General features: G+C 43.8%; 1 protein-coding gene and 1 long non-coding RNA gene across 3 annotated transcripts; one reads left to right on the forward strand and one right to left on the reverse strand.

The window, feature by feature from the left end:
- Positions 1–14,262: 14,262 nt before the first annotated feature.
- On the reverse strand, positions 14,263–80,215 carry LOC309538523. Of its 2 annotated transcripts, none has more exons than XR_014222270.1 (3): positions 79,972–80,215; positions 71,351–71,568; positions 14,263–14,321 (listed from the first exon to the last, which is right to left on the reverse strand). It is a non-coding gene; the product is annotated as an uncharacterized lncRNA (long non-coding RNA). The 2 variants fall into 2 exon arrangements; XR_014222271.1 differs by lacking the exon at positions 14,263–14,321 and adding an exon at positions 52,061–52,992.
- On the forward strand, positions 79,692–119,447 carry PKIA (cAMP-dependent protein kinase inhibitor alpha). The gene is made up of 4 exons (XM_082234088.1): positions 79,692–79,940; positions 80,496–80,645; positions 113,934–114,111; positions 117,402–119,447. The coding sequence occupies exons 3-4, from the start codon at positions 113,961–113,963 to the stop codon at positions 117,479–117,481; spliced, it is 231 nt and encodes a 76-aa protein (XP_082090214.1). The 5' UTR covers positions 79,692–79,940; positions 80,496–80,645; positions 113,934–113,960; the 3' UTR covers positions 117,482–119,447.
- The last annotated feature ends 8,582 nt before the right edge of the window (positions 119,448–128,029 follow it).

The following is a 128,029-nucleotide window of genomic DNA, read 5'->3' on the forward strand; positions in this document are numbered from 1 at the left end:
ATGGTGAGGCGGGAGGTAGAGCCAGAGTCAATGACTGGCAGAGACAATTTGTTGCGTGTCGAGGTCCCCAAGCCACCCCCAAATAAATCACAATTCACACAGAAATTTTGTTTAAGGTTTCTGGCATAATTTTGGCCACAACTTCATTAAAATACATAAATGTGAGTGGTTGCTTAGGCATTGGTTACGACTACCTGTCCCTGTCCAGGGACAGAACTGACTTCCGGATTCCAGTAAGGGAAAACAATATTGGCGAGAAAATGGAGCTGGGCACCAGACCCTTGCCTCTTCCCACATGCTCCCAGGGGTTTGCTCAGCCCAAGCCCCACACTAGGGATTCACACGAAAGCATGGCAAGCCCCTGGATTCGTTTAACAGATTTCCCTTGCAGCAGCAGCAGCATTGGAGGGGCAGGCCCAGCCAATCCTTACCCCCCCCCCACCAACCAATTTTTAACCAATCCCTAACCGCAACTTACAAGTTGTGATGATTTGCTACGCAGTAGGCAAAAAGCAAATGGCACCAGCCAATCAGCCAAGTGGACAAAATTCCTACCAGGCCCCTGCCCCAAAAGCAGATGACCCCATGACAGGCATAGCAAGGTCAAATGCAAGAGCCCTAAATTAGGGAGGGTGGGCGGGGGATCCGGTGCACGCAGCAAAAGAGCTATCATTTTTAGGGTTCTTGCATTAATTTACAAGGGCCTTTACAACTTGGGTTCAATTTAGTAGCATGATGGAACTCCCTTCCATTGGAGACCAGATAGGTCCCTTCCTTATAAAATTACTTTTATTAAATATTTTCTTGGTTTACATGCCTTGTCTCTTTTTCAGGTTGTACAGTCTTTCTTACAAATCAGTTACATTTGTTGTGAGACATTAGTGTTGAGTGCCATATAAGATTGGGGAAGAAGGTGGTAGAGAGGGTGGTGAGGCTTATATTCTTTTGTATAGTGTATGTGTGGGGTTTTGTGTCAGCATCAATTGGATAGGTTCTCTTTCTATTTGTTTATTACATTTCCTTGGTGGTGAGAGGTATTGGGGGGCCAGGGTGTGGTTGGTTGTCTGTGGTTGGCTGCAGTGGGGTTTGTTTGCCAGATTGATTCGTCGGTAGATTCTTGTTGTAGTCTTGTTGAGCTGTGTATGTGATAAAGAGGAGCCATACTGTGCTCACTGGAAGGACAGGTCATGAAGCTGAGGCTCCAATACTTTGGCCACCTCATGAGAAGAGAAGACTCCCTGGAAAAGACCCTGATGTTGGGAAAGATTGAGGGCACAAGGAGAAGGGGACGACAGAGGACAAGATGGTTGGACAGTGTTCTCAAAGCTACTAGCATGAGTTTGACCAAACTGTGGGAGGCAGTGGAAGACAGGAGTGCCTGGCGTGCTCTGGTCCATGGGGTCACGAAGAGTCAGACATGACTAAACGACTAAACAACAACAACACTGGGGTGAAGGAGACCTCTTCTATTTGTTCCCCTGTCAGTTTCAGTTTATTGGTTAGATTTTCTAGTAAGGCTGTTTCCCATACAATTAGATACCATTGGTCCATGTTTACTCCTGACGGCTCTCTCCAGTGTCTGGCCACGAGGCTTCTGGCTGCTGAGAATAAGTGGGTTATAAACTCTGTATAATGTGAGTGGTCAGGTCCCTTCCTTGTTGAACATCTGGCACCCAGATGAAGGCTTTTTTATTTCATCACGCACTTTATCTCTGTTGTTTTCGTTGAGCTCATTGTGCACAGCTTATAAAGGTAAAGGTACCCCTGCCCGAACGGGCCAGTCTTGACAGACTGTGGGGTTTGTGCGCCCATCTCACATTTATTGGCCGGGGGCCAGCGCTGTCCGGGGACACTTCCGGGTCACGTGGCCAGCGTGACATCGCTGCTCTGGTGAGCCAGAGCCGCACACGGAACGCCGTTTACCTTCCCGCTGGTAAGCGGTCCCTATTTATCTACTTGCACCCGGAGGTGCTTTCGAACTGCTAGGTGGGCAGGCGCTGGGACCGAACAGCGGGAGCGCACCCCGCCGCGGGGATTCGAACCGCCGACCTTTCGATCGGCAAGCCCTAGGCGTTGAGGCTTTAGCCCACAGCGCCACCCGCGCTTATAGACAAATGTAATTTGTCTATAAGCGCGCTTATAAAGGTAAAGGTAAAGGTACCCCTGCCCGTACGGGCCAGTCTTGCCAGACTCTAGGGTTGTGCGCCCATCTCACTCAAGAGGCCGTGGGCCAGCGCTGTCCGAAGACACTTCCGGGTCACGTGGCCAGCGTGACATCGCTGCTCTGGCGAGCCAGAGCCGCACACGGAAACGCCGTTTACCTTCCCGCTGGTAAGCGGTCCCTATTTATCTACTTGCACCCGGAGGTGCTTTCGAACTGCTAGGTTGGCAGGCGCTGGGACCGAACGACGGGAGCGCACCCCGCCGCAGGGATTCGAACCGCCGACCTTTCGATCGGCAAGCCCTAGGCGCTGAGGCTTTTACCCACAGCGCCACCTGCGTCCCAAGCGCGCTTATAGACAAATGTAATTCAGTGGTATAAATGTTGTTGGAATAACATAAAGAATAAAGAATAAAACATAACATAAAGAATAAAACCAGGGATTTGTTTTAGCCAGAACTCACAGGAACCAAGTTCCAGCACCTCTTTGGTGCCTTCCGGCACCTCATTGTTTTTCCCCTAAAAGAAGCTCAACAACTTTGGCTCCCACTTTGAAAAGCTCATCAACTTAGGGTTGTCCATCCCCCAAAAGTGGTAGTTCCTGCACCTCTTTTGGTTCCTGATTGGAACCGCCAGATTTGCAGAAGTACAAAAACATTTAGAGGATAACCCTATGAGGAGGTGGAGAACCAATGAAATCCAGTGAGCATTCTCAGTGGGCACAGAATGCTGAGTGTGTGCTTGGGGGGAAATACAGAAATTGGGAGGGGGCATAGGGGAGTGAATGAAATGGTGCATCATGGAAAAGGACGTGGCTGGCTTGATCCCTGTACAGGAGCACCCTACACTGCAACACTTGGTTGCAGGCCCCCCTTGTTCCACAAAGTAATCATCCTTCCTATGTGGAGCAATGTACTCCAAGGACTGACTAAGACTCAGCCATCCAGGAGTCAGTGTTACTGGCACAATATGCCAGTACTTATTGTTGCAGGCACGTGGTTGCAGTTCAGAAATGTCCTGACAACAGCTATGAGAAGCTTGGCCTAAGCTTTTTAATAAATCATCTTCCAGTTTTATGAGCAACACAACGAACTAATTATACTTTTTCACATTATTGTCCTGGACGTAGCTTGAGCCAGCAACTCGGGGGAGGGAGAGAATGGGAATGGAAGAAAGCCCCTGTATCATTTTTCCAACCCCTTAATCCTCCCAGTCCCCTGATGTATCATTTTAATTACAATTTTCTGTGAGGTTGTGAGGTGGGAGCAAGTAAATTGCTTGGAATGATCTTTTCACTTTTAATAATCTAGCAACGGATGAAACAAATGACTTTGGAATATTATCAACATAGTGCAGCCACATTTTATTTCCAAGCATGATAGGGTCATATAAAACACCTGCAAAACATTGCTGAGAGTGCAAATTAGGAGGCAAAGGAGTATCGAAATCACTCACATATCCCATTTAGAAATCTGCTCTCTGATTTTAATGTCCATTTCACGAATCAAGGGTCAAAATCAGTACAAATAGGGAGGATGCCCTTCAAGACAGGAATATGGAAACAAATGAAAGCTTTGAACTGCACAGAAGGGGTTAAAACTCTAAAAGAAAGAGGGCTTGGGCGGTGTAATAATCATGAGCTGCAAGAGTTTCAAGGGGGGGAGGGCCATACCTGTTGTCCTTCAGTAGCAGCCAGTGAGGTGGGGCAGAGCCATGGTGCCCTCCTGCCAACAAGAAGACCACGACAGCTTACCTGGCTGGCAGTGGGGTGGGACAAAACAGTGGTGGGCTCAGGGCTGTAGGGTCAGCTCCAACCTTACTGCTGCTCATGGCCTGGTGCTGTCCAGATATGCTGCAGTGACACCAGTGTTGGGAGGTCAGCTCTGCAACCCTGTCCCACCACAGCGGCTGCTACTGTCATTTATTTGTTCTATTGTACATAGAATTTCTGTCAAAGGTCTGCAAGGCACCGTTTGTTTTGTGTTGGGAAGGGAATGTCTGCAGTGGGGAGCCTCTTCTACCGGTCTTGTATTTTTATTGGTTTATTCATACATTTCCTTACTGAACTTACTAGTCACTCCCCCTCCCTTCCTCCTCCCCTTTTTTTCTTTCTTTACAAAAAGCAACTTATAAAAAAATAGCACATACATCAAAACCAATATAAAACAAAGAGTAAGAGCTGAAAACACATTCAAAATTATAAATAGGCAGGACTAATACATCTCCCCCACTGAAGAAGGCCACCTTCTATCGCCTTGGCACAGAAGACTTTTGAGCATGGAGCCAGAGTATCCAGCTTTGAGAAGATGGAGCTTAAAAGACCACAAAGATCAGGAACACTGGCATAACCACAGAGTGACATGTTTTGGGTTCCTTAAGCATTGAGGTGCTGATTTGTTTTCATTTTCTGCCTGTGCAAATGAAATGTAATCTCACATTGACTAGAATGTGTATTTTAATTTTTTATTTATAAAAAATCTTCATTTTCTATTTTGTAGTAGCAATATTCACAAGCAGGGAAATTTGGTTTTTTTCCAGTTTCTAATTTGTTTTAAGTTCGGTTTGCCATATTAGTATATCAGTTTGTGATTCTTTTTTGTCATAAAAGTTTGTTGGTATTTTCATGCACATTATTTTAAGAGACATGTTTTTGCAAGCAATTTTGCATTTTTATATGCTATTTTCACTCATATATGCACTTTTTCAGCTTTCCCCAGGTTGCATACATTTTATTTTATTTTTGACAGAGAACTGCATTGCAAAATTCAGAGAAATGTGAATTTTGAAGGTTCATGTGTGCCAATCTGAATTTCCTGGATTTCTTTCTGAATTTTACCAAGATCCTTCCTGCTCTCATTGCTGTTGTTTTCAAGTCTCCCTCAATAATAAGCTCTTAAATTACCTGAAAAGCATCTGATATATGTACTTCATTCATGTTCTTGTCCTTTCCCCAGGGGAACCATATGCTCAGAGCAGTGTTTTGTTCAGCAGGGATTTATAAATCTAGGGTTTAATCTAATTGTGATAACCCTTGAATGAATTAGAATGGTTAGATGTTCTCATTCTTAATTTCATTCTTCTGCTGTTTTTAATTTGAGATATTAAACACATCTATTCTTCTGCATACGTATCTATTATTTGTGCATGTAAATTCCATAAGAATTGATACCAATGCAGACTCTGTCCCTTGTATACTAGCTGCTACCTAGCCAACTAGGTAAGGAGAGAGAGATTTCTTTACTGGTTGTACATGAAAATTGGCATAATATTATTTCATTCTACAAAATTAGATCTATAAATCCATATTTATTCTCTAAATCTCAGGTGCAATTATTGCCTTCTAAGTACTATTTATATAATGTGCATAAGGATTTTTAAGGAGCTGGCAGTGGAATTTGATCTCCTGATCAGCGCTCTGTCTCTTCTTTAGAGACCACTGTCTGAAGAGCAGGCAGAGTTCTTTATCGCTCAGTCAGCTTGCTTTATTTGTTTGTTTGCTTGTTTGCTTAGTTATTCAATTATATTCCATGCTTCCTTCCAAAGAAGCAGATTGGGGGATGATACTACAGAGGCATCCTTCCCATGACAGCCTGCAGACCATGGTTTAGGTCCTTGAAGTCATGCTGCAGGGTTTTGATGGAACCATGAATGAGAGCTGGTCATCTGTTCAGAGTCATAGTCAGGTGTTCAGACTCACATACTCTGCTTAATGGCCCCGTCCACCTGCCTCCCTCAGGTTACCCATGAATGGAGGAAAGCTTTCAAGCCGGAAGTTAAAGCTGATTGCCCAGAGTTCAAAATCATGCAGGGAGCCTACACATTTGGAGGCGGCTGCCCACTTCAGACTTCATGGCCCATGAATACATGGATGAAATGGGGAGGTTCAGCAGGGGATAAAAGTAGGGCCAGTGATCATGTGAGTATGAATAGGGCTAAAGTCAGTGGGCAACATAGAGTTAGTCTAAAGTCAAAAGAGAAGTCTAGCCAGTGGGGGCTCTTATGGGGACAGGCTCCATTTTCTGTCAACAATTGTTTCTCAATGTGTGTTGTTGTTTAAAAAGTAAGCCACTTTAAATATTTTATAGCAAAACCAGGATATAACTAACCAAGTAATAAGAGACTCTATTTCCTCTTTTACATTCACATTCTAAATTACTGCACTAAAAAAAACAAAAAAATGATAGGAATTAGAGAGATACTCAGGAGTCAACTGGATTTCATTATATCCTTCTAGAGCCGTTTAGGTTCTTTTATTTTCCACAAGCTTTTGTAAAAGCCTTCATACACAAATCATGTCCTTCTATGAGGTCTACAGAATCATCCCATGACAAAATAGCTGGTGGGCTGAATTTGGCAATCTCTGAAACAAAAATGCATGGAGCAGCACTTAGGCATCCTCACCAACATATTCTTGTCACCTGTGTAACCTTCCATTTCCTTGGGTTTTCTTTCTTTCATACTTTTTTTTTCAGAATTATAGGCAAAAATGGAGCCCACTTCATCTATTCAGGAAAATGGGTTGTTCAAAAGCCATTACACACAAAAAAAACCCCAGCTATATCGTGAATGCTCCCAATGGTTTACTGTAGATTATATTATACAGAGCTGTGCATTCAATATGATGTGTTTGTGGACTAATAGTGGATTTTTAAAAAACAACCCTTCCCAGACGCTTGGGTTCTCTAAAATGGAAACAATAATTTAGATCAGATAATTGCTATCAAACTGCTGTTAGCTCAAGGTCAATACTAAAAATATATGTTCTCACATACAATGTATGTTCGCGTATATTAGGCTGTATTACATCAGCGTAAAACATGACCCCCATATAAATATGATGATAACACAGAATAATGGCTGCATTTCAAAGAGTAATACACATTATCGAAGATCAGATACCAGGCATCGGGTTGGACAGAAAGTATGTTTTGTGCGCCAGCTATTCATAAAAGAACTAAGAGGGGTTATCCAGTAAATTAATATTATGGAATTATCTTTGATCAGAGACTCTTTTTTTCCTGCCTTCAAGACTGGCATCATTTTTCTGCCTTCAAGACTGGCAACATTAGGAAGAACTTCCTGACAGTAAGAGCTGTTCGACAGTGGAATTTGCTGCCAAGGAGTGTGGTGGAGTCTCCTACTTTGGAGGTCTTTAAGCAGAGGCTTGACAACCATATGTCAGGAGTGCTCTGATGGTGTTTCCTGCTTGGCAGGGGGTTGGACTCGATGGCCCTTGTGGTCTCTTCCAACTCTATGATTCTATGATTCTATGATTCTATGATTCTCAGAACACATTTTAATTCTAAACATGATGCATTTTCACAGTAACAGAGCCTTGTTTTCTCAATCCATGGAACAGGGAAAAGAAAAAGGGTGTGTATGAAGGAGTTGCCAGCTGGGACAGAACAATTATCCACTTACAGAGTATTTGTTTCCAGATGTCCGACAAGCGTCTGTTCTAACTTCTGCCCACTTCTTCTCTGAGCAGTGGGACATTCAGGGCATCATCATTGGAGTGATGGAGGCTTTGTCTTGAGGGGCTGGGAGCTGGGGGCACTGTTATACAGTGGTTCCGCTCCTTCCTCCTGGGTCGTGTTCAGAAAGTGATGGTGGGGGATGAGTGTTCAGACCCCTGGGCTCTCACTTGTGGGGTGCCTCAGGGTTCTGTCCTCTCCCCCATGCTTTTCAACATCTACATGCGGCCGCTGGGAGAGATCATCAGGAGGTTTGGGCTGGGTGTTCATCAGTATGCGGATGATACCCAGCTCTACCTCTCTTTTAAATCAGAACCAGTGAAGGCGGTGAAGGTCCTGTGTGAGTGTCTGGAGGCGGTTGGAGGATGGATGGCGGCTGAATCCTGACAAGGCAGAAGTACTGTTTTTGGGGGACAGGAGGCGGGCAGGTGTGGAGGATTCCCTGGTCCTGAATGGGGTAACTGTGCCCCTGAAGGACCAGGTGCGCAGCCTGGGAGTCATTTTGGACTCACAGCTGTCCATGGAGGCACAGGTCAAATCTGTGTCCAGGGCAGCTGTTTACCAGCTCCATCTGGTACGTAGGCTGAGACCCTATCTGCCTGCGGACTGTCTCGCCAGAGTGGTGCATGCTCTGGTTATCTCCCGCTTGGACTACTGCAATGCGCTCTACGTGGGGCTACCTTTGAAGGTGACTCGGAAACTACAACTAATCCAGAATGCGGCAGCTAGACTGGTGACTGGGAGCGGCCGCCGAGACCATATAACACCGGTCTTGAAAGACCTGCATTGGCTCCCAGTACGTTTCCGAGCACAATTCAAAGTGTTGGTGCTGACCTTTAAAGCCCTAAACGGCCTCGGTCCAGTATACCTGAAGGAGCGTCTCCACCCCCATCAGTCTGCCCGGACGCTGAGGTCCAGCGCCGAGGGCCTTCTGGCGGTTCCCTCATGGCGAGAAGCAAAGCTACAGGGAACCAGGCAGAGGGCCTTCTCGGTAGTGGCGCCCGCCCTGTGGAACGCCCTTCCAGCAGATGTCAAAGTGATAAACAACTACCTGACATTCAGGAGACATCTTAAGGCAGCCCTGTTCAGGGAAGTTTTTAACGTGTGATATTTTATTGTATTTTTGGTTTTTATGGAAGCCGCCCAGAGTTGCTGGGGAGGCCCAGCCAGATGGGCGGGGTATAAATTATTATTATTATTATTATTATTATTATTTACAGATGAATAAAAGAAGGTCAAGAAACAATAGTTAGTAAGGGCTGTGATAATGTCACAGCAGCTGACAAGTGAATGTTCAGGGAATATGGCATCACTATTGGGAGAAAATAGGCAAAGATTTTGAGCCAACAGACCCTGCAGATCTTGTGGGAGAGAGTCTAGAAAACTGTTCTCTTTACCTGCAGGCTCGGAGCAGCCAAGGGGGATTGTCTCACTGTTCCCCAAGCTGAGTCTGACAGAGACACTGAGGTAAAAGGTAGACCATGATGCTCCTCTCAACAAATGAAGCCAAGGATGCACAACTCCCAGATAGCATGTGGCAGTGATGGGAGAGAGGGAAGTGGGTGAGCAACAAGAGATGGGACGTTAACCTTCTCAACATGTCCCTGCTAAAACAGTATGAGGCCACACAAATCAAGACTGAATCCAGTCAAATTCCAGAATTTAGCATGCTCAGCACACTAGCTGCTTTTGCTAACGCTCAGTGTTCGATACCAAACCCCCCTTTGACCAGAACCACCTGGTTTCTATCAAATCCCTCAACAATGCGTTTGACTGGGCTCTATCTGCCTCGCTGAGTTACTCCCCACTGTTCAGTGAACCCTGGCCTGGCAAAGTAGAACTATTCACACCGTTCACAAGGATAGTTAACATCATTTATTTGTTAAGCATATTTTTGTCAGTCGATCCGATGATGGCTTACCCCGCCAACTTACAAAACACCTTGAAACAATGTCCGAAACAACAATCCAAACAAACTAAAACCAGGCTGCTGCATTACGTGAATAAAGAATAAAATTTCCGCATGCCAATTGCATCAGCAAGCTTTAAGAACCCATAAATGCCCCTGCAAACAGTTTAAATATGGCAATGATAGTGTGTGGCCACTTAAAATCTTTGGTAAAATCTTGGGAGGGAGAAGCTCAATGCAAAATATCATCATTGGCTGCTTTGATCAACTGTGACCTTCCATATTTTTAAAAAAAAAAATAGTGGGAGAGGCCCTTGCTAAAGTTTCTCACCTTGCGCAAAGGAAGACCTGTAGCTTGATGCAGCAGGAACGTCTTGGTCAAGACCACAGGTGGTAGTTCCTAAAGCTTATCTCAAGTCTATCATCATTATTTTTTTAGTAGTAATGTGATAACTAACCTTGACTCTGTTTGAAATTCATTTAGTATCTATGAACTTGCTCAGCAACCATTCAGAAAAAGCTTAAATGTTTACTATGAGTTCTATCCCAGCTAATACCGGTAATGTTGGTGGCACTGCGTGCATGCACATATCATATTTCAGGGAGGCTATGACCATTCAGATGTTGTTGGACTAGCTTGGTCATGTTGGCTGAGACTGATGGGAGTTGTACTCCAACAACATGTTGGATACCCCTGGCCTACACTAACAAGATGGCTGAGACTCTTGTAAAAGAATCTTTGCTATGTTTACAGCCAGTGCTTTTTTTCTGGGGGGAAGCAGGGGTACGCATATCTCCAAACATTTTGTGAATTGAAGTTTGGCCTTATTGAGGGGCAATATTTTAATATGAGTAGGAAAATGAGAGTACCCCTAAACATATTTTTTTACAAAAGAAGCACTGTTTACAGCTATCCATGGGTGCAATTATTATCCCAGCTATAGGCTTGAGGTTACAAAAATAGTAGATTGGAGACTACATTTTACATGGTCTCTATGGTTTGACATCATCATTAGAGTTGTACCTTGGTTATTGAATACCTTGGTACTCAGACATTTAGGTTCTCAAGCGCTGCAAACCTGGATTTGAGTGTTCCAGTTTGCGAACGTTTTTTGGAAGCCAAACATCCGACTCAGCTTCCGCTGCTTCCGATTGAGTGCAGGAAGCTACTGCAGCCAATTGGAAGCCGCACCTTTGTTTTTGAATGTTTTCTGAAGTCAAACACATGGGACAGAATGGAACGGATTCCATTTGAGAACCAAGGTATGACTGTATTAGCCATACAAAGTGCACTGTGAAGGTTAAGGCTCATCATAAATACCATACCATTTTATGCTCTCAGGAAAACACTCAGTTTTGAGTATTTGTGTGTTATGTGTATGAAATGCATTAAAATGTAAAACCTGACACAGTATTATACCCACCAGAAGCAGACTCACTGTGGATGTTCAACTGTGCTGGAAGAAAATCTTCCATAGACCTAGTATGCCATTTCCTGAATTTAAAGAGAGATCATCAAGATGCACAGAGAGAGAGAGAGACTTATCATAGGATCCAACTCCTTGGGGCCGTGGGGGCTTCAACTCTCGCAATAAAATATCTGAGGGGGCCAGGCCCCCACAAAATTGATGAGCATTGACATTCAAATGGTGTACATTCACCGTGTCATGTGATCTATTATGCGGGGCGGGGCTTAACATCTGTTATACAACTTTATCAAGCTCAATAGAGTAACAGCAAAGGAAACATTCGAATGTAGGAAGGATTTGGCTTTCCTTCCCTAAATAAACTTTGAAACCCAACCATTAAGTTGCTTGTGAGACCCTTAAACCTACATATCACATTGCTAACATAGCAATGTGACAAAAACATAACACATGTTCACAAGCATGTGGTGACATCGTCTTTCTTGGAGGTCCTTCCATCAGTTCATAGGTGAGGGAGCTTTTTCAGCCCAAGGGCCACGTTCCCTCATGGACAACCATCTGAGGGCAATATGTTTTGCAGTTGGAGTTTGACTTCTTAAAAACCACTTAAGCCTTTTGAGAGAGACTTCTCCTCAGAAAAGAAGCCTGGAAATATTTCAAATAAATAGCATACTGTAGGAAGCTGGGCCACCCTCCATTGCCTCACTGAATGTCATTCCCTCTGCCGAGGGTGGTGAAAATAGAATATATTTACCTTCTTTAAAAAGATGAAAAATCCACACTTCTGAGTAGCTCTTTAGTGCCTTACTATTTGCTTATGCCCATGTCAACACAGCTTCAAAGAATAATGGGGATAGGAAATCGGTTTTGTAACACTATATCCTCAGATACTTCTGTTTCTGGTAAATTCTATATCCTTCCTAGATAAATCTCATAGGAAGTAACCACAATATCCAGGACCAGCACTCATCCTGAAATGGGGGTGGTGGATATGATCAACTGCCTGGCTCAGCTGCTTAGCCTCATTATAATTGCTGTATAGATATATCCTGCCTTACATTATCTGTTGGGTTAGATTGATCATAAGTAGCTGCAAAACCACAGAAATTAGACATGGTAATGACATTCTGTCAGCTGTTATCTGTGTCATAGTGTTTTCTTAAAGAATAACAACCAGAATCTAGAAACATCCATTCTATATTGAATGAACTGAGAGGCATATTGTTAGCAAATTACAGGATTGTGGTTAATCACATTGTTGTAAGTTTAGCCATCTTGATCACAGTGAAATAGTTTTGGATAGCAACTTGGATTTTAAAAAACAAAACTGTTCATGGATTTTGATGAGCGGAAAATGATTTCCCCTTCTGATGGCCTATATAGACTCCATCTCCCTTTCTTCCAGCTCATAAAGTAGCTGATCAAAGCTTTCATGGATAGAAAGATGGGATCCTGGAGGTGGGAGCTAAAATTGCCAGTGGATCATTTCCAACAGGCTGAGTAGACAACAATCTCTTTGAAAATTTAAGTCCTAAGAAAATAGCTACCATGGCAGACATTTCTCATTTGCCTTCTCTTCCTAGGTTGGATCCATCCACATTTTCTCACCCTACTCCATCCCAAGAAATTGGGTGAGTGGTTGAAAGCTAGATACCCTTTGCTACAGTACAGTCATTAACTCTTCTTACCTCCAACCCATCTTTTCCTGTCTTTGGTCATCAAAAGCCATTCAAATAAAAACACCTTACCCTGCTTCCAGGAGACACTCAGAAGTCACACAGATGACCAATGGCCCAGCATGAACTCTCTCAGTTAAAGATAGCTTGGTCACCAGCCAAATTTAAAGGAGATTTTAGCACACATCTGGTGCATTTGTATTTTACAAACACCGGTGTGTACCCTCAGACACAGACTTGGGAAAATGTGTGTTTGCCACTCTGGGGCAGCCACTGACAATGCCAAAGGCTACAATCATAATTCTATCCATGAAATCAAATGTACTTACTCCTGAGTAAATACAGTTAGTATAAGAGCAATACATTATAGAAAAACAGCCACAAGTAGGGTTTTAGAGGTTTATTTCTGCTTGCCGCCTGTTTGGAACAACTTGGTTTTCCCTCTCATTTATTAATCTCATTTATTGGGGTGCTGTTTCCCTGCCCCCACTTCCTTCCTTTTGTAATGAGGAATCAGAGCTAAGCACTTTTCAGTAATTCTAGCAGCAGCAGCAGCTTTTCTTCATCTTGGCTAGCTTACAACACCTTTTATAATAAGGATCTTGTGGGCAGCAAAACACCGGATATTCAAACTCTCCCAAAGGATCTATTCTGCTATTGCTGTGCGTGCATAATGGAGGATGAAGGATATGTTCCCTTGATCTTTAGCACAGTAAAAAGAAGAAATCAATTATTATGTCTGACTTTCTACCAATGTGCTGCTATTAATTACACTTAACAGTTACAGGACTCACACGCACACGTCCCATGGAAGATATTTCCCCCCACACACACCTCTTTTCTTCGTATTATTTTTTAAAAAAGCAGAGACTCTGGGAGCCAACATAAGCCTAAATGTTACAGCTGAACGGCAACAAGAAATCCTTTCCTAAAATAGACGTTTGCGCTAATGAGGGTATGAAAAATATGCTTAATTGACAACAAAGCTTTATTACAGCCCAGCCCTCCCTCTTGAGACTCGGAAAGGAAGTGGGTTTCTTCTGTTAGGATTTTACAGTTTGTTTTCTCATTTCGCTAAGTAGTCGTAGACTAATATTAGACAGGGTCTTCTAAATAGCTTACAATGATGAAGTGTTCACTTCCCCCATTGTTTGCTGGGAAGTCATTACGGTATCATATTGTAAGCCATTGGCATTGGCATTAGTACCTAATAATTAAGCACATTTCCAGAATTATTTTAAGAAACATCTCATCTTAAATTGTTATAAATGTATATACCCAGTTCCTCAGTTGTATGAATGACTAATTATGCCTAAGTCGGGGAGTTCTTGAATCCTGTCAGAGTGAGCCTGTCCAAACAAATGGAGCCTTCCAGGTGTTACGGAGATGAAACGCCAGACAAGGCTCCTTCTTGTCCCAAGGTGGAAAGAAGGGAGGGGGGGCAAAACTGCATCATCGGACAAAAACAAGACACTAAGGTACAGAAAAGGGCAATCAAAGTGAGCAAGCGGTTGGAGCATTCTCCCTGCAAGGGAAAGCTAAAAACATTTGGGATTATTTATCTTACAGAGGGAGAGACAGCTAAGGGGAACCTGTAGGCGTTTGAAAAGTTTGCCCTCATTGTACTAGAAGCTGTGGTCAGCCACTGAAATGGAGTGGAAGTAGACTGGAAATCTGAAAGGGAATGGGAACATCTCAGCCATTTTTATCAGGGGGCAGAATAATTTTTCAAACATTTTTTGGGAAGGAGGGGAGGGCTTACCAGGAAAGCATCAGTGGCATTGTATGTTTTGCTACAAAAAAATCTCTCAGCCATGCCACCTTCACAGGCACGTTTGCTGAGGACATGAGAGAGGGCCTTCTCAGTGGCTACTCCCCCTCCACGGGAGGCTAGACTGCCCCCTTCTCAACTTTCCTTTTGCCAGCAGACAAAGACTTTTGTTTTGACTGGCATTTGGCCACTAACTGGGTGTTGTGACAGGGTCTTCTGACAGTGAATGTTATACTTCTATCTGTGTGTGTGTGCACGCGCGTGCACACACACACACACACTTTTATAGGGTTACTTATTTAATTGTTTTTTAAATATTTCTATTGATTGTGTGTTTTTATTTGTGACTCTTGCAATGTATGTCGGGAGGAAGGTGAAAAATAAACTAAAAAATAAAAATCTTCTTTAGCAACTGCCTCAGGCAGTGACGATACTACAACAGTTGTAGCCAGCTGGGTTGGTCAGTGGAAGCCACCCTTTTACACACACACACACACACACACACACACACACACACACACACCATGCCTTGAATGATGTGTCTTCAATTGAAGGTGTCTTCAATAAGGCAGGCTGCAGGCTTCTGATTGTTGTAGTTTTGTGGCACTGGCACAACTAAGTCTGAGGATGAAAACATTTTACCTCATAAGACGTTTCTCCCTGAGAATTTTGAGAATTTCTTCCCACCTGCCTTCCCAGGCCCCTGCTTCTTCTCAGACATAGATAGATAGCATGTCCAGACAACCTGTTTATTGAGCTTTCTCTTGCAGGGAGATTATACGCTGCAGGGAGATTATACGATGTTGGCTATTGAATGACCATTAAATCCTGATTTGTTTGTGGGTGGGTTAGATGACGTTGAGTCAAACCAGTGTTATCCCACACTTTCCACTGCATTTTCCCATCACTTTCCTTATCGTGAAAAGTCCAATTTTTTGGAGAAGCGAGTTTGTTGAACAAGAGTCTCCATCGACTATAAATGAGAAACCTGAATTTGCTGTTACGTGATTGAATCCCATCCGAAAATAGTGACTGTAAGTGCTCATATCGATCGATCAATAAGCATTCACTCTTGAGTCAACATTATAATGATCTGATTCAATTTCCCTAGTTTTTATTAATTTCTTTTTTAAATAAAACAAGGGCAACGTGAACACCAACATATATTGTTTTGCAATGCTCTTATTTTTACTTTGCTTTGCATTGCTGTTGCAAAACACAGCCTAAATTACCCCCTATAACAGTGCTCAGCTCACAGATGCAAGTTGGTATTTCACCATTCCACATCGCAAATGTCATTTTTTTATATTTTAAACAAAAGGATGTTCATTTAGATAACCCCATGGAAAAATCAAAACTCTGCATGTAAATTTTCTGTCCTTAACTAAATATCTGGGGATGTTCAGGGAAAAATTAATTGGTAGCAACCAAAAAGAAAAAAGAAGTACTTTCAGTGCCCCTGTGAATAATTTATAGCTGCTTCCTTTTCAACAAAAGAAAATGTTGAATGTTTTTGACAATAGCAGGTACATAATTGTTTTATGCTGGAGGCATTTACAGTAACTCATTCATTATGTCATCTTGCTAGTTTTCATGGCATTTATTCATTCTCTTAGTGGGTGTTTTTGAATGACAAGTAAGAGAAATAAGCTCTCGTAAATGGAAGCTGAGAGACAGCCTGCAAAAGTGGACACTCAAGGAATATATATATGTGTGGGAGTGTGGGAGTCGGGGTGTCTGTGCGACGTTTCGACGGGGTCTCGCTCGTCATCTTCAGGCTGGTGCTTTCGGCTTCTTGTTACTGGAACAGAGCCTGTTCCAGTAACAAGAAGCCGAGAGCACCAGCCTGAAGATGACGAGTGAGACCTCGTCGAAACGTCGCACAGACACCCCGACTCTTACACGGGAAGACACCCGAAGACACCAAAACCTGCATATATATATATGCAGGTTTTGGTGTCTTCGGGTGTCTTCCCGTGTAAGAGTCGGGGTGTCTGTGCGACGTTTCGACGAGGTCTCACTCGTCATCTTCAGGCTGGTGCTTTCGGCTTCTTGTTACTGGAACAGAAAATCTACGAAAGCATATATATATATATATATATATATATATGATTTCTCATAATCTTCTTTTTCTGAGTGTCCACACATATACTGTCTCTTGGTTTCCTTTTATAGGAGCTTTTTATTGCTTGTCATTTAAAGACACTCACGATGGACGTCTCTACACCTTGGTTATAATCCTCTGTGCAGAAACAATGCCATTTCACCGGGGGGGGGTGTTCATAGGGCTCCACAAAGCCCTTTTTCTCCTCTCAAGCACAGAGAAATGCATGCAAGCAACATGCCCAGGCAGCAATGAGTGGTCTGTACATGCCCTCCAGACCTCAACTCATGACACTTGGCTGACCAGAAGAAGCTTGGGATGGAAGAGTTGTGTCCGGCCCTCTCCCCACACATCTGATCTCTGTAATGGTCCACTGCAGCTCAGGTGTTGCATGAAAAGGTCCCATTTTCAACCCCAACTATCTCTAGGTAGGACTGGGAGAGATTCCTGCCTACCAATCACTGTAGGCAATACTGAGCGAGAAGGACCAATGGCATAACTCTGTGTAAGGCAGCTTCATAGGTTTCTGTATGCACACTCATGCACAGGCAGTAGAGGCAGAAGAAACTTTTTGGGATCCGTGAGGATCCTTTTGCACATGACCACTATACCCACATGGTACCAGATACTCTTTGAGGGTTGGGGTATATGCCTATGACGTGTATGTGTGTACCTAAAAATATACAGTAATGTGTGAATGTGAGAAACAAATATTTGAAAGTACATTTTTGGAACAGATGTACATTTGACAAAGAGCTGTAATAACCTGGTGCCCACTATAAATGGTAAACTTCCGTTTGTTGCTGTGCCATGTAAGGGAATTCTTCTTCCTAAAGAAATGTTACATAGAAATTGCTAAGGCATATATCTTTGTGAGGAAGTCAGACATGGGTTGAGGCTTCCAAAGTTACTGTGTATTTTTAATGTGTCTGCCTTGCAGGTAATACATCTTCATCAGTGAGATCTGGGGTAGCTCCATTTTCTATTAATATGCGCTCCCGGTGCTTTTAGAAAGCTCAGAGTGGCTTATATTGGGCTCCTGGTGGTCTCCCATTCAGGCACTACTATGGCATCAGGGGTTCCCCCTGTTCCTCATTAGAAAAGAAAATCATGCCCTATAACTTCATGTTAACTTGGGTTATTACAGGTCTCTTAGGGTTCTTGGGTAATGGCTTTTTGTTCCACATTTGCTTGACCAAAGACTTACACTTTGTAAAGAGTAGACAGCCAGTCTCCATAACACACTGCCTCAGCCTTCATCGTTTTATTTCACGGAGTTAGTAGTTTTATTTCTTGCCCTTTTATAAACGGAGAAACATCTTATCTTAACAGCTTAACTCATTAGTTTTGAAGAGTTTGCTGAATGCTGATATTTGACATTAAATTTCCTGTTTCGTTAATAGCTATCAGGCTTTCCACATTTGGACATACATCAGGACAGATTCCAATTATCTCCTATTTCTTTGAATCATAATGTCCTTGTGCCTTGGCCCTTATGCAGGTTGTATTAATCTGATGCTTCTTCAAAGGTACAATCAGTCAAACAGAGTATCTGTTGTGTGCTGTTTTCTCTGATAATGAGTAATTCTGAATAGCATAGTATAAATAAAACAGAAGAATTATCCTAATGTCAACCCAGATATACAACATTCCATTTATCCCACATGCCACTTCCCTTTCTTCTCCCACTCCTAAATTGCATATTTAGGGTGCATCTGCCCTACATAGTTTTAGAATATTGATCGGCTCATTCCTCCCTGTGTACTTGGGATGAGACCACTCTTCAGACTGAGCAGGTAGACATACTAGGCACCACTTTGTACCTTTCTAGTTTCACTGTCTCAGTCTTGCGCTTCCTGATATATTTTCTAACAGTCCAAACTGGACTCAAGGCAAGTGTGTGTGTGTGTGTGTGTGTGTGTGTGTGTGTGTGTGTGTAGGGACTTCATAACTTTTGCATGCTATCTTCTTCTTTCTTCTTTGGCAATCACTCGTAGCTGAGTAAAGGTTGTCTTCCATGAACATGGTCTTAACAGTGAATCCATAAGTGCCTGTGGAGGCCAATTCTGGATCCACACGTCCTTCCACAGTGGGGACATAGGCTTCCAGGCAGGAGTTGATCATGGTGAGGGCTTGCCAAATGTGCCTTCCTTTTAGCACGTTTCTCCCTTTCGTCCTGAGTTCGAGCATCTTCAGAGTCCATGACACCTTTGGTAAAGGTGTCATTTGGTAACTTTTGCATGCTATACAGCACCTAACACATTATTGGTGCTTTGCAAATGCGTGCAAATTTCTGGGCTCAAGACCAAAAAATTACAAATAAAAACCTGCAATCAATACTAATACGAACAGGAGTAGCCAACCTGATCCCTACTGCCCACTAGTGGGCATTTCAGGATTCCAGGTGGGCGGTAGGGGGTTCTATGGCACATGTTACTGCAGCACTGGTGGGTGGTAAGGAAATTTTATCATCAAGAAAGATGCATTAGTGGGCAGTAGGTATAAAAAGGTTGACTACCCCCGAACACTAAGAAGTGGCTGGTGGGGTTGCATTGCTTTCCTGTCTTTTCCACATGTTGCTGCTGCTTACCTAGAGGGGAGGGGCAAGGCAGCGGAGCCAATCTGATGCTGCACCATGCATGGATCACATGGAGCTCCTGCTGCCTGTCCTTTCTCCCTATTGCTATATGGTAGTGTCATGTGACATTGGGAAGACAGGAGACCAATGCAGCCTCACCTGCACAGCCGTGCCAGCTGCTATTGCTAATATTGCTCCTACTCTTAATAATAATAATAATAAATAAGTCCTAGGTTCTCCTCCCTCCTCAGACATTCTTGTGTTACTAGAGCAGCACAGGGTGTGGCTGCAGATGAGACACAAGAATTCGGCTACAGGTGATGGTTTTTTGAGGGGTGGTAAAAGTGCCGTTTTACTTAATACAGTATTTATATATCACTTCCTAGCCCTGTGGCCTGCAACACCATGAACTTAAGGCTGCTATCTTTTGTTTCGACTTAGGACTCTGCTTAGGTGTTTTTGGTTTTCCATGCTGCTCATTATTTTCCTATTCTCATTCGCCATGTCATAATTATGAACATCCAGTCCTCTGAGCCAACAAAACAACAGACACTCGGGCACATATTAAATGTAATTCGGAAAACTAATGTAGTCTGCCCACCTCTGATTATGACAATGTTGTAAGTGCATTCTCTGAAATCCAGGTTTTAACCAGAAATGTTAGTCAGTGGTACACGGATTCAAAACTAAACATACAATGGGCTAGACAGGGATTGTCAGCCTGTCATTATACTGCTGGCTGTTAACATCCACAATTAAGGAAGAGTACATATCAATTATTATTTGTCTGGAACATGAACTTCCCGGAGCATGAAAGGAAAGGATACAGCCTGCATTTCTGTCTCCTATCTTCAGCTAATTAGTGCTGTTTTTAATGGCTTCATCTACCCAGGATCAATTGTCTAATGGGGAATGGTTCTCTGCCAGTTAATAAGGTGGGGAACTGTATAATGTGATTATGTCTGGCTCCAAAATAGTGCTTCAAATAACACTAAAACAATCATGTGATGAAATAAATAGACGGTTGCAGCAATGTTGGCTAATTCTGGATGGAAAGGGGGCAGAGAAATGCTAGCACTTCAGTTCTGCTTCTACAGAAGTTTTTTTTTTTAAAAAAAAACAACTTCTTTATCAGAATTGTGAAACAAGGGAGCAAATGGGGGTTTATATCAGGGATGAGGAACCCTTTTCGGAACCATGGGTTCATTCATTCTGGAGGGTAAATGCCAGTACTAGATGGGGCCAGAGGCCAAAATGAGTGAAACCATAGGTGTGTCTATTAGCTTTGTACAGTAGATTACATTCCAAGTACACATAAATCAGAGAGTTCTACAAATACGAATCTCCATCCAGTCAAAGGATAAGCAAGATCACAGTTCAAGGGCACATTTCAGCTAGGAAGAAACATTTGAGAAGGGCATGGAGTGGGACAACTAAGGGTACAACCCGGGAAGGGGGCATGGTCTAGGCATGGTCTCACAGTTCATTTTGAAAACCAACGGGCTGTTTCAGCTCCCATTTGCTCCCTAAGCAAAGGAACGGTATGTATCAGAATGTGCATCTTCTCTGCCAGCCACGCCTGAACTTCCTTCTTCCTGCTTCAGTTAGTTTTTCTTTAAAGTGCTTTCTTCCCTAGCTTTAAACAAAACTTCATTTCAAAAAGGAGGAATGGTGACCCACCCAGGCGCCAAATTTTGTGGGGAGTTGTACGCTGAAATGGTACTTAGAATAATGATTCATCCATATCCTCTAACATTTCTCCAATGAAAACAGGGATGTCCCACTCCATAATGATAATTTTACTATTTACACCCCACACATCTTACTGGGTTTCCCCAGCCACTCTGGGCAGCTTCCAACATATATAAAAACATTAATAAAACATTAAACATTTTTTTAAAAACCTTCCCAATACAGGATTGACTTCCAATAGCTCGGAGGTCAGATAACTCCATACCTTCCAGTATTTCTCCAATGTTCTCCATCCTACCATAACCTCCAAAATTTCTCCAATGAAAATAGGGACATCCTAAGGAAAAGTGGAACATTCCAGGATCAAATCAGAAACCGGGACAGCTTCTCTAAATCAGGGACGTCCCTGGAAAACAGGGACACTTGGAGAGTCTGTTAATCCAGCTATGGGTGTTTAACGAACCTTAGCAGGAGGAATGTGAATTCCACACCCTAAAAAATTCCTTCTGCAACAATAAACCAGTTTGTGGTTTCACTGCTCAAGAGACTGAACATTTTAATTTTCTATTACTAAATTGCTTTTGGTACCAATATAGAGCTGTGTCTGTGCAAAACAATGGCATGTATAGTGTGTTTATCTTTTTTATTGCAAACAGGTATTTTTGCCAATTGTATTCCAAAGGCAAAAAAAGAGATAAGCAACCTTTACTTTTTAGCGCGGGAAATAATGAGTGCAAATGGGATACAGAACTCTCGTGTGGGATTTATGGGATACAGAAATATCTATGGTTTTGTTATTGACATTATGAATGGTCCATCAGTTGGCCCACCTGAAGAGGTTGCTGGATAATATTCTGTTACAAGGGAATAATGTGGTAATTAAAACCAGGAAGCACAGTATGGGCAACTCCCTTTCAGTGTTTTCAGCCAATGGGTGAAGTAACAGCTATTATTGATCAGCATTGCAGAGAAAGATTAGAGCTACGCACACAGTAGGGAAGACCTAAGTAAACCAGGATGTCTAGACCATGGGATTGCTGATACCTATGTAGATACACAAATCCTGAGCAAGTGTGAGAACAGTGTAGTTAGACTGATGTGAAGTGGGAGATGACTCTATTGAGCTCAGGAGGATTCTTTGCATGTGGACACTGTGCTCATGCTTCACTGGATCAAACCTTATTGTGTATCTGCATTGCATCTTATCAGTTATATGCAAGAAGTATCAGACCCAGATATTGTTGGATTCCAACTCTTATCATCCTCAGCCCACATAGTCAATGGTGCAGAATGATGGAAACTGTAGTCAAACAACATCCAGAGAGCACCCTATTGATTACCCCTGCAATAAGTTTAAAAAACAACAGCACAGCTATTATATGTCACCTGACAGATATTATTCAATATCATGCCAACCATCAAATACTGTGGTATATGGTATACAACTTAATGTAAAGCTATCTTCTGAAAATCCATTTGAATGCTTATGAAGGGCTCCTGAATGGAAAGAAAATAACTGATAGGCATCTTGCCCACCACCTTTCTAGAAGTTCCCTCGTTTTCCTCTGCCTCAGAGGTGAACCGCTAAAAAAATACCAAATAAATATGAAAGATTGTGGTATATGCTAATTTCTAACATCATCTCATGGTTGATTTGGTTGCTTGTATTAGTCTGTCATCTTCTGTGCTTCCACCATTCTGGTTGATTAATTGCACTTGCTACTTAATCACAATATCTCTCTGTGGAACTTCAGCAAAGCAATGTGTAAACATATGTTAATCACAGCCTTGCATAAATCTCTCCTTCAGCTTAATGCCAGTCAGTGTTGCCCTTTCTAGCCCCAAACTACACTGGATTGTAACCTACAGGAGTCTCTGCTGACAAGAGGAGAAAGACTGCAAGCCACTTACTTTGGATCATTTATTTACAGCAGTTTCATATCCTAACTCAGTAAAATAATGTTTGATTTAGCTGGAAACCAATAGTAATGATGCTGAGATAGAGGTGGCTGCTGAAGCAAATCCCCCCAAATTCATCTGGCAGACAGGACTGTATGTACTTTGCCACTCCCAGTGATAACACTGGTTGTAGCCCTGGAAGGGCTGTAGCTCGGTGGTTGAGCATCATCTTTGCATACAGAGGATCCCAGGTTGAACAACCCAGCATCTCCAGGTGGGCCTGTGAGAGGCCCCTGCCTCAAAACCCTATAGTGCCACTGCCAGTCAGTGAGGGCCACTCTGTACTAGATAGACCAACAGTCTGACTTGGTGTTAGCTATCATTATTGCTTATTAAATTTGTATACTGTCCCTCATCCAAGATCACTGGGTGGTTCACAACATAAAAAGACAAGATAAGAACAAAAATAGTGTATAACACCGCTTGCTCATTTGTCTGAGAGGAGTAGGAGGACAAACAAGTCTATACTCTGCACACTATTCCTATTTCCACCCCACCCCCCCCAAAAAAAGAAACAGTCACTGGCATGATTACTCCTTGTTTGACAGGGTTGCACAATTCATATGGTTGGATTGGGTCCAATGCATTTTTCTAGCATGAACTATTTGCAGTTGTCAACTACTACAAGCAGCAATCAGAAAGATTTTTATTACAACCAAGGCCCACTAATTGTTCATATGGCATATCTGATATGTCTTGAAATGAAACTTTGAATTGAAGGGCAATTTGAGACTGGAGCTATCAAGAAAGTCTTTAAAAAAACAACAAGTATACCCTTTGTTCATTCTTCAGTATTCCCAGGGCTCCCGAGAAGATCCACTTATTTTATGTAATAATCTGTTGTCCCCAAATCAAGCTTATAATCAGGGTTGGTTTTTTCAGCCGGAACTCACTAGATCTCTGTTCTGGAACCTCTCAGGTGGGCGCCATTGCCATTACAAGAGAACAAGGGAGGCGTCAATGGCAAGTTCTGGCATCTCTTTTTCTAGAAAAATAGCACTGCTTATAATGGAAGATAATACTAGGCAAATTGACATACCAGCAATTTATGACTTCAATATGTTACTTTGGTATCCTTTCTTGAAGGCAGAATATCAACTTGAAACAATAACGTGCATTTCTAAATTGTGTCAGCTTGGGAAGATTTGACATGCTTCTATATTTCCAGACCTTTCAAGAAAGACAATATGAGGACTCTGAAAAGCCACTGCTACTGTGTCCCTACATATCTAGGTTATAATCTGCATTCTTGCATATATTCAGCATGTCACTGACCAGAAACTGGTCCAAAAGCCTCCATATGCATCAGTTTGAGTGCCATTCTGAGACTACTGTTTAGTGCTCACAAGCAGACCCGCCTGACTTTGTGAGCGAACTCTGCCTCTACCAGTCACCACCTATAGATATAGATATAGATCTTATAGTACTTTAGTATCTTGTCATCGACTCCCCACCCCCACCCCAGTTTACACCTATGTTTTTCTATTTGGAGCAAATAGAGGCTTGGCTTCTGAAGTTAATTTTCAATGGGAAAACAATAAGAGGAGAAAATAGTTAACCCCTCTCATCCGTACCATAGTCTTGCTGGTCTGCAACACACTGAGAGAGTAGTTTCTATCTACAAAAGTTTAATCATGACGGAGATGCATTCATTCATTTATGTTGCTGCATCTAGTTTAGTAATTGTGTTTTGTAATCCGAACAAATGAGGCAGCAATGCTATCATGACTATTGTTACAATATTTTAATTGAATTACATCCAAGGAGAGACCAGCTCTGTTATCATGCTCAGTTGCAGCACCCTTTTTTTTTTGGTGGGGGACTGTAGCTCAGTTCTAGAATATCAGCTTTGCATATCGAAGGCCCCAAATTTATTGTCTGACATCTCCAGTTGCATTCAAACCCTGGAGAGCTGTTGTCAGACAGTATAGATGACAGTGAGATAGATGGGCCAATGGTCTGATTTAGTATAAGGCAGCTCCCTATGTTCCTTCTATGTCTCTAAAAACACCTGCATGTTCAGGGCGGTGGCCAATCTGGAACATGAATGACTGTGGAGTAGGAAATTTAGTTCAAATGTTTCACTAAGCAATTGTTTCCTTCTTCAACACTTGTTTTTTTTCTCTGGGGGCAGGCTGGTAAAGTGAGACTAGCATGTTTTGAACAAAAACACTAAGGAGCTGAGCATGAAAAACAAGATTGTTTAGTTCAGGACAGCAGAGTCCATATTACATATTCGAGGACAGCAATGAAGGCAGCATCATAACTAGAAAAACATAACCAGGGATGACATTCTGATGTTTGAAAAGAGAGAGAGAGAGAGAAGTATTTTTCCCCCCTGACCTTTGCAGACTGGGAAATGAGTTGTTGTTCATTAATGAATCACCTTCTGCACACATCTGAAGGCGGTCTACAAAATTCAGAAAAAAAAACAATTTAAAAGAACGCAGAAAATAACAGCAGATAAATTTAACAATGGTGCAAAGCAGACACCTATGACAGAAACCTATCCACCACATGGAGTGATGATGCAAGGATGGTCCTGAAGGCAGCCAGATGTTCATGAGCTGTAGAAGGAGAGGTGTAGGAAGCAGAAAACAAGGCTCCACGGAGGTGTGTGGAAAAGGGAACCGTTCTGAGGGCAGACAAGAATCTTGAGGTGAGGAAGGAATGCTGGAGAATCCAGAGGAAAAGAAGTGTATTGTAATCCTGGCATATGGAAGCAATTAGAGACTGGGGTGTGTGCAGCTTCCCTTGTGTTGGGTGGTCCTCACAAAGGTGATTACCTGGTGAATATATAAGAACTGATCACTTAACAAAGAGGGACCCCCTGATTTACAGTGTGTGGCATCAGGTACTTCTGGGAATCCCAGGTTTCTCATGGCTGATTAACAGGCAGTACCATGAGGCATGAGGAGGAATGGGGTAGAAATGCTAGTTATTTCACATTTAAAGGTGAACCTACCTAATTCACACTTCCCAAAAGAATATGTGAACCGAAATCCAGCCACCCTTCGAAATTTGCTCTTCTTCGGATTTTGCAGCACAGTTTTCTAGCCAGTTAATGGATACAAATATACATATATCAGGGTAAAATGAAATCCAGGGCAGCTGCTAGCAGTCAGCGTAGCCAGTACTGTGCTAAATTGGCCCATGATCTAATTCAGTTTAAAGCAACTTCATACAACTGCAAGTTCTTCCTATGTTTGTCCACAGTTAAAGAGACAGTCAGCTTTGAACAATATTATATTTAATAAGAAATTGAATAGTCCTACCTTTATCAAGCACTGAACACACCCTGATCTAAATTTATATGTCGATAGCAAGGCCATATAAGCTCAGAGATATTTTGGAATAAGGAAAGATTTATTATCCATGTTCAGATATGTCAGAGCATTTTCTCCCTTGATAAAGCCTTGTACACTAAACTTTAAAACAAGAAGTCAACTCTTATTTTAAAAAGCCAACCTTATTAAAGAAAAAATGGTTTCACATGAAATTGCAGACAGCCCTTGCCTACCTTCACTTCAATGGCACAAACTGTTAACAAGCATTGTCATAAGATCTCATCATTTTTCTCTCTCTCCAGCTTTCTCCCTAAGTCTTGAAAAAGCTAAGCCTTTTCCTATGAATAACTGAAAAGTTTTTTCTGTGTTTTTGTTTTTTTAAAAAACAAAACCTTAAAAGTGCAACATAATTTTATTCTGGTTTCCTAATGTGTTTAACATCTCATAGGTTCTCTTTGGTAGATAAAAATATTTGAAGAAGTTTTGACTTTCCTGCTGATGATACAGATCATGTTTTCCCCTTCAAATAACATCAAAAGTCAGTATGGATGCTACCTGAGTATGCAGAATGTATTTAGTGTTGCCAGTATTGTTAAGTATTTTTAATCCATGGTCTTTAGCAAAGTTTATAACACTGCAGAAGGCCGGAGTAAAAAATCTGTTCTCAGCTTCAAGAAACTGAATAATGCTTTTCCCAGATATGGGATGAAATTCTAGAGCAGGGGTTGGAAACTTCAGGCCCATGAGCCAAATGCAGCCCCTTCCACATCTCTGCCTGGTCCTTAGGACTTTGCCCAGGCCACAACTTCTCTCTCTAAGTCATTCCCTTCACTTGCCCTGCTTGGCAGCCTCCTTGAGTGGTTTCTTTTGGCTGAAATGTGTCCTCGGACCTTGATCCCGCCTCTTACTTCCCTGGAAGGAGTCTACTGTACACAGGTCAACTTTACATTCATTGCTCTGCCCATAGCCAAAACTCAGATGAGAATGATGACCCATGTGAAGAATAACAGCGTTTGTTTGCTACAACGCCCCTCCTCCAAATCACTTGATTGGAGTGCACTGTGAAAACAATTCACTGTGATTGAAAGCTAGACCTGGCTGTCAAAAAATAAAATGTCTCGCTGCCCTCCCCTCCCCACTCACCATTTAACTCCTGCACAAGTATTCTGGGGGCCTGACATTGCATTGCACCAGAGTTGCTGGGGTCCCAGAGTCATTTTGTGGATATTAAAGAGTGCTTGTCACCTAGACCAGCTATTTTTGCTGCAGCTGCCTCACACCACCAAGGTAAGAGAAGGGAAGGATGCTGCAACCGATGACCCCCACCCAGGGGGCACAAAGGACCCTGCCAAATTTGGCACCAGCCCTGCCCTTGGCAGTGCCCTTTCCTTCTTCTGTTCTGAGTCATTCAGTGATGGGAAATGAAGTGATGTATGTGAATATACCAACCAGTCCCTTTTCTTCTAATGCAAATCTTGCCTCTCTGTCAGCTCTCATTTTGATCACGTCTTCTTTTTGTGAGAACTGTCATATTGACTCTTGTGTCTTTTGTGATATATCTCGTTGTGCTGTTTACTTTATGTAAACATGAGGCTGCATAGCAGAGCAACGGCGGATCAGTTTGGAAATGGTGCGCCCTGAACAGAAGACTCTGACATGCATGTAAATTCCGTGAAGGAGGCAATTTACATAGAAAAAATGTATAAAAGCCCTCAAGCATGATATTCAAATCAGAGCAAAATGAAACACTTAGCGAGGCTGGAATTCCGAACACAGAGATGAACTATAGCAAGCTAGTAAGACTCTAGAATTTATCTTTCCTAAAGAACTTGATCTTGATATGGCAGGTGATTCTCTCCTGAGGCAATAATTAATTCTGCTGCTGGGTTGGCTTGAATCTCTCCAGAGCAGAAACTTCAATTATGGCAACTATGTCCTAAATTTATGATACATCTATGACATAACAAAGCTTTATCCTGCCAAAATACCTTTACACCTCAGGCACTTACAGATAGGGAAACCAGAGAGATTGGGTAGTAAGTGCACCTCATATTGGTATGGCCAGTGGCGCTTGTGAAACATACCGGCCCATGTGAATCCTTCACATTGCAAATCTCTTGACAACGAAAAGATCTGTTCTGCCTTGAAATACTCAATGGGCCCCTGAAGTTGGAAGGAACATATGTACATAAGTAGATTCACTGTGAAGTCTTCTCAGGTGACGATCAGTACTTCTAAGCAGACACAAGAAATAGGCTAAGTCTCTGTATGCACAAGCTTCGTGGGGGCCGAATGAACTTTGCAAATAAGCAACCGTCCAATTGGTCAGTTCAAATGAGCAAGATTGAGGTACACTTGCAACAGATCTGGTGCTAAATGAACTTGAGAACCTTTTGGGGTACAATGGTTTGCTTTAGGATATTGTTTATCCTGCCTTTCCAAGTTGCTCAGGATGTATGACTGGTTTCTCCCTACCTATTTTATGCCCAAAACAGTCTTGTGAGCCTATGTGTATGACTATGAAGGTTTTACTCTTCCAGGACCATCTTGTGAGCTTCATGGCTGAATGGGGATTTCAACCTGAGTCTATCCAGCATATGTCAAATGCTCTAACCATTAAACTAAGACTGGTTATACTAAAAATTCGTTATACAATCACTGTGTACATCTTCATATTAGGGGGTTTGTGATGACCCTCCTGCAAATGTTGAAAAAACACATGGTAGGGTGGGGAGAGGGAAACAGGACCATATAGGCTAGAACTCCCTCAACACTGACACATCCACAGAATCACAGAATTGTAGAGTTGGAGAACCCCCATGCTATCTACACATTTGGACTACATAGGAAGAGCGTCTACACATTAAGAGGAGTTTTGGCCAAATCAGAGTTCCACCTTGGGTAGAAGAGAGCTATATGCATACACTGATAGACACATAGACGGTAGACCTCCTTCCAACCTGCTTTGGATGGGTCACTGCTGGTAGTTAAGAGGGGGAGGTTGGCGCAGTACAAGGGCAGCAGTGGAGCCAATCCTATGCTCCCATTGCTGTTCCTGGTTCTGCACAACCACCTCCCTGCTTCACCCTCCCTCTCTCATTCTTGGTCACTGGCTGTGAGCTCCGCATTGAAAAACCAGCTGTCCAGGTATTACTGCTCCTAGTTCCCATGCCCTACTACATTAAAACCTAAGTAACTGTAATGTGATAGTCACAAATGACTGCCCTGTTTAATGCCTCCACTCACTTCTACTTGCTTTGTTGCCATGCCATGCAAAAGCTTATACTGTAAGCCCTTTGGAGCAGTGACCTGTGCTTGGCACATGGATGCCGTTACACATGAGGTTTGTTTAAGAAAGGAAGGACTTCATTTCACTGGCTGGGGCCTCAGATTGCTGTCCCATAGCCTCACATTTAGAGAACAATAAAATCGCATGGGAAATTCTGTTTGTAAAGAATTCAGAAATAAAAGTGCTGCAGAGAGTCATATGCCTTGGCACATTATAGTCTAAGGAAGGTGCATTCCTTTCTAATTAGTCTTGGAATCAGAAAGTAGGCCATATTTGCTTTCTCCTTTGCAGCATGTGCGATGATGGTTTGTTGGCGTGAACAATTTGCTGCTATTGACAAAAAAAAGGTTTGTTTTCATTTCTAATGAGTAGGGCCTTCATTAATCATCATTTTGGGAGAAGGGCTCCACAGAAGGTAAGTCATGGAGACTGGCTGGAGCATGGATTAGCATAATAGAGAGAAATAAAAATATTTCATAAGCAAAGAAGACAGGAAGTACCAACAAATTCCTATGCTAAACCATCTCATATGAAAAACGCTACTCTTTTTTAAAAGAAAGTACAGCTTCAAAAAAAAAGAATAATGTTTTTCCCAGATGTGGGATGAAATTGTAGACTTGGGTGTGCCAGGCGGCTCATCAAATATATTCTTAACGTTTCAGTACATTATCCTTTAGGTCAGGCATAGGCAAACTCCGACCCTCCAGATGTTTTGAGACTACAGTTCCCATCATCCCTGACCACTGGTCCTGTTAGCTAGGAATGATGGGAATTGTAATTCCAAAACATCTGGAGGCTGGAGTTTGCCTATGCCTGCTTTAGGTCAGCCGTCCTCAATCTGGTGCCTTTCAGATGTTTTGGACTACAACTCCCATCATCTCTGACTGGGTAGACCTGAGGAAAATGGAAGTCCAACCACATCTGGAAGCCACCAATTTGATTAAGGCTCCTTTGGGGAATTTTGACATTCTCCAAGATTAAGCTGAGCAATCTAGGTAGGTCTTCAGCATTTATTTATTTACTTACTTACTTACTTACTTACTTACTAGTAGGATGTGCCAAGCATTCCCTGGGAGTTTACAGAAATAAAAAAATCATAATGTGATTTTTAAATGGATACTGCATTTGGACCTGTCACACCAAAAATAAAGCAAAGTCACTCCAAAGTAATATTTCAGTCTACTATCCTGATGCAAAATAGCAGCTGGCATCAGACATTGATAGATAACCACTGCTCCCACCTCAGGAACCCTTGTACTGATTTTGGCAACGATATCGTGAAAGGCCTCCAAACCCATGGAGAATGGGTGGAGAAAACATTTTCCAAAATATATAGTAGATTTGTTTATTTATGTATTGCATTTATAGCCCAACTTTCTTCCAAGGAGCTCAAGCTGGGATACATATTTCTCTTCCTTCCAATTTTATCATCCTAACAAACCCAATGAGGTCAGTTCAGTTGAGAGACTGTTACTGGCCCACGGTGACCAGGTGACTTGCCTGGCTGAGCAGTTATTTGAACCCTGGTCTGCCAGATCCTAGTCCAACATTCTACCCACTACACTGCAATGGCAGCTAACGTTAATGGCAGGTAATGCTGAGCAGTGGTGCCCCAACTGAGTCCCCAACACCTCATGCTCGCAGGAACTAAACCAAGTATACAGGTTTACACATTTCAGAGTCTTCCTTGCCTTCTTTTAAACAAATTTCCTGCTACAGAAAATACCTACTTGCATAATTTAAACACAAAAGAATTCGCTGCATGGCTCTGCATTACATCATGTTAGCGTCAAAAAATATGCCATTTTATCTTGAGAGGGGAACAAATTTTTTAAACTGCAAAATGTTATGAAAAAATGCACAGCTTTGTCATAGGGGTGGGAGGAGAGGTTGTTTGCAGCTCGTCTTATTTCTGCTGCAGTGGAGACACAATTTGGGTTTTCTTTGCAAAGGATCACAAGGCTCCCTTGCCCCGTTTTCCCTTTGTTCTTCAGCATTATGAGTTTTGCCCGGATGCAGATAGCCTTGCTTCGCTTTTCGTCTTTAAAATATATATTAAAAATATTATAAACGAATAAAACACCCCATTTAACCATTACTGGTGGAATTTCTTTATTCCCCTTTGTAAGTGGTTTTTCTGGCTCTGTAATACTGTTTTGGCTGCTTGTAATCTCATGAGTTATGAGTGTTATTTCCTTACAATTGCACATATTTTCCATATTTCACACAACCCAATTATTTATCACACACATATACATGTGTTTTGAATTATTTTTAAATTAGCTGCTTCTTACTCTATACATTTTTTAAAATTACACTCAGTGTTCTTCAGCCTCAAAATAAATGATACAGTCAGCACTTTATAATGGGTTTCCTATTTTCATAAGCTCACTGCCTCTTTGTTTTCAACAAATGCATGAGGTTTAGTTTGGTTGTTGCACTTTCTCTGTACTTCAGGGAGCACTCTTGAACCTTTGTCCCACGTCTAGTGAATCCCTGATCCCCTTTTCCTGTGGTGCCAACCTTCTCCACGCTAACTCTTTTCTCAATCCTATATATGTGCTTATAATTCAGTTCTGGAGATGTAAAATCTGGGGAGTCGCCCTCCAGATATTGTTGAACTATTGGGATTTAGCCATCAGGATCTGCATAGCTGTCAACGTTTTCCCTTTTTTAAGGGAAATTCCCTTATTCCAAATAGGTTTCCTCACAAGAAAAGGGAAAAGTTGACAGCTCTGGATCGGATGGAACCTGAAGCCTAGCAACAACTGGAGGACCCACAAGATCCCCAGCTCTGTTCTAAGGAATCCTGCAGTGCAGTTTCTTAATTTATAAGTAAAGGTCATCACACACACAAAGAAATACAGTGGAACCTTGGTTTTCAAACGTAATCCGTTCCAGAAGACCATTCGACTTCTGAAACGTTCAAAAACCAAAAGCTGAAAGCGGAAGCAGAAGCCTCAATTCAATAGGGAAGCTCAAAATGGAAGCCACGTCAGATGTTTGGGTTCCAAAAAACGTTCAAAAACTGGAGCATTTACTTCTGGGTTTTCGGTATTGAGGAGCCAAAATGTTCAAAAATTGAGCCATTCGAGAACCGATGTTTGACTGTACAGTGGTACCTCGGATTACATACGCTTCAGGTTACTTATGCTTCAGGTTTCAGACTCCAATAACCCAGAAATAGTGCTTCAGGTTAAGAACTTTGCTTCAGGATAAGAACAGAAATCATGCTCCAGCGGCGTGGCGGCAGCAGGAGGCCCCATTAGCTAAAGTGGTGCTTCAGGTTAAGAACAGTTTCAGGTTAAGAACGGACCTCCAGAACGAATTAAGTACTTAACCGGAGGTACCACTGTACTCCATAGATACAATATCGAAGTAAACACGCCCACATAGGGAAGCATGTGGCTTGTCTCTACTCTCTCCATCGTACTACATGGGGGTTTCACACAACACGTTCCAATTGTTTCCCATAGTTCCTTGGCAAACATCCATTCATTTTGATGGAACAAGACCTTTTCATCACAAAGCAACATTCACTACATATATTCCTTGTGAATTTTCTTACACGATCCTGTTCAGTTCTACCTATGAGCAGCCTATTGTGAATTTTCATGTGTGGTCTACTTTTTTAAATAAAGAATAAAAAAGCAAAACAACCAGCTATATTCAGTTGCCTGCTTATTCTGCTTACATTGTGCTGTGAGCTGAGTCTTAATTTAAGCTTTCTCTTGGGAATCACAACCCTTTTCCACAGTGTTGCACTTTTAATATTTCTTTTTATTACAGGGTTATAGAAGGTAAATCCTGATCGCCTTATGCAGCTCCTGCTGGCGGCACTCAAAGGGAGGACTTCAGCATCTGGCTCTGTGTATCTTGATTGCTAAATTCTAATGCTGCATTCCTGAAATTCAATACTTCTCTGATGCCATGCTTAGTAAAACCTCTTAAAACAAGACTGAGCTGGAATTCAAAAATCCCATTATCAAATAATGTCAGGTCTTCCTAGTATTTTTACATTCGCAACCATTTCCTGTATATTAGGAATGTAAATTCTCCGTGGCCTCTCTTTACCTTAATTTTGTGGATTTATAAATCTGCCTTCTGTGTAACTGGAGGACCTCGTGGAGGGGGAATGGCTGCTGGTTCAAGAACGCTATTCATTCTTTTAACCCTTCTTTCTTTCTGTCTTTTAAAATAATATAATCTACAATAAACTAATAGACACAGATTTTCTGAGGTGAAATGACATGGAGATTGTTTATTCTTTGATTTGTATCCCACCCTTTCCTCCAAAGCAGCCCAGGGCGGGAAATACATCGTGATAAAAACAACTCTTTAAAAAGCATACTAAAAACAATTTTTAAAATATTATGAAAACAGTCAAAACATTCAACCGGTGATCTAAGGGCTAATTTTGCATATGCATCATTGTACTACTATGTAGAAAAGATTTACTATTTAAAATTTGCTGTTTGCTTAAGCATACCTAGAGGGTACAAAAAGAAAAAACACTTCCAAACCTATTTAAAATAGCTGAACTTTTTTTTTTTTTTTACGGTAAAGACGCAAGCTGTAAGGTCTGTTAGGTAAGAAAAGATAGCCTGGCCCAAGGTCTGTGCTATTATGAATCTTAACAATGGGGACCTTACCTAGTCCTGCACTCAATCCATCAAGCCACCTTGTAGACTTAACTGTGAAAAAGAAAGAACATTTGTGAAAAGCGAGCTCTCCAATATACAATGGGCTCCCTCTCCAGGGTAAAGTATGAGTATGATGATCCAATCATGCTTTTTGGGAGGACATGAACTACTCTCTCTGAGATCAGCTCAGTTGAAGTTCTTTAATTGTCACTGAAAGGCAGCCTGACATTGAGAAGGTGTGAGGGTTATCAGTGTCACATTGCTAATACGAGGGTGGGGGCAGAAGAGTCTCAAGAACGGCCCTTGTTATGGCGGCATTCTGAGAGACTGTTCAAAGTGTAATAAGATGCCAGCAAAGCGAAACCTTGTCTATTTGGAAATATGCGGCGTATATGCAACGGGAGCTTGTAAAAATCTAACATCTAGCCTGTGGTAAGGAGTAGGTTTGGAACATGTTTAACGGAACACGTTTATTTTAGCAGTGTTGAATGGTTTACAATGCAGCAATAGGTGTGTTTTGGATTTAGGAAGACAGCCAAGTCCTAAATCTACAAGGCAGGCAACCAGCCACAAACTTCTGAGGTGAAGCTGGTATTACAATGACTAGCATTTAGTGCAATAAGATATATACAGAATGGGTGGGATTCAACCCATTATTGTTATTTATTTATTTATTTATTTATTTATTTATTTATACCCCACCTTTTCCCCTGATGGGATTCAAGGCGGCTTACAGATTAAAAACAAGAATCGCTAAAACCATAGGAAAAACAATCATTAGAAAACAATCAACCATTCATAGAATTAAAATCACCTACATATACAATATTGGATAAAAAACATACATTGTTGGCACCCATCTGCCTCAAAAGACAATGCAGTGCACCTGCACTGGGTTGAAGTTAAATTTCTGGAGAATCACAGCGCCTGCTGTGGCTGCAGAGACTGGTAACTCGTAACTGCTGCTTCCTGCATTGTTTTTGCTGTGTTAGTAGCACGTCTCTGCAAGCCTGGGCAGTGTGTAAGGATGTCCTGGGCTGCCAAGACAACAAGACTTCCCTCACAACCTCATTGATGTGGTCCAAAGGAAAGCAGAGCAATACATTTGGCACCAGCTGGGCTGCAGGAGTTGCTGGAAAGAAGCATATAAGACACCATCCAACCATCTTAGGGACTCCACTCTGGATTTGTGTAGGGTTTACTTCTGGGCATCTTCTTCTCCTGAAGAAGTGCCACAAGACAGCGGGTACAGATTTTCCATCAGGGTTTACGCCTGAATCCTTTCTCACGAATGAGAATAGCCGCAAGGCAGCAGAGGTTTAAGATCAGGTACTAAGATGGACTACGTTCCCAGGTGGACAGTCACCATCTGCTCTTCCTTTCCCTCAACATGTGCAGTAACCACCTTCTTGACCATTGGACCCACAATTGTTCAATCCACCAGAGATCATCTTCACATGCAGGGGAAATCCGTGAGTGACTGAGGGTTTGAGACCCATTTGCTATCTTAGCTGGCCATTCAAAGCCGTTTCCTGGGGTGTGGCCACTGTTGCATGCTGACAGCTTCCAGGAGCCACAGGCAAGAGCTGAATGCAGGACCACATATCAATATCATCATGGCCACAATGATAATGAATATGCAATACAGAGTGCACTCCCTGCACTCATTTAATAGAGAGGGGAGTGGGGATGGAAGGAGAGAAAGAAGAACAAAATCAAGCTTCTTCCTATAAAACAGATCAAATAGAAGGTGCAAGGAAACCTGGGCAGAAGAAAGAATATCTCTGGAAAATAATAATAATAATAATAATAATAATAATAATAATAATAATAATAATAATAATTTATTATTTATTATTTATACCCCTCCCATCTGGCTGAGTTTCCCCAGCCACTCTGGGCGGCTCCCAATCAGTGTTAAAAACAGTACAGCGTTACATATTAAAAACTTCCCTGAACAGGGCTGCCTTAAGATGTCTTCTGAATGTCAGGTAATTATTTATCTCTTTGACATCTGATGGGAGGGCGTTCCACAGGGCGGGCGCCACTACCGAGAAGGCCCTCTGTCTGGTTCCCTGTAGCCTCACTTCTCGCAATGAGGGAACCGCCAGAAGGCCCTCAGCGCTGGATCTCAGTGTCCGGGCTGAACGATGGGGGTGGAGACGCTCCTTCAGGTATACAGGACCGAGGCCTGTATCTTGCACCAAGCCAGATAAATGTCCATACTGGGCATCACTGGTCTTTGTACTTTCCAGACAAAATGGCATCACTGACCTTATTCAAATGTATAATTATATTGCAAACACAGCCATATACATTCGCAGTTAATAGGATGGGGACACATCTGGTAATTTTGTATACTTCACAGGTGGATCAATAGCATAGTAATGAATGGCAAATGATCAGAAAATCAGCAATCACTCCTGCCCTGGAAAATCTGAATTATCAATAGAAATCACTGCTATTATTACCTTTCATGAAGGAGTGTTATTACTGAGATAGTTGCAAAGGACGAGAGGCACGCAGTAGATAATGATAAGATGCCTTTTATTTGAAGTTGCATCTGTTGGGTAGGGTGTGCAAGCTTTCAAGCTTCACAGCACTTTAAAAGCTCCATCATATGCACAGCTTTGCTTGCTGGTGTGCAATAACTCGGCTGCTCCGGCAGCTCCTGCAGCTGAGCCAACACACTGCTTACCCTCAGAGCCTAGGATGATTTTAAAAACACACAATAACAGGAGTAGACTAACCAGTTTTATAAAGATATTATAACCGCGGAGCATAGGAGCCAAGTGGGCTGAGGCTTATGTGGGCTTAGACCAGAGCATCTCACAACATAGTTCAGGGTAAAATACACATTCACGAAAAAAAGGTGGAGTAGGGTGAGAGGGCAAGGTTGATTCAAAGAAAAAGAATAAAAAAGCAGATGTACAAAGAAAATAAACACGATAGCCAAACGGTAAATTGTTTAACGCCTCTCTGCTGCTCCTTTGACACTATTTGCACCGTTTTCTCCTTGCTTGAGATCAGAGGTCACAGAATTAATGTGATGTTGCCACAGCCCTATGTAACTGGTCAGTTTAACCCCAACAACTATTCCATTAAAAAAAAAGCCGAAGTGGATAACACTAGACTACACTGCGGGGTTATCACACACCACTTTTCTCAGCACATACACATGCACACCCCGCCGCAATGTTGATACAGAAACACTGGGCTATTATGTTCCCTCAGCCACAGTACTTTCCCCAACATGGATTTACATACTCATAAAAAAACCAAACATTTCCCCATGAAATTAAGCCTGAGTTAGAAATAGCATGGACTATTTGCTGCTCCCCTTTTGTCTTAAATTGCACTACTACAGATCCACAAACATTCCTCAGATGAAAATAGGAACATTTTTCACTCTCCACCAAAACTGACCCTCCTCAACCTCCCCAAATTTTGGGTGTCCCTTCTCCCACAGAGTATTCCTATCAGGAGAAGGGCGAGTGCCACTGCCATTAGACCAACGGGACACAGCACACATGCCCTTCACCGTCCTGAGAAAACCCCTTAATCCTTCTTTTATTTTATTGTATTCTTTGGTAGATTAAAAGAAAGAAAGCCACCAGACACAAATAAATAAATAAATAAATTTTAAGAAAGGGCAAAATTAAACACAGACACACAAAGCAACAAACAGATAATCAAGATCCCTTGCTCTCTGCTCCACCATTGTCCTCAGTAGCAACCACAGCCTAGCTTAGGGAGCACAGGGCTGTGTCACAGCTCAGTCTGCTCTGCACCCCTCAGCCTCTGCCACCTGAGCCAGCTACCACATTCTGCCTAATGTTAGGGCTGGCCCTGATTCTTATTCCTTGCTACTCATTCTCCAGCCATACAGAGAATCGTGGTCTCTGGCCGCACAGCTAAAACGGTAAAGGCAAAGGACCCCTGACAGTTAAATCCAGTTGCTGATGACTCTGGGGTCGTGGCGCTCATCTCGCTTTACAGGTGTTTGTCCACAAACACTTTTCCCTGGTCATGTGGCGCAATGGAACACCAAAACCAGAGCAGCGCACAGAAATGCCGTTTACCTTCCCACCGGAGCGGTACCTATTTATCTACTTGCACTTTTTGGTGTGCTTTCGAACTGGTAGGTTGGCAGGAGCTGGGACCGGGCAACGGGAGCTCACACCATTGTGGGGATTTGAGCCACCGACCTTCTGATCGGCAAGCCCAAGTGGCTCGTCGGTTTAGACCACAGCGCCACCCGCGTCACTTGGCTGCACAGCTACTTAAAAAAACAAACCTATACCATTCACATGACATGCAGAGGACAGCTTCGAGTCATTTTCAATGCTGACATGGTCCTGTGAGGCATAGCTCAGCTGTGGACGCCGCGCAATATTTCGCCTTGTTTATAAATGGATTGAGATCATTTCTTCTCCACATTATTCAACCACTTGCAGTTTCTGAAATGTTGTTCATAACATGCACCACTGGAGGGCAGTGAAGCTTAATTAAACTTTAATAACGGAGAATCTAAAAAGGGACCAGGGATAATAGCATGGCAATAAAAGAAGTTGGAATAATTTTAGTAATGATGTTTTTGACTAATTAGGTCGGAAGTTATGTGTACAAGCCCTGAGGTTTCACGATACGTTTGGCGTCCGGCTTCTACGCTCAGGACGAGAGAGTTAGTAGAGCTGTTGCAAGCCATGCCGTTGCTTACAAATTAGGTCCTGCAGAATCCAATCACTGGTAAAATAAAACGCAGTAATGGTAGTTTTTCATGATTCAGTGGACATGGAGCCCATTATCAGCCACAGAATTTATTCCTTCCTCCCCGCTCTATGCTAAGTTGTAAAAAGCAGTACAAGCAGGGAAATAAGGAAACATCATATGAAAAATATTTTCCTCAAACCAAAACCACAAGTCTTGATGCTATTGAACAGAGCTGTGGTTTCACTTTGTGCCCAAAAGAAAAAGAAAAAATGCAAAACAAACACATTTAATAAATATGTTTAATAAATACATGACCTGCTCTGCATAAAATAAAAGGAACTTCTTTTCTCTCTCTCCCTCTTCTGGATATAAATGATTCCCTTTGCTGTCTCTGTTTTATAGGCTGGGCTCTAACATCACCCGCATTATAATTGCGCACCCACAGTATTATTCTGGCAGGATGTACTATATAAATAAAAGATTACCAGTCAAGAGAGAACAAAAGGGCAGCTGGTTTTTATAATCCTGTTAAAATAATATTGTTTAAAATAATATTGCTATAATTCTCTGCAAAAATACCACTCAAGAAAGGAGATGCAGAAAATGGAGGAGGGTGTTTCTTGGAGGGGAATGATGAACTAGAGCGGAGGGAAAATTCCTCAGAAGACATTTTTTTCTGATAACATTTCTGAGATGTTTCTTTACATGCCATACATACAGGAAAAGAAGGAGACTTTGCAGAGTTTTCTCTTAATATTCTCCACCATTTTGGGGGGTGGCCGCCATTTACACACACACACACCGCAGGGCACAGCAAAAAGCTAAATTCAGAGAAATGTAAAATGGTTGCCGGACTGCCAAGACAGTTGCTGCTGTTGCATACTTCTCTCTCTCTCTCTCTGTGTGTGTGTGTGTGTGCGCATGCGTGTGTGTGTGTGTGTTGGGTGTGTTTGGAATGTGAATGGTTAAATGACCACCTGTGGTGCTCCTCTAAATCCACCTCTGTTCTGACAAAACACCAGGAAGAACCTTCTGACAGTAAGAGCTGCTCGACAGTACAACAGACTCCCACCAAAAGGTGGTGGACTCTCCTTCACTGGAGATTTTTAAGCAGAAGCTGGATGGGCATCTGTCATGTATGATCCAGTTGAGATTCATGCATTGCAGGGGGTTGGACTAGATGATCCTCAGGTCCCAAACTCTACAGTTTGACGATTCTTTGATCCATGTCATGAGCCTCATGGGGTCCTGTACTGGGGAGAAAGGGAGGATATAAATAAAATAAACAGTGCAAAAACATTTTTGTGAGGGTTGACATGCTGGTTTCCTGCTTGAATTAATGGTGGACATGACTGCTTGATATATCAGGGGGCAAAGAAGACCATAATATTTGTGGTGTCTGTTCAGACATTGGACCACTGTAAGGAAGTGAGTACCTTTTCAACCAAGCACTAATTTTTCCAAGACCAAATGCCTAAGTGAAGTCCTTACAATGGATTTTGCCTGTGATGAGGTGCAGCTTTTTTCTAATATGTGCTAGGACACAGATGGGAAAAAGCAGTATATACACTCCCCTAAGTGTTATTGCAAACCTGGGCATTTACTAATTTTATACCCCAGCAACAATCACAACCTACCTTGCTAAAGTAGCCTTCGAGATGAGAGTGAAAAAGGTTAAAAGAAAAACTCAGCAACAACATCTGGGAAACCATCATTATTATCTACAACACTGCAGGAAAAATTCATTCCACAGAATAATGTTTGGATTCTTCCTTGCAATGAAACAAGTGATTACACTAAATTGTTTCCTAATATCATAGTCTTTGTGTAAATGAAATTCAGTGTTAGAATGTCACCTATCTGGGGGGGGGGGGGGAATGACTGTATGTTAGAGAAGCACTAAGGCTGAATCATATTTCTTGTCAGACACTCAAAAGCATTTTTATGTTCTTATGGAATTATATTATATCCAAAAGAAAATAAATAGGCAATTGTGTGCTGGAGAAAGATCTTGAACAACAAAGGGCGGGAGGAGACTGATGAGCTGTGTTCTGCCTATGTGTTTCCTAGATCCATCCCGCTGTCATGGGCTCCATACTAATAGGGAGCTTTTGTTCTGGGGAGAAAGAGAGGAGATAAGCGCAGTGGGCAAGTAGCAAGTGTGAGAGATGCAGTGGGGCACAGTGGTCATAATGTCAAACAGGAGTGATGAAACCAGGTTGTAAACCCCCCTGAAGCTCCAGTCAACACCCCCTACCAACCACTCATAGGGGTGGTTATCTAGGTTGTTGTCACTCAAAGTCCCTTCCAACTCTGTGATTTTAAATGGTGAGAAACCTAGAGAAGAGTGACAGAAATTTCTCCCCTCACCAAAAACTTAGAAGGGGAGTAACAGGAGGAGAGAAACAAGAATGTTGGGGATCACTGCATTGTTCCCCCATAAGTACCTCTCAAAAAAGTTGGGGTACCGGGTCTGCTTTTGAGGTGAGGAGCAAACCTACAGGGTTCCCTAATCTGAGGTGACACACACAAACACACTGATAGTAGCTTGAGAAGAATTACCTCAGGTGACTAGAGAGGTATGAGTTGTTATTTCTGTCGTCTGAGATATTTAAGGGCAAGCTGACCAAAGATTATGGTTGGCCAAGCCTAAAACAAAGTTCAATAAGGTTGGCCTTTATTCTTATTAAGATTTCTTTTGGTCCTAGACAGAGCTGCTTGTAATGGCCTCAGAAGGGGTGTATTTGTTTTGTATGCTTGCTACGTTTAAGCCACATATCGCTATAAGCCCAGTCATATGAGGTAACAGTGAAAATATCATCCTAGACTGGTGCACCTAGATTTCCTGAGGCATAGCTAAGCACTGTAAGCTCAAGAAAAAAACTTTCCGCAAGAGAATCAGAGCAGAAGCATCTCATGCAGAAACTTCCCCTTTCCAAGATGGGATTTAAAATGCAATTTCTGTTTTGCTTCAATCAGCAAGCAATAAAATAGAATTACTGAACCCGCCAAAACAGATCAATGGCCTAACCTTATTTAATAAACTATGTGAGCCTTTAAAGTCCCAAACATCTACTGCTGTATACATGCACAACTTGCATTCCTAAATGTTAACAGTCCAGCAGACCAATTGTACAGATGATTTAGTCATTATGAATAAACATGGCTTTCTGATCCATTTTGAGTCAGTGAGATTAGGGTATGTTCAGACTCCTGCAGATCACTAAGAACCCCAGGGAAATAGCATTCATATTTTTAAGCCTTGTATGTTCGACAACGACAACAAAATCCATAATTAACTCCCCTCCCCACCCAAAAAAAAATGAAGAAAGGCCAAGCGGAGCTCTTTTATTTGTACCTGACTGTAAAACTAAGTAGGAACGAGTGGCTGCAGTTATTCTTCTGTACCTAGATGCATAATTCTTGAGACTAAACTCTGCAAAGAGGTTCTTAAGCTACTGTAAATTTCAATGGTAGAGCAGGTACTCTGCATGTATAGAGATAAAGACTCAGTTCACCCCATCTCAGCTTGCAGAGTGGTTCTTCCCCCCCCCCTTTTTTAAGCATATTTACTGGAAAACTTGGAAGGTGACCACCAGTTGAGATACAAACAATACAGAACTAGATTGATCTGATTCAGCCCCATACTACATCACATTATTGCTGCCACAAAACTGCCCTTGTCCTGCGATTGCTTCAGGTCTCAAAGATGCTTCAGATTATGTGAATATCTAAAATTACCTGGATATTTTCCACACCAGTGTGTCAGTGGTTCTGGTGGAAAGGGAAAGCTTCTGTGGAAAGTGCCCACGTAATCAAAGTAACCATACATTTTTGGTGTCATGAAAACCACCCACCGAATCTTGGCTTGGGCCTCAGCAAAGTATCTATTTGCCCTCTCCTGGACTCTTCCCACCTCTGTGCAGGAGACAACTGTGTGGTGGTTCTGCTAAGCAACCAGGCTGTTTGTTCACAGGAGTGTTACTCTCCAGTGATGAGTCCATGTTGGCCCCATCAGAACGATCCATATATTGCTAAAGAGAACATGTAAAGTTAGAGGCACTGGGAACATAGAAACATAGAATACAGTCTTATACTAAATCAGAGCATTGGCCCATCTACTTCAGTATTGTCCACACTGATTAACAGCAGCAGCCCTTTGGAACTTCACACAGGATTTTCTCCTAGCCCTACCTGGAAATGCCCAGGACTGGACCTGGGACCTTCTCCATGCAAAGCATATATTCTACCAGCAGAAACACATACTGGCTGCATTAACTTAACATGGAAGAAATATTATACTGATAATTGGAGTTGAAAAACTGCTTTATACCCAGATTCTAAATATTTAAATAGGTACATCTGCCTGCAACTCTGATGCAACATTGCTATGACACCATCGTTTTATGATGGCTTAATTGTTGACATTTGTTTGCTAAGCCCTCGTGTGTTGGAATAGCACATCTTAGGATCAGACAACTAGAAACATATTTTCATCCAGCACATCCAGCATATAAGTACCCAGGAGAGAAAGTGGTTGGGTCTGCCGCAGATCACATTGCAGCTGACTTCCTCAGTATGGAAATGTGCGCCTAACTTTGCATTTTGTTTTCTCTTCTCCACATTGTCTTCCTGTTCTCTACCTATTCATTTCCAGCTATCAAATTCTTAAAACGGAGAGATACCATTTCCCTACAGAAATAAGGCTGGAGCTGCCATGAAGAGAATTATTCATAGCAGAGGGCTAGATTTCATCTACGGTTGTGTATGTATAAGCCACTATGGAAACTGGCTCATAAAATTATTGAATACTTTACTTCCTTACTTAACGAAGCAGTTCTTTGTAGCTACTTAGCATTTTTGCCTTTTAAATATTGACATCGTCTCCACCATCCTTTCATATATACAAGTGTAGCTATCTCATAATGTTCAGTTGATATAAATGCGGTGCCATTTGGCCATGAAGTTTTCCCCCTGCTTGGAATGGTCCTTTCTGTGCAGACCAGACCACCAACACCAGTTCTTTAATGTTAAATGGCTAGAAGATGAGCTGGACAAGCATATTGGCAGTGGCCCAACTCTCCAAAGGGGTATAGGAGAATGTGATGCTTATGACCAACACCTAGATGAAAGTCTAGCAAGCTTGCATGTTGAGCATACCGCTTTATGGACAACTTACACCCACCGAGAGCGACACCTCAATCCCTTCTATATGCACTGCATCAGGAAGATTTGGGGCATCACATGGCAGGACAGAGTCTCAAACAAAGATGTACACTGCCAAGTCCACATTCCCAGTATGTTTGCTCTTCTGTCTCAGTGACGTCTACTCTGGCTTGGTCACGTACACAGAATGGAAGGTGGCAGGATCCCCAAGGATTTGCGCCGTGGGGAGCTGGCTTCTGGCACCAGGCCTGTTGGCAGACCAACTCTGAGTTACAAAGATGTCTGCAAACATGACATGAAGGCTGGCAACATTAACCCCGCCATATGGGAATTCCTCACATATCATCACAGTACCTAGAGGTCAGGTTGTCTATCCACAGCAGTGACCAGAGCAGGAATGACCACTGAGAGGAGGGCAGAGGGAAGGAAATGCCATGGTGCACCAGTAATGGCAAAACCATACACCTTCATCTGCCCCAGCTGCAAAAAATATGTCTCTCCTGTGTCGGTCTGTACTGCCACTATAACTCTCTGATAGTTTGACTTCCCCTCCAAAGGCACACTCAACCAAGACAGGCGGATGCCAACAACAACAGCAACAGAAGGTGATAACTTTTGAGAAACGTAGGACATTGTCTTATACTGAGCCAGCCTGTTGTTCTCTCTAGCATGATATTGTCTACACCATGGGTAGGGAACCTGTGGCTCTCCAGATGATGCTCAACTACAACTCCTATCACCCCTCATCATTGCCCATGCTGGCTGGGGCTGATGGGAGTTGGAATCCAACAACATCTGGAGAAGTACAGGTTCCCCATTCTGACAATAAGAGCTGTTTGACTGTGTAATGGTCTCTCTCAGGAGGTTGTGGGCTCTCCTTCATTGGAGGTTTTAAGCAGAGCTTGGATGGCCATCTGTCATGGATGCTTTAGCTAAAATTCCTGCATTGCAAGGGGTTGGGCTAGATGACCCTCGGGGTCCCTTCCAACTCTACAATTATATGATTCTGACTTCTGAAAGGAAGGTTTCACATGTGACTATGCTAATTATGTGAGCTAGTTCACTTGATCTGCACATGTATGATTTGCACATATACTTTACCAAAAAAAAGTACTTGATGCGAGTTTAGTATTACCGTCATTCTTGCCCTAGCAATTTTAAAAACCTTTGGCATTGTGACCCCATTTAACTTCCTGAGCACTCCTTGGGAGCTTTGAAATTTGCTTTGAAAAGGCTGTTACTGAGTAAGTTGGCTAGACTGCCATTTTGTGGATCTTGCTCAAGACTCCAAATTATCCAAGCTTTGGTCCTGCCCAGCAACAGTATATTGCCCAGCAACAGTATATCCTTTCCTCTAAGTCAACTCAGTTTCAGGAATGTAAGATTCCTCACCCCTGATTTAGACTGTTCCTTTATTTGATTATCTGTTAAAAGAAGCCTTTTCAAACAGCTATCCAGATGATAAATGGATATGGGTAGAATTTTGCTACACAGGTGATGTTTTTTTGTGAACAAAGAGGAGTTGCCTCCATCGCTGTGAGAGAGAAAAAATATCAGCACAGCTTTCTCAAAAAGATGACCTTCTTGATCAGGTAGCACTGCTTTCAGAGGCCTGCTGTCATTAATTCCAAGGAACACCTTGATTGGTTCCTCTGCCCTCTTTTTCTAGCCACTGCTTAGATTGCAAGCATCTGCCTCCAGCAAAGGAAGTGAATCTAAGACAATAAAATGCATACATTTTCCATTGAACTGCAGGGTTAAAAACATTAGCGTAAATGGTGGCTGAAAATCTGAGATTAAAGCATGAATCTCATTCCAGTTCACTTGTGACTCTGAGTGGGGGTGGAAATGAATTGAAGTCTCTAGACCACAGTGCCTTAATGCAATCATCCATACAGCAAATTACCTGGAATGATTAGATTGCTGAAGTGTACCCATGGGTCCTTACCCATTATGTATTGGGGTGCTGGAATCTCTGCTCTTTCAAAAGAGAAGCTAAAATTAGATGAGATATTACCATTCTGAAACAACCACTAGAAACCATGATGTATCTCCTCCACTGTTCTCCTACTCTTTCCCTTTCTTCCTCTTCCTTATCCAGCCCCCCGAATAAAGCTCCGTGTCTGAAACCATTTTACTCATTCCTTGCACAGGAAAGAAAGTAAACACAGCTGTAAGGTTTTAATGGCTTGAAGATAAGTGTACATATTTTTCTTGTTTTTGGTATCACACGCTGTTGACTGAATTTCAAAGTGAGCAATAATAGCAGAACTGTGAGCAATTGTTCCGATGCAGGGCGCATATTAATACCCAGACAGAACCTACCAATGGTGAAACATTGCTATTGCCATCTTTCTAGGCAATGCAATCGCCACAAATTGCTAAATTGTTGAAGTACTGTACATTTCTGTTGAGGGAGAGATGGCAATTTCTGAGGTAACTGACCCACAACACAATTATGACTGCAGCAGGCCTGAAGCTTATTTGGACTTTGTAAGACAATGCAGCCAGCGCTTGAAATATAAAAATAAAGGGGAACACTGACTTCTGCTAAACCTGGGAAAAACCTATCTAAACAGGGTGTTTGCTATGCATACACATTATCTTTCACTGCATTTTTTAGTTTAACTCAGGCCCATTGCCAAAAGAATTGTACATGCCAATAAGAAGTTAGTATGTTTCCCAGCTGAAAGGTTTTAACCTTAACTGGTTAATGCACCTTTTTGCAAATAAGGTGCCACATATACCTTAATAAGTTCAGGCGAGAATCTTTAAAGTTTCTCCATGAAAACACGTGTGTAGAGTTTGCATGTACCTGACTTGGTTCCTCGACATTTTATTGCTCAGTGCTGAGATGACTCACTGATACTTGAAGGGAAATTATATGAATGTTGTGTCCATGGTGCTCAATCTGTAATGGTTTACTTGCATCTCAAAATCTTTTCCTGAAGATGCGGTCATGAGTGGATGTGTATGGCTTCAGGTCTGAGAAAGGTCTCGGCTCAGTGCCCCAGCACTTGACGACAACAGCAACATGCAGTTTTGAGACTTCATTTTAAACTTCTCTTGGTGCTTTGCAATCCCATTGGAAAAGATTTAAACAATGTGTCAAGGAAGTAGGGTTGTGCCAATGGAGATGGCTCGATGAAGGTCATAGTGTAATTAACCCACAGTGCATGAATGAATGGTTCTGGTTCTGCAAAATTTGTCTCCACCCTTTTCTGTGCCATGTTAGCAATTAGACTGATGTTGTTTTTCTGGTTCTGCTTGTTTACCTTGAGAAGCAGTCTGACTCGGGAACGTTAAGCAGCTGAAGAGTTTCCTAATGTGGAGATAACTACTGGGAGGAAATTCCATTGGCTTAATTTCTAGTTAGCAACTCTAATTATTACACAGATGTTAAATATTAAGACAGGCACAGGCAAAACCCTGATTCACCATGGGGTTCAGTAGACAGCATAGCAGACTGCAGCTGTACACACATTGCAGAAATTCCTCATTAGTCTTTCATTTACTGTATGTCTTTAGACACATCTCTTGGCCTCTGTTCAAGAGGAGGGCTGTGGCTGATGGTGGAACGCACTCCTTAGTGCAGCAGGGCTAGGAAAGACCTCTGGCTAATTCAGAGGTTGCCAAATAGAGCCCAGTCACATCTTGAAGGCACCTAACTCCCATCAGCCCCAAGTCAGCATGGCCAAAACTAAAGGTTGATGGAAGTTGTCCAAGAACATCTGAAGGGCATCATGACTGTTACCTCTGCCCCAGCTAGAGAGCTACTGCTGAAGTAGGTCATGCTGGACTGGATGGAACAATGGTCTGATTCAATATAGTTGCCCACACTGTTTGCAAAATGCTATACAAAATGTGTCACAGAGTTGAGAATAAGAAAGGCCACTACTGTGACAAAGGGGAGGCTGGAACCAGGATTCTTAGAGATAATACCTGCTCTGAATTGACACTGATCCACTTTGGCTCCCAGTAAATTACTTCACAGTTCTTCTGTACAATAGTAAATTAAGAGATGGTGAACTCTTCATACTTTAAAAAGGTGCAGAAATTAAAATAATGCTACATGCGTGCGATGGCAGAGCCTGAACAACCAGGAGAGGAAACAATATGGATATAGCAGCCCTTGCGTTTTCCTAGAATATTTACCTTCCAAAGATTAATTTAAATTAATTTAAATACTGTAACTCTTTAGATTGTCCCACCTATTGCCAGACAAGGGTACGGCTTGCCTGCTGAGGTTCCTTCTGCTTCATCTTCATAAACCAACTTCCTTTCTGTAACATAATTTTGGAGGCTTTAAAAGCTAATCTGGTCTCTGGTGTCCAACTTTAAAACCGACATGCATCTGGTTGGTGATTGTTGCAGATGAGGGCAGGAGACAGGGAGAAAGTTGTGCTTGTTTCTATAGCAGGATAGGGCTTGATCTATTGGGGGTTGCTGCCACCTGCTGGAGAGCTGAAAATGTTGTGAACTGCTGACACTTCGGTGATCTACAGTTTCTGGGCTGGATCAGGCAATTTGGCCTATTGCAAACATTACCAATTATTTCGTGGAGATTGTAATATGCTAGAATAGCACCGGTACAAAATCGCTGTTTGTGCATGCAGCAAATTAGGTTTGCAACATATTACAATTTGCATACTTGCAACATTCCTATTTAATATATGAATTGGGATGTTGTATACGCTGCTATTAATTACTGGACTCCAAACGAAGAGCAGACTTTATCATGGACCCCCAGCCAGCACATAATGGTTAAAAGACCTTCATGTCATTTCATCACCAAAGATGTGTGCCTGTCCAGCTCATATTGTCTAGATGGATTTTAAAGGCAGCGCCAGGTTTCTGAGAGTAAATCTCAGATTATTACCAAGCTCTAGTGCCTCCATATTCATCATTAGTGCCTTCATTGTTGCAACAGCAGCACCAGTTGCTAGGGGCCTGGTACAGGGAGTTTTCACTGCATCACTTTTCCCAGCTTCGCCTAGTAAGGCAGTACAGCTGTTTCTGGATCAGAATAGCTTGATTGCAATTGTCCATACATTCATAACCTCAAGCCTTCATTACTGTGATGCACTCTATGTGGGGCTACCCTTGAGGCTGTAACTAGGGCCCACTGCCACCAACACACACACACACCCCTCCTTAGGTGGTATCCAGCCAACTTGCTCCTACAATACTGTATAAGGAACCCATCTACTCTGTCTTTCCACACATGTCCTGTGCTTCAGAGGGGTAGGGGAAACCCAGAATAGATTTTGGCATGCCTGGGGGCAGGGGCCAGTTCCATTGCACAATTGGGAACCTATGGGATCCGCAATAGCTGTCAATCTGCTACTGAACAAGGTTTGTTAACATATAAGGCCCTATACATTATCTCTTACATATCCAGTAGGTCACTGCCATCTGTGAGGACATCTGTCCTTGGTTCCTACAATCTCAGGTAGATGCTCCACAGCAACTCGAAGCAGGGCTTTCTGTGTGACAGACCATGCTGAGACACAACAGGTTGCCACTATTTGTTGATCCCGGAAACAAATGAAGACATTTTTGTTTCGCCGTGTTTTTCTAGAAGGATTGGATATCTGACTTGGGTGTTTGTAATAGCAATAATAATAATAATAATAGACTCAAGCATCTTGGTTCCTAATTCCTGGAGCACTGTTTTAGCAGAGGGGTGTGTGTTGTTGTTGTTGTCGTCGTCATTGTCATTGTCGTCGTCATAGTCATCATCATCATTCAACAAAACTTAGGTGCCGCTGCTTCCCGGTAAGCAAGAAGCCACACATACCCTGCTGTTCTCCTCTTCATGGTGCCATTGTGTTTGGGGAGTAGAACCAGAGTGGTTAGAGAGAAATCAGCAAAATTGGCTTTTCCCATTTTGGGGAATTAGTTTGGTTTGCAGAGCTCAATTTCAAATCAATCTGGGAAGGGGGGGAATCACCAATTACTACTACTAAAGCATGACCCCCTAAAAGGGATCAAAGGTTTGGCATGCACACTTTTGTACGTCTCGTGAGATGTGCACGTTGCATTTAATGTTATGTTCTGTTGTGTCTACGACAGTCATACCTATGCTAATATTAGAAGATACAGAAGCCGGGCCTTCCAGCTCCCATCAGCCGGCATGGCCAATGGTCAGAAATTATGGAAATTGTAGTCCAAGTCTGAAAACTTTCCCATCCCTGTCTCCAACTGTGGCCACTACCCTTATTTTACTTACTCCAAAACAAAAGAGGCCAAGCCCTCGTATGTTTAGCATACCTGGGTGTGTTGCAAGGAGCAAGAATTGCTATCTGAGTTGCCCAGTTAATGCTTACTAACATGTTTGGGGGTGCGAGTTTATGCCAAAAAATAGATAAGAATGTAGCTTGTAGATTATTTGGTTAGAATTAGGGGGGATTTATGTTGGCTTGAATCAGCTCCTGATTTTATGTACATTCCTTCTATAGCCCCCATCTTTCTAAAGTTAACGGTCACAGCACAACCCATGATGGGTGTCCAATTGAATTATTTCATCTCAATGCCAATACAAAGTTCTTTGAGGAGGGAACTATCAGATTAGTTGGAATCTGATAATCTTAGGAATTCACTGAATCATAGGAATTTATTGAGTTAAGTCTTCTCAAATGTAATATTTTGTATTTTGTAACCCCATAGATATGTAGAATCTAATGTTTTCCAGCTCCGTTGCTGTTTTCAAAACTATGGATATTTGAACCAAATGCATGTTTTACATTGATTTTAAATGTAATAACATTGGATCAGAATGCGGCAAAAGGGCCAGATAAGGATGTGGAAGATAAAACATTGATGACTATTGGCATAAGTGGACCAAGCATATGTGTCTTTGTGCTGACTGTTCCTCTACAGCAGCTATCATCACATCGTTGCCTTCCAGGTGGTTTGGTCTACAACTCCCAACAGCCCAGCCAGCAGATGCTGGCAGAGGCTGATGGGAGTTGAAGTCCAAAACATATGGAAGGCACCAGCTTGGTGGTGGCTACTATCAGGGGTTTCCCACTTGGTAATTATGGCCACTGCTGTCCTTGGAATTCACATGGAATCTTGCATTCACCCCAGAGTTGCAAGGTGAGCCATATAGCTATCAGAATTAGCATAGAACATCTTGCTGGCAGCGAAATATATTGCTGTGGACAAGCCCTGCTCACCCAAACTGGCCAGACAAGGCTATAAAAGGCTGCCTGTTGGAACTAGGATCATGCCTGAGCAACAAAGCATTCCTGGTTCTGGTGTGTTTCCATGAATTCCTCAGCCTGAACCCCCTTGGCTTGGTCACTCGGCTTCCAGCTCACCTTTAACAGCTTCTTAACAATTTAAGCAAATATAGAAGTACAGGCAAGCCCTGTGTTAAGAAGCATTAAAGCAGGCATAGGCAACCTGATACCATACAAAAATTCCTTCCAGTAGCACCTTAAAGACCAACTAAGTTAGTTCTTGGTATGAGCTTTCGTGTGCATGCACACAAAAGCTCATACCAAGAACTAACTTAGTTGGTCTTTAAGGTGCTACTGGAAGGAATTTTTTTATTTTGACTATGGCAGACCAACACGGCTACCTATCTGTAACTGATACCATACAGATGTTGATACCCTGGTACTCCCATCACTTGTCACCATTGGCCATGCTAGCTGGGAATGGGGATAGTTGTAAGCCCCCCTGCTGTAGAGATGGGAACATTTCTTGCTGTTTCTCTGAAACATCTGCCAGTGGAGCTTGTCGTTCAAGAAACAAAATCCATCAAACTTCCTAACTGCTCCTCCTCTGCTTCCCAACCAGCATACTGCCTCTGTTGCATCCCACTATTAGTCTACCACTATTCCCTATTTCCTTTGGAATCAAAGGTCTTGGTATGTACAGTGGATGCTCGGCTTGCGAACGTGATCCATCCGGGATGCACGTTCACAACCCACAGTGTCCACAACCTGAAGCAGCACGTCTGCGCATGCGCAGGTTGCAATTCAGCGCTTCTGCGCATGCGCAACCACTGAAACCTGGAAGTAACCTGTTCCGGTACTTCCGGGTTTTGGCGGTCCGCAACCCGAAAAAATGCAACCTGAAGCGTCTGTAACCCGAGGTATGACTGTAATTGGTATGTAATTCCACATGACAGGTTTAATTTTATTCATTTCCAGGAAGATAGCCATATTAGGCAGTGTACACATTACCAGCTTAAAATGTAGTTAGGTCATTCTTTTTGCAGTTCAGATCCTAAGTGGTTTGGAGGAAAATGCATCAAAACACAGTATTTCATGAGAAGCCTCAGGATAGGGACAGGATAGAGACAGACTGGCTAATGCCGTGTGTTTACTGCTTCCCAAACCAGTGGTGGAAGCTCACTCTATGCAGAGTAAGCAGGAGTGTGTACACAGCCTTAGGATGTTTTGGCAAAAACTAAGTACTTTGTAGTACCTTAAACACTAGAAAAATTGTCATGGCATAAGATTTCATGGATCACAGTCCATTTTATCAGATACATCTGGTGAAGTGAACTATGGTCTACGAAAGCTTATGTCATAATATGTTTTCTCATCTTTAAGGTGCGAAAGACTCCATGATATTACTTCCGTCACAATTATACATTTTCAAGTGCTGTATATTCAGCTATTCGCAGTAAGAGATTCACTTCATAGTAAAATGAACTCATTTTTTTAAGAAGCACATATATTTAATGCGTCCTTACAAAGCAGGCAGGCATTTGTCCTGCTGCAACTTTAGATTTAACGCAGATTTCTGCTCCCCGCCCCTTTCCACAGCTATGCTAATCTGGATGGAAGTTATAGCGCTGGAACCATTTGAGTAATCCTGTTTATTCTGAATATTTCACAGGTAACTAAAATCATTTCTGGTTGATTTTATGGCTTCGTTTAAAAGGAAAAAAAGAAAACATTTAAATGGACTTCTCGTTGCAGGATATATATAAAACCATTGTGCCCTCTCATATTTGAATCCCTAGCTGGAGCCTTCCCTCACTTAGGGACAAACCTAATAAAGGCAATTAAAGAGGGACACCGCAGGGAGGCTGAGCTTGCCACTCTGGTTACAATGGCATTCCTGCTGCTTGGACAACAGGCACACAGCAAACAAGGAACCGCTCCATAAAGACAAGGAACCTGCAAAAATAATGAGTTTTAAATTATCATAGAAGCTCTTTAAACAAAGCACAAAAAAACCACCCCTGGAGGGAGGAGATATATAAAAATTCAGCTATGGGAGACAGGAAGCAGCATCTATAAACCAATCCCTCTCTGCCTACCACACACACACAAAAATGATCCCCACCACTCTAGGAAAGGTATTATAGAACGCAGGTTGTTTGCTGCCTGGCTGTCAATGAAAATGTATTGCTGCTCCAATCCCACTGCGTCTCACGCCCCCCCTTTTTTTTCAAAATTAAAATGCTTTGTCTGGGGACAGTTGTTGACTGATAAGGAGGGACTGCCTGGATTTCAGTGTGACATTATTTCCTTGCAAAAGCATGGCAAAATTAATTTGGCTAAAGGGAAGGCAGCACCGATGCAAAATTGAAATGGAATGAATTAAAAGAGGCTTTCTTCTGAAAGCGGGCTGAGATGGCTTACCCCCTTCCCCCACCCACCCCTCTTCTGCTGTATCTCTACCTGTATTACCCTTCAGTTACAGGGAATGAAATATGTGTTTTTCAGAGCACTCCCGTCTGTTTTCAGATTCAAATGACTGAGAAGTAATGCAGTTGGGGGCATTAGGAGAAAGACTCTATGCATGTTTTGATTGAACATTTCACATTCACTATCCTGTTTTTAAAGAGTTTTATATGAGTTGAGTGAATATCAGCCAATACAAGATTTGTATGGAAATGGACCAATAGCCACTCCCTTTACTGTCATTTGTGCAAAATGCCTAGGGATTGAATGGAACAGAATGCCTGCTGTATATAAAAATACTCATTTTACAATCTAATGAGATGGGACCTTTCTGGCCACCTGGAATAAGAAAGCAAACCATAAACAAAACCATTTCCCCTCTATTACATCTGACACAGGGCCTCATAGATCTAGATTTGGATGTTATTTTTTCAGCATATTTAGCTCTTGTTTTATTTCACTGAATCACAATAACCCTTGTTTGAAATATTCTTCACATTTAAACAGTGCCCTAAATATATATTGGAACCGAGATGTATTCTCATCATCCCTAAGTCAAAAACTACAAACTGGCAAAAAGAGCTAGGTTAAGACAACCATTCACTTCACTATTCTAAAACAGAGTGATTCTTTCCAATCAGGTGAGTGGTTCTTGGCTGTTGCTGTTTCTTTTTTAAAAAGAAAATATGCATATGGTGCCCATTTTAATAATTAACATTCAGCGTGGTGCTTGCCCATTCAGGAACAGCGCTGAGATAAATGGTGACTGTGGTCCAAATTTAACTGCTCTAATAAATGGTTGCTTTTATGCAACTACTGTGCTTCTGTGTGGGCCTCATTATCTTGACCTATATTTTTGCAACCTTTTAATGAAGTGCTTTATATTTTATCATTTTGTTCCCATATTCTGTGTGGTACTTTAAAGAGAGCTCGAGGTTGCATCCAATGGAGTACTAAGTTCAAGACCCTTAGATGTATGTCTTCTTCCACTGGCAAAATGTTTTGCGCCAGCAAAAATTTGTTGCACAAGAAGATGCACATCTCCCATAGGTGAAATGCGGAGGTGAACCTCTCCAGCGAATCTTAATTCTTGGGCAGGAATATACGGGTCTCAAGCATCAAGGTCTCAAACTGTTCAGGGGTCCTAATGTCATCACTCTTCAGGAAAGACTGCACCACTGCCTTTTTCAAGCCAATAGGAACCAGGAAAAGGATTGGGAGAACATGTGGCTTGACTGTTTGCAACCACTGAAACTGATCCAAAGAAGAAACTTGACTAGACTGTGTGCTGGACACCTTCCCAGATGAGATACTGTGGCATCAAGATTTGAGTAGAACCTCAAAGTCTTTAGCGAAGCAGAAGAAGAAGAAGAAGAAGAAGAAGAAGAAGAAGAAGAAGAAGAAGAAGAAATAGGTGGCACAGCAGGTAAGCAAAGGTTTCCAAACAACTTCCTTCCAAACATGCTTCCATTGTGCTCTTTACCTGCCACATAGTAAGCACAATGTTATCGTCTTGCTTGTGCTTGACCACATTCACTGTGTGACTTGGCCCATTTGCACTCCAGCCATCATCTGAGCTGCTTAATTGCCTGTAGACCGTCTGAGAACCAGGGAGCCTTATAGGCTCTGCAGCACTGGAGAGGGTACCAGGGAGAATTTGAGTCAATCACCCTCCCTACTCTCATCATTCCATAGTGAGATCAAAGCTTTGACAGAATCTGTCAACCAGAAAGTTCCCCAGAGTATTCAGCAATCCATTGGATCCCATAGGTGCCCCTGGGGGGCAGACAAATTAATTTGTCTCCCACCCTTCAGGGAAGGATTTCCACTGTCAATCCAAACCCAAGAAGGAAAGAGTTTGTGCTTAACAATACCTCATTTCCCCAGTGGCAGAAAACAAATGTCATGTGCTGATGATCTACTGAGGCATCCTCATGGCAGCCATAAAGTCCCAAGCAGGCCCTTCCTGGCATAGACATTGAAGTCTCCCAAAACAATAGTCCTGAGGTTCTCCAACACAAGCTCAGAAACCACCCCAGCCAGGGAATTTGGTGGTTAGCAGGGTGGAAAACGCTATGCCCCAGCAGGATCCTTGCTGTCTCTGTGGCCCAAGACCAGGTATGAACCCTAACGTTGGTGCCTAAGTAGATAGATCTCTTTGCAAAGGCGATGGATTCGTTTTGCTGCACTATTTCCAACATAACTGTCTGATTTCAAGTAATTTAGATACATGTGCCAAGATAGTCAAATGATGTCACTTGAAACATCTGCATATTCTTTGTAAAATCCTTATCTAATCTATCTATCTATCTATCTATCTATCTATCTATCTATCTATCTATTATCTATCTGCATGTAGTACTCCAGTAAAGACATGTGTCTGTGATGTAGTATTTTGGTGGCAGTAATTGAAGCCTTTATTAGAGAGCTCCTATTTATCAGCCTTCACCCCTGTCGAAAATGCAGGAAGCCTAATGCGGGGGTGCAACCTCGGAGAGCATAATGCAGGGTGGTTCTGTAACCCTGTAAGAAAAGACGATATTGCAGCCACTCTCACTCAGCCTCTTCCTATTCTGCCATATGCAGATGTTAGCAGCAGATTGTTACATTACATTAATGGCAGGGTTATAGTACATTTCTCACTCTTCCTGCTTCACCTCATTACTCCCTGTGATATGGGCATAATATTATTCAGACTTGTCTCTCACCCATCTGAAACATGGCATCTATACTACCGTACTTGAAAGCATCTACAGGGTGTGTGAACACACACACACACACAGTGTGTGCGCGTGTGTCCCAAGACTTGAGCGAAAGAGTATAAACTTCTCTCTCTCTCTCTCTCTCTCTCTCTCTCTCTCTCTCTTTCTTTCTTTCTTTCTTTCTTTCTTTCTACTTTCTTTGGGGTCTGCTGCTTCCAAATCACTGCAGTATCAAATTCCTGGATTTATCCATTGTCTCCTATGAAGAGGTGACATTGTTACCAATCTAATGAGAGAAAGTCAGAGCATCAAAAAGAACCAGGGAAGCTGGACTGCAGACAAAGGAATCTTCAGTCTAATAGCTTATGTTTGCTGCCACACATACAGATGTTCAGTCCTAAATCTACCCACGTGAATGCAATTTCTTAGCCTACTCTGCCACCACGAGGCCACAGTAGAAAGCGCATGAAGAAATCAGGAAATATTTGGTGGGTGGGTTTTCCCCATATTGACATATTCTGAATCTTGGACACATCTGGAAACAGGGTAAATAATGAAGGTGCAAAAAATAGGATCTATGCATATACATAACTGTAATAAATAAATGTAAATAAAACAGATTTGGGGATTGGATTCCCAAATCAATTTTCCCAAAGACTCCATTCAGGCATAACATGGCCAGCTGAGATTTATTTATTTATTTATTTATTTATTTACATTTTTGCAGCACTTTTCAATGTATCAAAGTGCCGAATTACAAAACCTCTCTTACGCATCCTCACAGAATCCTCTTCAGTAGATTTAGTGTTGCATGAAACCCACTGAAGAAATGCTATTATTAATTCTGTTTCTCTGTCCCACTGAGAATCTATGGGATGGATTAACAACCAATTGGTTCCATGGGAATGTCTGTTCTGCACTGCTTTTTCATTTTCACCCTCCAAATTAAAGAGCTGATTATTTGTGCATGCATTTTTGCCCACAATGAAATAAGGACTCTGAAATCTTAAAGTTGCAATTATGGGCTGCCATCCTAACCCTATTAATTTGGAAGGAAGCCAAACTGAAATCATGTACATTCACTGTCAAGTAAACATGGCAGCAATGAGAAGTTGAATAGGATTTGCCACAAAAGGCCTTCAAGAAGATTATTGGAGGAGGTTTGACAAGGAATTATGAAACAATTGTGAGAATGAAGCTCTCTATGGCGAGTGTGGAAAGTGTGCTTGCTGATGCCTGTCCATCTCTATTATTATTATTATTATTATTATTATTATTATTATTATTATTATTATTAACATTTGTATACCGTCCCCTATACCCATAGATCTCAGGGCAGTTCCCAAAATAAAATTACAACATAAAAAACCTACAAAATACATAATAGAATTAAAAACAAAGACTACTCTGAAGGACAGCATGCTCCCACATAAAATCTGTTGTATTATTGAGATTTTCAACTGAGGCCTTACTCTGAGTATCCTTGTAGAATTGAGGTACAGTGGTACCTCAGGTTACATACGCTTCAGGTTACAGACTCCACTAACCCAGAAATAGTACCTCGGGTTAAGAACTTTGCCTCAGGATGAGAACAGAAATCGTACTCTGGCGGCGCGGCGGCAGCAGGAGGCCCCATTAGCTAAAGTGGTGCTTCAGGTAAAGAACTGTTTCAGGTTAAGAACGGACCTCCGGAATGAATTAAGTACTTAACCCATGGTACCAGCATGGTGTAGTGGTTAAGAGCCTTAGTCTCGTAATCTGGGGAACTGGGTTCGCGTCTCCGCTCCTCCACATGCAGCTGCTGGGTGACCTCCGGAATGAATTAAGTACTTAACCCGAAGTACCACTGTAGTACCTTACAGGCAGAAACAAACCTAGGCTCCCTTGCACCATGGGCCAGGTGCTAACAGTACCGACAGCCAACTGGGGAGGAGACCTCACAGCACTGGTGCAAGGAGCCAGAATAGAAAGACACCATTTTTGCTCCCCACACCAGGCCTGGGCCCTTAGCAGGGGTCAATCCCTAGGTACACCCCTGCTTACAGGGATGGGACCTTCTAATTCTGACACTCCATTTGTGAAACTTCCTTTTCCAGCCATTAAAAACCTACTTTACAAAATTAAGCAACCATTGAACAATGCAAAATAATGATACCTAGTCTTCTAAAAGGTGGCTAATAACTCTGGAGACCAGAAGCCTAAGTGGTCTCTTTCTGTTACCTGTTGACTTCATCTGTGCTCCTCTGAGCCTTTTCGACAAAGTGGAAAGAAACTTCTGGATTTGTATCTGTCTGCTAAATCATTGGTTTAAAAACCTTGCCTAACTCCCAGCAAAATCCCAATACAGTGGTACCTTGGGTTAAGAACTTAATTTGCTCTGGAAGTCCGTTCTTAACCTGAAACTGTTCTTAACCTGAGGTACCACTTTAGCTAATTGGCCAACCACTGCTGCCGCCGCGCCGCCACTACGCGGCGGCATTCCCAGGCGCAGCGAGAGATGCAAACAAAGCAAGAGGGCTGCCCTTTTGGGGAAGGAGGGTTGCTGCAACCTGCACGGCTGCCCTGGCCCCTTGGCCAAGCAAACTCCGCGGGACGGGGGCTGCTTGTCGTTGTCTCCGCGCCAAGAGGCGCCTCGGCGGGGGCCGCCCGCCCCGCGGAACAGGGAGGCGGGGAGATCAGGGCTCCCTCCCCGGAAGTGAGCGCCTGTTGCGCAGCCGGAGTGTTTCGGCATCACGGCGCCTTGCAGGACGAGGGAGGCGCGCCGGGGAGCAGGGATGCCACTCTGCGCTTGCTGCCCCGGGTAGAGCCCGCTTGCACCGCGCCCCCATCCCCCCCGGCTCGTGCTCGGCGGCGGCGCTCTGCTGGAGGGGCGCCCGAGATTATTGGGGGGCAGAGCCCCCCCAAACGAATTTTTGAGGGGGCTCGGGCCCCCTCAGGCCCCATGGAGTCGGCGCCTATGGTGACTCTGGGGTTGCGGCGCCCATCTTGCTTTATTGGCCGAGGGAGCCGGCGTACAGCTTCTGGGTCAGGTGGCCAGCATGACTAAGCCGCTTCTGGCGAAACAGACCAGTGCATGGAAACGCCATTTACCTTCCCGCCGGAGCGGTACCTATTTATCTACTTGCACTTTGACGTGCTTTCGAACTGCTAGGTTGGCAGGAGCAGGGACTGAGCAACGGGAGCTCACCCTATCGCAGGGATTCGAACTGCCGACCTTCTGATCGGCAAGTCCTAGGCTCTGTGGTTTAACCCACAGCGCCACCTACGTCCCTTAAACCTTACGAAATAAATAAATAGCAGCATAAGCAAAATGGGTGTTTTCTTTCTGCAAAGAGCTTCCAGTCTCCATTTCAGCCATGGGCAGAGGCCATAGAGAGAGAAGGATCAGGTGATTCCTGGGGACAAATGAGGTTCTGAGTACATTATGTCAGTTTGCTAAGGCTGCAATTCTAAGCATGCATACTTGGAGTAAGCCCCACTAAACTCAGCTGGATTGACTTTGGACTAGCTATGTGCATGATTGTACCCTACGGGACTGCGCAAGCAGACATTCCTGTGGGTAGGCCAGGTCTGCTCACACTTGGACATCCAGCAGCACTGGAACCATACCCTCCAACATTTCTCCGATGAAAATAGGGATGTCCTATGCCTATATATAGGGACGCGGGTGGCGCTGTGGGTTAAACCACAGAGCCTTGGGCTTGCTGATCGGAAGGTTGGCGGTTTGAATCCCCGCGATGGGGTGAGCTCCTGTTGTTTGGTCCCTGCTCCTGCCAACCTAGCAGTTTGAAAGCACGTCAAAGTGCAAGTAGATAAATAGGTACTGCTCCGGAGGGAAGGTAAACTGCTTTTCCGTGCGCTACTCCGGTTCGCCAGAAGTGGCTTAGTAATGCTGGCCGCATGACCCAGAACCTGTACGCCAGCTCCCTCGGCCAATAAAGCGAGATGAGCATTGCAACCCCAGAGTCGGCTACAACTGGACCTAATGGTCAGGGGTCCCTTTACCTTTATGCAGATATATATATATATATATAGTTCCTCAGCCATCTAACTATGTTCCCCCAGCCACTCTGGGTGACTTCCAACATATATAAAAACATAATAAAACATTAAACATTAAAACTTCCCTATACAGCGGAACCTTGGTTTTCGAGCATCTCGGTAGCACAACGTTTCGGAACCCGAACACCGAAAACCCGAAAGTAATTGCTTCCATATTTGAACATGCCTCAGAAGTAAAACGGCTTCCAAGGCGTGTGTTGTTGTTTTTCGCAATGAAGAGACTTCCGGGGAGGCGCCTCCGGCAATGGCTGGATTCCTCTGATCGGGAGGAATCAGCTCCGTGGAAATCTGGGTCTGGCCGCCACGGTGAAGGTGGAGACCCGTTAAAAATCACAGGCGGGAGAAGCCTGTCAGCGTGGGATTCGGCGGGACCTTTTGCACCTCTCCCACTCACGGGGAAACCCGGTTTCGGGGATCCGGAGCGATGTGGGGTGAGCGGCGTAGTGCTTCGAATCATCTGCTTCTTCCACGGAGCGTAGCCGCATAGCTGTTGTCGGAGAGCGCTGACTTTTTCCTGTGGACAATTTGACTCTAAAGTAACTACCCGTGAGTAGAGCTTAATCGGGAAAATTGGATTTTTAAAACGTCTAATTTGGCATCGAAACGAGGAAGGTTCAATACAGGAAGTCCGCCTTCCCCTTTTGTAAATAGACTGAAGCAATTGAGGCTGCAAGCTGAAGTCTTGGAAAGCCTTTTGTAAAAGACTAAATTTCCATAAGTAAAGAATATAATCCCCCCCCCTTGGAGGCAGGAGAAGGGGGGGGAGTTGTGGACTGAGTTTGCCTGCGGAAGAGACCAAGAGAGGTAAAATACTGCCGCTCGGACCCTGGGAACGGGCTGCTAGTAGGTCCGACGTTTGGTGGGATGTTTATTGACAGCGTTTGGATCGTTCATTGACAGCTAGCATAAGAGAAGATACATTGTTTCTACTGTCTCCAGCAGTGAAAGTAAAATTGAAATTAGTTTTGGGTCGTTTGAACTGTGCCTATAAGAGGACATTACGTATCAATACAAATAGAAACTGTTTCCCTCTAGTGGAAGTTCTTGAAACTGGCGGCTATATAAGATCTGGGCTGGGAAATTTCCAGCAGTAAGATAAAACCCGTGAGACTGTGAGATTGACCTTGAATCTATTGAGTGTTATGGCAGATGGGAAAGACGGAATGTCGCCAGAAGAGGCCTTAGCGGTTGTATTAGTGAAAATAAATGACTCGCTGGAACAACTTCACAAGAAAATGGATGTGATAAATATGAAAGTGGATGCTGCAAATATTAAAACTGACTTAATGGTAGAAAGCTTAAATAACCTGGGACAAAAGGTGAATACCAATATAGAAACTACCCAGAAATTGATACAGGAATCTATCCTGATACGGCAAACTGTGGATGAAGTTAAGGAGAAAACCCTTGCTGCTGAAGTTAAAGTAATTCAACTGGAGAGAGAGAGAGTCCCATCCATACAAGGACAACTTGATGAATTCAAGCTGATACTTGTTATGATTGAACTTAAAGAGAAACAGATGAAATTGAGGATCAGAGCCCTACCTGAGGAAAATGTGAATTTATTCAAGGGCAACTGTGAAGGACGTTGGCTTGAAGAGAAGGGGGATTTGGAAAAAGGACTAAATTGGAAGTTGTTATCGTTGGGCCGAGTTGCTGTGGTGGGGATGAGGGTTGCTGTGATGTTGGGGATGTTGCTTTTGTTTCAAACATTGCAAGCTTTGGATGGGAGGGATTGTCTCAGGAGGTGGCAGAGGGACGTCTCTAGATTTGTTTAGCAGGGCAGGAAGCCTCGAGTAAAATTTAAGATATTAACGGATGCTAAAGAAGGAGGTGGACTTGCCCTGCCAGAGCCCTAAGTTTTGTTGTGAATCATCTGCTTTTTGCTGGCTGAGAGAATCGGCAGAATCCGAGACCAGGGAGAAGAGCTGGTGGAAGAAGACTGGAAGTTTAAAGACTATTTATAGAAATATTGCGAAATTAATGAATGTTAGAACACAGTTGGAATGAAGTTATATGGCTTTAGCAGAAATGTTATAAGGAATTAAGTATAAATAGATCAATAAAGTATTCAAGGGAACAAAATAAGGTTAGAATGTGTTAAGATAATTATAGGATAGAAAACAGAGGAAGATGGAAAGGAGTTGCTGAAATAATTAATTGATGTGGAATACAAAAAGGGAGGTGTGAGGAAGTCGTGGAAATAAGCGAACGAAAGATATGACATTGAAATTGTTTAATATGTTTTAAATGGTCTTTGTTTTGTTTTATTTGTCTTATGTGTTAGTTTTGTAGTGTTTTGTATTGTATTGTATTGTGTTGTTTTTCGTTTGTTTTTTCTTTTTGCTTCTTTGTTTGTAGTGTTTAAATTTAAATTTTTGGAAAATCAATAAATATTATTTTTTAAAAAAACAATTTTTGCAATGAAAATTGCGAACAGCTCTTTGCGCCTCGGTTGTCAAACGTTTCGGAAGTCGAATGGTCTTCCGGAAAAAGATTATGTTTGACAACAGAAGCTCCTTCAGATGTTTTCTAAAGGTTTCATAGTTACTTATCTCCTTGGCTGGTGGAGGATGTTGGTTTCTGCTCTCTTCACTGTGCAGCGAAGTGCTTGTCACAAGACAATGTTTACATTCCACAGTCAGAGCACTGTTGGGTTTTCCCACAGGAATGGGAAGCTGGATGTGACGTACACTGGTTTCCTGTTTTTCACTGTTTTCTCTCGGTGTTCTTCGTTCCGAGGAGAAGGACGGTTGCTTCTCTGCTCCCACAGAGGCAAGATGCATGTTTGTGATTTCTCAATACTGAACTGAAAATAAAGCAACTTTAAGCATGTGGCACGTACTGTTCGTCATTCCGTTGTGCACAGGACTCTGCAATTTCAACATTCTGGTTCCGGGCCCAGAAAAACGTAAATCAAACTGAAGAATGCCGGCAGAGGAACAGAGGAACGGATCGCGTTATCTGCTCTGCGCGTCAAGTTTGATTGATGAAGGTATGTGCTCATGCTGCCCGGAGCAGCCTGCCAGTTTATAATTTATGGCTTTATGGCTGGACTTTGAACTTTTAAAGCCGTTTTGCCGCAATACAGGCATAGGCACAAGCTCACAGGCTTGGATGGCTGGAAAAGTGAAAGTACTTTTTACAACTGCTTTTGGAAGCTGCTGCACTGTGACGCAGCTTGATTAAACAGCAGCGATGATGGCTAATGCAAAGCTGACTGATGCTTTTGGGATTCCTAAGCTCAATAAGAAAAATTACACGGAGTGGGTGCTTTATGCAGAGGCTGTTCTGCAGAAAGAAGGTCTGTTTAATGTTATTACAAACAACCCCCCAGCTCCAATTACAGATGAATGGACTGCTAAGGATTCCAAAGCAAGGGGAACACTTACGTTGATAGTATCCCCAGAAGAGCTCTGTCTGTTGCGTGGAAAGACCACAGCCAGACAAATTTGGAACACTTTAAGAGCGGCTCACTTGAGGACAGAAGCTGGTTCCTCAATGTACTACTATGCCAAGCTGCATGGCATGACTCTTGCTGAAGGTGGAGATGTGCGTACACATCTGATGGAGATGCAGAATCTGAGACATGAGTTGCAACAGAGAGGACTCAACTTTCCAGAGGCTGTGTATTCTTTTATGATACTACATTCTTTGGGTCCAAGTTGGGAGTCCGTTGCCACTCAGATTGCTGTTCAACCAACTGCTCAGCTCACAGTAGCCTATGTTACTGCCGTGATCCAGAATGAAGCAGATCGCCGGGGTGCTAGCTGCATGGGTAAGGGGGAGTCTTCACAGACGTCATCCCAGAGTGCAGTGGAACCACCAGAGGGCGCCAAAGCTTTGAAGGCAGTGAAATGCTACTCGTGTGGACGTCTAGGCCATATGAAGAGGGAATGCAAATATCCCAAGGCCAAGACAGAGCAGCGCAGCGGAAGTTCATCGCGTGGAAAAGGCCAAAGCAAAGGCAAAGGTCCGGTGTCCAGGACAACGCAGCACAAGGCAATGGTCTCACGCTTCACTCCAAAGGTTGCAAAGGTCCAGAAGACGTCTAGATCTTTCTTCGTTGTTGATTCAGCAGCTACCCACCACATGTGCAACGATAAGCGACTGTTCGTGTCTTTTACACCGCAGGAAGGTGCGATTCACCAGGCGGATGACCACACGATCCCCAGTCAAGGCTACGGAACTGTTGTTCTTCACAGTTTGGACTTATCAATACAGGATGTACTTTATGTTCCAGATGCCACACACAATCTTCTCAGTGTGATGCAGCTGAATGAACGGAACATTGACGTTTCCTTCAAGAACAAGAAATGCACCATCACAAAGAAAGACGATTATGTATTGCATGCTGAATGTGTTGATCGTTTGTTTGTTTTGTATTATGATGATGTTGTGCAGAATGAGCCTTGTTGCATTGCAGGTTCTAACAAAAGTTTGCATGCAGGATGTATTCATGATTTTCACAGGAAATTTGGTCATTTGCATTTTGAGGCAGTATCTAAAATGCCTGCCTTGGTTGAAGGTATGACTATTAAACCCTGCAGGTACCACATGAAGTGCAAGGCATGCGCAGCAAACAAGGTGAAAATGGCTGCGAAAGGTAAGGTGTCTAGTAGGCAAGCTACAGAACCATACCAGATTGTTCATGCTGATTTAGTTGGTCCACTATCGCCCTCTTTGGGTGGAAACAGGTTCTTCATGGTTCTCATTGATGCATTTTCCAGGTATATTTACGTGTATAATCTCAAGCAGAAATCAGAGGCTTTTCAAAGGTTTAAGGAATTCTGTGCTTGGTTGGAAAATGTGCATGGTAAGAAGATAAAAAATTCTTTTCACAGATCGCGGGGGGGAATTCACTTCTCAGCAGTTTGAAGCTTTTCTGACTGAGAAAGGAATTCAACACGATTTGTCCAGTCCTCGCTCGCCATGGCAGAATGGACTTTGCGAAAGGGCAAATCAAACATTGCTTCAAGGGTTAAAAACCTTGCTGCATGATGCCAATCTTCCAGAGAGTTATTGGGCCGAAGCTCTCTCATGTTTTATTTACAGTTACAATCGCAGGTTATCTTCAGCGATTGATTGCACCCCCTATGAAAAGATGTTTGGCAAGAAACCGTACATCAAACACATGAAAATTTTTGGTTCTGATATGTGGATTCATTCACCACAAAGCTCCAAATTAGGCAAACGTGGTTTGCATGGTATCTTTCTAGGTTATCAGAAAGGTTCTTACAGAATAATGATGACTGACTCAAAGACAATTAGGCTCACAAGAAGTGTTGAGTACAATGCCAAGTGGGGGGAGAACGTGGGAATTTTTCAATGTTATCCTGATGACAGTGATGAGACTGAGGATAAGCAACAACAACCCACACCCACTGATGAAGGTTCTGATTCTGAGTCTGAAACTGAATCGGATACTTCAGAGGATTTCAAGAGTGCGAAAGCCTCTATGCGACCCTCTGAAAGCTCTGATCAGGAATTGGAAGAACCATTGTTCACAATAGGTCACTTTTCTCCTAAGAAGGAAGAGGAGAGTGTTGAAGACCAAAGGCTGATTCGCAGGTCACAAAGAGCCACAAAAGGCAGACCTCCAAAGAGATTTGCTGATGAATTTGCTAAGACAGCAGTAGCAGCTGTTAAAAGCTCCAAGAAGGTATTTGAACCTTCAAGTTTCCAAGAAATCCAGGATTTGGATTCTAAGGAAGCTGAGCCATGGTTAAATGCTATGAAGGCTGAGCTTGATTCCTTAGAAAGGAACAAAACTTGGGAGCTAGTTCCAGTAGTTCCAGGAATGAAACTGCTTGGAAGCAAATGGGTCTTCATAGCGAAGACTGATCAATATGGCAAGATACTCAGACACAAAGCCAGATTGGTAGCCAGAGGTTTTGCACAGGTACCAGGTGAAGACTATCACGAGACCTACTCACCCACGGTGAGATATGAGAGCATTAGGCTTATGCTCAAGCTAGCTGCAGAGGAGAATCTACACATTAGTCACCACGACGTGAATACAGCGTTTTTGTACGGATCTCTAGGTGAATCACTTTATATGCTTCCACCTGATGGCGTACAGGTAAAACAGGGATTTGTTTGTGCTCTGAAAAAGTCCCTTTATGGTCTCAAACAAAGTGCACGGTGTTGGCACACAAAACTCACTGAAGCATTGTTTTCTCTAGGTTTTCAGCAAGGGAAAGCTGATCCATGTGTGTTTGTCAAAGAGGAAGGGCAAAAGAAACTGTATTGTTTGTTTTATGTTGATGATATTTTATTCTTTTGGAAAGATGTCACGATGTACAATAACGCCCTAGCTCAACTGAAAGAGCACTTTGACATGAAAGATCTTGGTGAGGTAAACCAGTGTTTCCCAACCTTTTTTGGGCAAAGGCACACTTGTTTCATGAAAAAAATCTCGAGGCACACCACCATTACAGCCCCGTGACGTCAGCGCACAGCGTCACGCCGGGAGGGACATGAATTGCTAGCAAATTACATAATCACCTCCTTGAGGGCTGGCTCATCTTCTCCGAAGGCAGAACCCCATTAATTAACAGCACAGACTCACACCATAGCCAAGACGAGGGGGGAAAACCTCAGTCATGCACAGTCATGCACATGTGGGGGCTAAATGAGGACGAAGACCGGGCAGAGAGCAGGGTTCAAATCACCCCACCTGGCCAGGACAATCCCTGGGTGCTCCCTTGGGCCACTCACCTGACCCACCTCGCAGGGCTGTTGTTGCGAGGATAACACGGGGAGAACCACACGCGCCCCCGGGAGCTCCTTGGAGGAGAAAGCGGGCGATGAATGCAATGCACGAAATATATGAGAGGCGACCAGGTTTTGCAGGTGAGGGGCCCCCGCCAGCCTCCGCTTCCAACACCCGGCGCAACGACGCCGAAGTTTCCCCCTGGGCTCGGCTCGGGGAGCAGCGCTGCTCCCCCCCCGGCTCCCCTTCGCACTCCCGGCTCTCTCTGCCGCCCACTGGGGACCCCCCTCACCTGCCAAGTCCGGAGCGCCAGTGGAAGTTGCGTGCATGCATGCAGGGCGCCGCGTTGCCATTGCATTGCACTGCACTCCATGCAACGCCTGCACGCATGCATTGCCTTGCACGCCCGCCAAGGGGTCTCCCCGCGGTTCGATGCGTCCCCTCCGGCGCGGATGCAGCATTGCAAAAATAACCCCCCCGACGCAGCCCTACCTGGGGGGCAGCCTCCGCCGCCGCCGCTCCACGTCCGCGGGGATCCCCGGGCTCCATCCTGCCGCCCGATCTCTGCGGGGGCGCAGGCAGGCTGCGCGGGGTCTGCGCGGAAGAGCCCCTGCCCGCCCGGCCGCCGCCGCCGCGCTCATTCCATGGCCGGGAGAAGAGCGCTTCAAACAAAACGCCCGGCCCGCCAGGCCACGCTGGGAAACGTAGTTCGCGCACCCCGTGCGGAGCCCAAGGGCGAGGGGACTACGGATCCCGGCAGCCCCCGCGCCGGGGACGGAGGGGGAGAGGCCGGGTGCAGGGATGGAGGGACGTTTGGGTGAGCGAGTGAGTGAGTGGCAGCCGCCAAGCCTTGGCCGAGAGCCAGGAAGGGCGTCCCCGGAGGAGGAGGAGGAGGGAGGCGCAGAGTGGGAGGGAGGGAGGGAACCCCAGGGGTCATCTAGTGACGGCGCCCCAATCGAAAATGTGACTTTAAAAAAAAAATCTTTCGAATTTTTTAATTTTTCCCGCGGCACACCAGGCAACATCTCGCGGCACACTAGTGTGCCGCGGAACAGTGGTTGGGAAACACTGAGGTAAACAACTACCTATCTCTGGAAATAGAGAAAGATCAAAGTGGTAACATTCTAGTACACCAGTCAAGGAAAATTGCTGATGTGTTAAGCAAACTGAACCTGATGGATGCTAACCCTGTAGACACACCGATGACAACAGGTTATCAGGTAGAAGACACTGAAGAAGCATTTTCTGACACTACACTGTACAGAAGTGTGCTAGGCAAGCTAAACTTCATTGCCAGATGTTCAAGACCTGACATTGCTGTTAGCTGTAATTTGCTAAGCAGACAAGTTAACAATCCTACTGTTAAGGATTGGAAAGCTCTGAAACGCATAGCACGCTATTTGAAAGGCACTATGCATTACAGACTGAGATTTAACAATCAGAAGTCTGGTGGTCTTGAAATTTTTGCAGATGCAAGTTTTGGAAGTGACACTACAGACAGGAAAAGTACATCTGGAGTTTGCTACATGTACAATCAGAGTCTATTTGATTGGTCATGCAGGAAGCAAACAACAATTAGCTTAAGTACTTGTGAAGCTGAACTGAATGCACTGTCTTATTCACTTAAGGATTGTGAATGGTTGTTACAATTGTGCAAAGACATGAAAATTCCTGTCAAATGTCCAATCCAGGTTTACCAGGACAACAAAGCATGTTTGGCTTTGCTGAATCCGGAAGGTTGTAAGCAAAGCACGAAGCACTTGCAATTGAAGTTGCAACATGCTAGGGAACATATTCAGAAGGGACTCGTAACGGTGTCCTATATGCCAGGTAATGAAATTCCTGCTGATGTATTGTCCAAGATTGTATCAAAGGATCAACACTGTACCTATGTACAGAAGTTGGGTTTGTACTGATGTTGTACGAACACGCTGCCCAGTGATGTTCACAGAAAGGGGGAGGATGTTGGTTTCTGCTCTCTTCACTGTGCAGCGAAGTGCTTGTCACAAGACAATGTTTACATTCCACAGTCAGAGTACTGTTGGGTTTTCCCACGGGAATGGGAAGCTGGATGTGACGTACACTGGTTTCCTGTTTTTCACTGTTTTCTCTCGGTGTTCTTCGTTCCGAGGAGAAGGACGGTTGCTTCTCTGCTCCCACAGAGGCAAGATGCATGTTTGTGATTTCTCAATACTGAACTGAAAATAAAGCAACTTTAAGCATGTGGCACGTACTGTTCGTCATTCCGTTGTGCACAGGACTCTGCAATTTCAACACTTAACTCCTTACGCTCCAACATGTCTCTGATGAAAATAGGGACGCCCTACCATACCCTTCAACATTCCTCTGATGAAAACAGGGGCCTAAGGAAATGCAGGACATTCTGGGATCAAATCAGAAACCGGGATAGCTTCGGTAAATCTGGGACTGTCCCTGGAAAAGAGGGACACATGGAGGGTCTGTGGAACTTTGTCTCAGTCTGCTCACTAGTGGTCCAACTCATGTTCATGCCTTCTTGGTTACCAGGGCAACCTCAATGAGGTGGGCGATGGAAGACTCGATACCCCTGCCTCTGTGGACAGGAACGTCTCTTAGTGAATGACTTGGGGTCTACCTGCCACTCATTCAGTAATCTTCTCCCAATTGTCCTCTCCCTTTGATGAATCCTGCCAGGACCTCCTTGTTTGTTCTCACTGAACCCATAACACAAACTGATGAAGAAATGTGATGAACTTAATTTGACATGTGAAAAATGAAATAAATCGGTAGAAACCAAGATTTATAAATATATTCATCCCTTCTAGAATAAGGAAGCTGACCAGTTTTGTACAAATCCCAAGGTTTAGATATGTATCAGGCTGGGCAGCCCTGTGCAACCTCTGAAACCTCTTGCTTCTGTAACTTTTTAAAACAAAAATATTCAGTAGGTTGGGGATTTTTGTGTTCAATCGTAATGCCATTATGTAAGAGACACATTCCTATTTTAAAGACCACCACACGAGGGCAGCCTTTGAATATATTCAAATAAAACGATGTAGCTTTTCAAGCTGTTTGTATGGCCTGAATTAATAAACTATTTCAAGGTGTTTTTACAACTTGATCTCTCAAGTTCAAATGAGATGTTTAGCACAATATGCAAAAATGACACACTGCAAAACTACCCCCCGCCTTAAGATATGGCAAGGAAGAAGTATTTCCCTTCTCCTGAATTAGGTTCCTGTAACTCAAGTTTGCATTAGGAATCTGCTGTTAGGATTTGAGTTTGGATTATTATGTTTTTATTTAATTGATTCAGGGAAGGAGTTGCATATTTTTCTATTACTTGTTGACCTGAGAACCCTAGTTGTTGAAGATGTCAGCTATAAATGTATTAAAGAAAAAGTGAGAAAGAAGCAACGAGTGGATTAGAGGAAATTGGAACGAGTGCAATACTTGCAAAACTACTCAGGAGTCAGATTAGCTCTCTGTCTGGAGCTGATAAACTGTCCTCAGTCTAAATGGCTTTGCAGGTAGGGCTGGGAATGGCTCGTGGCTGAAACCCTGGAGAGATGCTGCCAGCCAGTGTTGACAATACTGGGCTAAATGGGCCAATGGTCTGACTGGGCATGAGGCAGCTTTCTATATGAGAGATGGGGCCATTGCATTTGCCTTAAAAAAGGATGCACTTTATATAAGTCATAGCTTTAATACAGTCTTATTACTGTATTTTGTGGTTTGTAGTTTTACCATAACTATAGTGTGGTGTTGAACTTGGATCAGTAAGTACTGCGCTTTGTGTGCTAGACTTGGGCCAGAAAGGCCTAGGTACAAAATCAGTCGCTGGGTGAACTTGTGCAAGCCAAGTCTACCTCAGAGGATTGCTGTGGGAGGGGAAATGGAATAAACCCATATATAGTGCTTTGGCTGCTTTGGAGGATAAAAATTAACAACTAAATTAACAAATAATATCATTACTGTAGTGTAAATATCAGGACTCTGAAATGTTGCAAGGAGACGGAGGCTGCTTTTCTGCCTTTGATGGATGTATATTTTTCTGTACAAGAGGGAGGCTTAGGTTAAGTTAATATACAGTGATACCTTGGTTCCTGAAAGTCTTAGTTGTCAAACAAATTGGCTCCTGAATGCCACAAACCCAGAAGTAAGTGTTCCAGTTTGCAAACATTTTTCAGAAGCTGAACGTCCAACGTGGCTTACAGTTGAGTGCAGGAAGCAGAAGTCCACATACGGTGTACCAGGCCCAGGAAATCCTGTTGGCATCCTTGCATTATACCAGCTACTTTGCATTTCTGCGTTTTATATTTTCTCAATTCTATAGTGTATGAGCTAGTCCCTAGCTTTTCAGCCTTAAATATGACACTAATCCACTTACTAAGAGCATTTCTGTGTATCTTCAGTCCACCAGAGTCAGCACAACAGCACAAGAAGTCCAACTGGCTGCTTGGGATCGTAATATTTTTAGAAACACCAAGGAGGCCATAATCACACAAGCTGTGCTTTTCCCCAGGGAACTGAATCGTTGCACATCTCTTGCGTCATGAAGCACAGCCATTTTGAACATCAAAACGTCTTCCATTAGCCCTGCAGTACCTGCAAAATAAAATGCTTCTTCAGCTACCCATCCTATTTTTAAAGATATTATCAAAGCCTTACGTGCAACCCATCTCATCAACTCTGCGTGACCCTAGTGACCTTTGCATCCAGGGCTGTATTTCCAAACCCCATCCCTCAGTTTGAATGAGGTTTGCCACAATGAACCAACAGCACAAAATATATATTCTAGCACAAATCCTTTATAACGGTACTCAGTGGAGCGACAAAGCGCCAGACAATATCGGGACTGTCTGGGCATTCATTATATTGTCAGTGTGCTTACAATAAACACATTGTGGAGAAAACAAGAGGGCAAAGAAAAAAAGAGCTCTGAAATCCGTTTTAAAGGAAATGCCTGTGAAACATGATATCGTTTGGGCAGGGTCCTGCTGGACACACGGAAGGCGAAGCAAATGATAAACTTGGTCTGAAAGCAATCAAAGGTACCAGACAGGAGGAGGAAGAAAACAAAGTCACTTGCAGTTCATAATTGCAATTGCCAGGTGTATCCTTCATAAACAGGCATCCTGGAAACCTGGACTCAAGATGTTCAGGCCACCCTTTGCTTTCAAGGGTCCTCCTCAGCCACAGTTAGCCCTCCACCTCCAAAAAGAAGCCCGCATAGTTCAGGTGGAACCAGAAATGAAAAGGTAGGCACACTTGCCTATTCCTGAGCGTAGCATCACTGTTATTACATTGCCACTATTCATTTCCACAGAGCTTCTGGTGCGCCATGAACTATAGAAGAGTTATCTATCTCATCATCAGTGATGGTAGGTAGTTGTGTAACCAAAAGTGTCAGGGTATTACAGACCTGATGGGTTTCAATGGAATTTACATGCATCATAAATAGGTGCAGAACACCATCAGCTACAATGTTTTGTCAAAAGATTTGCGACACAAGATCAAAAAGGGATACAGTGTCTTTATAGCTGAACTAGGGGCTACTCCCCTGCCGAACCTCCTGCTACTCCCCACCGTGTTAGACCCCTTGAGCTTCCTCTTCCCACCCCATGCACTAAACAGTATTTTCAACTTCACAACCCTATTTCTGAAGTAGTTTCTTTCTTCCATTTAGCAGCTCCATGATATGATACAATACGATAATCTTTATTGTCATTGTCCTATACAGAACAATGAAATTGAAAAAATCTACATCAGACATTCAAAAACCCACAAGCCTGCTATCCCAGCCATCCCAGCCTGGTTAGCCCCTAGAAACTCTGATACCCCATAATTGAATACAATATACTCACATAAAGACTACCTTACACTTTGTTTAAAACCAAAATCGCATTTGGATAGAAACTGTTTCTCAGGCGGCTAGTCCTAGTTCCAGAAGGCAGAAGCTGAAAGAGATCATTTCCGGGGTGCACACTATCCTGCACTATCTCTGCAGCTTTCACCTCGCACCCATCATCACTTTTACCCCCATGTCCATGCCTCCTCCCATTTTTTTGGCAAGCCTGCCCACCCTGCACACATACCACTCCCTAGCCCATGGTAACCTCCTGCATCGTCCCACATATTGCAACACTAAGGACCTTTTTCGTTTTTCACTCAGTTACAAAGCTGCCATCCTGTTCTGTTCTGCAGACCTTTAGTACCCCTTTCATCTTCACCCCCTATTTCCAAGCCTCCTATTCCTTCATTTGGATAATCCAACTATTTTTGCCTCTTAGGCACCCTTCGCTTTCCCAGACCAGCTGCTTCCAATTTGATGCCCTGCAGATCTTTTGGATAAAACCTCCATAGGGCCTGCTCACCACAGTTCTGCTGCCATGGTTGATGAGAGCTGTCATGCAAAACATCTGCAGGTCACCAGTTGGCAAAGGCTGGCCAAGACAGTCAAGAACACGACTGTGCTGTGTTTCTAAGTAATTGTGGCGGTGATTGGTTTCACCTAATATATCAGCTGTAGCCAGGGCTTTCTTTCAGCTGGAACTCAGTCCCAGCACCTCTCAGGTGAGTTCCAGCACTTCTTAGGTGGGCGCCATTGCCATTCTCAGAGAACGAGGGAGGGGTTCATGACGAGTTCCACTACCTCTTTTTCTAGGAAAATAGCATTGGCTGTAGCAGTTATGGTTTGTACTCCCTTCCTCGGGTAGCTATCACTGCCTATAAGTATATTCTTGTACAGGGTCCTTCTGTTTTGGTTTACACAGACAGGCACACCTCCCCGGTCTCTAATGGCACATGTCCTGGCAGCACATGAGTTTGTCTAAAAGTGGCGTGGGACTTTGGTGGAGGGGGCAACAGAAAATGTAGGCATGCAAGTGATCCACACACCTCTTTCTTCCTTGAAGTTCAATGTCTGAATGGAGTCATCCATGCATTTCATTCAGTGGAAGGCAGAATCAATGAAAGCAATTTATATGAAAAGGCTGACAGCACTTACGGGTGATGAATAGCAACGTGAAGTGGTAGTGAAAATGTTAAGGGATGCATATCCTTAAAATATATGTGTAACTTAACACTATAGAGAGCAGTTAATTAACAAGTGGCCTAAGACATTCAGGACTTTGCATGCTAAAACTATATCCTTGATTGGACCCGGTAAGCTCTGGCTGCTGCATTTTGTACTAGCTGCAGTCTCAGGACCGTTTTCAAGGCCAGCTCCATGTTGAGCCAACCTGTAGTCATAGAATCATAGAACTGCAGAGTTGGAAAGGATCCCAAAGGTCATAGAGCCCAACCCCCTGCCATGCAATCATCCAGATGGAAGGTCACTAGTGTTTGAATCACTGGGGGCAAGCCGTAATTGTCCAGGAATGGCCATAGCTGGCAAACCAGCCATAGCTAGGAAAATATATTAGCCACCACTGAGGTCATGTTGGCTTCTAATGGCGGTCAAGTTTATATATCTGATGCTTTAACCAGGAACTAATACCAGACTGTTGAAATGTCAGGTAAAAAAAATAGGCGGTAGTATATTTTTAAGAGGAAGAAAACTGCTGCTCTGCTGCAGTCAGCTGCTGAAGTACTCAGTGTTGACATGGTAGGGCACACAACTGCACACGTCTGCCACAAGAGTTTCAGGGCTTAGAATCTGAGTGATTGGGTGTTACAAAACTGAATCCGTCCTTCCACCTTTCTAGACCTTTGGTACATCAGGCAATCTCTTGCGACTGATACTGTGACCATTACTACTGTTGAATCGTACAGCACAATCCTATATTACCTGCAAGTAAGCTTCATTGAACTCAATAAGACTTACTTCAAAGTAGACATGAATAAGATTTACACTGCTAGTCCTTGCCAACAGCCATTGCAGCTGACTTGCTGTAAGCATTAGAAGAGAGTTCCTTCAGATGTATCCCACCACAAGAGATGGCAAAAATTAAGCTGACGGCAGAGAAAAAAAGTCATCTAAGTGCAGTTTTTGAACTCTATGAAAATGGTAGCAGCAGAAAGGCTGTGATATATCAGATATACAGCATCTGAAGCAGTTGCAAATGAAGAATGTGTGGTTTCAAGCTTCACTTTCTGGTATAAAAAATTGAAGAGCTTCCGCTTCTCCTTTTGCTTGTGGGATCAGTGCTCACAGGCAGCTTCCCTTCCTGTTCCACTTTTCAGAGCATCCTCCAGCAGCAAAAGCTGCAGCTCAAGTAATGCTCATCCAATCCTAGCCTATCACGGCAGTAGTGAGTTGAAATGCTGTCTTCTCAGGGCTTGGGCTTTGGGCTGAGACTCTACCAATCAGTTACTAGCCAGCTATGGCTGCCTTCGTTTGTTTAACGTGGCCAAGGGCATGAAAGTGCACATGGATTTTATTTTTTTTAAGCACAGCTTCTTGTTGCTTTCACTATCTGCTCTCCTTCTCTCCCATTTTGATTGAACGGGCTCTTGAATCACAGCTGCAGGATTTCACAAAGGAAATTCATAAACCCTTTCCTGGCAGGAGCTTCACTTTGTTCTACTGACATGGTAAAAATACGAAGTTCTAAATATAGAGCAGGCTTTGCTGCTCTTAAAAATCTAGCATATTGTTCACAGTAGCAGAAGATTATTATACTGTATCAGACTGTTTGTTAGAACAGCGTAATCTGTTCTACCCTGACTGCCAGCAGCTCCTTGGGAGAGATTTTCTAGATCTTCTTCTCTTGGATCCTTTAAACTGAAGATACCAGGGACCTTCCGAATGCAAAGTATATAGTATCCTCTACTGAGCTCTGTCCCTTCTCAGTAGCTCATAGTTTAGTATCTTCAGGGTTCTCAAACCCCATCAGGTGAAACTGGCTTAAGACTGAGATGAATACTAGTGATGATTAAGAGCTCCCAACAAGGGAAGAACTTGGATGCATCATGGGCTGAACTACTCCTTTGCCTCAGAGGTCCTCAGTGGAAGCAGTTGCCTGGCAACTGCCAACCAGCAAAGACCTGACCCGTTTATGGACTGAGCTTCATGTTTCACCTGATCAGTTCCAGTTTTCTCAAAGATCCACACCAATTAAGGCCAAGAATGAAGGCAAACAAAAGGCCATATGAACGAACTGGGCACTATGGTTCTCCCCACCCCTCATTAGATCTGCTAACCTTCTGAACCATTTGATATTTGGGAGCCTCTCAGGGCTATAAAGCAGGATGTAAGTAACAAACACTTTCAAAAATGAACAACTGAATGTTAAACATAATCAAATCACATCCATTTCAAGAGAATTTGCTCAAGAGAAAGGTCTCGATCAAGCACTTCAGCCTACTTCGATAGTTCTATATATTTGCCATGTCAGCCTGTGATATTTTTAAAAATCTTGCCCAAGTTGCCCTTCCTTTGAACATTCTGCAGCTTTGAAGAAACAATAGATCCACCACAAATCACTGTCTAGAATCACTGGCCACAGATGTGAAGTATCTGCAGTATACACTTTACACGGAATATTTATAAGTATAAAATAAAAGTCCGAGGGGGAGAAAGAGAAGGGGGTGGGGATTACGGCAAACTTTGTTATAAATGCAATAGGCGACCAACAGAGAGAGAGAGAGAGAGAAAGCCATTGAGCGTTCTCTGCAGATGGTTCTGATGAAACATAATCTGTGTGAAGAGGCTGCATTTTTGTTTAGAAGTGCCAGCTGAATCACCATAGAAACGCATGAGGCAATGACCTTGAAGATTACAGTGCTAAAATTTCTCAAGTGAGCAAGGTGTCAGGCCTCAATACTTGCTTGGAAACTCCAGCTATGGTTGTGGGTACAGTGGTAGAAGAAGAAGAGTTTGGGATTTGATATCACGCTTTATCACCACCCTAAGGAGTCTCAAAGCAGCTAACATTCTCCTTTCCCTTCCTCCCCCACAACAAACACTCTGTGAGGTGAGTGAGGCTGAGAGACTTCACAGAAGTGTGACTGGCCCAAGGTCACCCAGCAGCTGCATGTGGAGGAGCGGAGACGCGAACCCGGTTCCCCAGATTACGAGACTACCGCTCTTAACCACTACACCACGCTGGTACCATGGGTTAAGTACTTAATTCGTCCCGGAGGTCTGTCCTTAACCTGAAACTGTTCTTAACCCGAAGCACCACTTTAGCTAATGGGGCCTCCTGCTGCCGCCGCGCCGCCGGAGCACAATTTCTGTTCTCATCCTGAAGCAAAGTTCTTAACCCGAGGGAGTATTTCTGGGTTAGCGGAGTCTGTAACCTGAAGCATATGTAAGCCAAGGTACCACTGTACTGTGTAGGAATATTCTGTAGGAAAAGGCTCTCTGAACATGCTGCAAACCATTGGGTGCAGTTCAATGTCACACTCTTCCAATTGTTCTCTCCGTGAAAGTATTGCAGCTTGCCAGAAAGAATGATACCCCTCTCCTCACCCCACGTGTGGTTCTGAGCGTTCTCCTGACCTACCCACCTGCTGTGAGCTAATTCCAGGGGGTCAGGGGCACATGGGGGAGCAGAAGGGAGGAAACCCTACTATGCAAGTCCTTGAGCATGGCTTCTGCTGGTAAGGCTAGTTAGGTGAACCCTGCCCACTGTCATCCTATTACTAACCTCCTATGTGCCTGGCATTGGAAAACATCTAGCCATTGTAAGCTAGGGATGGGGGACATTTTTCAGCCCATTTCTTTATGGGTAACCTTCTGAGGGCCACATACTGACAATGTGTGGGGAGAGGTGGAAAGAGTAATATTGGTTGTGACTCTTACTTTGTATGGTAAATTATATTGTAGCCATGCAAAAATCACCTCTCCACCCCGATGAGGGGAGTTATCACAATCTGAGGATGCTTCAAGCCAGACAAAAATATTGCGTCCAGGAGGCCTCTGCATAAGATTCCTTGAAGAACTCAAAAGTGAAATTGTTGAGCTTACATACAAAAAAGTTTAACACATCCCTAAGACCAGCCTTCATATGCCAGTGCAACATTATTTTTTAAGGGGGATCCAGGGAAATTACAGGCCAATTAGCTTAACACGAATTGATAGAAATAATTAATAAAGGCAGGCATAACATGGATTTAAATGAACAAGCTTTACTGAAGAGGAATCAACATGGCTTCTGCAAAGGTTAAGTCCTGTCCCACTCAGCGTCAGAAAGCATGTAAATAGGGTTATCTGAGTTTGGACTTTTAAAGAGATTTGGAACACACACAAAAACATACAAAAGGTTAATGTGTAAACTTAGCCGCCAGGGGATCAGAGCATTGGTCCTTTACAGAATAGTAACTGGTTATAAAGAACAGGGAGCATAAAGTAGGTGCAAGTGGGTGGATCCTACAATGGAGGAATGTAAGAAGTGCCCCCCCTAAAATTTGGGGGGATTGGTGTCCCCCCCATTCACAAAAAGTCTTAAGAGAACCTTGAGAAGCCAGTTTGATGGTGACACCAAATTATTCAGGACAAGCACCCAAAAGGATTGTTCCAAACTGGGCAAATGTGCAAGAAAATGGTAAGTGCAGTTTCATGTATTTGTGGAATTATGCACATTGGGGCAAAATAACATGTTTAAACCCTAAATTTGCAAATACACCGATAGGCTCTAAGCTGGCCATGACTGAACTGAAAAGTGATTTTGGGGTCGTGGTGAACAGTTGAATGAAAATACAGTGGTACCTCGGGTTAAGTACTTAATTCGTTCCGGAGGTCCGTACATAACCTGAAACTGTTAACCTGAAGCACCACTTTAGCTAATGGGGCCTCCTGCTGCTGCTGCACCAACGGAGCACGATTTCTGTTCTCATCCTGAAGCAAAGTTCTTAACCTGAAGCACTATTTCTGGGTTAGCGTAGTCTGTAACCTGAAGTGTATGTAACCCGAGGTACCACTGTACCAACTCTTTTGGTGGGAGTGGTGAAAAATGAAAATTCAGCGCAAAGGGCCAAAAATAAGGCTACCAATAGCATAGTGCCTTCATGCAAATTACGAGTGAGATGAAGGTTACTCACGCTTAAAGCAGACCCACTGAAATTAATGGGACTAGCTCCAAGGTTCACAGTTTTGCTCTCAGCATGACTAAGCCTGGCAATAACTCAACAGAAATGAGAAAGATTGAACAGATTTCTGCTAAAACGCTGCGGAAACCTTATTGCAAACAGTTGGGACTGCAGCAGATATCTACAGCAACCACGCGAGAGGCCTACGTAGCCTTTCCTCGAAAACGCTCTGCAGGGAGCAATCGCTTTTTCCCAAGCACTCTTGCAATTCTTGCTCAGCCTGCGAACGAGGCTCAGGGATCACAAGTTCTGCATTCCACAGCTACTCCGGTTTGCAACTCGCAGGTGCAAATGGATGGATCCCGGCTAAAGCGCACAGATCATCAGCTTCTCTCCCGCCCCCTCGTAAATAGATCCTCGGGGGAGCCCGGAGAGAAGTTAAGAGGGGAGGGGAGATTTTCGCGGAGCAGCCCATCGAGCATCCAAAGCCGGGGTGAAGTCTGAGGGAGGGTAGGCAGGGAATCTCCTTTGGCACGCCAAGCCTCGCCGGTTTCCTGGAGATGGAAGCTTTTAGCAATGAGAGGCGCGAAGCTTCCCCACGCCCTCATTTATCCATCCCTGCCTCATTCATCTATCGCGGTGGGGGGGGGGGTTGCCTTTCCACCCACCCCCAGTAAGAGCTGAATGCGGTGATCCGGAGTGGGGGAGGGAGGAAGAGGAGGAGCACGATGACTTCATGCAGCCGGAGCGCCGTGAATTTGGGATCAGCAGCTGCAGCTGCACGCTGGGGAGGCAATGACAGCGGGAGCTCCGCCCGGGCGTTTGTCCAAAGCACCCCCGGCGTAATCTTTTTCCAAAATAAAAAAAGACGCCCCCCTCCTTTGCAAATAAACCACCACCCGCAACAACCTGCAGGGGGCGGAGAGTTGCCCAAAAGCTGAGAAGGTTCAGCCGCAGTGCGAGGGGGAAAGAGGAGACGATGCGCTGAATCGGCCGTCGGGGAGGTGAGTAGATGTGTAAGATACAAACACACACCCTTTTCGCCGCCGCCGCCGCCGCTTCAGCAAAGGGAGGCGCAACACGTGCGGAACCGACGGTGTGGGCGAGAGAGCCTCGCTTGCTGGGCCGAGCGCCCCGTGGTGAGGGCTGGAGAAGCTGCGGCGGAGAGATCGGGGATGCTCCTTTACTGGCATCCGAGCGGGGCTCCCCCCCCCCGTCCCACGCCCGCCTCTCCGCTGCTGTCGAGTGACAGCGGGGGCCCTAAGCTGCTGAGAATTGGGGTCGGAGGGGGGACGTTGACTTGGAAGGGTTGCCCGGCCCTCTGGTTTCGGGGGTCCCCCTCCCTCCTCTCCTTCTGTCTTCCAAACAGGCTTGCGCGCAGAGCGAGACGCCTCCTCGAGGGGCAGCGCTTGTTTTCTCGCCTTCCTAAAAATAGCCCGGAGTGTTAGAGGGAGGGATGGTGGCTGGGGACGGGAGGGGGGGCGCTGCCTCTCTCCTGCCTCTCCTCGAACCAGGACCGGCGTGACGGCGGCTCCTTTGCTTCCTCTTCTCCTCCCCAGGACGTGCGTAAAGAAGGGGCACCCGTTGGGGTTTGTGGCGCTCCGGCGGGATGGAATAAACGACGGACCTACGCGCCAGTGTGGTGGACTGCTAAGGGATGACGCCTAAACTATGGGACATGTGACAGCTCTACTTCAGTTTACTTAAAGGTAGGCCAAAATATGGCAGGGGTTGGGGGGTCAGGCTGGTTGGAGGGGCGGGCTGTGTGTGGTCATTTACTGCTCCTGGGTACTCCTGCTTCTCCCCACACAGCCCCGGGGCTTATTGGGAGCTGCTCTTAAAAGGTGCTACCATGTGTCTTCCCGCCCCACCCCCAAACACAAGCAGCCATTTTAATGTTATGCACATACAGTTACACAGCTGGTAGTTGAGAAATGTCAGTAACAACAGTGAGGCCCCTGAAGAACTAGTTGTGATGTGTCAAGATATGAACCGGTTCTTGTATCAGAGTCCAAAAAGAGAAGCAATCTAATATTGAGCCTGTTTTGGATCATAACCCAAAATACATGCTTTCTGTCCTTTGTGCTACTAACCCTCTTCTGTGTGAGTGTTCATTTTTTTAAAAAATGGTTTAAAGGATTAGCTTCTCTGAAGGATGACATTTGCTACGTAACACCTATACGGACCCTTGATTTGAATCTCTCTTCTTCAACCACAGGGAAGGTGTCAGGCAGCAGCCCCCATATTTGTTGTTGGATGCCTTCAGTGTTTCAAGCATTTGGCTGAATAAAAACCCACAAACGGATGGGTTGCGTAGTAATCTATCATTTCCCTCCAGTAATGGAAAATCCTTCCTGCCTGAAATGTGGGTTTTGTGCCAGAATGTGCAATGTGTTATGCCAATAGTCTGCTGAATGCCATGGAAGCATCCTTTATGTTTGCTGGAAGTGAATTAATAGTGGGCATTTTGTTCTTTTTAGCAAATGCGGAAAAGAAGGAAGTGCTTGCTGTGGGCCTTTCCAAGTTCTACCCCTCACATGCTACTAATTTAAGTGATAAATATAGGTTAAAATCAACACTACCGCTTGTTCAAGAGAGAGACTGCCAGCCAAGTCATCTATCTTGTTTGATTAAAATTAGGAATGATGTGTATCAAAGTGGTCGCTGCCTACAGAAATGGGCTCAAAGTGTCCCATCCTCTCCTGTTTAGCATGGCACACTTGGACTTTTGAAGGTTTCTGTATATAGCAGCATAGATATTTGCAGACCCGCATATATTATCGCTATAGGTTGGCATCTTTTGCTTTCCTTGGTGTACATTCCATCTTCTGAGCAACTGAGAAACTGTTTTAAAATAGAATCTATGCTTGACAGGTGTGAATCTTGGTTAAGAGCCTAATTGTCCACAGTTCTTGGCTATGTACTGCTTCTCAACTACCAGAATGATCTCAGTATTTAAATAATCTCCCCCCCCCCAGTAGATATTTTCACAGAGGGTTACATTTATGAAGCAGATGAGAAGAACACACAATGCATTAAGAAGATAGTTGTGGCTCATTTAGTAATTGGTTTACTAAACCACTGATGACTACTAAAAATCTAAGGGGGGGGGGGAATCAACATTTAGAATTCTCCATTATTTTCTGATGAGGCTGTTATGGTTGTAGCTGCTGTGTGACATTCAGAAATCACTAGAGCCTCATCAGGAGGTCACTTTCCCAGAATAAGGTAACATCATTTCAGCTTCCTAGATAATTTGGGAATATCTTGGTCTTGTGACAGAGGTACACTTTAAGCTTCACAATTTCTGGAAGGAGATTTTAAAATGTATCCCTTTCAGACTTTTCTGGTAATTGACATACTTTTATTATGCAGAAGGGACACGGGTGGCACTGTGGGTTAAACCACTGTGCTGCTTAGACTTGCTGATTGGAAGGTCTGCGGTTCGAGGCCCCACGACGGGGTGAGCTCCCGTTGTTCGGTCCCAGCTCCTGCCAGCCTAGCAGTTCGAAAGCACGCAGTGCAAGTAGATAAATAGGTACCGCTCTGGTGGAAAGGTAAACGGCGTTTGCGTGTGCTGCTCTGGTTTTGGTGTTGGTGTTCCATTGCGCCAGAAGCGGCTTAGTCATGCTGGCCACATGACCAAGAAAAACTGTCTATGAAAGCGGACAAACGGCGGCTCCCTCAGCCTGTAAAGCAAGATGAGCACTGCAACCCCAGAGTCATTAACTACTAGACTTAATTGTGAGGGATCCCTTTACCTTTTATTATGCATGTGCCCCATTCTAGCTCCAAGCACTTTGGAAGTATCTTGATTGTTGAAGGCTGGTTTAGGGAAACTGGCCTTTGAGATGTTGCCGGACTCCCAAATGCCACCAGCACCAGCCAACACGGCCATTGGTGAGGGTTTGTGCAAGTTATAACTCTCTAGCATTTCTGATCCCTGATTTAAGGACATGCTTTAATGCCCTGTTTTGAGGAAGGTCCTTCATTCACATTTTTCAAATGCTTGCAGTGCCTTAGACCACAAATGGGTGTGTTTTAAGAAACTTTGGACTCTAAACTCATTGCAAATCATCCTAGAATTTTCAATATCCAGTTAGTGATGTCAAATGCAGTGAAGAATAAGCCAATATAAAAATTAAGAGGATAGGCCTACAAAATAGGTATAATAATAATAATAATAATAATAATAATAATAATTTATTTGTACCCCGCCCATCTGGCTGGGTTTCCCCAGCCACTCTGGGCAGCTTCCATAGAAACCAAAAAACACTAAAATATCATACATTAAAAACTTCCCTGAATAGGGATGCCTTAAGATGTCTTCTGAATGTCAGGTAGTTGTTTATCGTTTTGGCATCTGATGGGAGGGCGTTCCACAGGGCGGGCGCCACTACCGAGAAGGCCCTCTGCCTGGTTCCCTGTAGCTTTGCTTCTCGCCATGAGGGAACCGTCAGAAGGCCCTCGGCGCTGGACCTCAGCATCCGGGCAGAAAGATGGGGGTGGAGACTCTCCTTCAGGTATACTGGGCCGAGGCCGTTTAGGGCTTTAAAGGTCAACACCAGCACTTTGAATTGTGCTCGAAAACGTACTGGGAGCCAATGTAGGTCTTTCAAGACCGGTGTTATGTGGTCTCGGCGGCTGCCCCCAGTCACCAGTCTAGCTGCTGCATTCTGGATTAGCTGTAGTTTCCGAGTCACCTTCAAAGGTAGCCCCACCTAGAGCGCATTGCAGTAGTCCAAGCGGGAGATAACTAGAGCATGCACCACTCTGGCGATACAGTCCGCGGGCAGGCAGGGTCTCAGCCTGCGTACCAGGTGGAGTTGGTAGACAGCTGCCCTGGATACAGAATTGACCTGCGCCTCCATGGACAGCTGTGAGTCCAAAATGACTCCCAGGCTACACACCTGGTCCTTCAGGGGCACAGTTACCCTATTCAGGACCAGGGAGTCCTCCACACCAGCCCGCCCCCTGTCCCCCAAAAACAATACTTCTGTCTTGTCGGGATTCAACTTCAATCCATTAGCCGCCATCCATCCTCCAACCGCCTCCAGGCACTCCAGGTATCCATTGCTAAAGCACAGAAGAACTCTGCATTCAACACACATGTGCTTTATGCAGGGACTCCACTCCCATTTCATCCATAGCCTTCTCCTGAAGATATTCTGCAAGGTTTAGAATCAGCGTTTTCCTGCTCCTAGAAGGGCTAACTTCCCATGTTAATGAGCTCCATCTGCCCCTCATTTCCCTCTACAGCACATGCAGAAACAGCCTCCTTGACCATTGGACCTACTATTGGTCTCATCCGCTCAATCCACCAGAGCCTGTCTTCTCATGCAGGGGATGTCCTTAACTCACCGAGATAGACCCATCAACCACCCTAACCTGGTTCAGTCAGCCAGTCAAAGCTGTCTTGGTAGTACTATTTATTTCCCCAGCAGTGGGCAGGGCAAATGGCATGTGTCAGGGGAAGCCATGATCTGCAGGATTCCCCCCTACATCATGGCCTTGAAGAAGATCCAAAACTATATCCATCCTGGGGCTGTAATATTAATTTTTCGTCCATTTGGAGTGGGGGCAGGAAAGGAAAGAAAAAGTTGCCCTCAGCTGGTCTAAAGGTAAAGGGACCCCTGACCGTTAAGTCCAGTCGCGAACGACTCTGGGGTTGCGGCACTCATCTTGCTTTACTGGCCGAGGGAACCGGCGTTTCTCCGCAGACAGCTTCTGGGTCACGTGGCCAGCATGACTAAGCTGCTTCTGGCGAACCAGAGCAGCGCATGGGAATGCCGTTTACCTTCCTGCCGCAATGGTACCTATTTATCTACTTGCACTTTGACGTGCTTTCGAACTGCTAGGTTGGCAGGAGCTGGGACCAAACAACAGGAGCTCACCCCGTCGCGGGGATTCGAACCGCCAACCTTCTGATCGGCAAGCCCTAGGCTCTGTGGTTTAGACCACAGCACCATCCACGTCCCCATTCAGCTGGTCTACTGCTAGCCAAGAATAGTTTTGCTAGAGTAGGAGATGGACTGGAACAACCTATGGGAGGTCCTTTCTGTTCTTCCTCTTCTGTGGTAGGATACCTCAGCTGTTTTAGCAGCAGTCTGTGGTGGTTTTGCTGCTGTCTTTAAGCAAAGCTTGTCCTGATTTTAGTTCTGCATGAAATATTTATTTACCTCAGCCACCTTTAGGTTGGTATCTTGCATTGTGCTCATGGAGCTTCAGCTTAGCAATAGCCTTGACCATCAGTGGTGTTTTCTGCACCATCGTTCCTTCTGTATCACTGCTTGGGCAACTGGCCTTATTAGTCTATTTCTTCAGCTTGCTGGGTTCTGGAATGAGCAGAACAGGAAAACTGCTGTACTTTCAGTAGCTGTGCGGAAAAGGATTTTGGCTGGTGTAATCTGGCATTGTCAAGCAGTTTTTGATAGGGTGCTTAGACTTCCACCTCCTGAAATCCATTCTTCTATGAACTGTTAGAAGTAAGCATTCCTGATGATCCATTGCAGCTGATTCAATCCTACTGGTTTGGCATTGCAAGCTTGAGAATGCCTACAGAGTTGCCATTGGGGCTGTTGTGCCCTTAAGTGGCATGGCAGCCAGAACTGGGAATGAGACATGCCAGCAAAAGCTGCATCTGTTGGATTTGCTGCCTGTTCTGCAGCTATTACAAAAGCGCCACCAGACAAAAAAGCAGCAACGTTAGCAGTAAGTTCTTCATTGTGATCTGTCTTGAGAGAGCAAATGTTGCTGTGGCTTTTATGGCAAGCTGTTCGTTGGTAGAGCTGATACCAACATGAAATGGTTTATCTCCATCTGTTGTCTGCCTTTCAACATGGAAACTAATTTATTGGGCAGAGTGGCCAAGATTCATATGAAAGTTGAGGAGGAATCCACTGAAGCCTTTGCTGTGCTTACCCGTAAACTGTATTGATTGGTTGCAAAGGAGGATGAAGGTACACCTCAGAATAGTTAAGCTACACACGTTTGCCTAGGAATTGACATGTAGGGGGTATATAGCTTTTAATGGCATAACCACTTGAGAGGAAAGTTAACTGGCTTTTGCCTTCCCCACCCATCCCAATTCAGGGTGAAATTCTTCTGCCTTAGAATACTGCTTCCATGGCTGCATATTTTTTTTAAAGGAAAAGCTAAAACTGTGTGATTTATGTAGCTTAGCCCCAAATAAATGGGTCTCTCTAAAGACATGAGCTAAAAGGAAGAATTTGGGAGAGTGGGGTGCTGATTTAATTCTGTTCTCATAAAAATGCTCCCACAACCTGACATGCCTCAGAGGGTAGAGTTGTCTTTTGGAAGCAGATGTTAGCGTGGGAGGCAATTACAGCCAATATGGAGAAGCTACTTCACACAGTGAGGAGGAGAAAAATATAGAGGTGTTTGTGGGAGGACAAAGAGGCAAAGTCATCTTGCATCGAAAGAAAGAGGCATTAATTAGTGCGGGAAGATAGCAACGTAAGTCTTCAGCTACCCTTGCACGCCTGCCTATGTTAAATGTTAAAGCTGTTCCAGACAGAGGCTGTACCCTTTTGTTTTCTTCTTCCCTGTGCTGTAATGCATTTATTGTCCATTTACCCGTTACCCACCTTACCTCCATTTAGGCAAATGGGACTTTCCACCAAGCTTTTCCTCACCCTGCCCCATTTTTGTGGGGCTAGGGAGAGAAGGTTAGAGCAGGGAAGTACATTTGGTGCACTCCATTGTGACCTGACTGCTTCCACCAAGATGTGAGTGTGCCCAGCTAAAAAGAACACCAGGCTAAGGTACCTGCTTAGTGCTCGTGAATTGGAAGACGTGAACCATGAATTGCAAGTGAGCTTTGAGTGGTTGTCCTGCAAGTCTCTGCATCAATATACATGACATAGTGCAGGATCCTGATTTCTTTTCCTTTCTCTCCAGTGCTTTATCTTTCTATGGAAAACGTTCTGTTTCCTAAGTTCATATTGGAAACGATGAATGGATGCCAATTGCCAATAATATTAAGTGAGCCTAGTAGTTTCAGTGTTTTAAGCTTTGTTTATTAAATGCAAGTAAAATAGACATGCTAAATTAGGTAACAGTCTAGGGTACCAGAATTCGTTTTGATTTAGACTGAAAAATTTCCACTGCAAATTCCCCTGTAATATACCAGGAAAAGACTCCCAATTTAAAATATATCTATCTACCTACTGTATATATGATGCTGATATGTATGTGTATAAGCACTGAGGTTATGTCACATTGGTAGTGAAAGAAAGCAAGGAGTGTATCAAACTCTTTTTCATATATTTCTTGCATATCACGTTGCTGAACTTACAACTACAGAGACTTTGGAAAGATGGAGTTTCTCCAGCCATAGCTTCTGACTCCCTATGCATATCATAGGAATATCTTGAAAGGACTTCACAAATCTTTGTGCAGTGTTTCGAGGGCTGCAGATTTTTAGGTGCCTTGCACCTGAAACTATTGTTTTAACTTCTATAATTCAGCATCTAGTTCTAAGAGTCCCATATTTGGGGAGCTGAAACATACAGTACTTGGCTCCCAATAGTACATGCTTGTTGTAAACATGATCCTTGTGATACTCTGCTCAAAACAGCCTTGATTTAATGAACCTAAGTACAAATTATTGACTTAGCTCTGCTGAATATTATCCACTTGTTAATCTATGATGCTTGTTTTAAAAGGAATCTAAAATAGCAGAGGTCTGTATTGATCCGTTTTTGTCATCTTTCCCCCTCCATCAATTCACAGTTGTCCTTGTACTAACCTTGAAGATAACAGTGAGTTTTAAAACATGCATTGCAGTTTCAGATTGATGATTTAAGCCATCCATCTCCTTATTTTGTATGGCTAAATAGAATGGGTGATTGAATAATACTTCCTTCTCTTTCCCTCCCCACTACCATGCTCTTCGCATATTCTGCATATTTAATTTTATTTTCTGCTGAGCAAAACACATTGCTGCAATACTCTTCCTTTTTTCTTTTTGTTGTGTAGGATGGCGTAAGTAGGTGCTGATGTTGACACAGCATTTGTGCAGTCAAAGAGCTGTTTGTGCTTGCTAGAGAAAAGAAATGTTTCACAACAATGGAGATGGGAAGGGGCCTGTACTGGATATCACTTAATGAAGATTCTCGCCTAACCAAGGCATGTCTACTCTAAAGTAAGCCCCCAGTTCAGCTTGCTTCTGAGTAGACATGAATAGGGTTGTACTGTTCATTACATTTTTGTGCATGCAAGTTTGGAACCACCTAGGGTAAAAAAAGAAGAAATGAATTTGTCACTAATGGTGATTCTCATGCATTCTGTTGATTGGAAGTACAAGATTGTATTCAATAGTGATAGAGGCGAGAGCAAGGGGTTTCAGATTGATAAACACAGAATCAATATGGTTTTACATTAACAGCAGGCTTTTGTTCCTCTAAAGATAGGTGCTTGGATCAGATCTAACTGCAGAAGCCCTTAGCAACCTTAGTTCCAGGTGTTCAGTGATTGGTTATGGTTCCTGTGGAATTTTTGGAATTGACTGCTGTCAAGATATGCCAGTTATCTCTAGTTTAGAAGACTTTAAAAGAGGATTACAAATTCGCGAAGAATAAGTATTGTCAATGGCTGCCAGTCATGATGATTTTATGAGTCATCCCTGTTTGGAGGCAACATGTCTCTGAGAATCAATTGCTGAGGTGTGTCAGAGGGAATGGGCTATTGTCTTGATGCCCCACTTACGGACTTCCCAGAGGAATCTGGCTGGCCACAGTGGGAGATGGGATACAAAAACTAAACAGACCATTGGGCACATCCAGAAGAGTTCATCCTATGTTCTCTTGCTGGGGGTCTTTCCTAGAGATGTGGAGATCCAGGGGGAAAAACCTGGAAAAATGGTAGGAAATTGGTTTCTCTCCCCACCCCCCAACTTTTCCAGTTTTTTTTTTTCTGGGCCTTCCTATCACTAGCTATGCCACATCAATTTTTTTTTTTTTAAAAAAAGGTTCACACCTAAAATGAATATGACAAAGTTACAGAAAATAAACTGAGCACTCATCCAAGAGCAGAGGCTGTGGCTGACTATTGGATATAGGCCTGCTGCGGCATAATATGTGAAATGGTCCTTGGTGCCAAGGTATCAACATGTAGAACACCAGCCATTGGCAGACTTGAAGGTTGCAGGTTCTAATTCATTTTTTTAGAACAGAGCTCCAGATTCAAAATAGTCACTTGGGGTGGGTGGAGCAAGATTCACACGGGGGGGTCAGTGAGTGGAGCTAAGTATCCATGGCACTCCATGAGCTGGGTGGGCAGACTGCAGGTTTGGAAGATCTTCTTTGTTTTTTACTAGAACTCGGAGTCTTACCAACCAGAACCAAACAGTGGTTCAGATGGGAAGCTAGGAACTAAGGAACCAGATGTCTCTGGGTTTAGCCTCTGTCCAGGAGTTTGTGATCAGTACCAGCACCAAGCACATAATTCCTGCTACACAAAAATCTACTTACAGTTTTCGGGTGGGCAAGCTCTGTGTGTGTTGGCTTCTATTTGTTAGAAATTTGAGAGTCAGAGATCCTTGCTGATCTTCTGAAAACAACTTGGAGACCTATTGGTAGACCCCAGTCTACCATCTTCCCACCCTTGCCATGAGTCGTAGCTGTAGCTGAGTAACTGAAGCTCAGGGATTTTAATTGGCTAATTAAGAGGGAGGGCCCTTTTAGTTGTTGCTATTGATCAGAAAATCTTTCTAATCTACTGCAGATTACCCAGCAGAAAACCCTGGTTTTTTTCCAGCCCTGCTGTACACTACTAGCCTAAAAAAAATTGCATCATTATCTCCAACATTTATTGCAGATTGTGCCCTGAGATTTACTGCATGTTCAGCCCAGGAAAGTTCAGTCTCAAATTAAACTCTCTGATAGTCAAGGGAAGGCTCTGATTAATCTCTAGCAATTCAAAATACTATTTTCAAATAGGTGAGATTTTAAAGAGAGTCTTATTTTATATGGGGACTTTGTATTGTTCTGGAGCTTTGCATCATGAGTGGTATGCTTAAATTGAGACCAGAGTGTACAGGAGGCAAAACTGGGTTTGGATATTAAGCACACACTTGTGGTTAGATGTGGATTTTGTTTGGGTTGGAAGCCCTCTGGTTGTATCCAAGCAACTCGGCTGGAGCTGAAGGGCTTGTTGCGTAGGAAAGAGCAAAAATCTATTCTGTGCTGCTCCAGAGGTCAGGACTATATGTCAAGGGCTCAAGGTACAGGATGGTAGATTTCAGTTGAACATTTAGGGGAAATGTCTTTAACGGTAGGAGGAGTTTGACCATGGAGACAGTTGCCTAGCAGGAGATGATATTTCCTCTCTCACTAGCAATATCCAGACAGAGGCTTCACAGACATCTAATGGGATGCCCTTGCTCTGGATTTCCTACATTGAACAGGAGGCTGAATTAGATGGTTCACAAATCTTCCCCCCACACTGCCCTTAGAGCTTGCAGCTAATATTACGTGGCCAACATTATCCTGATTTTTAATAATGGTCACAACTCTTCATTTCTACTAGAGTGGTTCCATTTCAGAAAGCTATGTGACTTTTATTAGATTCTGCTCCTTGTTTAGAGTACAGCTGTTCTCTTTGAACACAAAGAATATGTGAAAATAATTATGTATGTCTATATATTATTGCTGAGTATCTTTGAAATGCATCCAAATTGGATAGAAGATGGGAAATATAAGACATTTGCAAAATATTGACACTTGAAGGGAAAAAATTGTTGGCTACACTATAATACTTGTAAAATCAATCCTGAAGCTCAGATCTATGGTGCTGTTGGAAAAAGCGGAAAAGAAAGGGCAAAGTCTCCCTCCTCTGAGCCCTCAGCCCCCAGTGCAACCAACCATAAGTGTGATTAGTTGAGAAACTGCTGCCAGCAGCGTTCCTACTGGTTGTGATAAGGATAAAAGGTAAAGGTAGCCCTGCCCGTACGGGCCAGTCGTGTCCGACTCTAGGGTTGTGCGCTCATCTCACTTAAGAGGCCGGGAGCCAGCGCTGTCCGAAGACACTTCCGGGTCACGTGGCCAGCGTGACGAAGCTGCTCTGGCGAGCCATCACCAGTGCAGCACACGGAAACGCCGTTTACCTTCCCGCTACAAAGCGGTACCTATTTATCTACTTGCACTTAGGGGTGCTTTAGAACTGCTAGGTGGGCAGGAGCTGGGACCGAAAGATGGGAGCTCACCCCGCCGCGGGGATTCGAACCGCCGACCATGCGATCGGCAAGTCCTAGGCACTGAGGTTTTACCCACAGCGCCACCCGCGTCCCGCGTGATAAGGATAGGTCGTTGTAATAGCACCATACATGGGTCAGCTGAACCCAAAGCTGCTTGTTAACTTTGTCACTCCAGTGTTCACTGGCTGGGATTAAGATTACGCTGGTGTTAGATTAATAATTTTTTAATGCCATGATGCGTGACCAAAACATTATTTAGGATTTTCTCTAAATTAAATAGCATTGAAGCTGTGTTCAACACCTGACATTAACCTATTGCAGGGGCCATCAGCCTTTTCGGACCAGTGGGCACATTTCAGATTTTGAGAACATTGTAGGTACCAGTCACATACAAAAAAGCTGTCATTTGGAGCATGCCATAGTGCGACAGGGCTACTGCAGGGGGTGGGGCATAGCATGACACGGAATTACAGACAATACAGTCATTGCTGCTTCTCTCCCCACCCTACCCCCCAGAACAACCTCATGCTTACCGTAGGAAGTCCGTGATGTCCTGCTGGTCCTGACTGTGCAGATATAACTGCTAAAGGCAGTGCCAACCCTAAACCCAAAGCCTAGGAGACATTCCTAAGCCTGTTTGCAAATTTAGCACTCTGCCTTTGCTGTTTGGAGATGGGATTCTCTAACATTCACCTGCACTTACGTATTAGTATTACGTATTGGTATTTGCGGAAATTAGCTTCTAGGGAGTACTTGATCTCTGACAAACCCACGACAGGAAAGATGCATCCTGGTTGCTAGGGGAAAAGGAAGGGCAAGCTATGGGTAGTCCAGTGGTTACTGGAAAATAAGAGAAGCAGGAGAAGTGCTCTAAAGGAAAGGGGGAAATACAAACTGTTAAGGACTCCAGGGATTCCTATTGCCTGGTTTCCAAGCAACTCGGTCGTCAGTGACAGCTCTGACTTCACTCATTGGCTAAAAACACTGAAAGGCATGAGCAGTCGGGCTGCATCATTTCACAGAAATTGCTTAGGAGGGTAGCTGCACATTTTGCTTCCTAATGTTATTTCTAGGAGGGCTAGAGGCTTGTTTTTATATATATATACAGTATATAAAACAACGAAAGCTCAGAGTCTGGACCTGTGCCTGGGAGCACCAATGAAAGACTTGGGCGTCAAGTTGGTAACTCCAGCCTATAATAAAAAAGCTGCCTTGATGACATTTGTTATGGTTGCATGATGCAACACGACATTGCATTCTCCTGGTTTGTAAACATTCAAAATTTATTGATTCCACAGTCAAGCATCTTTTGCTGTGATGCCTTGTTGTTCTTTTTTTGGTGCCTCCTAAAAGTGCTCTTGTTTAGGCTAGCCTACCCAGACATGTGAGGGTGCGGGTGGCGCTGTGGTCTAAACCACTGAGCCTCTTGGGCTTGCTGATCGGAAGGTTGGCGTTTCGAATCCCTGCGGCGGGGTGAGCTCCCATTGTTTGGTGCCTGCTCCTGCCAACTTAGGAGTTCGAAAGCATGTCAAAGTGCAAGTAGATGACTAGGTACCACTCCGGCAGGAAGGTAAATGGCATTTCCGTGCACTTCTCTGGTTTTTCCAGAAGTGGCTTAGTCATGCTGGCCACATGACCCGGAAAACTGTCAGCAGACAAACGCCGGCTCGCTCGGCCAGTAAAGCGAGATGAATGCCGCAACCCCAGGGTCGTTTGCAACTGGACTTAACTGTCAGGGGTCCTTTACTTTTACCCAGACATGTAAAGTTGACATATATTTTAATCTGCAGTTTTAGCACATGGTTTTTACTTACGCTGTATTGTAGTGATACTGTCGTCCAGAGTTTTCCCTCCCTGTCACTGGAGGTTGTTTCTATCGTCCCTTCCAAGGTTTTTAAAGCTCTTGAGATTCCTAAGGTTGCAGTTCTCTGCACAGTGGAGGATATTTATTTCCTGTCATGGTTTGGTAAAGATGCAATCCACTAAAGCTTCAAGAGCTAATTTTAATTTATCTAGACTGGTTGTCTCTCTAGGGGGAGCTTCGTGCAGAAGGAAATGCTGAATATGATTGACTTGCGTGCATACGGTTTCCACTGCTACTGCTGCTATGAGTATTGCTGAGGGTGGGATGGAAGAGTTCTATTGAGACTGTCATGTTTATCGATGGCCTGTCTGCAATTCCACTTAAATAACTTAAGTCTAGTCGTGCTAAAATAAATGACAGGCAGACTATACCCCAAGTTTTCAGTTGTCTGTGATGACCATGTCTGATTACTGAACGAACTCCTCTGGTTGAGCAGGAATAATTCTCTGACTTTACACACTTAACACTTGATCCAATAATGTTATAGACATTCTAATTAGACAAACCGCTCTTGGTAGACGATGAAATGCGTCAATATTAGTTGTCACAGTGTCAATTCTATTCATAGAGAAGATTTATAGTTCATCTTATTCCACAGTAATATCAGTCACCCGCTTTTGTCGCTTGTAACACCCTTTTCTTCTTGGAGTAATAAGCTTCAAATCCTGGAAAGGAGCAAACCCTAGTTAGTGTTTACCTGTGATTAACTTTGGTGTGGTCATTCCAAATAGCCATGGGTGAGTCAAGCTGAAGCGAACAGAGAAGGGGGAATGTGATCCTTCAAGCCTTGTCTCCTGCTCCTGTGGTGTAGCATCTGCACAAGCCAATAGAAGTGGAGGTCAGAGGCATGAAAGGGACCCTTGGGAATACGAAGAACACAAGAAGAGCCTGATGGAGCAGGCCAATGGCCCATTTAGTCCAGCATCCTGTTCTCACAGTGGCCAACCAGATGACTAAAGCGAAGCCCACAAAGCAGGACCAGAGTGCAACAGCACTTTGCCCACTTGTGAGTCCTAGCAACTGATACTCAGCTGATGAATCTCTTAAAGCCATCCAAATTGGTGGTCATCACCACTTCTTGGGGCAGCAAATTCCTTTAACTTAGCACTGTTGAATCCTCCTATCAAAATGGCTGCTTAGTGGAAAGGTTGGCTCTGATAAGAGAACTCATCCCCTTATCCCAACCATGAGCCTATGATAAGGAATTTGTATAACCCAAATACAAATATAACCCATTTGTATATGATAAGGAATTTGTACACATCTTCCTGTCTCGTGACTGTATATCCCGTTAAGTAGCTGTACACTACAGTCATACCTTGGGTTGTGAACGCTGCAGGTTGCGCGTTTTCAGGTTGCGGACTGCACCAAACCCAGAATACCGGAATGGGTTACTTCCGGGTTTTGGTGCTCATGCATGCGCAGAAGCACAAAATGACATCATGCGCATTACACGCAGCACTGCGGGTTGCAAACGCTGTGGGTTGCGAACGTACCTCCCACACGGATCACGTTCGCAACCCAAGGTATGACTGTATTGCCGAAACATGGTTCTACCAAAGCCACGCTGCTGTTTTCTCGGTAAGGCTTGTTCTTCTATATTCTACCGCATAACAAGTATGCAACCAAATGCTTCAATTGAGAAATCTGTCTTTTCTTTTTGGTAATGGGGAGTTTCCCCTCACCCCTTTCCGGCCTTGTGTGGTGCACTTGCTAGATGAGAGTGGATGAGGGAAAGCTTGGCAACAGTCAAACAGAAAATAGAGCGACACTCATTAAATCATAGAAGAATTAGAGCATGTAGAAATTTCAGTCTCTCTTTGGAAGAAAAAGTGGGTTGAGAGTATGCATGGAAAAAAGACTGAATGAACAACAAGCTTCGGCTCAGAATTTTAAGTAACCTCCCTTTGTAATAGTTTCTACAGGCGAGTTCTAGTGCTGGAAGTGCTTGGATGGTCAAACAGAATAACAGTAGAAAATTCCAACAAGAATATAGTGCTCTCGTATTCTGCCTCATGCTTCACAGTGACCCGTCAAAGAAATATGTTGTTCATTGTTGATAACTGTTGTCAGTGTGGGCATGTAGGATGTGAAAGCAACATGAATTACATGGGGACGGGCAGTGTTATATTATTCTCAACACATGCTACATTACAAAGCTACATGGCATGATCAAAGGCGTGAATTATGCAGTATCATAATGTGGTGTTAATGTTAAGCAATGCAGTAGCAAGAGGGCATGGAAGAGCTGCTGGTGACAAATGCAAGAAATGAGCTGGCAATGTCAGGTCTGGCAGGCACAATGGATGGGACTGATGGGGCGCATTTGGCTTGAATGGTCACAAATGCAGGTTCAATTATTTGAAGGGAGAATGGGCAACCTACTCACTGTTAGGCAACACTGTATTTAGAAATACTTTAGCTGAAGATAAACTGCAATCATTTGTCTTCCACTCTTCGTATTGTAGGCACTTATTTTATGTCACATCATTTTGTTTTTATCTTGGAAGATCCCAGAGCCTTTACAAATGTTTCAGCTTTGGCACTTCTATTTCTGAGATGAAAGGCAACTTAGCACTAAGTTGAAACAAGCAACGATCAGGTTTCTGCAGATTGCCATTTGTTCTGATTTATCACTAAAGAGAGTGTTTCCTGGGGGAAAGCGGGGAATGGCAAAACTGCTTGGACCCATAGTCTAGAAAGCACGGGGCAAGCAGAAGACCGCTGAGACTCATGCTTTCTAGGCAAAGGGCAAGTGGAAGTGTGTATGAAAAAAATTCAATTTAGGTGTAGGGAGGGAGACAGTATTTCCCGCATGTCATAAGTATGTCCTCCCTCAGTCCTAAGTGACATAGGGGAGTAAGATTCATTTGCATTGTTTTCTAATTTCCATATTGTTTTTTAGTTAGGTCTGTGGCCCTCATAACTCATTTGAACTCTGCCTATATTGGAGAGAACATCAACCCTTTGATCACAATCCCTTTTTATGATAGTTCCCTATTTTAAAGATAATACTGTTCTGGAAACATTTCCTCTGGGCAAGGAATTCCCATTTGTTCACCTATAGTGCTTCAGAGGCATTATAGTGGTATGACCACTTTATTCTTGTGAGTCTTCTGGTGTACCTGACTAAATTCAAACCATGATGATGCTCGCAAAGGGAAAGACACATATTTAATCTTATGTCCAATCTGGCCTAAATGCCACATTTATCTATAGCTCTCCTTTTGGAGCAAATTGTTCCTTCCTGCAATCCCACTTAAAGGCTGTTAACTAGCCTGTTTGTGCAGCACCAAAAAATGTGTTGCCATTTCATTTAATCAGAAAGGCAAATCTTCTTCCCAAGCAGATCAGTTTAATGGCAGAGTTGTATAGTGTATATGTCATAAAGGATAAAAATAGTGCTGCCATGCAAGTAGTTTTTGATTTCACATTTAGCAGCAGTATAAAAGTATGACCAGGCCCAATATTTAGTCTCGACTGCTCTCTCCTAGATATTTGTTGCATGTAAGGTCATCCCAGCAGGTTTATCTAGCTTCTCATTTGAGGGTCCGATTTCTGCTTTTTCAGTCTTTTTTGAGAGAGGGCAGTAAACCAGAAACTAAAAATAATATGGATATTAGAGTTTTTGCTGTTGGAACCTGTTCCAATGTACTGTATTGTGTAACCCTTGAGTCAGCATTTGGGACCAGGTTCAGTATCTAGAGGATATTCTTATATTACATTCTGGGACTCCAGTTTGCATGTCTATTGAGAGCCAGTGTGGTGTAGTGGTTAAGAGCGGTGGTCTCGTAATCTGGGTAACCGGGTTTGCGTCTCTGCTCCTCCACATGCAGCTGCTGGGTGACCTTGGGCCAGTCACACTTCTCTCAGCCCCACTCACCTCACAGAGTGCTTGTTGTGGGGGAGGAAGGGAAAGGAGAATGTTAGCCACTTTGAGACTTCTTAAAGGGAGTGAAAGGCGGGATATCAAATCCAAACTCTTCTTCTTCTTCTATGAGTAGCAGCCTTCCCACAATACACACCCACTCATAAGCCATGTGCAAGCAGTGCTGTTTATTCAGCTAACAACAGTGGATCACCAAGAGATCAACAATACAGGCAGCAGCACTCATGGCAAGAGAGAACTTCAGCAGGTAGCACTGGGGTTCATTGACAGCAGGGTAGCTCTAATCATCTTCTCCTAGGTGGGTTTCAGCAATAGTATTTTCAGCCTGTAGTGATCCAGCCAGTAACTCCTAGAATCCTCTAACTGATGCAATCTGCAGGGGACCAGTTCATTAGTCATCTTCACAGGAAATACAAGCTGGGTATGGGGGAGCAGGCAGCCAACCCTTCTGCACAGTGCTGGTCTTTAAGACAGCATAGCTTCCTCCCAGAAACAAATGGTGTGTAGGGCTTGGATCTATGCAAGTCTCCAGCTGTTAAACTCAAGATCTGTTTTTCCTTTGGCTACATTCCATATGCCAACTTCCCTACAGCCTGTGTTTGTGTTTTTAGAAGACCTTGTTCACCACAAGTGATCTTTAAAGTAGAGTGATAAGTACTGGCAACTTGAGATGCCCAAGTCTAGCTAGTATGGACTTCCCTAGCCTTTTTCTTTTTTCTGTTGCCATCGTCCATTTTTAATGATGTGTCAAAGGAATTTCACTAGGATGCAGGGAGATTTTATTTGATTGAAATGTTAGTTTTATTTGTGTTAATTCAGTAAGAAATATTGATCAGTTTCTAGCTGATGCTACATTCTCTATGCTGTGAAAGCACACACCGTTACTACACTGAAGCCAAGCAGATCTGGTTCTCTTCAGGTCCCAAATGGGAGGCCAGCTGAGCACAGCAGCCTGAGTCCATTGTGTAAGAAACCTGGGTATAAATGTAATAAATGGTGGTTTGGATCCTAAGTAGACACTGCAGACAGAAGGACTTCCATTCATGGAATGGGATTCAGATCCAGTGGAGGTTCACATTAGGGAGAGGCCGTTTCTGCCAATCCTTCCACTGTCTTCCAGTGCTGTTCTAGATGGGGCCATACCTTCCAGAGCAGAATGTCAGGAGTAAAAGGGAAGGGGGAATAGGTGAAAATTCCCTCTCCCTCTCTTTTGCCAGTGGAAATATCCCAAGAGCAGAACCGTATTCAGGGGAAGGTTGTGCAAAGGTTGAGAAAGCAACCAGCCTTTACTTTAGGGCATACTGGCAAAGCAGGACTTTCTCTCTGTCCTCTCCCCACCATGTGCCCCTGCACCCTTCTCAGATCTGCCCCAGAGGGTCTGGAGAATCCCTGGGAAAGCATACAAGGGGAGGGGAGATCATTTTGTTGGACTTGAAGGAACACTTGCACTGGTGGAACAATCCCCTTAGCGGTACATTGAACACAACCCAATGTAATTCCATTAAACGTTGGCCTTTAGTTTTTACAGGAAAGCAGGTATAATATTTGTCCCATGCCCCCAGCCTTCCTCCCCCATATACACACACACACACACACACACACACACACAAACATTCCCACATCATGCTGTTCATGTGATGTTGAACTCATGTAGAGCTTAATGTATATCTTTCGGCTTGAATGGTACCCAGTTGTACAAATGCCAATTAATTCAGCAGTTGGATTTGCTGCCCTTTAAAAAGTTGCATCTACGTGGGCTTGTTTGTGTCACCCTTTTCCTTTTCTGAATAGGAGCCACTTCAAACAAAGCTGCTCTTCAAATAGTTCTGGAGTGAGGAAGCAGCATGTGTGCCAAGCAAGGTCCCATTCAGCTGTCAGTATCTTTCTTGCAATAGAAAAGCTTTTATGATGGGCGTGTGTGTGTGTTTTTGCTTCTCCTTTCCTTTTGGTGCAAGACAGAAAAGATATACTCCATGAGTAAATTAATATATGAAATATACTCTAGAAGTAAATGTGTGAAATATAATGCACATGTAAATTAATATGTGAAATACAGTTAATATTGCTCATAATTCACCCTAATGGTTGATTACTCTTTGCGGACTGATTTTTATACATGTTTACTCAAGAGAGTCTGTGTGTTTCAGTGGTTAGAAAGTTCGACTTGGACCTTGCACATCAGGGTTCAAATCTCCACTCAGCCATGAAGCTCACTGGGTGACCTTGGATCAGTCAGTCTCTCACCTTACCCTACCTTTCAGGGTTGTTGTGAGGATAAAATGGGGTGAGGGGAGAACCACGTAAGCCATCTTGAGCTACTTAGATGAAAGGTGAGATAGAAATGTAATGATAAAGTGGGGGGAAAGGTCACACTGATTTCAGTGGGGCTCTCAGCCAAGATTTGCATCATCTTGTTTGCTTGCAGCTAAATGGTGTTATATGTGCATGAGATATGAATCAATAGGCCTGCTTTGGTAATTCCTGTGAATACTACAGAGAATGTTCCTGGATATAATTGTGCTTAATCACACACTTGACCACACAGCGCTGTGAGAGCTCAGCAGTGTTTGCTGTTGGAAACATTCAAGTGAAGAGAAAGAATTGATTTTCCTGCAGCTTTTGAATGCTGTGGCCCTGCCATACATTTTTCAGTAGGCTAATGAAGAAACACAGAAAGGAGCGTAGTTGAGCTGCCTCGGACCACCGGTCCATCTGGCTCAGTATTGGCTAGAACTGACTAGAAGTAGCCTTTCAAAGGTTAAGACATGGGCAACTCCTAATCCTTCCTACAGATGCTGCAGATTGAACCTGGAGACTTTTGCATGCAAATCATGTACTCTGCCACTCAGCTACAGCCCCTTTCTGCATCACTGCAGTGTGGCACAACAGAAGGGACAGGTGTCTCAGTATATCAAGGCAAATGTTACAAAGTGAGTTCAGTTGCATTGGAGGTCTGGCAGGCAGCCATGATTACGAAGGGCCAATCACTTGCGGCAGTGCATGGACGTATTTGGGTTGCAAAGGAAGCAGCCCCTAACTATCCTTACTGGGCACATTCTAATGTCTATATAAGAACTGCCAGATCCTCTTATAGATGTAGCAAACAATCTCCTTCAGTGCTTCATGCACCTGATCAAAGTGGAAGTGCAGAAGGGGGTCTAGCAGCATTTCAGATCCCCCTAAAGCGAGAACCTTTTAAAGTGTATAAACAGACTTGCCTTATTTGAATGGAACCCTGCCCACCTACAACCTCCCGGTAGCTCAATGATAAGTGAGTTCTGAAAGTAGATTAGCATGGTGGGCTTTCTTGGCTTTGTCCCAAACATGACCAGACAGTGAGGATGAATGACTGGATTTTCAGTTCTTTATTGGCAAAGCATTTGGTTCATCAGCTCCTATCGTACAAGAATACAGTGGTGCCTCGCAAGACGAAATTAATTCGTTCCGCAAGTTTTTTCTTGTTGCGAGTTTTTCGTCTTGCGAAGCACAGTTTCCCATAGGAATGCATTGAAAATCAATCAATGCGTTCCTATGGAGACCGTCCGGGGACAGAGGGGAAGCGCCGTGCGCCTTCCCCTCTGTCCCCGGACCTGTTTTAAAGCAAGGGAAGGGGCAGCGGGGAGAATCGCTTCTCCCCGTTGCCGCCCCTTGGTTCAAAAGGGGTCCGGGGAAAGAGGGGAAGGCGCGCGCGCCTTCCCCTCTGTCCCCGGAGATTGTGGGGCTGGCAACGGGGAGAAGCGATCTTCTCCCCGCCGCCCCTTGCTTCAAAAGAGGTCCGGGGACAGCGGGGAAGACGCGCTGCGCTTCCCCGCTATCCCCGGAGCTTGCAGGGCAAGCTTCGTTTTGCGAAGCAAGCCCATAGGGAAATGCGTCTTGTGAAGCGGCTAAGAAAACGAAAAACTCCTTCGTCTAGCGAGTTTTTCATCTTCTGAGGTGTTCGTCTTTTGGGGTACCACTGTACAACAACACTGTCCTGCTAACTAGGCACATGCAACTATGCTGGCAGCTTCTGTTTTGATGGTAGATGTTTCTACACCCACCATGCCTTTTAATCCAAGCAAGCAAGGGCCATTTCAGCCAGGCAACAGCCTGCAAGGAGTGTATGGAGCAGGTCTGATGTGGCCTGAAAGGGTGGCATCCTTGGGGCCAGATAGAGAGGGCTACATTTGGCTCTTGAGAATGAGGTTCTCCATCCCTGGTGTAGACCATATGGAGCTTAGGTGGACCAGTGCTCTGATTCATCAGGCAGCTTCCTATGCTCTCATGCTGCCCAATACTCAGTACTTCCAGATGAGTGGTATGTGCATTACAATACTAATAACTTCCATGTGGTCCACAATGCTGTCTGGAGCATGCTTCCTCCCGAGAGGCACTGATTTTTTACTCGTAGCTTCTAAATGGGAAGATACAGTCAGTCATCCATCTTGGCAGCCAAAGTCCAGGGCTGGAGGAAGGGAAGAAAAGGCCTGCCTTGGCATGCTTGCCAGAGCTCCAACAGCTGCCCATACACTGTGCTATTCTTTCCATCTAGCAGTAGTTCCATCTTCACTGCCAGGACTTAGAAAGTAGCTCAATACAGGGACCTTTTTGACGGCAATCAAAAAAAGCAAAAGAGCCCGATGTAGCAGATGGGCAGGAATACAATATTTAGCATCAGCAGCAGGTTGTGAAGACATTGGCTGTTAATTTGCAACACCATGTTGTATCTGCATTATTTATTTTGAGCCCCTGACAGTGGAAGGCTAAAAATGTTCTGCTCATATGAAATCGGTTTCAGGTTGATCGGTTGCGGAGTGGCATAGAGGCCAATTTACTTCTGTGGGTATATCGAGCAACAAGATAAAATACCCGGGGGGGGGGGGAACTTCTGACAAGTAGTTAGTCATATGTGAGCATGAAATAAACTCTGCATGGAAGTGTCATTCGAGAAGCTGATTTGCTTCATTTTTGCCATGCTGAAATTATCCCAGAGAAAAAAGATGTATTCTGACTTTGTACTCCATGCCCATGCTTAGAAATATTACCTAAATAGTACAGACACGTACTGATTTTAATATTCCCTTTGCGCCATGGAAATTTGAGCTAGGTGTCTCTTAATAGAGCATTGTATCCATCCTCACAAAGCTATAGGAAGGAACTGGTCAGCAGTGTGGGGGAATTCCTGGTGATTCCACGTACCTTCCCTCATCGGCTCTGGAGCAGATTTAGGAGTGTGTGGGAGGAAGGGGAATAAACAGAAATTTCCTCCCTCCCCTGTTCTGTTGGCAGATTCCTTCCGTCAGGGGCCAGAAAACATGGGATACCACCCATAATTCCCAAGATTCTTGGGATGTTGCAATAGTTAAGCTGTTATAAATTCTATATATAAGTTCACAGTATGTTGAGTCACTTGCCGGAAGATAGGATGACATAATTAGGGTAAGACCAGCTGCCTTCAGTTTTTGCCTGTGTTTTTTAACTGGTACACATATATTTTCAGATGGACACCATCTGTGTCCATCACTGTGGTGGGAACTTTAATGATCTGTGTAGTAATGAAGCAGTAAACTTATTTCTGCTGGAAACGGACCTAAAAAGGCTGATGAAATAATAATTGTCTTAACTAGGCTGTGTAGTTGCATAACAGCAGAAGCTGAGAGGCTTAGACTTTACCCTAGCTGGTGGGGAAAAAACAAAACAAAATCCCACTGTCTTCAGTTATAATAGAATGCCCAGGATACAGGTGTGTAGATAAGTGACAAGCAAGCTGTTTGTTCTAAAGACAAATGTTCAAGTGAGGAATAATACATATTCTTTATGTATTTCTTCTATCTGTACACACAGAATAAGAAGACAGGAAGCTGTCTTATGCTGAGTTGGACCATTTGTCCATCTAGCTCTGACTGGCAGCTATTCTCTCTTTTTGTTTTAATCATTTTTATTGATTTTCCAATAAAAAACATCCAATTAAATATCCAATCATAATACTTCAATTAAAATTAAGTCTCTAGGACTTTAGTCAGATTTGTTTTTCCTGCCTTTTGTGTGTGTTCTTTCACCTACGGCCGTAAGTTTTCTAGTATAGAAAAAGTGCTGCCCCACACTTAAAAAGGACAGCACTGGTCATGATTTTAAAAGTCTTAACGACCTGTGAATCCAGAGGATTGCTGAGCTGTTAAGCTAGTTTTACAAATGTCGCCACATTTATTAGTGCCTCATTATGAATTGTCTGCCTGCCTTCCAAATGAGTAAAATCCTCTATGTGTTTACAGTTTTGCTTTGTTTTTTAGTAGAGGGCAATCAATGACTCCTGGTTAAGAAGGCTTCTGATATCTGTTGCCTGCAGGCATTGCCCATGGGAGGAGTAACACTTAGAGTGTTGCTGCTCAGGACTTTCTTGAAGAATTGGGTCCTGGCTTATCTGATGGTGGTGAGAAAGGAGTTGTCCTCTTGTTGGTGGGATGGAATGAGAAATGGGGAGCTGTCACTAATGTCCTCATCATGCATTAATGGACCAGGTTCATTGATTTCATTTGGCAATGAAGGGAATTCCTACATGTTGATGCCGTGGGGAGATGTTGCTAATACTGGGCTAGATGGACCATTTGGTGTGACAGTTCTTTTATAAGCTCAGACAGCATCCAGTCTAGCAGAACGAATATGACCTACATTCCATCGCATGGCCAGAAGCAGCGAGCCAAGTAGGATGGTTGTGCTAATTTCAACAACAAAATGGGAGGCCCAGATAGGTTCCGTGTTTGAATATGTTTATTTAGCAAACAGAGCTTCATCTATGCCCTTGCCCTCCATGCCCGTGAAACTGCATCTCCCTCAAATGTTCTCTCAGAAGCTTCAATAAAAAGGAATCTTTCTGACAGCTGTGCAATCATAATGGGTTTCATTGACTTTCCAGTGAATGAAGTTTGGGATGACAGTTCGGTTGCACATCTGGTTTAATCCTGTTATCTTTTCCCATTCCTAAATAACAAAGATTGCAGCAATGCAAATGAAAAGAGTAGAAAGTGCTGTGTTTATGGCTTCATTTGTGTACAACAGATGCACAACAGAACTACCTGGGATAGCTCAGTTAGTAGAGCATGAGACTGTTAATATCAGGGTCATGGGTTTCAGCCCCATGTTGGATGAAAGATTCTTGCGTTGTAGTGGTGTGGAATAGATTACCTTTGTGGCCCCTTCCAACTCTATAATTCTAAGGCTCTCTTCCTCTGTTCTTATTTCCAAGGTACTCTATTATAATCCTGATCTTCAGTCTGTACACTCCCTTAGTTTATATTTCATGCCATTGAGTCTTTTGTGTATGTGACTGTTTTGGTTTGTTTCTGGCTATTTGGGTTTCCCCCCACTTTGCCCAGGGCCCTTTTCTAATTAATATATTCTAATTATTCTTCCTGTTAAGATCTTCCCTTTGTCTATGTGTGGTGCTGTTTTCGGTTCAGCTCTGTGAGCAGATTCAAATCAAAATGGAGCAAATCATCAGACTTGGGAGTTCTTCTGATTATATAATTTCCTGCTTAAAATGATATTGAAAAATAATACATGAAAAATGATTGACCACTCTGTTTATTTTCTTTTTTAAATTTTAAACCAATGAGAAATAAACACAAATCAATTCATTCTAAAACTTGGTTGCTCATTTGCCATTTTAGGACCAAGCAAATTAAATGAAAGCTACAGTGGGCATTCCTTGACTGTCAGCTGTTTCATTCTTTAAAGAGGAATCTTCTATATAAGGTGCATAAGCCCTTTGTTAGGACTATGACAGCTCTTAGGGGTATTATTCAGCTGATAGATCACGCATTCCAGCTGAATTATTTTGCATTTCATATAGAAGAGGTTTCAGAGATTCCCACCCCCAGAAAAATGCCGTAGGTTCTGAAACATTATTAGAGGATAATATCATTACTGTGCACATCCTCTGTTAATTTCCTGAGTTCTTCCTCCATGTGAATTTATTTTGTCTCATATAAAACAGTATCACGCACGCACACACAACCTTGCTTAAAGGTATATTCACACTCCTTGCTTAAAACCCTATTTTGCCGCTAATCATTAATTTTTTTGCCACTGCTGATGGGTCATCTGCAGAAGGCTTCAGTTTTGTAATCCTTTGAAAGCCTCCAACAGAGAGCTGAGAGCTGGGAAGGAAAAGAGCTTGGAAATGATGGGTTCGGGGACAGTTTGATGACACAGAAAGGCAGGGGTAGGGAGCTGTGTTTGGCCTACCATTTCCATGGTTCCTGACCACCCACCATGCTAGTTGGGGATCACTGGTTTAACAACACTTGAGCTGTCACAGGTTCCCCATCCTTGCAAAAGTGTGGGATAGAAGAGAAACAAGCTCTTTTCTTGCATTTACCAGGTCTCTTGACATACATTAATTGAGAAGCCAATCCTATGCACATTTACCAGGGAGCAAACCCACGGGACATAGCAAGACTTGAGTCAGAGGACTGGGCTGTAATATGCATAACCATTGCCTGTCTGCTTTGCTTTAACTACAGAGGTCCCTCGGGTTAAGTACTTAATTCGTTCTGGAGGTCCGTGCTTAACCTGAAACTGTTCTTAACCTGAAGCACCACTTTAGCTAATGAGGCCTCCCACTGTGCCGCCGGAGCACGATTTCTGTTCTCATCCTGAAGCAAAGTTCTTAACCCCAGGTACTATTTCTGGGTTAGCGGAGTCTGTAACCTGAAGCGTATGTAACCTGAGGTACCACTGTATTTCCATGCAACGTTGTCTGATTTAATCACTTAAGGATAGATATAGTCATGTGCTGGATTGAAATTAATACCTCTATGTTTGAAAACCTCTACATAAAATGCAAACAATGTAGGGAAGAGCTCTACAGCCTCCTGTATCTTCCTCCTTGATTTTATTTGAAGCTGCCTTATATTCTGTTGATCCAACAAGTGTCATATTGTTTACTCTTGACAAGAGTGTTCCAGAGAGCCTTGGGGCAGATCAATGTCTTTCCCAGTCCTGCTTTTTAATTGTTTATTTATATCCCTTAAGGCAGGGGTCAGCAAAGTTTTTCAGCAGGGGGCCGGTCCACTGTCCCTCAGACCTTGTGGGGGACCAGACTATATTTTGAAAAGGGAAAAAAAAGTTTCCTATGCCCCACAAATAACCCAGAGATGCATTTTAAATAAAAGCACACATTCTACTCGTGTAAAAACACGCTGATTCCCAGACCGTCCACGGGCTGGATTTAGAAGGCGATTGGGCTGGATCCGGCCCCCGGGCCTTAGTTTGCCTACCCATGCCTTAGGTAAAAGAGGTGTGTATATCCATGCAAATTAACTGTGAAAGATCCCAGGTCCTGTTCCATGCCCATTTTTCACTTATGGCCTTGCCATCTAGGCAGTGTGTCACACTGATTCCCCCTCTATCTCCAACTCTGGGTTGCTGATTTGGGACAGAGAAATAAATCCACAAAACAAACCTCTAAATCTGGTCCAGAATATTGCATGTCATTTTAACATATATATGCAGAACAAGACAACATATATTTAAATACACTGCAAAGTTTTGACGCAGTGTCTTTGTGTGCATAATGATAGTATATAGTATGTGGCTTACCCAAATCTGACTCTTTTCACGTGACCACTTAAAGTGATAACTCATGCTTGCTTTGTCACTGAAACATGTATATTGATTGACAGGTACATTCATTGAGCTCTATCTGGGGCAGCTGACTTGGGGCATCAAGGCAGCCAAACCTTCATATGCATGCAGTAATTGAAATTACTTGTATCAGAAGCGTAGTTCTGAAAGTCAGCTTGTTTGGAAAGTGTGTGTTAGTATGACCTGGGTCATATTAAAGAACTAAATTGTCTTTCCACATTCTCACTAGGGTCTACTTCATATTTCTACAGGGATGCTCTCTGGAAATATTTGGAATGCTGTTTCCTTAATGGTTCTGTTTCAAGCTTACACTGTTCAATTTCAGCTCTTTATTGCTGCTTTGAAAGCTCCTGATGTAAGAATACTTGCCATAAAGAAGCACCAATATCTGAAAATGCATCTGTTTCCTTTTGCAGATGTCATGATATCTCAGCTGGGACCAGTAAGAATGGACAAATGTTTAGTGTGTTGCACTAAAGCAAGAACTGATACACAACATCCTTTCTTATCTGTACAGCAGGTCCAACCAGGTTCTATTTCAATAAAAGGAGAAGTGGTGATCCAAGTCAGATGATAGCAACTGCTATTTTTAAAAGAGATTGAGTAAGAAGTCAAATGATGTACCTGCTGGATCATAGTGTTGATTACTGAACCAACTTGCTGACTTTCAAGTCCTTGGGGTGTATGGTTTATTTTCCTCGAATTTCAAGCCAACTCCAGCAAATGAACATGTTTGTTCTTTCTTTTAAATAAGTAAATACCTTCTGCAATTTAAATGTTCAGTACAAATTAGCTGGCATGTCATGGCTCTCGCCCAAATCTGCAATTTGAAGGTCTATAACGTTTCAGTGACCCATGTTTGGCCGAAGCTCTGTTTGGGGTGGGGCATGGAATGGAGGAATTGGTCTTATAGCTGGTAGAGGCTCACCTGAATCTCTGGCAGAAGTATTTCACAAATTTACTATATGATCCTTTTAATGACAGGAACTGAAGCTGGGATCTTATACATATGAACCATGAGCTCTGTGTTCCCTCCCCAGCTTGGGTCATGAAAGACATGGTATTGTACAAATTAAAGGAGTTGTGGCACTTCTAATGCTTAAACATGCTTTAGCGTACAGTATTTCCAACACAACCACAATCTTATTTTCTTAGAGATCACTTCTGCCAATGGCAGGCAAGCTTTATTTCTAGTTGTCCAAACTCTTAAGCATGTTGTTTGGAGTTTGAGACAGTCTAAGTTAGGTAACCATAACAACAGCACAATTATATATATGTCTACTGAGAGATAAGTCCCACTGAGCTCTGTGGGTCTTTCTTCCAGGAATATGGACATAGGGTTGCAGTTGAAGAAATCTCATGAATTTATAAAAGACTTGTATCTTTTTATTATATTTAAATGACATTAGCCTCCTCACACGATAATTATGTGTGAGGCTTTTAGGAAACCCTAGGCAATTCACTTATTGTAAATGGTTTGTTTTTCTATGGGGAAAAATGTTTTAAAATCTAGGACTTCCAGCTAATGCAGTTACATGAAAAATTAAATGTGTTTTTATGGGATCTTCATAGATCTTAAAGGCTTTCTGTTTCCTTAGAGAAAATGAAAAATTCTAGTGAGAGGACTTGTTTCCTGTTTTTCTTTCCAGGTACTGGGCCATATTTATCTATACAGAGTGTCCTCTGCTCTTTCTTTGGGACTTCTTGGAAGTGTAGACTATGATCCGGAAGAAGCAGAAACAACATGGCATAGGGCACCCTAAACAAAGCATACACCTTGGTTTCTAGATCTGTCAAGTTAAAGACTGAGCTGAGATTTGAACTAAGAGCTTCCCAGATCCTGCTATTAGCTGCTGTATTACACGGGTTCTTTGCCTGGGTAGAACTAAAATGAAGTAGTCACTTTAACTATGGAATTTCCTAAGAGGGGGCAGTGTGCCCATCAGTACCTCCATGATGTCCATGCAAATGTCTCCATAAGTATCCCCACATCTATCAAGCAGAAGACAGTGTTTCTTCTTCCTGTTCATTTCCTGTTTGGCATCCAAGACATCTATTTTTAGGATCCATCCTATTCTTCTAATGATAAAGTGTTTTAACTGGTTTTATTTATGTATTTTTACATTGTTGTCACCCACCCTGGGACCTTATGATGATGCAGATTTATGGCAGGTACATCTAAATCATCATCCTAAAACACAGACAGCAGTGCATCCATTAACGCAGGCATCCCCAACCTTCAGACCTCCAGATGTTTTGGACTACAGCTCCCATCATCCCTGACCACTGGTCCTGTTAGCTAGTGGTCATGGGAGTTGTAGGCCAAAACATCTGGAGGGCCGCAGGTTGCGGGTGCCTGCATTAACAAAACAGTATGATCATTAGTATAATAAAAAGGGCAAAGTTCAGAAAATAGTCTTACTAATTCTGCCATCCACCATATGCAAGTGACTCTTTAGCTTAATTGACTAAATATGACATAATGCCATCATTATCAGTTGTTCAGCAAACTTACTGCAATCAGCAGAGCAAGATGCAGTTTTCTATGGTGCATGAGAACAGGCTTTGTAATAAGCTTTTTGCATTAACAGATTGCTGTAAGTCAGCAGCCTGGCAGGGAATAATTAGTGAACAACATTGGAGTGATGTGAAATTAGCACCAAGAGCCCAGTTATCATTTGTTTTTGAGGAGTGGCTTGCTGCAGCTGGTCTTTTGCCCAATTACTCAGAGGCTTTGCACATGAGTCTCGGAAATCATCCCTGGATAAAGGGATCAGACAAATATCAAATGGTAAATATGTTTACATGGAAGGAAGGATCAAAGTATGAAATTTTGATACAGGAGATTGTCTGATCATCGAATCCAGAGCAATTGTTCCTACAGTGTCAGCCCAACTTTGTTTGACTTGCATATTGTTTATTTGCAAAAGCTTTTCTCTTTCACTGCTAATTTATTTATTTTTTAAGTAGGATAAACAGAACATTAAGTTCTCACTTACCATTGTGTCTACCTTCTAGTGAGATGGCAGTCTGCTATGGAACCTTTGAAAAATCTTTCCTCCCCCTTGTCCCTCTCTCTGCCACCTTGCACCTGTTATGTCCTTTCACAGTCAAATTATCTGCAGTATTTGTATTATTATTATTATTAATATTATTATTAATGTTTGTTAGTCACTTTATCTTGCCCAGGGCAACCCAAAGCGGCTTACAGCCAAACAAATAGACAACAAACCCCATATAGATACATTAAAACCAAGAGGAAAGAGAAACAGAAACAGGGAGCCACTGCAGGAAAGAGCCTGCCACACATATACTGCAGATACAGTACAGTGGTACCTCGGGTTACATGCGCTTCAGGTTACAGACTCCGCTAACCCAGAAATAGTACCTTGGGTTAAGAACTTTGCTTCAGGATGAGAACAGAAATCGCGTGGCGGCAGCGCGGCAGCAGCGGGAGGCCCCATTAGCTAAAGTGGTATCTCAGGTTAAAAACCGTTTCAGGTTAAGAACGGACCTCCAGAACGAATTAAGTTCTTAACCCAAGGCATCACTGTATTGGGAAGAAGCTTTGAACAGCTTCAGGGTGCCACTCAAACTCCTCTCCTCTCCAGCTGCCAATCAAAGCCTCAATGAATAATTCAAGTGGGACAGAGGGCAGTTTCCCCCGGCCCTTCTAGGAAGCTTTTGTGCACTGGCTCAAAACAACATAGTTTTTCCCAGTGCTGTTTTGGCCTTGCCTGCTTGACCTATGAATCTGATAGCTTTCTAAGTCAGTGGTGTGGAAACACAGGCCCTGGGCCCCAAATGTAGACATACTTGACCCTCAGGCTGCACTCTTCACAGGCCTGGCTTTCCTCCCCTCCACAAGCCTTTTTTTATTTTTTGCCTTGCATCATATTTCAAGCTGGTGTTTTAGAGAGGCTTCCTATTGCTGTAAGTGAATTGCAGCCACTCCAGTTCATCTGCCCTTTTTCTTTCTCTTTAATAATGGCTATCCATGTAGGATGCCCCATTGGGTGAGTTCAATGGAGTTCAGTGGTTCAATGGAGACAACACTTCTTTCTTGGATCAGGTGTGTTTTCCCCACTTTTTCTGTGCTCCCTTAGCTTCCTAGGAGGCTGTAGGCAGGGATGGGGAACAGTGGTCTTCCAGTTGTTGTTGGACTCCCATCATCTCTTGCTGGGAAAGCTGGCTTGGAGTTGCTATCCAACAATATATGGAAGGCTGCAGGTTCCCCACCCCTGCTGCAAGATGCATTCGGGTGATGGAGGGAAAGAGTTATCAGGGACATCAGCATGGGTCTACCTTCTCCCTGTCACCTAGCTTTTAACTAGGGGACAGCCTACCACTCCTTTCCCATAAGAGGGGTTTGTAATTTTCCCAAGGGCCACCATGCCTTTCATCGTGGTGCTTTATCCTCATCCCAAATGACACTATCCAGGCCCAAGGCAGTCTGGGAAGGGGAAAGAAAATGGTGGCTGGAGACACCAAAGAAGAACAACTTTGCCAGCTTGGTTATGGCCATTGCCACTTCTATAGGCAGCAGCAAAGAAGTAAAAAAAGAAATAAAGGTCTGCTACCACCTTACTACCTCTTTCTATCATTAGCCCAAAGGTGATGAATTTAGGCACACATTAGTATGATAGGACCAAATAATCAGGGTATCATTTTACCTCGGCCCTAGAATGAGGTCTGTTAGCTATATGTGTTGCGGAGATGTGAGGGAGCTTTCTAGGGAGCTTCCCTAGAAATAATGAGTTTATTGAGAAACGTTTTCTCTGCTGGTGTGTGTGTGTGTGTGTGTGTGTGTGTAGCTTTGTTTTAATGAATTTTTGAGCTTTGTGTTAGATCATGTTGTTTACAGCATTAACGTTAGTGTGTCATTGTTCGGGCTGTTGGCCCTGCCACATGCCATTCTCAGAAGTTCTGTCGGTGTGAAGCCCTGTGTGGATAAACTGCTCAGAGACATTCGATATGGCTATATTTAGCCCATATAAAATGTTGTACCTAATCCCCTTCCGCCAGCTTCTCAAATAACTCTTCACTTGGCTCCAGGAAGGCTCATGTAACTATTTGTCTCTTGTCTGATCGAAAGGAAGACTGGGGGCCGGCGGGGGGGGGGGAGAGAGACACAAGTAAAGAGGCTAAAAATAGGCAAATGCCTGTTGTTAGCAGGCTTATTTTAGGTGTATGATTCCGTTTGAAAGCAGGAAAGACATGGAGGCTGAGGGGGCTAGGATAGCGATGGACATGAATCATTATTTCAGATCTCCTCATTCAACCATGAATTTGGAATTGATATAAAGCAGTCTTCCTCAACCTGGAGCCCTCCAACACACTCCAACCAGTGTTCCCTTCTTTCTAGTTGAGAACCTCAGGCTAGTCAGATAAACCAGACACTCTGGGTAGACAATATTGTGCCTTCCAGATGTTGTGCAACTGCAGAAGCAGCTGATGCAGCACCAGTCTAATGTGCTTTGGCTGACCCATTAGCAAATGATGGACAGCCATGGTATTTTCCACCAGCTAAAGTAAACCACGGGACGCAGGTGCCGCTGTGGGTAAAACCTCAACGCCTAGGACTTGCCGATTGCATGGTCGGCGGTTCAAATTCCTGCGGCGGGGTGCGCTCCCGCTGCTCGGTCCCAGCGCCTGCCAACCTAGTACAGTGGTGCCTCGCAAGACGAAATTAATTCGTTCCGCAACTCTCTTCGTCTTGCGGTTTTTTCGTCTTGCGATACACAGTTTCCCATAGGAATGCATTGAAAATCAATTAATGCGTTCCTAGGGAAACCGCCTTCAGACCAGGTCCGGGGACAGTCTGTCCCCAGACCTCTTCTGAAGGCTGGGGGGGGGGACAAGGGCTTTTCTTCTCACCCCCAGCATTTTAAAAAACCCTGGGACAGCGGAGGACTTCTCCGCTGTCCGGGCGATCTTAAAATGCTGGCGGGCGGCATTTTAAAATCGCCCCGGACAGCGGAGGACTTCTCCGCTGTCCGGGGCGATTTAAAAGCCCCTGGGAAGGCAGGCAGGGGGGGACAAAGACTTTCGCCCCCCGCCCGCCTTCAGAAGGTGTTCCCACCCCGCCCGCCCGGCTTCGCAGCAGCGCTACGAAGCCCGGCGGCTGGGGCAGGTGCTCCCGCCCCCCCACCCCACTTCGGAGCAGCGTTCCGAAGCGGGGTGGCTGGGGCAGGTGTTCCCACCCCCCGCCCGGCTTTGCAGCAGCGCTACGAAGCCCGGCGGCTGGGGCAGGTGCTCCCGCCCCCCCCACTTCGGAGCAGCGTTCCGAAGCGGGGTGGCTGGGGCAGGTGTTCCTACCCCCCGCCCGGCTTTGCAGCAGCGCTACGAAGCCCGGCGGCTGGGGCAGGTGCTCCCGCCCCCCCCACCCCACTTCGGAGCAGCGTTCCGAAGCGGGGTGGCTGGGGCAGGTGTTCCCACCCCCCGCCCGGCTTTGCAGCAGCGCTACGAAGCCCGGCGGCTGGGGCAGGTGCTCCCGCCCCCCCACCCCACTTCGGAGCAGCGTTCCGAAGCGGGGTGGCTGGGGCAGGTGTTCCCCCCCCCCGCCCAGCTTCGGAGCACGGGGAGATCGCTTCTCCCCACCGCCCCTTGCTTCAAAAGAGGTCCGGGGGCAGTGGGAGCGCTTCCCGCTGCCCCCGGACCTCTTTTGAAGCAAGGGGCGGTGGGGAGAAGCGATCTCCCGGCCGCCCCTTGCTTCAAAAGAGAAGACCCGCTGTCCCCGGGGCAAGCTTCGTTTTGCGAAGCAAGCCCATAGGGAAATTCGTCTTGCGAGGCAACTCGAAAACGAAAAAACCTTTCGTTTTGCGAGTTTTTCGTCTCGCGAGGCGTTCGTCTTGCGGGGTACCACTGTAGTTCAAAAGCACCTCCAGGTGCAAGTAGATAAATAGGGACTGCTTACCAGCGGGAAGGTAAACGGCGTTCCGTGTGCTGCACTGGCTCGCCAGATGCAGCTTGTCACGCTGGCCATGTGACCCGGAAGTGTGTGCAGACAGCGCTGGCTCCCAGCCTATAGAGTGAGATGAGCGCACAACCCTAGAGTCTGGCAAGAGGTACGGGCAGGGGTACCTTTACCTTTAAAGTAAACAATTTTTGATGATGTTAATAGATTAACATCAGTTTTAGATCAGCTTATTTTAACCTGGTGGCCTTCAGCTCCCACTACCCTTGAGCTTTGGCCATGCTAGCTGGCGCTAACAGGATCTGGTGTTCAACAAAACCTGAAGGGACACAGGTTAGCTATCCCTTCCCCAAAGCCTTCCACGATACAAGGTGTGAAATTGTCTTACCAGTTGTACAAATCATCTAAAGATTCCATATTTGTCTCCTTGCTTCATGAGCTCCTATTATCCCTAATGTAGCTTTTGATTTTCTTTGGTTTTTCTTAGGTACTGCTATGTGGATACTGGTTAGCAATGACTGATGTGGAATCTACATATGCAGATTTCATTGCTTCTGGGAGAACCGGGAGAAGAAATGCCCTTCACGATATCCTTGTGTCCTCTGCAAGTGGAAATTCTAGTGAACTATCCTTGAAGTTATCAGAACTTGATATAAACAAAACTGGTAAGTACTAATCTGAAAGGTTAAGAGAAAAGGCATTAATAAGTCTGCAAGGGACATCATTCATGGAAACAACATGCTGGGCTTTAGTTGCTTTTCACATTTATTGTTATTAATTTATTTACTTTTTTAAAAAATTAAATGTCTTACCTGCTCTTCTCCTTAAGGTTCCAAAGCAGGCTACAAAAATTTAAAATTCAGTATTAAAAATTAGTCTTTAGCTGGTTTGTATATGAGGGCATTTTATGTACTTCTATCTAGTGCAAGGCCATAGCAGAATAGTAGACTAGTTCATGAAATATGTTGCTGTATAAAAAGGACAACATCTCCTCTGCTTTTTTGAGTTAGTGCAGGCTACTACAACCCACCTACAATATGCTAACTTCCCCCTTCAAAAACAGATGGATTGTCATTTAGCCTTTTATGTGGCTGGTTAGTTTTGGCCAAGCTGGTGGGCCTATATTAGAGAAATGTATAATAAAAATGTGCTTTGAGGAGTCCAATTGATAACCCTGGTTTACCAGCTAAGACTAAACCCACACCATCCATTTAAAACACTATTATACCACTTCAAACAGTACACCCATGTACAGCTTGCTAAGAGTTGTTGGGAGACCCCTATTCCTTTCACAGATCCTACAGTTCCCAAAAAACTCTTAGCACTCGTTACAAACTACATTTCCCAGGATTCTTTGGGGAAGCCATGTCTTTGAAAGTTGTATACTGGTACTTTAAATGTATGGTGCAGTTGTGGCCAAACCTAACGCATCCCATCAGTGCAAGGATTTCTGTCTGTGATTTCCCTCCTCTCCTCTCTCCTCTCATGCTCTCTCCAGATCTGCTCTGGAGGGTTGGGAGAACCCCCAGAACAGATTTCAGGGACACACAGGGGGAGGGGTGGAGTTGCATTGCACAAGCGGATTCCCTTGCACTGATGGAAGGAGTTAGTCGGATACCACTCAGTCTTTCCAGCTTCTACGAAGGAAGTTCTCTTCCCCCACCCCAATATCTCCACAATGGACATGAGCTCTGTGATACGGAGAAAGTTTCATGGTGTTAATAAGAGCCACTTAAGTCAATCTGCTCGGCACAGAATTGGGGAAACTGTTGCTGTGCAGAATGTCATTGATTCTTCTCATCGCTGACCACCGGCCATGTTGGCTTCAGCTGATGGGAGACGGTCTCCAACAACCCCTTAGCAACTCAGAACCATCTACCATGAAGCTAACATACCCCAGGAAATCCTACCCACAGAGCAGTGATTTGGGTTTCTGGAAATTTTTGCATTGGAAATTTGCATCAGAAATTCCTTTTAGTTTTCGATTTCCTGATACCCTAGAGAGCGATCCAATTTGGCATGTTTATTTTGCTTGTATTTAGCAAACACAGATAAAAACTGTGAAACTGCCAAGCTTGCCTAATACTGTATTTGCAGTTGGCATCCACTGATTGCTACTAATGAACTTATGAAACAGATTTTCCTTTTTACATTTTCCATCCACATCCCTGCAGCAGAGTGGCCTTGTAATTACGGTAGGCACAATACTTTTTGGGTCCTGGGTTTATTTGGCCACTTGCTCCATGGGGACTCTCTAGGTAGGAAGGCATGTACAGGGAGCAAAGGGCAAACGCCTTCCCTTTCATGCCATTCTCACATGCCTCTGCAAGGTTTCTGTACTCTTAGGTACCATAAAGAGGAATGCAGAGGTGTGAGACAACCCTCCCCGCTCTCAAGGGACAGAGCTGCAACAGGGAATAGAAGGACATTTTATTTCTGTCTGCTATTTCCCATGTGTGAGGGTGCGAATATTGACTGTGTTACTGTGTCTGAAAAAACTTGTTTCCATTGAACTGACACAAGTTATGACAGCTCTACCTAAGCATGGAATTTCTTGGTGGAATAAAGGTTGTATGGGAGGTGGCTGAAACCACCTCCCAGTTCCTGGGAACAGCTTGCGGAGAGATCCACTAGTGAATATTTGCAGAGTGGTTGGAATGTGAGCGCAAAAGAGAATTCGTCCCTCCTATGGGATTCCATTTCCCATAACATAAATGCCATTTTTATGCATGGTACTGGAAAAAAGCCAAGGGTTTTCCCATCACTCCTTTGATGCCAGTGTGGTGTAGTGGTTAAAAGTGGTAGACTCGTAATCTGGTGAACCGGGTTCGCGTCTCCGCTCCTCCACATGCAGCTGCTGGGTGACCTTGGGCCAGTCACACTTCTTTGAAGTCTCTCAGCCTCACTCACCTCACAGAGTGTTTGTTGTGGGGCAGGAAGGGAAAGGAGAATGTGAGCCGCTTTGAGACTCCTTCGGATAGTGATAAAGTGGGATATCAAATCCAAACTCCTCCTCCTCTTCTTCTTCTTCCTCATAATAAATAATAATAATAATAATAATAATAATAATAATAATAATAATAATAATAATTCTGGCAGCTAAGTACAATAAGCTGGATGACACACACAGTTGCATGAGTGCATGGACCTTCACAGTTATAACATGACATAATGCTTACACCTCAAGCAATGTACATCCAAGTGTGAAGTACATCACGCGCTTCTGTATACCCACAGAACTTCCATTCTTCTTTATGTACTCTAAATTAGCTAAATTAGTTACCAGGCACATTTTTTAAACTCATTGACTATTAAAGAAGCCAAACCAAACACCCATCCATGTCTTTCAGTGCCATGGAATTTGCAGGCTTAAACTAGATTAGTCTGGAGCATGGGAGGGCAAACTAAGGCCCGGGGGCCAGATCCGGCCCAATCGCCTTCTAAATCCGGCCTGCAGACGGTTCAGGAATCAGTGTGTTTTTACAAGAGTAGAATGTGCCCTTTTATTTAAAATGCATCTCTGGGTTATTTGTGGGGCATAGGAATTTGTTCATTCCCCCCCCCAATAAAAATATAGTCCACCCCCCCCCCAAGGTCTGAGGGACAGTGGACCAGCCCCTTGCTGAAAAAGTTTGCTAGCCCCTGGTCTGGAGGGTAGGACCCATACCAGCGACTTCAAGTTACAAGAAAGGAGATTCCAGCTAAACATCAGGAAGAACTTTGACAGCAAGAGCTGTTCAACAGTGGAGTGGACTCCCTCAGGAGGTTGCGGACTTCCCTTCCTCGGAGGTTTTTAAGCAGAGGTTGGGTGGCCATCTGTCATGGATGCTTTAGCTGAGATTCCCCCTAGTCCAGGGGGTTGGACTAGATTACCCTTGGAGGATCCCGTCCAACTCTATGATTATGTGATCTGGATGCTATTTCACCACTGCTTAACTTTTTTTTTTCCTTACAGAAGGGGAAGGAGATGCACAGAGAAATCCCACTGAGCAAACTGGGGAAGCCCAGGGGGAAACAGCAAAGCAAGAAAGTTGACATCCTACTTTGACCGACAGCTGCAACTGTGGGATGTTTTCAAATTGCAAAAGCCTATTGGGAAAAAGGTATTTTGTGAGCAAGCTGATTGAACAAAAAATGAAAATGGATGCGCCTCGTTACTGGGAGCTGAACGGTCCAATGCTGAAAGGGGCAAAGCAGGCTGTAGCAGCAGACAGAACTTTCTCTACCTCTGTTAGCAATGGTTGAGACTTCGTTGCTCATCTCGAGACTCTCTCAACATGGATCTCACCACAAATGACCACTTGATGAAATGCTCGTAGGAAGTAGAGCAAACTACATCGTGTAGCAAACGGCCCTCAACTCACCAGAGGCTTGAATTGCATTGTATGACAATGGCTCCAGTGATCTTCAGAGGTTGTCTGACCTTCAGAGGGTGTTCACCTATTAAAATCACCTGTCAAGGAAGCACCGTTGGTTGGTTTTTTTAAGAACTCTGCTTCTGTGTTTTCAGCTCTATTACTTACAATGTTTTATATTGTACAGTTGAGATGCGCCACACTGCCCCTTCTCAAAATGCTTATGAAGGCAACTTCTGTGACTGTGATTTTTTTCTACCACTTGTTTTAAAAGGGCTAGGGTTTTATTTTCGCATAGTGTGGTGGGTGTGCACATGATAAGATTATCAAATCAGCTGCTAATCTGATGAAACTGCATTCTTTCATTTATAAGAACATACAGTGTAATTAACGTATAGTCTGGTGTGTCTTGTTGTTTTCTCAGTACAGTTCGGTCACTTTGCTTGTAGATGGTTGGAAATCCAAGATTCATACAGAATCTTTTATTTAATCTCATCCCTTAGGGAACTGGCCTTTTCCACTAAAAAGCCAAAAAACCCAAAACACAAACATGATGTTAGTGCTGAGGTTTTAAGAGCAAACTTATCAGTACACCTTTTTTTTTGAAGGAGAAATAATATGTTGGGAGCTGATGAAACAGAAGCCCCAGAAAGTTGCTGAATACTTGTGTCCTGAAATGAAGCATAAATTTATCGTAGTGTTTAGAACTGGGGTCACCTTGTCTCTCAGCAGCTGAGATTGGAGTTAAACATGAATATTCCTGTGGCAATCAAGTGGAGCAGCAATCACAAGTCCCCCTTCCCATCCCAATTTGTTTTCTTTATTTTTATTTTTAAGTGTTGTCCTGTTTTCTTCTTGTTTTCAGATGTTATGCACTTTTTAAAATGTTTATAAACTTTACTACAGGACTAGTGTAATTTTGCTTTCTAGTAAATTTGAACGTTGGTTAATGAAACAACCTTTACTGTTGTGGCCACGGCTGTTTCTACAATATATACATATTGTGGTTAGTTGTCACTTAGAAGTTTTTTTGTGTGTGAGATGTGTAAACTCTCTAATCAGTATTGAGTTCAGTAATTAGTGTTGAATAAATAACAAACCCAGCAGTATGTTTATGGCTCGTTAGCACAGTTTGCTCCTGCTACACCTCTAGTTTATTTAGAAGGTCCTTTCCTTGATGCTTAACTAGCTATCAGACTCCTATTTTAATTGAAGAACAGTCCACTTATGGTTGAGGTTTGACTTTAAACATGCACAACCTAATTAGAAATGTGGTTTCCATTTTGGTGACCTGCTTCTCTTATGTTTCATTTCATCTTTACCGTCACATATGCATACATTTTTAAATAAGAACACTAATTATATTAGACAGAGATCAATAAAAGTGACAAGTCTGATACACGAGTTTGGTTTCTAGGAAAGCTTCCATGGTGCATATTTGACATGCATGTGTAAGGTAGGCGGAAGAAAGATCTTAGTCCGCTGGCCAGTTTTTTTGAAAAACATTTCAGTGCCTGCTGGTTGCTTAGTTTTTTTGCCAGGAATGCTTGACTGGGCACTTATTATATTTTTTAAGGAAATGTGCATTGTTGGGATCACTCAAGACAGATTAATTTATGTCAACTATTAAAGAGAACTTGAGTCTATAGAGTATGTGTGTATATTAAATTTATAAGCAAATCACAGAGATTCTAAGGTGTGGGAGCTGTGGACAATAGTGACATGGGAGATACGGGAGGAAGAAACAACACATTCAGGCTGAGAGGTTTCTGCCCAGTAGACCTCATGTTTCCCAAAAGGGGGCAGGGGAGAAGAAGCAGTGGACAACTTTAGAAAATCCAAGAGGTAGAACTGGTTTGACAGGAAGGGAAACAACTCAGATTGGTATACAATGTTGAGTATCTTTGAGCAACAGATTAAAGGAGTATGGAATCCCAATAACATGAGTTACACATGGGTGAGAGGTTAAAGTTTCTCAGACTAGTCTGGCTATACAGACATGGGATGCAAGTATAGGTCTCAGGCATCATTCTTAGTTCCTTCTTCTCTGTCATCTGTTAAGTCTCTCTCTTTCTAGTTCTCTCTGCAGTTTTCAAAATTCTGCAATCAGAAGACACACACACACAGAGAGAGAGAGAGAGCAGCTCCTACGGGCAACATTTTGAGCAGCAGGAAGTTCTACAGCATGTTGTTGGACTGCGACTTCCATCAGCCCCAGTCAGCACGGCCAATAGGGATAATACCAGTTGCAGTCCAACAACCGTCAGAGGGCCACAGGTGTGCCATCCCTGGTTTATCGGTTGCGTTGAGTTGATTGCTCTGCCAACCTCATTTGATTTGCTCCAGAAGCATTTCCACAATTGTTTTTAAAGCAAAAAAAAAAAAAAAAAGGTGGGCAAAAGTGAGCAAGTAGAGCCTGATATAAAGGGATTTGCTCAATAGAGGCATGTGGATGACTTCTCTAGAGATGCAGAAAGTTGAACCAGCTGATATGGTAACTATTTGCTCTGAATATAGCATAGGTGGCAAAATTGCAACTCACCATGTACCGGAGAATATAGGAAGTTTGAGTGGAGACACACTAAGTAGTCTTACACAATTTTAGCATATTGTATGGATGAACTCTCACTGGAGAACATAAGTAGAGCCTGCTGGATCAGGCCAATAGCCCATCTATTCCAGAATCCTGTTCTCATATTGGCCAACTAGATGCCCATTAGAAACCTGCAAGCTGAAGCATTCTGCGCACCTACAATTCCCAGCTACTGTTTTTCAGAGGCATACTATGTCTGACGGTGGAGGTAGAACGTGGTCATGGAACTGAACCATTGCTTGGACCCCAGGTTCTTGCAAACTTGATACTATTTCTACCCACCCCCATTCCCTGTTAGTTTTCAGCTGTGAAGTTTAATGAATAGGCAAGTGGAAACAAAAGCAGATGGAGAAATAGAAAATGTTTCAATATATTTTCCTTTTCTATTTCATAGATGCTAATTGATCCAACTGTCTCACTTGCAAATACTGTTCCAGGAAAACACAACAACAGTTGCACACAAAAAAACAGACTTTCTAAACAGGCCATTTAGTGTTATGAATAGTCCTTGTTCAGAGGAGCTTCAGCTTGGCCTTTGGAGAAATACACTAAGCCCCGTAGTTGGAATAAGGTAGATTTACCATATACAGTGGTACCTCGGGTTACATACGCTTCAGGTTACATATGCTTCAGGTTACATACTCCGCTAACCCAGAAATAGTACCTCGGGTTAAGAACTTTGCTTCAGGATGAGAACAGAAATCGTGCGGTGGCAGCGGGAGGCCCCATTAGGTAAAGTGGTGCTTCAGGTTAAGAACAGTTTCAGGTTAAGAATGGACCTCCAGAACGAATTAAGTACGTAACCAGAGGTACCACTGTAATCTGATGGACCTATACTCATAAGTAGCTCCAACTATTGCCATTGGGATTTACTTATACAATAGAAATAAATATGTCACTTCTCAGGAAGGTTGTAAAGTAAGTACAGTGGTGCCCCGCAAAACGAATGCCTCGCAAGACGGAAAACTCGCTAGACGAAAGAGTTTTCCGTTTTGGAGGTGCTTCGCAAAACGAATCTCCTATGGGCTTGCTTCGCAAGACAAAAATGTCTTGCGAGTTCCTGCGGGGTTTTTTTCCTTTCCCCCCCTTTTTCTAAGCCGCTAAGCCGCTTATCAGCTGATCCGATAAGCTGATAAGCCTCTAAAAGCCGCTATAGCGCTAATAGCACTAATCCTCTAATCTGTTAATGGGCTTGCTTCGCAAGACGAAAAAACCGCTAGACAAATAGAATGACAGAACGGATTCTTTTCGTCCTGCGAGGCACCACTGTATAATACACACCATTTCATGGGAGCAAGTTATATTTATTTAAGGTGTTTATATTCAGCTACTGTAACCAGAGAGCTCTTAGGCTATTTGCATTCAGAAACAAACAAACAGACAAAAACAATGCCCAAAATATGCAAGGGTGGTGTGGATGTGGTTTTCTCTCCACTAGAGATTTATCCAACCCTCTGCAGCCTTCCTGGCTGCTTGTGCTGCTTAATCTAGAAAAAATCCACTGGGAGAAGTTACTTCATGATGTCTTACTCTGGGTTTTGACTGGAGCACAGGCACCTGGGAAGGCTGCTGAGTGCAGACCACTGTTGAGATTATTTGTTACAATAGAAGAAAGGACACAAATTTCCTTGGGCCACCTCAGAAGTTCAGTAAGCGCATTGAACGTCTCCCACTCCGCCTTGAGAATCTCAGATTTCTCCCCCCCCCCGCCCTTTGATTTTTTTAAAAAAACTTACTGTTTTCAATATATAGTACACAGCAGCCACATTCAAATAAGCATGTGAGTAACAATAAGAAAACAACGCAACACAATGTCAGGTTGCTCACTATGTACACATATCAGCATTCAGAAAAGGAGGGGCAATACAGAAAGATCTTGGCACAGAAGTCAGTGCTACAAGACAAAGATGAGACCAACTGTTAGTGCAAAGAGTGTCTTGGTGTCTCCGTAGCCACAGGCCTTCCACTGATCCGGTTCAGACAGGCTTTGTTCCAGCCTGATGCTGTCAGTATTTTTTTTCTCTCCTGATTGAGGTATATTCCAAACATGGTTGTACCAGCTTTCTGGAGGATAGTCACATGACTTACTCCAGCTATAGTCGTGTGTAGCTACTAAGAGCTGAGTCATCAAATCTTGGAACCCTGGAAGGCAGCGAGAAGAGCTAGCAAAGGTGATTTAGGATCTTGCTGGGCAGCGATTCCCGGTAAGATAAAAAGAAAAAAAGCCAAATTCAGCACCATAGGGACAGGGCCACCACATATGCATTCAAGAACCCCATTTGCCTCATGCCCTGCCCTCCATCAACTGGGAGACAGATTACTATTAATACATCTTAGGACAACAAGAATTAAGATGTCAGCAGTACATAACTTTTACCCTTTGATAATTTTCTAATGTGGTTTCTTTTCTCATTCATTGATGGAGAATGGTAAAAATAAGAATAAAGGAGACGTTTGTGGCTCAGCTTTAGCAGAGGTGCTCCAGAGAACGTGCTGTTATGGGTTGGCTTTGAAAGGCAATGTGTAGAGGCAACTCCCCTGGAGACTGTTTATTCGTGTCAAGGCCCATTTCCTCGTTTCATCATGAAGCCCCATGTCGACAACAGAAGGCGCTGCCTACCACAATCCACAAAAGCTTCTCCAGGGTGGTTACCGAGTCCTCAGAGGCCTTCTGAGCTTAATGAGCATTGCATTATTATTAACATGTTGGTTTTGTGAAGGCCCTCCCTTCCTGAACAAAGCTTTTCTTCATAGAATAAACACTGCAGTATACACACTGGTTGCTCTTTACACGCCTCATTTGTCGTTCTGTCCAACCGCAGCTATGGGCCACACAACATATGGCATTAATTGCATGTAAGACCTTAAAAGAAAAGAAACTACCCACTGCAGGGAAGGGGGCAGGCGAACAGGAGTTTCTCTGCATTGGCTAATAAGGTGGGGGGGTTGGGGCTGGGGCTGTAGTGGGGCAGGGAATATAGTTAACCTCTTGTGCTTCCTCCTGCTTGTCCTACTCCTAGGGCAGCAATCTCAATTTTTTGAAATGTGCCTGTTAATTTTTTGAAATGTGCCTGCTCACATCAGTTAAGTTCCAATCTATTCAGGCTATATCTGAGCTTTTCCCCACCTGATACCCTCCAGTTGTTTGGGGCTACAATTCACATCATCCATGGCCATTGGTCAAGCTGACTAGGGCTGGTGGTCTTTGGGAATCCAAAACAGCTGTAGATCACCAAGAAAGGAGAGAGCCGCTTAACTTGTTCCAATCTAGAGCTCTCCATGAGCTTCGGTATTTAAAGATATACTGTGATCGCTAAGAGGAAGGCACTCGACTTTCTGAAAGGGTCCTTCCATAATACATAAAGCTGTACGAGTAATGAAAATATACCCTCCATTAACAAAACTTTACATTTCGCTTGATTGACTCGAAACAATTTGTATCACATCCTTCATTGCAGTGCTATAGCGACTTTTACTTTCATGATGAATAATAGAATCACAGAATTGTTAAGGGGCCTTGAGGGTCATCCAATCCAACCCCTTGTAATGCAGTAATCTCAGTGAGAGAATCCCAGGCATATTACTTTCACTTTCATTTAGTGCAATACCAAAGGTTTTCAACAATCCAAGCATACTGCATAAACAGATCAGCATGCCCTGAGTAGAACACTATATTTCACTAATCCCAACCGGTAATATATGTGAAGAAAAGTTGAAAGGGTTGGATATGTTTATCATAGAGAAAATAAAATTAACACATGATGTAACAGCCACCTTCAAATATTTGATAAGTTGCCACATGGATGATAGTGCAAATCATCTGTTTTCTATGATTCTGCTGCTACAGACGGCAGTACAAGAAAAAATCAGCCACAGAACCAGAGTAGGCAAACAAAAAATAAGACAAAAACCTTTGGGGTACAAATATGCATATTTCCTTCCTTTAAAAGGTTTGCAGAGTGATGTGCAATTGTGGCAAACTAAACATAAGATAGAAAAAAAATGAGAAGAGAAAAGAAAATTGACAGATTTCTCCATCCCTAGATAATCAGGCTCTGTGATACCTGAATACAGAAACTAGGGTTGGGCCAAAAATCCCCAGAAAAAATATACCATGAATTTTCTCCCTTCTCTCACCAAACTGTTGGAGAAATTCAGTGTACAAACCACGAATGAAGAATAGTCAGTGAAATGTCCTCTCTCCAATGAGGTGGAGAATTGCAGCTGCAATTGCATGCCCACTTTTCATTTTCTTTGATAATATTGCAATAATGTTAAAGGAAATGATATTGACCCGTATTCTAACAACATAGTTTTATTAATTCAGTATTAAATTAGGCAAAACTTTCTCATAAGAACACTATTGGAAAATTCTGCTGGAGGCCATTCAACAAAATCCTCTCCCCACCTCAAATTTTGCTGTCTATAAATAGGGTGTAGAATTTTGGGAAGCCATTTTTGCTCACATGATGTCAGTAAAGAAGATGCAGACAATTAGAAGCTTATTTCTCATCCGTAGTCCTCATTTAGGTAAGCCTAACAAAGCAGCACACACATGCCCCCTAGTGGTTACTATTCCTTTAAAAAATAATTTTTATTGTTTGAAATCCGCTAACAAGCAATGAAAACTTGCTTTTCACCAGCATGGATTCATCTGGCTGTGTATGATATTTTCTTGCAAATTTATAAAACGGTTCATGTCAATATTTGACAGAACACAAATGGCAAGTGCTTAGTTCTTTTTACCATCCAGAAAGAACACTTGGTGTGGTCTAGTAATGACTATTTCTTCTCAGGAGTGTGGGTTTTTTAGATGATACAGCTGAGTACTTCTAGTTTTCAGTTTTCCTTGCTGTTGATTGCTAGAAAATTAGAATAAATTGAATCTGAAATTAGGATGAGTTATCTCTTTGTATGACCTCACTAACTCTTAAGGCTACCATTCTAAACTGGGAGTAAACCCTATAAAATTCAATAGGATTTACCTTTGAGTAGGCATGGTTAGGACTGCTCTGTAACCACAACAGGCCACCCTTATGCATACTCTCCCATGATATATATTATTGCACACATTATTTTGCTGGATAAATGCAAATTTCAAAAGATTGATGTTTTTCAGTTTGTGCACTGTTTCAGTAAAGTGCAATTTACATCAACTCACATAAAAATTCAACTAAACATAATTTCTCCTCCATCATTGGAGAAAACAAAGATAAGATTTCCAATTTTGATACTCAAAATGAAGAGCTAGTACTAGAAGACTATAATATCATGCTGCCATACATCCAGACATGTATAGCAGCCTATATCAGAAGTTTTTCATGAAAAATCGAGATTTGTGAGATTTTGCCAAAAAAGGCTCAGCAACTTTGAAATCACCAACCAATGCTTAGGCCTCTGATCTTTCTAGCCTCCCATGCATTGCAATTTGTCACCTCTTACAGCACCCTTTATGCTCTTAAAATGTTGCTTGTCTGCTTACTCATTTAGTTAGTGAAAGCCATGCTTCCCACAAACTGGTGTTGTTTCTCCTTCCTACGGGTACAAATTTAACTTCACCTCTCCATCTCTCACCACCTCACCTCATATATCTTGTCAGACTGATGTCAACCAACCCAATGTGGTCTGTCATCTCAGGAAACCACTCTTAAGATATCATCTGAATGGCTTACGTCCTTACAATATTACAACTGACTTTGCCTGCTTACCTACTCAAATAAATGAGTAACTGACATATCCTAAGAGGAATTTTTGCTGCAAAAGGCTAAAGATCTTGAGCATCTGTGTTTTTATTTGTGCCGTGCTGAAAATGTCTCCTGCATTTCCCCCCAACATTTTCTGTCAGTTAAAGGGGGGGGATGCATTTGAAAATATCAAAATTGAGACAAAAATTAGTGAAATTCTCTAATTTAGAGCATCTCCACCCCTATCATTCTGCCCAGACACTGAGGTCCAGCGCCGAGGGCCTTCTGGCAGTTCCCTCACTGCGAGAAGCCAAGTTACAGGGAACCAGGCAGAGGGCCTTCTCAGTAGTGGCACCGGCCCTGTGGAATGCCCTCCCATCAGATGTCAAGCGTTTAGGGCAGTGTTTCCCAACCTTTTTTGGGCAAAGGCACACTTGTTTCATGAAAAAAATCTCGAGGCACACCACCATTACAGCCCCATGACGTCAGCGCGCAGCGTCACGCCGGGAGGGACATGAATTGCTAGCAAATTACATAATCACCTCCTTGAGGGCTGGCTCATCTTCTCCGAAGGCAGAACCCCATTAATTAACAGCACAGACTCACACCATAGCCAAGACGAGGGGGGAAAACCTCAGTCATGCACAGTCATGCACATGTGGGGGCTAAATGAGGACGAAGGCCGGCAGGGTTCAAATCACCCCACCTGGCCAGGACAATCCCTGGGTGCTCCCTTGGGCCACTCGCCTGACCCACCTCGCAGGGCTGTTGTTGCGAGGATAACACGGGGAGAACCGCACACGCCCCCGGGAGCTCCTTGGAGGAGAAAGCGGGCGATGAATGCAATGCACGAAATATATGAGAGGCGACCAGGTTTTGCAGGTGAGGGGCCCCCGCCAGCCTCCGCTTCCAACACCCGGCGCAATGACGCCGAAGTTTCCCCCCGGGCTCGGCTCGGGGAGCAGCGCTGCTCCCCCCGGCTCCCCTTCACCCTCCAGGCTCTCTCTGCCGCCCACTGGGGACCCCCCTCACCTGCCAAGTCCGGAGCGCCGGTGGAAGTTGCATGCATGCATGCAGGGCGCCGCGTTGCCATTGCATTGCACTGCACTCCATGCAACGCCTGCATGCATGCATTGCCTTGCACGCCCGCCAAGGGGTCTCCCCGCGGTCCGATGCATCCCCTCCGGCACGGATGCAGCATTGCAAAAATAAAGCCCCCCCCCCCGACGCAGCCCTACCTGGGGGGCAGCCTCCGCCGCTCCGCCTCCACGGGGATCCCCGGGCTCCATCCTGCCGCCCGATCTCCGCGGGGGCACAGGCAGGCTGCGCGGGGTCTGCGCGGAAGAGCCCCTGCCCGCCCGGCCGCCGCCGTGCTTATTCCATGGCCGGGAGAAGAGCACTTCAAACAAAACGCCCGGCCCGCCAGGCCATGCTGGGAAACGTAGTTTGCGCACCCCGCGCGGGCGCGGAGCCCAAGGGCGAGGGGACTACGGATCCCGGCAGCCCCCGCGCCGGGGACGGAGGGGGAGAGGCCGGGTGCATGGATGGAGGGACGGGTGGGCGAGCGAGTGAGTGAGTGGCAGCCGCCAAGCCTTGGCCGAGAGCCAGGAAGGGCCTCCCCGGAGGAGAGCGGGAGGGAGGGAGGGAACCCCAGGGGTCATCTAGTGACGGCGCCCCAATCGAAAATTTGACTTTAAAAAAAAAATCTTTCGAATTTTTTAATTTTTCCCGCGGCACACCAGGCAACATCTCGCGGCACACTAGTGTGCCACGGAACAGTGGTTGGGAAACACTGGTTTAGGGACGCTTATAGTGTTTAACAGACCACTGTATTTTAATACTTTGTTGGAAGCCGCCCAGCGTGGCTGGGGAAACCCAACCAGATGGACGGGGTATAAATAAATTATTATTATTATTATTATTATTATTATTATTATTACACTGGTACCTC

The sequence above is a fragment of the Podarcis vaucheri genome, assembly GCF_965113315.1.
Source record: "Podarcis vaucheri genome assembly, chromosome: 8".
Taxonomy (NCBI): domain Eukaryota; kingdom Metazoa; phylum Chordata; class Lepidosauria; order Squamata; family Lacertidae; genus Podarcis; species Podarcis vaucheri.

Bases quoted from the DNA above. Each gene is read 5' to 3' on its own strand.
- PKIA (XM_082234088.1), top strand. From the start codon at position 113,961: ATGACTGATGTGGAATCTACATATGCAGATTTCATTGCTTCTGGGAGA. The intron at 114,112-117,401 runs GTAAGTACTAAT...TTTTCCTTACAG, and splicing joins ACTTGATATAAACAAAACTG to AAGGGGAAGGAGATGCACAG.